This window comes from Mixophyes fleayi, chromosome 2, assembly GCF_038048845.1.
Source record: "Mixophyes fleayi isolate aMixFle1 chromosome 2, aMixFle1.hap1, whole genome shotgun sequence".
Lineage (NCBI taxonomy): Eukaryota > Metazoa > Chordata > Amphibia > Anura > Limnodynastidae > Mixophyes > Mixophyes fleayi.
The window spans coordinates 201172419-201313256 of record NC_134403.1 but is presented as its reverse complement, the minus strand read 5'-3'; the positions used below and the strand labels follow the sequence as shown (position 1 = coordinate 201313256).

At 40.2% G+C, this 140838-nt stretch overlaps 2 protein-coding genes, 1 long non-coding RNA gene and 7 other non-coding genes across 17 annotated transcripts; all 10 read left to right on the top strand.

The window, feature by feature from the left end:
• The first annotated feature begins 46633 nt into the window (after positions 1-46633).
• Positions 46634-66677, top strand: KDM1A (lysine demethylase 1A). 4 transcript variants are annotated; one of them, XM_075195338.1, is made up of 19 exons: positions 46634-47117; positions 50134-50299; positions 50667-50800; positions 51292-51370; positions 51479-51571; positions 52286-52392; positions 52831-52912; positions 56554-56648; positions 56989-57131; positions 57605-57695; positions 58137-58271; positions 58359-58432; positions 59036-59147; positions 59260-59392; positions 61127-61314; positions 64670-64784; positions 65016-65143; positions 65474-65620; positions 66206-66677. In XM_075195338.1, exons 1-19 carry the CDS (start codon positions 46824-46826, stop codon positions 66380-66382), a joined length of 2493 nt encoding a protein of 830 aa, XP_075051439.1. In that variant the 5' UTR covers positions 46634-46823; the 3' UTR covers positions 66383-66677. The 4 variants fall into 4 exon arrangements, with proteins under 4 accessions (XP_075051439.1, XP_075051437.1, XP_075051438.1 ...); XM_075195336.1 differs by having other exon boundaries at positions 56983-57131; XM_075195337.1 differs by having other exon boundaries at positions 50134-50305.
• Positions 66678-78505: 11828 nt separating this feature from the next.
• Positions 78506-83471, top strand: LOC142138568 (uncharacterized). Of its 2 annotated transcripts, XR_012688059.1 has the most exons (8): positions 78506-78643; positions 78898-78947; positions 79874-79940; positions 81386-81432; positions 82270-82321; positions 82714-82741; positions 83190-83210; positions 83379-83471. It is a non-coding gene; the product is annotated as an uncharacterized LOC142138568 (long non-coding RNA). The 2 variants fall into 2 exon arrangements; XR_012688058.1 differs by having other exon boundaries at positions 82714-83471.
• On the top strand, positions 78681-78820 carry LOC142141846 (small nucleolar RNA SNORA16B/SNORA16A family). Its single transcript, XR_012688882.1, has one exon. It is a non-coding gene; the product is annotated as a small nucleolar RNA SNORA16B/SNORA16A family (small nucleolar RNA).
• On the top strand, positions 79004-79143 carry LOC142141845 (small nucleolar RNA SNORA16B/SNORA16A family). Its single transcript, XR_012688881.1, has one exon. It is a non-coding gene; the product is annotated as a small nucleolar RNA SNORA16B/SNORA16A family (small nucleolar RNA).
• On the top strand, positions 81182-81314 carry LOC142141868 (small nucleolar RNA SNORA44). Its single transcript, XR_012688902.1, has one exon. It is a non-coding gene; the product is annotated as a small nucleolar RNA SNORA44 (small nucleolar RNA).
• Positions 81854-81925, top strand: LOC142141890 (small nucleolar RNA SNORD99). The gene has a single exon (XR_012688922.1). It is a non-coding gene; the product is annotated as a small nucleolar RNA SNORD99 (small nucleolar RNA).
• LOC142141889 (small nucleolar RNA SNORD65) lies at positions 82553-82625 on the top strand. Its single transcript, XR_012688921.1, has one exon. It is a non-coding gene; the product is annotated as a small nucleolar RNA SNORD65 (small nucleolar RNA).
• Positions 82839-82909, top strand: LOC142141853 (small nucleolar RNA SNORD49). The gene has a single exon (XR_012688888.1). It is a non-coding gene; the product is annotated as a small nucleolar RNA SNORD49 (small nucleolar RNA).
• Positions 83243-83316, top strand: LOC142141891 (small nucleolar RNA SNORD99). The gene has a single exon (XR_012688923.1). It is a non-coding gene; the product is annotated as a small nucleolar RNA SNORD99 (small nucleolar RNA).
• A 12923-nt stretch (positions 83472-96394) lies between the features above and the next one.
• LOC142138566 (cell cycle control protein 50B-like) lies at positions 96395-119615 on the top strand. Of its 4 annotated transcripts, XM_075195332.1 has the most exons (10): positions 96397-96524; positions 96696-96791; positions 100547-100635; positions 102587-102817; positions 105253-105357; positions 106770-106877; positions 109363-109453; positions 109540-109683; positions 115019-115222; positions 118748-119615. In XM_075195332.1, exons 4-10 carry the CDS (start codon positions 102605-102607, stop codon positions 118930-118932), a joined length of 1050 nt encoding a protein of 349 aa, XP_075051433.1. In that variant the 5' UTR covers positions 96397-96524; positions 96696-96791; positions 100547-100635; positions 102587-102604; the 3' UTR covers positions 118933-119615. The 4 variants fall into 4 exon arrangements, with proteins under 4 accessions (XP_075051431.1, XP_075051433.1, XP_075051432.1 ...); XM_075195330.1 differs by lacking the exon at positions 100547-100635 and having other exon boundaries at positions 96395-96524; XM_075195331.1 differs by lacking the exon at positions 96696-96791.
• The last annotated feature ends 21223 nt before the right edge of the window (positions 119616-140838 follow it).

Genomic DNA, 140838 nt, shown 5'->3' with positions numbered 1-140838 from the left:
GACCGCAGATTGAGCTTCCCTTGTCATAATGTCACACAGCCCCAGCATATTCAGCAGAGGGATCCATCCCATAGGAAAGAAACAGCCCTGTGTTGAAACCACTCGGGTTCCTCCCAACACTCATGCGTGGTAGGTGTTGGGGTAATAGTGAAATTCATAAGCATTTTTTCCTATGACAGTGCTGTTTCCAGCAAGTTCTGGAAATCATACACTGCTTGAGTATGCTGGCACTTGTAGAACTTCAAGCATTAGCATAACCTGGCAGCCAGGGCTTGCTGGGACCTGTAGTACCTCAGGACCATATGCAGTTAGTTGAAAACATTGACACAGTGCAAAAATATTCAAATAAAGTGAAAACTAATCGACAGACACTCTTACAAATTTATTACACACCGTATTTAATGGGGGGGATTTTCTTGTCTTCCATCTTTTAATCCAAAGGAAAAAAAAAAATAAGCTTCCGATTTTTTACTAACTAACCAATACAGATTAACTTAAGAGCTTCACTCTGATTACTCAGAGCGCGAGAAAGCAATCTTGATTGGTTTAGTTACCATCATCAGCAGAATTTTGTAGCAGACCTCCAGCAGCCACAAGAGATATGGTTCCTAACATGCATATTTGTGTCTATTTCCAGGTCTGACTAAGTTGAACAAACTCTTGCTGTACTTAGCCTACGGTTACCCGCCACTTCGCTCCCCTGTCCCGTCTCGCTAAGCAGAAGTATTCGCAAGCGTAAGATGCTTTCAAATCTATGTATGGACATGTGTGTGTACATTTTTTGTGCACATGCACAGTTCATAAATATGTATTTTCCTGTATTCTGAATAAGAACCAAAGGCGTGGAACACAGAGTAATGCAAGTCTAGTTAGGAATGATATTCAGGGTCAAGGTGTTAGGACACTGAACTGAGTTCAAGTGTCAATACGTCCATGTCTACTTATAACAACACATACTGGGCCTGATTTGTTAAGGAGTGTAAATGCCAATACATTGTGTATTTTGCATAAAATCGCTCTACACTTTCCCAGATGTGACGCATATGCTATAGAACGTAGAAACATCCAATTCAACTTCGAGTGCAAAGGTACGTGCTTTTCAGTTGTAACACTTGCACCAGTTACATGCCTAGTGTGAGTGCCGATTACTAGTGATGATGGCTGTGTATTCATGACAGAACATCATAAGCAACTGTAAAAATTAGTTTTTTAAGTACAGTGGACATTCATATCATCCTATTAAATGTATTTTTAGGAAGAACAAAGACTTTAAGTAGAAATATTTCTTCAGGGTGCTTGTCTCACAAATGGCAGCATTCACTGTATAGATAAAAAGATAAAATGAGTATTTTAGGACTTCATATCTTCCCCTCACAAGGACCTGTCTTGATGACCCATGCCCTGTGACGGACCCTGTTAACCTCAATTCACTGAGGCACCTGAATAAGGTCCATTGTCCTTTATGGGCTGGATTACACATGGGCAATGTTAAAGGCTAGGGTAACATTCACCTCAACTTGGTCACAAGGTTCTACAGGAATAAGCCAATGTATAGTCCAAGACATAGCTACTACATTCACTTTCGCAATACACAAGGGGCTAGATTTACTAAGCTGTGCGTTTGAAAAAGTGGGGATGTTGCCTATAGCAACCAATCAGATTTTAGCTTTCATTTATTTAGTACCTTCTACAAAATGACAGCTAGAATCTGATTGGTTGCTATAGGCAACATCCCCACTTTTTCAAACCCGCAGCTTAGTAAATCTAGCCCAAGGACCGTTCACTTCATACAATGTACATGTATCATACTAGTTTAACCTGTAGTAAACTTTTATACTGCATGCACCAAAACTTAATTATTCATGATATTACTACAACAAAGATTCCTGAACAAAATGTAATTCAAAATATATAGTAAATGTTTAGTAATGACATTGCAAGGAACAATCTAAGATGTGAGAACGTTACCAGTCAGATACAGTAAGGTCTGGCAGAAGACGGAAGACAGATATCAGACGTTTGAGTCAAAATTCATAGAGAAAATTTCTCTTACCTACTTGCACTCATGGGGTTTGTCGAAGTCGTATAATTGGATGAACGAAAGTATATTGGTTAATATTGTTTTGTTGTGTGATTGCACTCAGTACGCGTGGCATACTGCGATCGCACGGTAATATACGCACGCACACACTCGCATTACAACATTTAGGGGGTATTCAATTGTTAGCGAGACGGGTGAAAATCCCGCGCTCAAAAAAAACCAAAAACCCACGCTCGTTTTAAAGAAAAAAACGCTCAATTCAATTGTTAACATTGCATCCACCCCCTCGCGCTCTATTATTGGTCCTAGCGAGTTTGAAATGAGGAGTGGTTAAGGCAGTCATTTTAGTATAAAAAATAAAAGAAAATTAATGCACTCAAGAAGGGCCCCAGCACTGCAAAGGAGATTGGGCCCCTACACTGCAATCAAGAAGGGCCCCAGCACTGCAAAGGAGAATGGGCCCCCACACTGCAATCAAGAAGGGCCCCAGCGCTGCAAGCAACAATCCCCCCCCCCCTGGACAGCAGATAGATTTTACAAGCAAGTACATTTTTTGCCATTTACAAACATTTCGTGAACACTGGCCAAGCATGGACATTTATAAGGTACAAATATTTTTTGGGGACTTTGCGTAAATGAGTGTGTGTAGGTAAAGCATCAGAAAACTGAGGATTTCGTCCATGGTGAGTATTTTGTTTTTTTTGTTTTTAATAAAAATCTATGGTGTACATGAGGGTGGTTACTGCATTTCTTATTATTTTTAATAAAGATTTGTGGTTGGAATGAGGGTGTTGTGCTTTTATTTAACATTTTGCTTTGTGGAACTACAGATCACAGCCAGCTGTGGGTGTAAGAGCATGTTGGCACTTGTGGTTCTACAAGTGCAAATATGCCCTGGGTGCCATGGGTACACTGGTGCTTGTAGTTAGACAAGTAGCAGCATTCCCACACTATTTAGGCCAACATGGCTGGCTGGGACATGTAGTTCCACAAGTCCCCAAAAAAATTTTTGTTTTTTTTCATACAAAATCCCCATTTATTACCCTACTACCCACAGCCCAGGGGTAGTAGGAAGAGCCCTAGTGCTATCGGCACTGGGCTGGGTGTCCCTAGGGGGGTGGCCCGCTTACATTTTTCAGCGGACCACACTCCCTAGGGAATCCAGGCCAGCGCTGAACAGTCTGTGGGTGTTTAGTCATTATGGCCGTGGGACCCAAACTGCGTTTCCCCCCCCTGCTATAGTGCCTATCACCCCGGCTGGTTTGACTAGTGCTGGTTCAATGAAAATAGGGGGAACCCTTACGCAAAAATTTTCAAAAATTTAAACACACACAGCAATAGCCTGCCAGCACCAGGGTTAAGACTAAAGTATAGAGTGGGGAGCAAACGCTTTTGGTTTTAAAAAATAAATAAATAACATGCTACTTTTCACAATTCTGATGAGAGCTGACTGAGGTCAGGCACAACCACCCCCCCCCCCCCCCCCCATCCCCCCTAAAAAATAAAAAATAAAGTTTAAATACATCAGCACTAATGTATTTTTTTTAAAGGGGGAACTTTGAATTTTTTTTTAATTATTACACTGTTATTTTTTTAAAAAAAATAGTACTTTTCAGTTTTCAGGTTATTTTAATGAACCTTTACACCTATTTTTTCAGTTTAATTTAGATTTTTCTTAACTTAAAATTTTTTTTTTTTCTTTGAGCAGACCAAGGAGGTGCAAAATGAAACAGCAGATTTGCCTGTTTCACCCACAGCGTTAAAAAACAATTGAATTGAATTGAATTGAATAGTATTGTCCCGATTTGGAGTGGGCCCGGAATTTATAAAATGGGTTAAACTTTTATATTCACATCCAGTGGCGCGGGTCTGTGTCAATGGGCATCTTTCTCAACAATTTCAATTAGAGCGGGGTACTAGACAGGGATGCCCGTTGTCTCCGGCCCTGTTTGCATTAGCAATAGAGCCGCTGGCCTGTAAGATCCGGCATGATAGAGAAATTGTGGGACTTAGATCAGAGCACAGAGAGGATAAGGTGGCATTATATGCAGATGATATGCTGTTGTTCCTTTCAGATCACGACACTTCCCTAAAACATTTGCTGCGGGTGGTTGATGGATTCGGTTTTTTTTCCGGCCTAAAAATTAATTGGGATGAATCTAGCGTGTTCCCTCTGGGATGGGAGTGTCACGTGACAATGCCAGATGGCTTACAGTTAAAAGGGGCATCGAAATTCAAATACTTGGGAATATGGATCTCTAATACCCCCGTTGAATATGTAGAACTTAATTTGCGGCCCCAGATCAAATACATTAAAGAAAAAACTCATGTATGGAAGAAGCTCCCACTTTCTGTCTCCGGTAGGATAAATTTAATTAAGATGATGGTGCAGCCAAAGTTTTTATATATACTCCAGCAGTCACCTGTATATATTCCACCCTCCATTTTCCGATGCATTGATAGCTATTTGATTTCATTGGTTTGGGGAGGGGGAAGGGCTAAGGTCAAGCTCAGCTCGCTGTATAGATCCAGATCTTCTGGTGGATTTGCACTTCCTAACTTGAAATTATATTATTTTGCCTCTCAATTGGTCCACCTTAAGGCATGGGTTTCGGACCCTGATTACCATGAGCTACATTGGGTGTTGGTACACCAATTTAATTCTAATCACACTCCCTTACAGTCACTGCTGGCGGGGCGGCTTGGTATGCGGGCTCCTCCGCTCCTGATTCAGGCAGTTAAGATTTGGACAATCTGTAATAAAATAATGAAACAAACTGACATTGATCCATATACTCCTATCTGGGGGGCAAAGAAATTTAAGAAGTTGAATACAGTGAAGAGGGCCAGGGAGTGGTCTCGGTTGGGTGTGGTGTCGGTAAGTCAGCTTTATGATACAAATGTATTTAAATCCTTCGAACAGTTGGTTGGGGAATTCTCTGTACCCAGAACAATGTTTTATTCTTACCTTCAGTTACGACACGCCCTAGACACACAATTTAAAGGGGAGACTTTGGTGTTTGGGGTGGATCCACTGAGGAAACAATTACAGGCCTTGGGTTATAGAGGTCTGATCTCTCTAATGTATTCATGTCTTCTGTATGAATCCACTGCAGATGATTTGGATGGTTTGAGGAATCAGTGGGAAATAGATATTGGCCCTTTATCAGACAAGGAGTGGGAAATGGTTACAGACAGTACTAAAGGTTATACTTCATCATCAAAATTTCAACAAATACAGGTGTTTATCTTACACAGGGCCTACTTTACCCCTATTAGATTGGCAAAATTTCTCCGGATGCTACCCCTAACTGTCCGAAATGCAATTCGATCAATGCTAACTTTTGGCACCTTCTATGGGAGTGTTCATGTATACAAATCTTCTGGCGAAGGATCAGGAGATGTATTCAGGTTACTGGAATTGAAGTGTCTCTTAGTTCACCGGCCACTTGTCTCTTTGGGCTCCAATTGAAGGGGAAAGTTAATAAACTGACAAAAATGTACATTTCACAGTTATTGATGTTGGCTCAGGTCTGGTAACATAGTAACTGCCATGAAAGACATTTGTTGGCAGAAAAGGGGGGAAGAGAGCCCCTGTATATAATAAATAAAATAGTGCCAGCACCCAGGGAGAGGGTTCATGGCCAGATGCAATGGGAGACTGTGATTTACTGTTCCCCTAAATGGAGGGAGATTTTCATGTACAGCAATACAGTGGAACCCTACAGTCAGGGGAGTGCTGTGAGACATTGGGAGGCTACAAGTCTGTAGTGGAAGAATCCCTGATAACTGGGATGTGTAATACCTTAAAATAATCCGGAAGTGTTCTCTAAAGAGTTATTATCAGCTTCAGTAGAGGGATGAAGGGAGGTCCTTGGATAGTGGGGAATCACACCGTAGTGCTGCAGTAGAAAAGCCCCCTTGGCATGTACCATGAGGGGGGGGGGTAGTTGCATAAAGGCAGTGTGGCTAAAGATGTAGAGGAGGGTCTCTGATGCAAGGCATGGAATGCACAAGAAGAGTGCAAGAACCTCAGGTCCATGCCTACTGTCTGTGTACATGATGAACTCTGACTGATGCTGTGTAACAACTACACCCATAGCACTGGGTATGTGAAACTAACAGAACTGTTTTATTACTATTACAGTGTGTGCTGGAGGATTTGGAGTTTTCATACGAAATTTATCTGCAACCATTGTATTGTTAAGTGTGTGCTGGAGGAGAATGTGAAGTGTAATAAAGTTCTCGTTCTTTTGGAATCGAGATGGCCTGGCGTCCAATATTTATGTACATTTGAACTGCACCATCCCTAGTGGCCACTCCAATTGTGTTTAAATCCCTGAGTATTCAGGGGATCCCCTGGTTGTGGATGCTACGCCATAGCTGAACAAGAAGAGGAGGCTGATACCAAGTGGGGTATCTAGCAACAACAAGATACTCCAAGTAAGTGCCTACACAATACTACACCAGTGCCAGAGGGATTTCACATATGTATTTTAAAATGTGATAACCAATCACTGGGAGCACCTAATCTGGTGTGACTATCTAAAATGTGCCAATCCAGGCTCCTGTGCTGTTGAAAGAGGACACTAGGGGATAGAAAACAGGGACAAATTCGTTATGAGTCGATAGTTGCGTACGATCATGAAAAGAGAGTCCCATATAGACGAAAGCACTTAAACTCATAGATGTGAAAGTAAGTGAAGTTAACCTTACTGGCAGGAGCTAAAATTCCACATCCCAGGCCGATCAATGAGGAACGGAAGGGAGTGCCTGGAGATCTGACTTTATAAGTCCTAGCGTGTCACATGCCCTTTCTCCTTCACTACTCGAGATTGCCTTGGAGGACCTGCTGTGAAAGGATTCTTATATAAACACCAATCAGCTTATCTGATTTTGCTTTTGATTTTCTTTTGGGCTTTCCTTGTCTTTTACTGCTTTCTTCATCGCTCCAGTCTGTTAATTTTCTCCCCATTTCCAGATATACCCCCCCCCCCACCCCTTTATCTCTCTCTATTCTCCCTTTTTATTTTTCCCATTCTCCCCCTTTTCAGCCGTCCCCAAACTCTTGGCTCGAACCTAACTTATCCTGCTTGGTATAGCAGGAGGAGAGACACAGCGGCACACAGTCCAGCGGATCTGACAGAACCGCCACAGCCAATGCGCATGCACAGAATGCGTGCACCAGAGAGGGCGACACAGGAGCCTGGCAGGGGCAATATAAGGGGCACTAGAGTATTGAGGAGAAGTGTGTCTTCTCCATCGTCAAGCACTGTCATGAGGCCCCTCAATATTTCTTTCACATACCCAGATATCAGACAGAGTGTCAGGCAATTGCAGGTCCCTCCAGCAGGGGGAGCAGAGCATCAGCACCACACAAGGCACTGGTCAGCAGTGCATTTAACCCGTCTTGTGCCAGTGAGAAATGTACATCATGAAACTGTGTGTCCGGTTCTCCACCAACTTTATTTCCCCCCCCCAGTCCTTTCTTACCTCACAACCCTAGAGGGTCAGACTGGGGTGCAAAGATATATAGATGTAAGGAGTGCTAAGGGAGACAAATACGCACAGGCTACAATCCCCTTTCTGACACCCTGGTTACTCACCCGTTCCCGAGGGAACACTATGGAGCACACCGCGCTGTCTGCGACCGATTGAACTGAAGGCCAACCTTACGTCCTCTCCCTCCGGTACACCCACCTGCACTGCCGTCTAGGCAAGAAACCAAACGTGAGGATCCGCTTGCACCAGATGAAGCGATGTCCGATGCCATGACAAGGGGCAGAGACACTCACTCTACCTCGGCTGCCTACACCTCATTTTATTCTCGGCCTAGACTCGGCACTAGAAATACTCGGACTAGGAAAGGTCCTGCCCAAGTACTCCACTCACCAATAGGTGAGTGGCCGATCAGAAGTAGGGAACCCTAGCAGCTATACTCACCAAGCAACTCCCACTTCTGACCCCTGCTCCCTTGCATTCTTCCGTCACCTGTAACGGCAAACACAACACACAGCCTCCCACCTACACTAACCGTGGAACTATAGTGTACCACCCACAAGATGCTACTAGCTAAACAACAGGCGCCATGAACCTACAACAAATAATGTACAGGAAGCGCAACTTTGCTAGAAGCGGTATGTGGTGTACTAGCTAAGCCCCCGCCCTCTTTCTAAGGGAGCACCAGACGGTACTTCCCTTCTACTCCAGGGATATACCCTAAGCCCAAAACCCAAGCCTTACCAATGAGACTGTCTCCTCACTAGGGGGACCTTATAAAATACCAAGGACCAGTTGCAGATGCCAGACCGGGGCCCACAGGAACAGCGTGCCGCCGGGGTAAAGTGCTCCACACAGAACAGTCAGTGACCACTGCTGGAACTCGTAATGGACACGCCCAACCCTTCTCAACCTCCGCCACCGTCTAAATCAAATGGTGCAGGTGTGCCGATACTAAATGACGTCACCAGGGTTTACCGAACAGAGATATTACCACAGGGGATGTGAATAGCTTCGGTCAATGTAGAAATTATATAAGGGCAACTTTACCCTGTTTCCCACCATCAGCTAGGCCAATCCCTTTAATGAGCCTGCCATTCGACACTTACGGGTCACAGCATGTAAACTCCCAATATGCCCCAGCTTTTGAGAGTTTGGGCAGTTGTAGGAATGTCGATGTTCAGGATTTCTCTCCACTGCTATTCCTAAACTCGCCAATTAGGTGAGATATAACACGACCCCAGGCCCGTTCACTCATACACCACTTTTCTCAGTTCCCCTCTATAACACCACAAGGTCAGAACCAACAACAGGCCACCCTAATATCAGGGTCATAGACTATCATCACGCTAGCACTGCTAGCATGTCAGATTTACTGTTTCCACCAGCCATATTCAGGAATGACACACAACGGGTAGAGCGTGAAGAGACATTTGGCAGTTCTGTGTCTAATTACCTAACAAGCCAGGATCAGGAGATGTATTCAGGTTACTGGAATTGAAGTGTCTCTTAGTTCACCGGCCACTTGTCTCTTTGGGCTCCGATTGAAGGGGAAAGTTAATAAACTGACAAAAATGTACATTTCACAGTTATTGATGTTGGCTAAGGTCTGTATAGCGAGGCTGTGGTTGGCACCGACGAGTCCCACGGTTAAAAATTGGAAGGCACTGGTCAATACCCCCATAAGGCACGAGAGATTTGTTTATACTAGCAGACAGGCTCTGAAGGAATTTGAGAATATCTGGTACAGATGGTTAGAGTCTCCATTCTATCCTATGTCATCTAGTACAGATGCTCTATCTACTTAAATGTATGGCTACCGCAGTTCTTATAATAAGTATCTGAGTCCATGTAATAAACCCTGCATGTGTAACATACTTATGTATAAGCATTTACGATGTATGATCCTGAATGAATATAGCACATTTATTATTATTATGCTTTAATGTAATCTTGTAAATTCCGTCATTTAATTCTGATATGTATGCGATTGTTTTTCTTTTCTTTTTGTTGTTTAGTATGTTTATATCTTAAAAAATTTCAATAAAAATACTGGATTTAAAAAAAAAAAACACAATTGAATAGCTTTTTCCACTGAGGGTTCGCATCCAGCCTATACTTTAACATTGACAAACGGTTGGAGCGCGATAAGACCGTTTCGGTCAAAAAAAAAAAAAAAGATTAGAATTGCGGAAGAAGTTTCCGCGCTCAAAAATAAGAAAAAAAGACTTAACTCACTTGAAATTACAAACTCGCTAACAATTGAATACCCAGTTATTTATATAATTCATATTCCGTTATACAGTGATTTATGAGCAGATAGTATTTAGTTTATTATTAGTTTATATATTATGATTACATGTACACTTCAGTGTTATTTAAGGTTCAGGTTATAGGAAATGTGTCATGTCTGATATCATTTTAATCCCCTATTCATCAGCAGCTGCCCGGTTCATTTGCCGAAGAGATCGCATATTGCATACTCTAGTTATTGATGTTAGGGAATAAATAGTCAGAATGATACCAAACTGTAAAATGCTAATGGACTTGGTATAACTGGTTTCTGGGCGGGAGAATCATCTGGAATGTTGACCCACAGCCTTTGAGGGGGTTGTTTGAACTAGCCTATGACCTGTTTACACTGGACCCACCTGAAGTCTGGACCTATAGAAGAAAGCAACGTCATCTGCATTGTTCTCACTGTAACACTGAATGTATATAATCATAGCTGTGCTCCCACTAGCTTCAGTCTACTCTGACCACAGTATTCTAGAGTGAAATACTGTTCACTGGTACCTGTGGGAGCGCAGCGAGCGAATGCGAAAGCAGCGGTATGTATTTATCTTTTGATATTGGCTGTACTGTATTATAAGCATGTATTGAACTGTTAAATGTTACATCTGCTAAAATAAATTACTTTGTGCTTTGGAAATACAATAGAATCGCTTGAGCAATGCTTGTTTGAAAATGATAGAATTACTTTAATAGGTTCACTGTATTAGATCTCATCCACTTCAGCCATTTCACATGTGCAGTAAATGACACATAGAAGAAAATTTAGTATAGAAATCATTTACTATGCTATCAAGGTTAAAAGCTAAACTGAAATCTTTCTTAATCAGGTGCCATGCCCATACATTTCTTTGCTAACATATTGAAAAGAGTCTGTTCTCTATTAACTCTTAGATGAATAAAGTTTTTCTTTGCAAAAATGTATTTAATAGATTTAAATGAAGTTCACAGGACATAAACAAAGTTATCACTTTAATTAATAGGACTTTTTAAACTAGAAAATAACACAATAGTTTCCTCTTAGTAAATAGTGGTAATAACTGCTATACACCTTACCATTGATCACAGTTTATTAAACAACAGCGACTACATGATCACTAGCAATCAGTGTTGATGTTAAACCCAACAGAGACCCAAAGCTATTACATACCTATCATAAGGGGACTAATAGGTCACAACTTGCATAATTGCGCAAGGTAGATATTTGTTTTGCAAGTTTTACTTTTGATAAGAAACTCTAATATGTTAAGAAGCAAATGGATTGTGCAAATTTTGCTTCTGCTTGGTTTTATCAATGCCTGCCTTGGAGGTTTCAAAAAATGGAGGTACCTTAGGTCTGATTTTTCATCCAATGAGCATCGATGAAGTAAGAAGTATGTAGTTTCACCAATGTTGTTAGTTGGCTAAGATATGTATTACAACAAGAGGGCTAAGATATGTATTACAACAAGACAGCAAAGACTTGTGTAGAGAGAGAATTTTGACACCCTTTGAAACTGCCAGGGTGCCAACACCAATTCCAAAAATGTTAAGATACTACCTTACAAATATACTTTACTTGTCACTCTTTACCCATATCCATCAACCTTGGAAGATTAAAATTAAGGGTCTTTGCTGCAGTAGAAAGTGATGTGTTTGCTTAGCATGAGCATGGTTTTACAGAGCAAAATGTATTAAAATTGCAATTTCAAATGCAATCAAATACAACAGCCCCCTGTTTAATGATTAATCAATAATTCAAAACCCTTCTGAACATCAATATATAACAGAGAACTTGTTCTAATGATACTTACACAATGCAGCGTCCATACTGGTGAGAAGTATACAATGCAGAGCATTTTCTGGTGACCAGTACATAATGAAGGTCTCATTCTGACAATCATTATACAATGCAGAGCTTCTGCAGGTCATCTATAAAGACTCTGACTTTCCATCCTGAAGTGGAGGGAGCAGTGATTTTAGCTGGGACCCGGGGAGGAGGAGGGCGGTCCTGGGGTCCCTGGAAAGTGGGAGGTGCAGTGAGTGCAACAAGGTACCATGTGAGAGCCTAGTAAAGGCAGTAAAAACCCCACAGTATAAAGAGCCCCTGAGAGGGGTGGTAATAGAGGGGTGAAAGCCCCAAGCTATTAAGAGCCCCATAAAGAGGGATGGTGAAAGAGGGGATCCCCACCCTCAGGGGTACCCTAGAAGAGGCACAAGTGAATATGTGACCATGACCCAGTGTTTGTGAGCTGTCCAAGAGGGGGAGAGTCCCTAAAAGCAGAGTCCCAAGAGAGGAGCCTTTGTATTAAAGAGTGTCTGGAGAAAAGCATAAATGGCAGACAGAGAACCTTGGAAGGGGTGAGTGCATGGTAACTGCCATGAAAGACATTTGTTGGCAGAAAAGGGGGGAAGAGAGCCCCTGTATATAATAAATAAAACAGTGCCAGCACCCAGGGAGAGGGTTCATGGCCAGATGCAATGGGAGACTGTGATTTACTGTTCCCCTAAATGGAGGGAGATTTTCATGTACAGCAATACAGTGGAACCCTACAGTCAGGGGAGTGCTGTGAGACATTGGGAGGCTACAAGTCTGTAGTGGAAGAATCCCTGATAACTGGGATGTGTAATACCTTAAAATAATCCGGAAGTGTTCTCTAAAGAGTTATTATCAGCTTCAGTAGAGGGATGAAGGGAGGTCCTTGGATAGTGGGGAATCACACCGTAGTGCTGCAGTAGAAAAGCCCCCTTGGCATGTACCATGAGGGGGGGGGGTAGTTGCATAAAGGCAGTGTGGCTAAAGATGTAGAGGAGGGTCTCTGATGCAAGGCATGGAATGCACAAGAAGAGTGCAAGAACCTCAGGTCCATGCCTACTGTCTGTGTACATGATGAACTCTGACTGATGCTGTGTAACAACTACACCCATAGCACTGGGTATGTGAAACTAACAGAACTGTTTTATTACTGTTACAGTGTGTGCTGGAGGATTTGGAGTTTTCATACGAAATTTATCTGCAACCATTGTATTGTTAAGTGTGTGCTGGAGGAGAATGTGAAGTGTAATAAAGTTCTCGTTCTTTTGGAATCGAGATGGCCTGGCGTCCAATATTTATGTACATTTGAACTGCACCATCACTAGTGGCCACTCCAATTGTGTTTAAATCCCTGAGTATTCAGGGGATCCCCTGGTTGTGGATGCTACGCCATAGCTGAACAAGAAGAGGAGGCTGATACCAAGTGGGGTATCTAGCAACAACAAGATACTCCAAGTAAGTGCCTACACAATACTACACCAGTGCCAGAGGGATTTCACATATGTATTTTAAAATGTGATAACCAATCACTGGGAGCACCTAAGCTGGTGTGACTATCTAAAATGTGCCAATCCAGGCTCCTGTGCTGGTGAAAGAGGACACTAGGGGATAGAAAACAGGGACAAATTTGTTATGAGTCGATAGTTGCGTACGATCATGAAAAGAGAGTCCCATATAGACGAAAGCACTTAAACTCATAGATGTGAAAGTAAGTGAAGTTAACCTTACTGGCAGGAGCTAAAATTCCACATCCCAGGCCGATCAATGAGGAACGGAAGGGAGTGCCTGGAGATCTGACTTTATAAGTCCTAGCGTGTCACATGCCCTTTCTCCTTCACTACTCGAGATTGCCTTGGAGGACCTGCTGTAAAAGGATTCTTATATAAACACCAATCAGCTTATCTGATTTTGCTTTTGATTTTCTTTTGGGCTTTCCTTGTCTTTTACTGCTTTCTTCATCGCTCCAGTCTGTTAATTTTCTCCCCATTTCCAGATATCCCCCCCCCACCCCTTTATCTCTCTCTATTCTCCCTTTTTATGTTTCCCATTCTCCCCCTTTTTAGCCGTCCCCAAACTCTTGGCTCGAACCTAACTCATCCTGCTTGGTATAGCAGGAGGAGAGACACAGCGGCACACAGTCCAGCGGATCTGACAGAACCGCCACAGCCAATGCGCATGCACAGAATGCGTGCACCAGAGAGGGCGACACAGGAGCCTGGCAGGGGCAATATAAGGGGCACTAGAGTATTGAGGAGAAGTGTGTCTTCTCCATCGTCAAGCACTGTCATGAGGCCCCTCAATATTTCTTTCACATACCCAGATATCAGACAGAGTGTCAGGCAATTGCAGGTCCCTCCAGCAGGGGGAGCAGAGCATCAGCACCACACAAGGCACTGGTCAGCAGTGTATTTAACCCGTCCTGTGCCAGTGAGAAATGTACATCATGAAACTGTGTGTCCGGTTCTCCACCAACTTTATTTCCCCCCCCCAGTCCTTTCTTATCTCACAACCCTAGAGGTTCCGACTGGGGTGCACAGATATATAGATGTAAGGAGTGCTAAGGGAGACAAAGACGCACAGGCTACAATCCCCTTTCTGACACCCTGGTTACTCACCCGATCCCGAGGGAACACTATGGAGCACACCGCGCTGTCTGCGACCGATTGAACTGAAGGCCAACCTTACGTCCTCTCCCTCCGGTACACCCACCTGCACTGCCGTCTAGGCAAGAAACCAAACGTGAGGATCCGCTTGCACCAGATGAAGCGATGTCCGATGCCATAACAAGGGGCAGAGACACTCACTCTACCTCGGCTGCCTACACCTCATTTTATTCTCGGCCTAGACTCGGCACTAGAAATACTCGGACTAGGAAAGGTCCTGCCCAAGTACTCCACTCACCAATAGGTGAGTGGCCGATCAGAAGTAGGGAACCCTAGCAGCTATACTCCCACTTCTGACCCCTGCTCCCTTGCATTCTTCCGTCACCTGTAACGGCAAACACAACACACAGCCTCCCACCTACACTAACCGTGGAACTATAGTGTACCACCCACAAGATGCTACTAGCTAAACAACAGGCGCCATGAACCTACAACAAATAATGTACAGGAAGCGCAACTTTGCTAGAAGCGGTATGTGGTGTACTAGCTAAGCCCCCGCCCTCTTCCTAAGGGAGCACCAGACGGTACTTCCCTTCTACTCCAGGGATATACCCTAAGCCCAAAACCCAAGCCTTACCAATGAGACTGTCTCCTCACTAGGGGGACCTTATAAAATACCAAGGACCAGTTGCAGATGCCAGACCGGGGCCCACAGGAACAGCGTGCCGCCGGGGTGAAGTGCTCCACACAGAACAGTCAGTGACCACTGCTGGAACTCGTAATGGACACGCCCAACCCTTCTCAACCTCCGCCGCCGTCTAAATCAAATGGTGCAGGTGTGCCGATACTAAATGACGTCACCAGGGTTTACCGAACAGAGATATTACCACAGGGGATGTGAATAGCTTCGGTCAATGTAGAAATTATATAAGGGCAACTTTACCCTGTTTCCCACCATCAGCTAGGCCAATCCCTTTAATGAGCCTGCCATTCGACACTTACGGGTCACAGCATGTAAACTCCCAATATGCCCCAGCTTTTGAGAGTTTGGGCAGTTGTAGGAATGTCGATGTTCAGGATTTCTCTCCACTGCTATTCCTAAACTCGCCAATTAGGTGAGATATAACACGACCCCAGGCCCGTTCACTCATACACCACTTTTCTCAGTTCCCCTCTATAACACCACAAGGTCAGAACCAACAACAGGCCACCCTAATATCAGGGTCATAGACTATCATCACGCTAGCACTTCTAGCATGTCAGATTTACTGTTTCCACTAGCCATATTCAGGAATGACACACAACGGGTAGAGCGTGAAGAGACATTTGGCAGTTCTGTGTCTAATTACCTAACAAGCCAGAGAATTCAATTTAGGGACCTCAGAGGCCCTACCCTTGTTCCCCATGCGGTTACGCTCAAGGCCACCTCAGCCCCCCTATAAGGAATATTGGTCTGACACTTAGTCGTGATACATATGGGCAGCTTGACGGGCCACTTAGGCCACAAACTCCTGAGCACCATACTCCCGAGTGAAATGAGTACAGAATGTCAGACCCAGTGATCCCAGCTACTGCCTAATCTACAGCCACCCCCTGTAGGGTAAATGAAATTAGTGTAGTGGATACTAACATTCTTTCGCTTGTAGATTCTCAGAACCAGAATACCATTGTGGCAGACTGGACCGTCTCCAGATAAACCAGAGGAAAGCAACCAGGTATCCGGCAACACAATCATTCCTGTACCTGTACTTTCGCCAACAGGTGCTACAAACGAGGCAGAAGTCGCCTCCATCTCCGGTGAGAACTTTTTGGCTACTGCACATAATACTGGTTACACTAGCCCCCCCCTTAGCACCAGCGATGATTGCGTTTGGAGTCAGGCCTAGTGTTAGGGACAGGAATAAAAAGGATATTCGTCAATATGTACACGATCACAGATATGAGCAAAAGGGTCTGGCTAAAGCTATGGATAAGAATAGTATAGGAGAAGACGCGTACAAGTCCTTCGCAAACTGGTAAATTGGGTACTGTGTTTTTGCCACCATATACATTGAATATAGACCAGATGAAAAAACGGATGCATGGCAGTATTTACACATAATTAACAATATGATCAGATGGATGACCCCTTAGTTTAGCGCTTGGATGATGACATAATTAGAAGGAAAATGAGTGGACGGGCTAGCATTCCTTTAGGTAGAGAAGACATTGATACATGGTTGGACTTGATGCGTCCTAGCAAACAGGCGTCAAACATCTTGGACCAGAAGCAGTTTCATTCAACGGGATGGGGGACAGCAACTCTTCCTCCCAAAAATAAATTATTTTCATTTAACGTGGGATCCTGTTCCTGTGGCACTGCATGCAAATGTCGCCGCGTGTGCTCAAACTGCAGAGGATCACATCCCGGCACAGAATGTACTAGGCCCATATCCACCACAGGCCGGGAAGAGGGGCTCAGGCGGCAACTACGCATTAAAGCCAATTAACTTGTTAGCCTTAGAAAGATGGCTTAGCCTGTACCCCAATAAAGAGAATGCCTCCTTTTTAAGCAGAAGTTAGCTTGGACCATATGCTGGGCCCTTTTACAAACCCCCCCCCCCCCCCCCCCCCCCCCCCCCCGTACCTGATCTGATAGTGTCCCCAGTCGGGGTATTTCCAAAGAAACTCCCTGGGAAATATAGGCTCATCCAACACCTGTCTTATCCTTTTGGCAACTCAGTAAACAATGCCATAGACCCAGCCCACAGTACAGTTAGTTATCAATCATTCAAATCAGCTTAAAGTTAGTGCAGGAATTTGGCCATTGTTCATTACTAGTCAAACTAGATATAGAATCAGCATTTAGATTACCCATGCAACCTGAATCAATTAGATTCATGGATTTTAGACACGTAGATGGATTTTATTTATTTTTTACTGATCGCTGCCTACCCATGGTATGTTCCCATGGATTTCATGCACTTACTTCGAGAGCTCTTTTCTGCACTGGGGCTTGCAAACAGGAACAAGTAACCATGGAATAGCGCATTATATGGACGATTTCCTCATAATCTGTACCTCGGGTTTGCCTCAGTGTGGTAACATATTGCATGCAGCCCAAGCCTTTTTCACGATGCTGGGAGTTATTAAAGTAATTCTATCTTTTTCAAATAAGCATTGCCCAATCAATTGTATGTGTTTCCAAAGCACAAAGTGATTTATTTTAGCAGATGTAAATAGTCAACAATGCAATACATTATTATATTATGATACAGTACAGTACAGCCAATACCAAAAGATAAAATACATACCGATGCTATCGCATGCGCTCGCTGCGCAAACCACGGGACCCGGTGGACAGTATATCTGTTTAGAATACTGTGTCAGAGTTGACTGAGGGCCAGGGGGAGTGCAGCTATGATTATATACAGTACAGTGTTACAGAGTGAACAATAGAGATGACGTAGATTGTTTCTATAGGTCCAGATGTTGGGTGGGTCCAGGGTAAACAGGTCAAAGGCTGATTCAATCTAAGGGATCCAAAGGTGGGGGTCGTCTCTCCAGGGGGTCTGCTCCTTTCATAGCCAGCATCATACAAAGGATTATTCCCTAATATCAATAACTAAAGTATGCAATGTGCGATCTCTTCGCCGACTGCACCAGACAGCTGCTGATGAATAGGGGATCAATATGATATCAGGCATGACACCTTTCCTATAACCTAAACCTTTAATAACACTAAAATGTACATATAATCATATTATATAAACTAATAATAAACCAAATACTATCTGCTCATAAATTACAGTGTAACGGTACCAATATGAATATGAATTATATAGATAACTAAATGTTGTAATGCGAGTGTGTGCGTGCGTATTTTACCGTGCGATTGCACCACGCCACGTGTTACGTGGCGTACGCATCGCAATCGCACGGCAAAACAATATTAACCAATATACTTTCGTTCATCCAACTATACGACTTCGACAGAGTACTCATATCTCATGACAAAACCAAGGGCCCAGTCTCCTGCCTGTCCTTCTTAGAAATAGAAATTGATACAGCAGCAGGTTGCTGTCGTCTCCCACAGGACAAAATTCAGAGAATGATCCAAGCCATTGGAGACATTCAAAGCTCACAATCCACCCAGCTAAAAAAAAGTATAATCCTCTATAGGGCTTTTTAATTTTGCATGTAGGGTCATCCCCATGGGCAGTATTTTCTGTAGGAAGCTCCAAAGAGTTATAGCGGGGAAGACCAGACCTCATTCCCTGATCCATTTGTCAGCAGAGATTAGAAAAGGTCTGAAATTATAGGTTAGATTTCTTCAGAATTTTGACGGCACCCGTATCTGCCCCCTTCCCCACCCCACCCCCCACCCATTTCCATAAGCAACTTGACCTGTATCCAGACGAATCGGGATTCCTGGGTTTTGGCGTTTACCTGAATGGAGATTGGTGTGCAGCTCATTGGTCGGAAGCTTGGCATCAGTGTGACATTGCCTCCAACCTTTTAGTTTTGGAAATTTTCCCGATTATTGTAGCAGTAGAACTCTGGGCCCCTATCCTGCGTAATAACCACATAGTCTTTTGGTGTGATAATCTGTTAGTTGTGCAGGTGATAAACAAGCAGAGCGCTTCATCACCGCATGCCATTAGTCTCCTCCGCCAAAGAGCAGTATTGCTGTCTTCCTATCCTGTTTACAATGGCATTGTTTTAGGGCATCAGCACCGCACACAAATCTTATGGGAACAACATGTACCCCTTATGTTTGGCAGATTATCAAACCAGCATAACAGGACTAGCGGAGCGAGCCCTGGCCCCTTCCATGAGATGTGCATACCAGGTGACATCATTCATGTCCCGCCTTCATAACGTCCCGGACGTGACAAAAGGTTTTATAGTGGTAAAAGCCCTAAAAGGCTGGGTGCGAGAGAGCCCAGTTCCGAAAGACCTGAGGTGACCAATTGATATTCAGCTATTACGACAACTAATGCTGTCCCTTCAATCGGTAACAGAGAACCGTTATGAATGCTTGCTATTCCAGACAGCCTTTGTGCTGGCGCTTTTTTGCGCATTTAGAATTTCAGAGCTAGTAGTGCAGTCCAAGCTTTACCCCTTGTCAGGCCTATTGACCCAACATGTAGTCATTCAAGTGGCTAAACTATTATGTAAGATAATAAGGTCCAAAACAGACCAGGCTGGTAAAAGTTCATGGATACACATATACCTACACGCTTACACAAAGATTTGTTCAGTGAAGTTGAGTAAACAATTTTCTAATAATAGGCCTGCCCACTCCCCCGTTTTAATAGTGCATTTAGATAACATCTCGCTCACGAGGTTTCAATTCCAGGCAATCTTTAAAAGAGCCCTAAGTTTTTGGGGTTTGAACCCAGCACAGTATGGCATCCATTCCTTTCGGATTGGGGCGGCCACGTCAGCACCCTTAAGTGATGCATCGGTAGCAGCCATTAAAACATTGGGGAGATGGAAATCGATGGCCTATAAGAAATACTTTAGGCCAAATATCTAACCATATGTGCTTTGTTTTTTCCCTGATTACTTGGCCTGCTCACCTTCACTTTTCTCTCTCCTCAATTCCGGTAGCCCTTGGTTCTGCTGCTTGTCTCTTTTATGCGAGGGCGTGAAGGAATTGTTCCTGTTTTTTTCCCCATGCCAAGGCCTGATTACTGATTAGTGGTGTGCCTCTGAGGCTTTTTCAGGTTTTTTTTACCTTCACAGGGGCTGCCAACTGCTCTTCCCCCACCCCCTCCCACCTTTTTTCTTTCTTTCTTTTCCAAATAGTTTTTCCAATTTTCCACTGATCGGGGCACAAGAAGCCTCCATTTCACTGCTACATTATGTTGAAGGTTACAGTGACCATAGCAATTTTATATTTACAGGTTTCCCGACTCGGACTAAACATATCTGGATTGTGGGCCACTCATACGTGTTCTGGGTGTCCAGGCACAAAGAAGATGGCAAATTCAGTCAATTTACAATCCAGATTGACATTTGTTGGCTGGGCAGATGGTGTCTCTGCTGGCCCAACCGGGATCCCTGGCTGACATGACAAATAAAACAACGTGGCCCCCATGATATCCTAGTGCTGCATTTAGGAGGCCAATGACCTCGCAAGGACCTGACATACATCAAAACCAAATGGTCGAACATCAGTTTGATATGGTCTGCAGTATTGCCCCAGCTCCAGTGGAGGTCCAATATCCCCTTGAATGTAATAAAAAGGGTAGTCAAAAAATTTAACCGGGGAGTAAGGGTACACGTTAAACAATTGGGTGGCTCCGTAATTGAACACCTCTTGTTAGCTACAGAACAAACACAGCTGTTTCACAGGGATGTGGTTCACCTCACAGGCGAGGGTTTAGTTATACTCATTCAGCGGATCTATAGTCCCTTAGGAGTTTTTTGTGTTGGTTAGGCAGTGGCGGGCTGTCAGTTCCCTAAGGACATCCAGAGTGTTAGGAAGTCAGTGTGGGCAGCGGCTGATCGACACAGCGTTATCGCTGATTGACCATAGGTGCTCCACCCTTAGAGGAAAGTGACACATGGTCCTTTTTGGTGAGGATCCCTTGTCCTGCTTCTGAGGGCATCCACTGTGTAGTCGGGAGGGGGTGTAGTCACTCTTATGTCAGATTTACAGCTGGCCAGGCAGTTAAGGATTTGTTCCTTTAAGTGGAGAAGGCCATTAGCCATCCACACTTGGTTCCAAATATCAGTTTGATTAAGCTGCCTCACTGTGCACTTCACAGCCACTTATTCATTTAATTAATTAATTAATAAACTGTTACCTTCTTTAGCCAATTTCATAAGTCTCAGTGTCGTTATTCTTCAGATAAGTTAAGTAAGTGGTATATGTCGTAGGAGGTTATGGTTAAGAGAGTGAAACACATCAAGGTTATGCAGTGTAGTAAAAATTTTACCCAGTTATTTAAAGAAGACCAAACATTTGCAGAAAGTTGAAAATGTTATAATCTTCTATACCTCATGATTTAGGATTATTTATTAAAATTATTTGTGAAGCGCCTACATGAATATTTAATCATTCTCAACAGTTCGTCCCCAGTGAAGCTTACAAAATATATTCTCTACCACATACACACACACTAGGGTTAATTTTGTCAGAAGCCAAATAATCTAGCAGTGTGTCTTTGGAGAGTGAGAGGAAACCTGGACACTCAGATAAAACCCAGGCAAACACGATGAGAACATATAAAAAGTGTGACACTGCATGAATCTTTGTATCCCGATTCTAGGGTTACTTAGAAGTTTTAAAACATTTTTGATATTGTAACATGTATATCTTTTGGCATACAATATTTTTTCTATTGATGTTATAAATGCAGAGATGCAGAGCTTTGGTGGGCCCCATCTTTCAACATCCTATATGGTGGGAAGAGCTCTGTGTCTGTGCATATGGAAAACACTGTAAATCAAAAATTAACTCACTCTAAATTACGGGGAAACCAGAGATTATACAGACTCTGGTTGTATCCTGGTATAGACTTTGGTTACCCACGTGATCCCCCTATGAGCGTTACTGGATGGCACTCAAAAGGAGTGAGTTACTGATAAAAGTTGAAACACATTATCTCAAGTAGATGACAAACCTGGTGCTCCAATACATATTCCTCTTTTAATTTTTGCTTTCTTTTCCATGTGGGTCTCTGTCGTGAACATAGAGAACTTACAGTTATTTATAAGGGTTAACCCATTACATAATTGTTTTGATTAAGGCCTAAATCATAACTGCAGTGTAAATCGGGTATATCAAATGAATACATTGATAAGTTGAGCTACTAAAGTGTAAAATTTGAAGTCAGAAAGTCTGCTGTGTTTGTATTCGGTGACTCTGCACCTCCCAGTGTTAGAAAGCAGTGTCACCTGTAGCAGATTCAAAGGGCCCCTGCTGTGAGCTATATACTGACACAAGTTAGTTTTTTGGACACCCGAATAGACTTTGTGGGGCCGTTCACAGATTGACATCCTTGCAGACAAAGGCTGCATTTGAAGGCTGCCTCTACAGGTATATAGAAATAGTAACTTCAAAAGGAAAATGTCTTCATATTTCATATTTTGGGAAATCTGGTTGCCACTCCATACTAAGGGGCAAAAACCACATCCGGGTATTGAATTATACTTACTAGCGTTACCCGGGAACAGCTATAATCACATGTCTTTGGTAAAGGTATTTCATATTGCTATGATTTCGTCATGTTTGGTATTTAAATGTGCAGAAGATTATGACTGGTTTATTGACGGGGAAGTTATGTTTCTGGGATATATCTGAGAAAAGCTAAGACAGGTCAAAACTTAGGAATAGTTTTGAACAAGCCTTAGGTGACACCGAAGAGACAAATTGTCAGTCTTTTTGGTATCAATCTAATTGAAGGACTGTCCATCTTTTCTGCCTACCCCCAGGCATACAGATTATTATATGTAAGTGATGCTCTGTATTTTCATCCCATTTGTTTTTATAACGGTTTGCAATTTTTTTATTTGTATGTCAAATCTTTATCTACTTGTTTTTTATTATCTGTAAGCATTGTACCTTTGTATATTAAATCCAACAATTTAATAGTTCTGTCCTTATTGCTGTAAACAAATTAATTCCCTGTGTAGAAGAGATAAGATTGCTTGACCATGCTAAAACGTTTCATTGCTGAGGTGTGAATTGCAAATACATTTGTATACCAAGCCTAGTGTGTGCCTACATGTACATTTGTGTCATAGAGCCTTGAGTGGTTTAGGGTTAACCCTTTGATTGCTGGTGCCTTGCTAACTGTGTGTAACAAGGAGTGCTCATTGCGTGCCAGTGTGGGACAGGATATTGGGGTCCTATTGCCCGTATTCAATAGGTGTGTCAAGATCGAAGTGGGTGTGGTTGTGTGAGCACTGTTTGGGGTGATTCAGCCAATCAAAGCTTAAGAGAAAGAGGTGGGTGTGAGATTTGGGCTGGAATCCGGTGTGTTCCCTTACAGTAAGCTTCCAAGTCGCTAGTGCGCAGAGGACGGTTTGTGACAGATAAAGGGGTTCAGGAGCGGTTTCCTGACAAAATAGAGGTGATATATTTTCTGACTGTGTGAATATATGATAAGATATTAAATCAGGGAGTAGCTAGAGGGGCCTATCCCTGACAGTTATCCTTGAAAAACATTGACATCAGTTTCTACTACTAACAAACCCTCATGTGCCCCCCTGCCTGCTTCCTCATAGCTGGCTCTAGAAAAGCTATCTGCCAGTCATTGGCTTATAAATCTTCAGATTCCTGTCCTGCACTTAACAGATACAAATGCACTGGACACAATGAGAAGAAGCTGAGGTGGATAAAAAGCTGAGGGTCAGTAAATATTTCTATATGTCACTAGATATGATTCTGCATGTTAGACTTAGCACAGATAATGCTCTTCATGTTAGATTTAGCACTAGGTACAGCTTAGCAAAGTTTACTATTTCCCAGGTATCATCATCATTTATTTATATAGTGCCACTAATTCCGCAGCGCTGTACAGAGAATGCACTCACATCAGTCCCTGCCCTATTGGAGCTTACAGTCTAAATTCCCTAACATACACACACAAAGAGAGAGAGAGAGAGAGAGAGAGAGAGATACTAAGGGCAATTTTTAATAGCAGCCAATTAACCTACCAGTATGTTTTTGGAGTGTGGGAGGAAACCGGAGCACCCGGCGGAAACCTACACAAACATGGGAAGAACATACAAACTCCACACAGATAAGGCCATGGTCATGGCCATGACCCCAGCGCTGTGAGGCAGAAGTGCTAACCACTAAGCCACCGTGCTGCCCCAGGTATAGCTGCGTATATTATTTTTGGCATCAGACAGGACTATATCAGCATATCATGCTTAGCATCAAACATGACAATGCATATTAGACTGCACCAGCAATGGCTGAACTCTGTATACATAGCTGTAGATATTTTTTCAGTTTTGTGTATTTAGCACCATGGCACAGTGCATTCTACTAGTTACCACCTGAAATCTTGGTTGTTTGGGGGCCATAAACACTGACTATGGGACCAATTACCCAATATATCAGCTGTGATATTGCATTGTGTTTGACAGGTTTAAAACCCAGTACTTCTACATCAAGAATCAAGCTGCCAAACAGTGTCACCTGCAGGAGAAAACACAAAACTACAGTTTTATTTCATCAGCACTATTCTCATATCTTGTGCATTTTCGGAAGCCAACCTTAAAGCACTTTCTTTGTCCAGAGAGAAACCAGGCCAGCTGTGCAGTCAAATCATCCACTTCTTAGTACAATTTCTCTAGGTGTGTGGTGCATATTTATATAACTTCCTTTATTCCCTGTCAACTTGTAAAAACTTTTCATTAGCATCATTACTCCATTTTTCAAAGATTATGTTTCTGCATACTTCCAAACTTTCTTCAGCTCCCTTCGGGGAGCCAGCCAGTGGAGGGGGGGGGGGGGCGGGACGGGCAAAATCGCGTCATTTTGGCCCTGCCCCCTGTGACCTCATGACGCGAACGCGTCATTTGACAGCGGGTGGCTGGGCCAAACGCCGCGATTCACCGGGAAACGCTGCATTTGGGATCTAATTCTGCCCACTTCACTGGGAAGTGGGGCACTTCCCAGTGAAGTGGGCAGAATTCGGGAGATTGCCACACTCGCCCGGGAGTCCGGGAGACTCTCGCAAAATGCGGGAGTCTCCCGGACATTCCGGGAGAGTTGGCAAGTATGGTTTCTGTATTGCAAACAATTTATATTATTGTATCTCTCTCCTCACAATACAGCAGTGTGTAGAAAAGATCACTAGAATTGGCACAAGAAAAAAATACAACCTGCATTTCTTCTGCTGTCTAAAGAAAAAAAAACAAATGACACTAACTTGTATGTTTAAAACATATATGTTTCATATAACTTTTATTCTGTCAGACAATTCTACAAGCAGCCAAATTTAATTGATGGGTAGGCCAGAGTGATCAAGAAAATAATCTAGTGCCATGGGCACTACCGAGAAGAGAATGATATGCATTTTGAAATTTGTTTCTCACAACTGAAGGATCTAATAAAATAATAGCTAGGAATGATGACACATGGGGGGTAAATGTACTAAGGAGTGGATGCGTCAAATCACGATACTTGGCTATTATGATGGCTATATTTAAACCCGCAATTTTATTGAAGACAAAACCGGGTGAGTATTTCCTTTAATAAAATTGCTGTTTTAAATATGGGCATCATAATTTCCAGATATCGTCGTTTTTACGGATCCGCTCCTTAATACATTTACCCCATGGTCTCTTTAAATGCCAGATTTAAAGCACAACATCTAATCGTTCCAGATTTGTATAATTAATTTACATGGATAATGTACACAGGATAGAATAAGAATGGAAATAATAATAAACATAATATAAGTGAATACCAATATAAATATCAGATAAATATAAATATCAGATAAAAATAATCTAACTGTGTCTGTAGTGTTTCGTGTAGAAGTAGTTTCAAATGCATTTCTCCAACAAATTTTAATATCTTCAATGGGTTCTTTTGCAAGAATGATATTAGCAATCGCTTATATTATTATTATTACTTTTATTATCTTTATTCCCACTATACTTTATATTCACTGCTGTATTTAATGCCCTACAAGATATGCCTTATACCATTTTTTGTACGACATATAGTTGCTTTTAAATGTATTTGACATTTCCTCTTTTTCCTAGTTTAAATGTATCTTACACTTTCACTACCTATAATTCCAGTTTATTACCTACACTAGCAGGTTTCTTTACAACTGCCATCTCGACAGCATCTTACCGACTATCTCCTCCTTTGTACTCTACCTCCCTACTAGCCTCACTGGTTTTCCTTTATTTTTCTCAGTTGTAACCTTTATGGTTTTGTGGTTCCCTGTAGAGTGGTGGCTTAGTGGTTAGTACTTCTGTCTCCCAATACTGGAGTCATAAGTTAATTTCCCAACCTATGGTCTTATCTGTGTGTTGATTGTATGTTTGCATATGGGAATCTACCAGAACATCCTAGAAGGTGAGACACGCATATATTCTAGGTGTTCTCTCTGCGATCATTCTAGAATTTCCCCCCTCCGTATATATGTGATCAGTCAGCAGACAGTTGGCAATTGAGTAGATAGTGCTGTTTATTGTGTTCTTCTTGTTTGTCGTTCATGTAATATATTTGTATACATGTAATTAGCATAAATAAGTCAAGTTGACAAATGACATGGGCTTTAAGAGAAAACATGACTGTAGGTGCAGAGAACATCATTAATGAGCCATTTGTTGACAGGGAAAAAAATCATTCTCTCACCACGCCATATCAAGCTGGGACCAATGACACAATTTAATAAGGCCTTGGGCAATGATGGCGATTGGTTCAAAAACATTTGTAGATCATTCCCTGGACTAAGTATGGAAAAACTAAAAGTTGGAATCTTTGATGGCCCTCAAATTTATAAACTTATCAAGGATTCTAATTCCACAAAATTGTGTTGAAGCTTCTGTCTATAGTACTGAAGCTTATGCAGTTATGTCTCAGTTGTCAAGAACTTCTTGGGTAACCGCAAAGCAGACAATTCTGAAGAACTGGTGCAAAACATGCTCACAAACTTTAAAAATTGGAGTACTAATATGAGCATAAAATTACTAGAGATGCTCAGACTCAGTTCCCCGAGAACTGAACACACCAGAACTTAGCAGATCCGGCTCGGTACTTTTGCACGTCAAACCGCTGCCACCAATGAGGAATCAACCTTCTCTATTTAAAGGAGACTCTGGCACCAGAAGGGTGCCAGAGTATCAAGGTATCCCCTGTGCTCCAGCTCCATATATATATATATATATATATATATATATATATATCTGCTCCTGACTGTTCATGGTATTGACCCGGCTTGCCTGACCCTTCTTTGGATTTCCCTGCGGACTTGGAGCTTCTGGTTTGACCTCGGCTTCCCTGACTTCGCCTTTGCCTGCTCCCTTGTTCTATTTTCCTGCATGGTGCCAACACGGATTGTACGACTTCACCTACCTCTGCACCTCTCTGGTAGCTACCTGGGAGGGCCGCGACCTGCGTGCCTCTGCCATGAAATCCAAACCTCCTTGCAGGGGTCCCTGGTGAAAACCAAGGGTATGTTTAGACTCCGCGCCTCCCGATGTAGCGGTGCCAATACCAGAGGTTGGGTCCATTCTCACGGCCAGCCTGACACTAATTGTCATTGCTGAAATACAAATAATAGGTCTGGCAGGCTTGGTCTTCTAGATCTGCAGTCACATTGTACTGTGTTATATAGGTAAAACACAAAGAGGAGAGATCCATTGCTAACTGTCATTGCTGAAATACAAATAATAGGGCTGGCAGTGTTGTTCTTAATCTGCAGTCACATTGCACTGTGTTATCAAAATGGATTCACAGCAGTACACAGAAGACCAGGAGCACCAAGTAGCTGCTGGCACCAGTTATGATGATTTATTGGTCCCTCTCCTGTTACCCAAGCCTTTAATTCCATTACTTACAGACTTCTCCTTCCCCCCTCTCTTAAGGTTCACAATACATTTAACATCTCTCTGTTGAAACCTCTAGTGCTTAACAAATTTACTCATATTCCCTCCCAGCCCTCCCCCGTTCCATCTATGGACGGTGAGGAGTGTGAGATCAGTCACATCTTGGATGTTCGTCGACTTCATGGGCACTCCCATGAAGTCGACGACATCTGCTAAAGCCTATGTTAAAGTGCATAGTGTTTTCATAGTCATAGTCAGGGAAACAAAAATTTAAAAAAACACCTTTTACCTTGGTCAAGAAAAAAAGACCTATAATCCAGGCAAAGTTATCTGCAGAAAAAAATAAAATTGCCAACATGCCATTCTACACACACAGTGACAAAGAAAGAAGAGGCCTTCGCCTTTCTCTATGAGTGCTAGTTTTGCAACTGTCACTGAGGCATCTTCTTGTAAGGTCAGTCATGACCAAGCAAGACCTTGTCATTCGGACTCCAAAAGTGGTGTCCAAATACTTTTACGTGTAAAAACCGAGCTGGAAGAAAACAGTAACTTCCTCCAAATAGAATAATCCTTAAACCACGTCTGGTGTAGTGACAGTGACAAAAGTTTTGTCACGATTAAGTATACACAGCGAAAGGCGCGTTGGCAGCTCACTGGATGCTCCAGCTGTTCTATTTATTTTTAAAGAGGCTTTTTTTGACAATTATACTTTGCTCTATTATATCCAGAGTCAGTGGAGCAAGCGTTAGGTAGATAGCATGACACCTCCCATATACTTATATTTTAAGTTTATCTCGAGCAATAGCAGATTATGAGGTATTTTGTACCTGCTGATTTAACATACCAACCCACTGTCATTACACCAGACGTGGTTTAAGGATTATTCTCTTTGGAGGAACATTTAGGAGGATTCCTATTGATAATATGAGAAATATAGTATATTTTTGTCATACTAGATTACTCCCCTGACTATCTACTATATAAATGCCTAGTGGCGTGTGTGGGAAAAAAAAACCAAGCTGCAGTGCCACCTGCTGGGCAGAGTTATACACTGACCTATATATTTCTTGAAGGAGAAGTGACAGTTGGGAGTGGTTGGTGGTTGCCAGGGGTGACAGTGGGGAGTTTTTAACACCTTAAGTAGCTTGATGAAGGATGTGGCGATGAAGATGAAGGATGAGGTGATGGAGAAAAATGATGAGGTGGTGACATGTGGACAAAACCACGTTAAAAAAGGGCGCTTGCGTCGGGAAGTAACGCTCTTCCCCTGAGGAGGCCTGGGCTAGCCCCAAATGCATGACAAGAACCTTTTTAACACCTTAAGTAGCTTGATTTGACTAGAATGCATGAGTATCATGCATGGGTTAACTTGTACTTAATATATGGCTATTGGTGCATCCAGTCGATTTTAATGCACACATTTGTTTCTATAGCGGATATCTTTATATATCTCGCTGGTTTTAAAATTTACTAATAAAAGTTAAATTTTACCAAGGTCCCAAGCTATTCCTTATTGATTTAAATTGAGAGCTTTAGTGCACCTTATAATCTTCTCTCTTTTTTTTTTTGCATCAATATTTTTATTCAGATTTTGCAAAAGTATATGGGGTACAGAAAAAAAAAGGGGGAAGAAGAAAATACATACAAAGGGACACACATAGGGGTTCCCCACGCAGGGGGAAAGGAATCACTCAATTAAAATCTTCTCTCTTTTTGTTCTTTACACCTAATATCCTAGTGATAGGTTGCACCCCATATGGTAATTAATTACAGGATCTTACCTACTTAGTAGTACACTATTGGGTTGTCGCTCTTAATCACTGGTGTGATAGAACTATTTTTCCTCCTTTTCTTTTCTCTTACTACGATATATAGAAAATCAGAGTTGTCAACTGCATGCTGCCATATATTTGGTTCAAAGTATTCCCCCAGAAAAACCAAGTTCAATACCCCTGTGGCTCAGTGAAAAAGTTCCACAAGAATTGTGGTCAAGGGGAAGACAGATGTGGGATTACTGGCAGTACAGCCTGTACATTTAAAAATGAAACCAAATACTGCCCCCATTAAGATTAGGCAATATCCCCTGTCTCAACAACAAGAGGTAGCTATAACCAAACAGATAGTGGCATTTCAACAGGCTAAAGTTCTCAGGGAATACAGGTCTCCCTGAAACAGGCCCCTTTTCCCAGTGAAAAAGAAGTTAGAACCTGGAAAACCACAGGAAAGTAACAAAAGGATGGTGATTGATGCACCTATTGTACCCAACCCACATACCATCCTCAATCAGATCCCTGCAGAAGCAGAGTATTTTACCGTTGTAGATCTGGCAAATGCATTCTTCTCCGTCCCTCTTACAGAAGACAGTAAGCTTTGCTTAGCATTTACACATCGGGGAAAACAATATTGTTGGACTAGATTTCCACAGGGGGAGCCACCTCACCCTCAGCATTTTCAGAAGCAATGAACCACATATTACAAGGATGGAGATCACAATATCCAGCCACACAACTGCTCCAATATGTAGATGACTTACTACTGTGTTGCCAAATGATTGAGGGGTGTCAAGAAGAGACTAAATCATTAATTAACTTCTTAGAGCAGCAACATTGCAATGTATCACCCACAAAAATACAAGCAGCACAGAGTAAGGTAATATTTTTAGGACATCGCATCTCACAAGGTACCAGACACCTCACACAGGACAGGATAACTGCAATCCAGCAGGTAAAGCCACCACAGAATACCAAGGAATTAAGGCCATTCCTAGGTTTGGTAGAGTACTGCAGGGAATGGATTGCCGGAGCATCCGTCCTAATGTAACCCCTCTATGATGCTCTTAGCGAGGTAAAAGGGTCCAGGATATATCTAACTGAATCATAACGAACAACGCTTGAAGCATTAAAACAAGCCATTGTGCAGTCACCAGTGTTAGGATTACCACAATATGATAAGCGATTTACCTTGTTCTGCAATGAATCTAAGGGACACGCACAAAGAGTCCTTTTACAGGAACACGCACATAAACAAAGACTACTGGCATACTACTCATTACAGCTAGACAGTATCATAAGAGGAGCCCCGTCTTGCATAAGGGCGGTGGCAGCCACAGCCTTGCTAAAAGATAAAGTGGCAGACATAGTACTAGACCACCTCTTAACTATACAGCTCCCACATGCAGTTACAGAAATACTAAACCAAGCAAGAACAAAGCATCTGTCCACAGCGAGGCTCACTAAGTATGAGGTGTCATTATTAAGTCCTGCACATGTAACAATTAAAAGGTGCACAGTTTTGAATCCTGCTACACTGCTCCCAGTTGAAGCAGATTCAACAGAGGGGAAAGAGGTGGGTGGGGACCTACCCATCATTGATGAATCAGAAAGGGAGGAATGTAACAGTACTAGACAAAATACACAAAAAAATTTTTCCCTTTTCTGAGTCACATGCTCTGCCGAACTAATAAAACTAGAAATTAAGGCGTTAGAAAATGTGACAGATGTCCCTATACCTAACGCAGATTGGAACTTATTTGTTGACGGTTCCAGATATTATTATGAAGGGTCACCACACACAGGGTATGCTGGGACCACCCTGAAAGAGACTTTGATACAACAATCACTCCCACCCTCCTGCTCAGCGCAGGAGGCAGAGTTGCAGGCACTCACTGAGGCATGTATAATGGCAGATAACCAGACATGACTTTTGGCCAATATGGAAGAGCAGGAACTTTGTGGGGTCAGCAGGAAAACCTATCAATCATGCAGAACAAATAAGGGCTGTGTTTAGAGCCTTGCAGCTACCCAGAAAGGTAGCCATATTGAAAGTCCAGGCACACACTAAAGAAGACTAGGGAGGCTAGAGGAAATGCCAAGGCAGATGTTGCTGCTAAACAGGCAGCCCTTATGCCCAGAGTGCAGGTCTGTCATGTGACGCAGGGTAAAAACCCTGTAGAGCCTGTAACCCTTGAAATACTGCAGAAGTTCCAGGAACAAGTCTCCTCAATAGACAAAAAAGCCTGGGAAAAGGAAGGTGCCGCATGTCAGCGAGGGGGCTGGAGAACAGATAATGAATATTATCTACCCAGAAGCATATACCCCATGATGACTCAATTGGCACACGGGATGGTCCACAATTCTAAAGAAGCTATGACCAATATTGTCTTAGGACATTGGATAGCACCAGGATTCAATGCAGCTGCTGAGGCATATACAGCAGGCTGTGTGATATGCGGAAAATACAATCTAGGTCAGGTAGTGAAAACACCACAGAAGAACACACCAAAGCCATTGTACCAATTTCAGAGTTTGCAGATTGACTATATACAGCTACCTAGGATAGGAACATTTGAGTATGTCTTTGTTTGTACAGATCTATTCTCAAATTGGCCAGAGGCCTGGGCAGTGGCTAAGGGAACAGCTAAAAACACTGCCAAGAAACTGACAAGTGAAGTCATTTGCAGGTATGGAATACCTGAAACAATAGAATCAGACCGAAGATTGCACTTTACGGGGGAAATAATGCAAAATATAATGGAGGATATGGGAATACAGCAAGCCTATCATACCAACTATAGGTCTGAGGCAAGTGGAAAAGTGGAAAGATTGAAAGGCCCATTAAAGTTAAACATTCAGAAAATGATTGCAGAAACAGGAAAAACCTGGGTAGATTGTCTACCTTTAGCTCTATATTCTGTTAGAATAACACCAGGAAAGAAACATAAATTGTCCCCAAGACAGGGTGTCATTTTCCTCAGCAATTGCAACATAATCATGCAGATTTAACTGATTATTTAATACAGCTTACAAACATAATGACTGATGTGCACTCTCAAGTTTTCGCCTCCATTCTAGATCCAAATAACGATACAGGAACCCATGCCTTGCAACCAGGAGATTGGCTCTACCTAAAAAGGCACGTCAGGAAACCTTTGGAACCCAGATTTGACGGTCCATACCAAGTGGTCTTGACCACTCCCACTTCTGTTAAGTTAGGAGGAAGAGACACCTGGGTCCACGCGTCTCACTGCAAAAAAAACGACGGTGAAATTGAAGCACCATGAATCCTTTCTGTGTGATAATGTGCATAGCACTAGTAATAGTAAATGGCTAACAACGAAGTGGTATATAGAAATATGTTTAATGTAGCTATGCAGTTATAGATCAAAGCCAATGGAATGGGTGTGAAGTGTACAGAAAACTGGTGCTCAGGAGGTTTTCAGACATACAGTATACTGAGGACCGAGATAATGTGTAAATTCATCATATTACGGTGAAAATTGAAGCACCATGAATCCTTTTCTTGTGATAATGTGCATAGCAATAGTAACAGTACAAATAATGTTTATACAGATGTATACATCAGGAAATAAAGTCCAGAAGGCAGACTTAACCAAATGTGCAGGGATGATATCGAATAAAACAAGTAATCAACAAGAATGTGTGAAGGTAAACGTGGGGACAGGAAGAAGAAGAAGAAAGATTCCATATCCCTGTTGTAGATTAAACTTTACATTTACTGGTAGCCATGGGTTTGTAGCAGCAGGGAGGGATGAACCCCATTATTTCTCGGCACCAAGGGAAAATAATACTATGATCATGACTAATAGTACACCCATCATATTCTGCACTGAACCGTATATCAAATTAAAAGGGTATAACCAAGCCTGGATAGAAGCCCTCAAGTGTGTAAATGGCTCCAATAATAATACAGTACCAATAGAAAGGGCATGGAATGGAATAGGGGATTTTATGATGATGTGTACCAACAGTACTGAGATACCAGGGGAGTATGTACTCATGGATAAACTATACATATTATACCCCAAGCCAAGAGTCATTAATGATACCCTAATCAAGGTGCCCTCTACTTGCAGAAATATAGGTACTAGGAAAAATGCAACTAGCACACTTTCAATATCACATTGTCTCCTGATCCCAAATGCCAAAATAGGAAGAAAAGGGAATGGTATGATACATTATTGGGGGAAACGGGTACTGGAATGGGGTACTTGACAGTATAGACATAGAAACATTGAGTAATATGATGAGTGCATCAGGAGAAGATATAAACAAGGAAATCACCATGCAGGCACAGTGGATGCCTACAGTTTTCATGCCTTTGCAGAAACTAATATTATGAGAATATATACAGATATTTAATGCAATGTTTTGCAATTCCTTAGGAATAGATGTAAATATCTCCCTCATGTTTAACTGGACTGAATGCTCAATTAAGACACTATATCAGAAAATACAAAAGAGTAACGCTCAAACTCAACCAATGACTAACAATGAACTTTTATACAGAAATATGTTTAATGTAGCATACACAGTTATAGATCCAAACCAATGGGATGGGTGTGCAATTTACAGAAAACTGGTGCATAGGAAGTTTTCAGACATACAGTATACTGAGGGCCGAGTGTTACGAGCCGCGGCGGTGCCCAGCCGCCGCGACTCTCCTACCTCTGTCCCGGCCGTCGCTATGACGACCGGGACGTCACTTCCGGGGGCTCGCCGGCCGCTGCCATAGCAATGGCCAGACGCTCTTCTATCCAGCGCCGCGTCCCGGCATTACAGGGCAGCCGGGCGCGTGTGCAACAGCGGGGGCAAGTCTGCAGGCTGATTAATTCCATCAAGGAACAGCCTGTGAGCAATTTTGAGTACTGGGCTCTCATTGGTCTGGTTCAGTATTTAAGGCAGGGAGGGCTTAGCCTCCCTGCCGGTTATAGCTTCCAGTTCCTGTGTTGCTGCCTGCTGTTGTACTCCTGTACCTTTGGTGATAAGCCTTTTGGATTGATTTCTGCCGTGTATGACCTCTGCCTGTTTCCTGGATTTGCCTGTTTGCCTGTGCCCTTGACCTACTGGCCTGTACCACCGTTTCTGCTGATTTGCCCGTGACCTCGACCCTTGGCTTGTTTCTTAACTATTCTTCCTAGTAAGTGACCCCTGACCTCGGCCTGACCTTTGGAACTGTTGCCTGCCATTAACCTCTGCTCCTGGGTTCCCCACAGCTGATACACGCCACACGACCCTCTGTAGTCTGCAGCCAAGTCTGTCCCCACCACTAGGGGCTCCAGCGAACACCTGACTATCAGAGTAGACTCCGGGTGGTGTTGTATTGGTTGGAGGGGTTCCTGACACCGAGATAATGTGTATATTTCTCATATTACCTGTTCAACTTTATGCCCAGGCCCGTGGAACACAATTATGGTCTTCACAGATAAAAGGGGAGTATATAGATGATAAAAACAACTCACATAACTTAGGATTGTGCTTAAATACAAAAATGGAATAGTGTGCTCTCAAGACACTCAAGTTTAAGAACCCCTATCAAGCAAAAATGACATGTGTATACTGCAGTGAAATACTGCTAGGGAAAGAATAAATGATGCAAGGATACCTTCTCTGGTCAATGATTGATTCTCTACTCACATGAAGATGTTAGGTCAAAATCTGGGGTAAAAGTAGCTGGAGAAATAAAAATATATGCCTGTATCATGACATGAAAGGAAGGGTCAGGTAACACATGTATATTTGTTTAGTGGAATAAAAAGAGGGGGTTGTGAAAGTATAAAACAATGAATAGTTATTAAAGGTGCAAATATATGTGTGAAAAACCTTAAAAAGCTATAACTACAGATATGAGAACTACGCCCTTGACATAAGAGTGAATAAAAAAAACAAGTGTTTCCCATGGAACAGAGACAATAACAGGATGCAAGACTAAAAACAACGGCCTGGAAGACATTACGCGGTACTGGACAAAAAACATTGCCTTGTATGCACTTACTGTTGCAAAGTAAGAGATTTCCTTATATGTACTTGTTGTTAACCAGTTAATGCTCGAGCTTAGGTATAAATAAAGGAGCAATCTGAGAAGACTCTCAGAGCTGATTCTGAAACAACAACAACAACTTGTTTGTTTCATTACCATCCTCTCCAGTCGACTGGAATATGCTGAAAGGAAATCAGGTTATCAGAGATCAATAATAGGGGCACTAAGCCTTGGTGCCCCGACAACCCTCTCCTATAGCGCCTCTCTGGGATTATCCTGCTTTCTCTCCAGGACTGTCAAAAGAATGAACTCAGTGTGGTTTGAGACATATTGGACTCAAAACAAAACATCTCATTACAAAAACTGCGGGAGATAACCACTAACTTAATTGGAATCTTTATGTATTCACACATCCCTACAAAAACATATTATTTTCATTACATATAATCTTCTTATATCTTCCCAACAAACTTCCAGCCTCATACATCAAGTTAGATGGGAGGCTGACTTGGGCAGACCACCAGATAAAAATATTTGATTACCAATTAGAGAGAGGATTTCTAAAACATCAATCTCATCCCTTGTTAAAGAGAACGCATACAAAATAAACTTTAGATGGTATCTGGTTCCTACTAAGTTGAAAAAAGATGTATGACAACAGTTCTGACATGTGTTGGAGAAACTGTGGCGAACAAAGACCCTTCATTCATATATGGTGCTCCTGCCTAAAGATAACTCCTTTCTGGGATAATGCTGCTGCCCTAAATAGTGAAGTTACATCAATATAGATCTCTAGATGCCCATGGTAATTTCTCCTGGGTTTACCCCTAAAAGTTCTAGACAAACACCTTGAGAAATTATCTATTCAAATTCTCAATGCGGCCAGAAACCAAGTGGCGAAGAACTGGAAAATTCCAGAACCTCTTTCTAAACAAGAACCCCTCAAAAAATTATGGTACCTGGCATCTATAGAAAAAATATCTGAATTTTTAAATAAAAAAATCACATAAATTCTCTGAAATTTGGCTTGATTGGTTTGTCTACAATGCTCCCATATTCCTGGTTCAATGTACAACCATCTACAGCACATACAATCCCTGTTTCTATAAATAAAGACTATTTAATTTTTTCTTTTAGCTTTTATTGAACACTTATTGACCACCGGGAGTACTATACGTGGCCTCATCTTAACCCTTCCCTCACCCACCTCCTTCCTGCCCTCCTATACATATATCTAAATACCGTTACACTACTGTATCTTCTATAGAGTTTTAAGACCAGTTGTATGTTTTGCACATTTCACTTATCCTCTTTAAATTGTATAATTGTCCTTTATGCTATTGCATTATCTGATATTTTGTACACAACTGTTTCAACGGTCATTATATATTGTGTGATGATACTTACAAATAAAGTTTAAAAAAATAAAAATAAATATTTAACACACTTATAAACAGGAATAACACATGGAATAGCCAAGTAGATTTCCCAAATGTTGTCACTGCAGCTGTGTAGGTTTTGGTAATCGCAGTAGACTGGGAGCTATGGTACTCTGACAACAATCCTTTCGATATATGGCCGATATTCAATGCAGCTAGACTCCAGCAAGTAACAGGACTCAGCATCTTCTCCCTTTAGGTGTTGGAATATGTGATTATCTTTTTAATTGTTTACAATTACATTTTATTGTGTAAAAAACCTTTTAAATATTATATACATGAAATGGTCAGGATTTTGCTTTGTAATGTGAAAGCACCTAGCTGATTCACATAAAAGCAAACAAGTGTTTCTCATAAAATAAACTATGATATTCAATTACAGTTCTTGCACATGTAGTGTCACCCACCAGGCTCTCAGGTTCTGTAACTTACCTCTTCGCTACCATTCCATGTTGTCCCTGCAGTCCTCAGGCTCTGCTGGTTTCAGACCTCTCTGTAAGATGGTGTCCATTCTGTCTCCACTCCAGAGATCCCTCCAGAATCAGAGTATGGGTGAGGCCATTTTGGATTCGGTAACACGATTCCTCTCAGCCAATTAGGTGATAACAGCCTCCATTTCAGATTTCCTCCAAAATCAGTCTATGGGAGATGTTATCTTGGAAATAGTCACCTGATCCATCTCAGCAACTCAGAGTGCTGCTTCTGCCCAGCTGATTGTAGTCTCCAATCAGGAATCAACAACAACAATAAAAGGACTTTCTGGAGCCCTTACCTGTTGTCAGTGCAATGTTTTATTTCAGATGCCAACATGGTTCCCAGTAGTTTACAGTCTTGTGATCTATCTTGCTACAGTCTTGCTATTTATCCAACTCTGACAGTGCAGTCTGCATTCTGGCTCAGTCTGATTACAGAAATCTGGTTCCATCCATTCTGGCTCCAGCAATCCTCTAGTCTGGTCCAGAAATCCAGTTACAGTTTTCTCTCCCCTGTTAGTGTAATCACCATCTGCACCAGTCCATTCCCTACATGCAAAGGAACATTATTAGGCCACCCAGCTTTGTCCAAGTAGTCACCAGTCCAGCTCCAGAGACACAACCCAGTGTGGGTACAGACAGATCCTCAGGTGTGACATGTAGAACATATATTATAAGGGTTATTGCTATATATATTTAAACCCAAATTATAGCTAACAATGTCTTGTTGCAACCCCCACCTTTCATAAGCCATTGCCTCTCTCCACTTAAACGTGAGGGCAGCATTTCTTCTTGGTATATCCACCTTCTGTAGAAATTAACAAGATGTCAGGGCAGGATATGTGGGAATTTGATTTTCATTTGTTCTAACCGAAGAGAACTGAGAGTACATTTTCCAAAATGTCTCTAAAGTATCAAAATGTATTAATTACTCTGAAATGCTTATTAAGCTCATACATAGGATGTACTTCACAACTGAGAAGTTACATAGATTTATGCCTACTCTCTCTAAGTTTTCCTGGAGGAATTGTAGTGAGGTTGTGAGTTTATTATATATTTTTTTGGAATTGCCCATGTCTTCAAACTCTATAGTCTGAAATATTCATCCTAATTAATCTGGTATAGCATACTTCTTTGGTCCCCTCTCTGCAGGTGGATCTCCTCCATATTTACCCCCAGCAGCTTGCCAGTGCTTCTGTCACAATGTATATTAGAGACGAGTGGTTCGGATTCAGAGAAATCCGACAAATCCAAGATTTGGGGTTCCGAGTGAAACTAAGTCTCGACTTCATTCTTCAAGCAAACATCAGATCTGAAAATGAGGCAAAACAGAATTTCCGGGAAAATATCTGGCTTTGTGAGTTTGGGATCCATATCTTTTATTTTTGTTTAAACTCTGCTTATTGAAAGCTCATAGCTATACAAAAATTTAAATCACTGTTGACATAACTAGATATACAGTACTGTGCAAAAGTTCTAGGCAGGTGTGAAAAAAATGCTGCAAAGTAAGAATGCTTTAAAAAATAGTTGCTAATAGTTAAGTGTTAATAGTTTATTTTTATCAATTAACAAAATGCAAAGTGAATGAACAGAAGAGAAATCTAAATTAATATTTGGTGTAACCACCCTTTGTCTTCAAAACAGCAATGAATCAATTCTTCTAGGTACACTTGCATACAGTTTTTGAAGGAACTTGGCAGGGAGGTTGTTTGAAACATCTTTGAGAACTAACCATAGATCTGTGGATGTAGGCTTGCTGAAATCCTTCTGTCTCTTCATGTAATCCCAGACAGACTCAATGATGTTGAGATCAGGGCTCTGTTGGGGCCATATCATCACTTTCAGGACTTCTTTACGATGAAGATTGTTCTTAATGACTTTGACTGTATGTTTGGGGTCCTTGTCCTACTGCAGAGTATATGTGGATCCAATCAGATACCTCACAGAATTTCTCAGCATTGTGGACACCATTAATCCTGACTAAATCCCCAACTCCATTTGATAAAAATGCAGCCCCAAACTTGCAAGGAACCTTCAACATGCATCACTGTTGCCTGCAGACACACATTATTGTGGACAAGATTATTTTAAATGAGGCACACAACATTTTTCATCTTGTCCCACTAGTCTCAGTTCCAGTCCCACCACCATTGCATTTTCAGGTCACCTCTGGACCCTGTCCTCAACATTTATTTATAAAGTGCTCACAAATTCCATAGTGTTTTACAATTGGGCCTCTACTTGTCCAAATATCTACTGATGCCTCTTATGACATCTGATTGTTATCATCTCTTCACTCTCTCTGATGCATGTTGTCTAACGTTCCATATTTAGCATGTACGTAGGAGTTTCAACATTTTTAGGTATTGCATCTTACACTCCAAACACTAGTTTTTTCTTTGTTTATCTAATTAAATTAATGTATTATCCATACACACCCCATACACTGCACCACACCCTACATACTACACTATACAACACATCACCAGTGCATTTTCAGGGCACCTCCAAGCCATGTCCCCCCAGAGGCACAGGAACCTCTGGTTCCAAACACCACTGGCCTTCAGGCATCAAACCAAGGACAAACACCCATTCAGGGTGTCCTGAAAAACCCTACTAGGTTAGATGCTACATTTGAGGTTATCCAAAAGGACGAATCGAGATTGACATTTTAATCTCAGACTGGACAATAGTATGTAGAAATACATGGTAACTGGATGTAGATATACATGGTAGCTGGCAAATATATCACAGGCCCCTTGTTTGATTCACATGTTCAGCATTATCGCACAGATCTTCCTTACTGGTAGCACAAGCAAACACTTAAAGGTAAAACAAGGTATTTCAAAGCTCCACTCTTGGCTACTAATAAATAGTCTGCCCATCAAGAAATGCATAGTACTAGTCTTTAAAGTTTTTTAGTATGGGTGCAGGCCACCTTCAACTATTTACTTTTATAAACGTAACTCCATTCATACCACTGTCCATCCAATGACCTCTGCCTGTTTATGTAGCATCAGTGTCTATGATGCTTGTCCTATTATGTTCCAAATTTATTGCTTGCATAATCTTTGCAGTTGTTTAGTATGGGCGCAGGCCACCTTCGTCTATCATGATCATCATTTATATAGTGCCAAAAAATTCTGTAACACTATACAACTGAGTATCTATCTACATCTGATTGTTACTGCCTCTTCACTCTCCTCGATGCATGCTGTCTAACGTTACAAATTTAGTGTGTGCTTAGTGTTTCAACATTTTTATCTGTTGTACTTTACACTCCCTCCACTACAGTTTTTTTTCCCTTTAATTTATCAAAAGGGCTTGATTCCGTTGGTTGCATAGCAGCGGACATTTTTTTGCAACTGCCGCACTGTTCTACATGCAGTCGCTGAATGTCGAAAATACCCAGAACAAACCCTCACAAGCAGACACCATTTTTCTCAATTACTTTAGATGTCACTGAATGACCCTTTGTAACTTCACAAGTATTGAAAAATTCAAAAAAGTTTAGAAAGATGGGTTCTGTTGCTGACCCTCACACACAAACAACCAGTTTTTTCCAACTTAATACAGATGTTACTGCTTCCCACAAGATTACTTTCACTAGAAAAACTTACAATTTTAAAATAAATAAATCTAATTTTTTAGGTTCTTCTGCTAATAGTCATACAGCAAAAGAACACTGTTTTTCTCCACAAAATACTATAGTACTATCTATGGTAACATTGATCTGCAAAGTATTATACCTCACTGATATCTAGAGAACCAAACTTCATTAAAATAAATTATAATGAATAACAGCTATTCTATTCTTTCCTTTGACCCTTGCACCCTGTCTAACACTATAGTATGTAGTTTAAACATTATTTTCAGAATAGAGCAGTGCAGCTAACATCCTTCCTACATGCTGACTGTTCTAAAATGGCAGATGAGAACATGAGGTAGGGCTATATATATAAGATATCCATCTTTTTTTGAGGAATATGACTATTAATAAGAATAAAATATTATATCTTCTAGAGCGCTTCAACGAACCACAGCAGCCTAAATAGGATCAATAGGATAACCATTAATCCCAAAAATACAAATACAGAAAAACGATGGATGTATTGGCGCTAGATTCTTATACAGATTCATATAAAGTCAAATGGCAATAAATATCCTAATCGAATAATCCAACTCGTCAGTGGGATGTTCTTCACCATATATCTTTATTTTTCCTTTCTTGCCAGTTTTTATACACAATTATGGAGCAGTAAAAATAAAGGAAAGACAAGTAAAAAAGCCAAGATAACAACCCACTGACGAGTTGAATGCTATTCTGACTAGCGCCTATAGATCCATCTTTTTCTGTATCACTGTTAATAACACTCCTGATGTCTCCAAAATCTCTATCTGGGAAGCACACAAATGTCTCATCCAAGATAAATGCATTTTATTGGGAGCTTAAATGAAAAAACAGAAGGAAACACAAATATATAACCTCTTACGTAAAATTGCGTAAAATTAAGGACCTAGAAACCATTCACAATCGTTGTCAAAATCACTTTTTGCTGAATTGGTGGAGACGAGACCGACACTAAATACCTTATTAAATGATAAAATTAAGCTCTCAATTTTTCAAAAGTGTCACAATCGCTTTCACCAGTAGGAAACAAACCTGACAAAATGCTTGTCCGATCTCTATGAACCCAAGCACATACTTCACTTATCCAATCCATCAAAGATGAGAATGGCCACACACATTTGTAACAAACAGAATAGCCACCATTTGTCACTCATATTACTCAAAATTGTATTATATTGCTAGCTCTCTATCTGGCGTTTGGGGCCGTTGTTGTAGGGAGGAGATCAATGACTATCTAGACTAGATAACATTTCCAAGTTTATCAGAGACAGACTCTCTGGAGCAGCCTTTTACACCTCAGGAACTAGGACAGGATATTTATTCTTCCCCTTCAGGTAAATGCCCCGATCCTGACGGTTTTACCATAAGTTATTTTAAGACCTTTAAATACCAGCATATCCCTTTACTCCTCCAGGCATTTAATACAATTTCTGTCAAATGTAAATTCTCTAAACAATCTTTGGAGGCCCATATTACAATTCTACCAAAAAGAAGGGAAAGACCCTTCCTCATGTCTCAGCTACCAACCCATTTCACTCCTAAATGTAGATATCAAACCATACGCAAAAACAATGGCCAACAGACCGAAATCCCTCCTCCCTAAAATTATTCTTGATGATCAGGTAGGTTTTGTCGTTGCCAAGAAGCACGTGACAACACCACCAAGATAGTCAATTTAATATAATTTTTCTTTCCAGCGAGATATCCCTAGTATTTTGCTATCTACAGATGCTAAAAAAGCATTTGATTGGGTAGACTGGGAGTTCATGTCAAGCCTTTTAACACACATGGGTTTAGGCTACCTGGGATTACATATAATTTTAGCACTTTATAATTTTCCTTCAGCTTATATAAAGATCAGTGGGTCCCTGTCGAAACCATTAAATATTTTTAACGGCACTAGACAGGGTTGCCCATTATCACCCTGGGGGCTAGATTTACTAAGCTGTGGGTTTGAAAAAGTGGGGATGTTGCCTATAGCAACCAATCAGATTCTAACTGTCATTTTGTAGAAGGTATTAAAGAAATGAAAGCTAAAAATCTGATTAGTTGCTATAGGCAACATCCCCACTTTTTCAAACCCGCAGCTTAGTAAATCTAGCCCTTAGACACATGTAAGGCTGATACCATTTCTGACTTTTCTCCTAACCCTACGCATAGGTATATTTATGAAATGTAAATACTATTAATTTATTGCTGGGGCTGTATGTAGGGTGGGAAATAGGTTTATTGATTAAATGGGAATACTATTATTTTAATGTTGGGCTTTAGGAAGGCCTAATTATTAATCGTGGGTGCTATTGATTTATATTTCTGCCCAATTAGCTTTACAGTGAGTTCTGTTTTCTACCAACCAGATATTCTTTCCTTCAGCAGAACACTTTGTTGTGTACAACTACATACTACAGTGCTCTGCACCTATTTCTGTCCATAAAGACTGGATAGGCTTTGTGGAAAAACCACACAGGCCAGGTTATAGATTGGAATAACCGAAGGGGAAAAGGGGGGTGCCAACTTGTCCATTTTTTCTTTCATATTTGTTTGTACTTTTGCCAGGAATGGGGAATTGTGGATGTGGAGGGATACAAACCCATGATCAGTTCAATTGGTGGTAGACTTTTATTTATTGTATAGAAATGGTGCAATGGTGGTTGGGGCATACTGTGGGCTGGTAAAACCAAGGCCCGCCAAGAGGGGGGGCAAGTACTAATTACCCGGGCCTGGGCATGCCAGGGGGACCGGCCCGGGCCCTCACTCTCGAATGTTTTTTTTTCTTTTTAACTTTTTTTGTAATCTTTTTTGTTTTTTTTGCGCAGGGGGGGCTACGGCGCCGCGATCTTGTGAGTATACAAATACTCATATGAACACTGCGCCGACTTCCCTCTTCCCTCCTCCGTTTGCACTGAATGTTGGGCGTCATCACGTCACGCCCGACATTCTCTGAGCAGCGGCGCACGAAAGACAGAAGAAGACAGAATGGAGAAAAGAGAAAAAAGAAAATAAAGATGAAAGAAGGCAATACAGAGGTAAGCAATAGAGTGGAGGAATGCAGAGTGGCACAGGGTGATGAAATAAGGGGGGATAAAAGGCACAGGGGGATGAAGAGAGAGTGGTGATAAAAGGCACAGGGTGATGAAGAGAGAGCAGTGGCGGATCCAGGGGGGGCGATTGCAGTGGCTTGCTGCCGGCGACTGCACACTATGTGCAGGTCCGCTCGGCAGTGACAATGTGCTGCCCGGCTGCTCTGATTGTGTTTTAAACATAATCACAGCAGCCAGGCAGCACATTGTCACCAGGGGCGGATCCAGGGAGGGGGGGGGGGGGGGCGATCGGGGCGATCACCCCCCCCAGCGGGGCAGCACACTGTCACTGCCGAGCGGACCTGCACATAGTGTGCAGCCGCCGGCAGCCTTAGAAATCAGAAAGTGGCGGGGCCTAAATCGCCCCCCCTAAAATCGCCCCTGGTAAAGCAGTTGTCTAGATCCGCCCCTGATTGTCACTGCCGAACGGACCTGCACATAGTGTGCAGCCGCCGGCAGCCTTAGATGGCAGAAAGGGGGCGGGGTCTAAATCGCCACCCCTAAATCGCCAGGTCAGGAGTGCATATTTAGAAATTTTTTCTAAATACGGCCCTGAGAGAGAGTGGGGATAAAAGACACAGGGTGATGAAGAAAGGGGGGGATAAAATACACAGTGGGATGAAGAAATGGGGGGGGATAAAAAACACACAGGGTGATGAAGAAAGGGGGGGAATATAAAACACACAGGTTGATGAGAAGAGGGGGGAGAGATACAAAGCACAGGGAGGTGAAGAAGTGGGGGGAGAGATAAAAGGCACAGGGTGATGAAGAAAGGGGGAGATAAAAGGCACAGGGTGATGAAGAAAGGGGGAGATAAAAGGCACAGGGTGATGAAGAAGGGGGGAGAGATAAAAGGCATAGTGGGGATGAAAAAGGGGGGGATACAACCCACAGGGGTGTGAAGAAGGTGGGAGCAGCATAGCAGAGTGTGAAGAGGGGCAAAAGCAGCATGGCACAGTGTGACGAAGGGAGGAAAAGCTGCATGGAGGGCACAGTGCAATCATAAGGGGGTATAGCGTGTTTGTGATAAAGGGGCACAGTGTGGTGATGATGAAGGGGCACAGTAATGTGTGTTTGATGGCACAGGGAGCTTTTGGCAAAGTAGTGTGTGTGAGGTAGACGGTGGCTAATTAATGGGTGCTATTTTGTTTGCGGGGTAATGGTGGGGCAATGTAATAGTGGGGACTATTAATTTAAGATGGGGTGGTTTAGGGACTATTGAATGTGGGGGTGAGTTTAGGGAGAATGAGGTATCTTTATTAAATGTGACTATGAATTATTTAATGGCAGTGATGGTTGCTGGAAATAGGTATATTTATGAAATGTAAATACTATTAATTTATTGATGTGGCTATATGTAGGGTGGGAAATAGGTTTATTTATTAAATGGGAATACTATTATTTTAATGTTGTATTTTTTCCAAATAGGGCTCCCCAACATTCCAGGACCCAGACAAGCCGCAACTAAAGAAACCTGCAGCCACATGTGGTGAAAGTGAGAAGAACAGGTAGGAGAGAGCAGGAAAGTGTTTGAAATGTTGTGATTCTAGTGGGACAATGCCAATTTTTGGTGAGTGTTCTGCCCAATGTAAGGTGCAGGCCAAGACTATGAACTCTTTATGTACACACTGCATTCTTTCTATACTACACAGTTGTGCTAGATGCCCTGAAAGTCAGGAGTGCATATGTCATGCTCTGGTGGATTCACGGCCTGGCACTTTTCCCCGTCAGAAAAGTCACGTCCCCAATTGTATGACCACAGTCACTTCCAACATGCTCACCTGTAAAGAGGGCCCCATGAAGTTGTTGTAGCAGGGCCCTGAATTCCTCAGGATCAGGCTGGGCTGGGGGGCATCTGACCCCCAGGCCAGTCCCAAAGTGGGCTACCTTGGGCTGGGTCACCTGCATTTTTTTCCCTTTAAAATAGGCTGATGAGTTGAGTCTTGCCCCCTGGGCTGAAATTTGCCAGCCCTCCCTTGGGAAGAGGAGATTAAGGGATTAATTTATAAAGACTCTGTCCAATAACGATTTTCTATTGCTGCAAAATATTTTATCAGGCAAATTCTTAAAATTGCACCGGGACAACCGAGCAAAGCTCAGCTCAACGATAATACTGTCTAGTAGCAGCGAAGCTCTCTGCGAATGCAGCACAGGCATGGAAATCTAGAAGCTCAGACTTGGGCATCCAGTTTTAGATTCTACTAAAAATATATTAAAAAACATAAACAATTAAAATTAAACAAATGCTTTATTTTATATAAATAAAATTAACGCTAGACAAAACATTGGGTTTCATTTAAAAAAAAACACGTGACCAAAGAAGAAAATTGTGGTACAGGAACAAGTTTCGGCTACTGGAGGTAATGAGTGTATATGGACTACATGGACGTCCTGCCTATGGGGCTGTTGGAGACCCTGGGTGGCAGGTGAGGTGCACAGGACAGGACAATGAGGGTAGAGAGCTAGTGGTAGGCGGAGTGTGAGCCGGGTGCGCGCTCTCGCTGTAGACATTGGTGTGCGTGTGTCCTGGTGTCGCGCTTCCAGCAGACACAAAGCTCCGGCCGCCGGTGTGTAGGGTACAGTGTCCACTACATCGCCCATCATCTTTGCCCAGAGCCCACCCATCTGTTGTCTGTAGTCTCTCCCCATTCACTCCAAAGCCGCCATCGCAATTCGATGCTAGCTGCCAAGAAGCCCGAGCCCAGTGGGGGTGGTGAAAACGGCACTGAGTGTCAGCCACCAGCCCCCTCCTCGTCCTCATCTTCCTCGTCCTCTTCCTCATCCTCCTCTGGGATCATGGCTTTGCCGGATACCGGGGCGCCCTTGGACAGGACCCCGAGGAAGAAAGATCGGGCCTCCCCCGGGGCCGAGCACGGAGGCTCCTCTGTACCAGGGATCATGGCGGGAGCGGATGGGGGGCTTCCAGAGACCCCAGAAGGGCGTCGGACTAGTCGCAGGAAGAGGGCAAAGGTGAGTTTGAGATGGATGCTTCTGCATGAACATAACCCCAATATTCAACATGGCCACGCTCTGTGTACAGCGCCGTGCACTGTCGCCCTGATGTGGTAGCAGAAGTACTGTGCAGCTGTGTGCTCTGTAATTGGTAAGCGCCGTGTACATCGCCGCTGCCTGAGTGTGTGTCATTGGTCAATCCCCCGACTGCTTATAATTTGATATAATTTGGATACATCCCAAACTAGCTATAGATACATTATTTACACTCTCTTTACTATTGACCATTGTAGACTTTGCATACCTGTGGAGTTCAACTAAAATGCGATGTCTCCTCTTCCATACTGTACCCCCATTCTCACTCCTCAGTGGAATATTGTCTTAATCATTACATTGAATAAAAATACACAATGTTATTGAAATCCAGACTATACAACCAGGGCAAACTGGTCACCTGCCATGATTGTGAGGTGCCATGATTGTGAGGTGCCAGTCTGAACAGTACGGCTACCCCTTCATGCCAACCAGTGTTCTCTAGACTTCCTGGCTTTGTGCAGAATGAAATGGAGAGTTTGTGAAACCATCTGCTGAACTGTGACTTGATAAATGAAAGCTATTCTAACAAAAGCACAGGACTATGATATATCATCATCAACATTTATATAGCGCCAGCAAATTCCATAGCGCTTTGTTTTAACAGAATATTAAATCAAATTGTAAGACAGAACTCGTTCATTTGCAGATTAAAAAAAGTATACATATATGTATTGTTTGTGTTGTGTAAAAGGAAACCGAACCCAGTAGTGTTCATATGGTCCTTTATTTGTGCCTAACTTCTTAAGTCTGTTGTAATGGCCTATTATTTTCTGCTCTTGGAATGGTTTTGGATTTATAAATCATTTGAGCAAAGGTTAGCATCCTTTTGTTTCCCATTTTTGTTCCCAGTTATTAAGCATTCTCAAGTGCCAAGCTATGTCTATGATGGATGTTGTTCTTTATAGTCCACTGATCTGAGAAGAATACATTTAAGACTTTTCAGGGAATAATACACAGGAAATGATCATATCACCTTTTCTCAACTCTATGGGTATTTTCAGTGCTGGCTCAGTCAAATTAATTTATTTCCTTCTGCTTTGGACACAGACTAGGCCAAGATACTTCAACTGTTATGACCAACGCTGGTGCTACTTTGTAAGCATCTAACCTGCAGATAGTGGTAGATGTAGTATAAAATAGCAGTGGGGTTGCAATACTTTTTATGTGCTCTAAAGTTACATTTTTAAATAATATTTGTGGGGGATTCACAGTATAATTTTCAGAAAAATAAACCGAATAACACTGTTTTACATACATCATGATTTACACAAATTATTGAATGAGTATCGTTGGGCAGATATTTACATGTGTTTGTGGATTAGCATCAGGTTTTGTTGTTGTTCTTTGGACAGATTCATATGTATGAAGCTGATCTGAAAAGTACTAATTTGCACTTTTTTCTTCTTTATAGTACAGGTAAAATTTATCATTTTAATTTTATATAATTTTGTGTGTGACATTTCATAGAAATTTGACAAGCCGTGTATTTAAGTTGTTTTGTAAATGCTTTTTGTTCCACGGTGTGGAATATTAAGTATAATCTAATTCTGGCAAAGTGTTATAAAAGCAGTGATGAACATAAGGGAGGGGAAGTACCGTGAGTAAAATTGTAAATCACAAACCAATCCACCAGATAGTTTTAATTGTTCTACTGTATACAATAAATTATAATGTTTTACTATTCACATAAACATGTATGAAAGTATATTTCACAGGTTTGAGTTATATGGTTTATGTATGAATATTTTACACATTTGAGTATTATGTGACTTTTATCACTTTAAGAGCTTAGGTTTTATTTTTATTTACCAGAAAGCACACAAAAACAAGATTTTCATCCAGAGACCTATAGATTTGTTCATGGATATTTGCTACCGTAAGACAAAAGTAAATCGGAGGATTCTGTTGTATACATTTTCGATATACAGCTGTGCCCTCTTCCAATTAGAATGTAAACGCTCATGAACAGGGCCCTCTCTACATTTTGTATTGATGTCTGAATTTATTTTGTTTACGTTGTATGTCCTGTTTTCTCTACTGCATGGCACTGTGGCGCCTTACACACCTACGATAATTGTAATGGGTATCTATTGATCTTCCTAGTGTAACCCATTGGCTTCATAACTTCCTGATCAGAATATCACTGAAAGTTCTTAAAGATATTGTGCTGTAGGAAATTGCAACAATCCTCCGACTATTATCCAATAAATATGCTTGTTCTGAGTGAACACCAGGTAATGAACATGGTATAAGAGAGATCCAAGCCCAATAAAAAGCTGTAATATCTTGTCCAAAAATTTAAATAATAATTTTTCTAACTCCTAAAACTTATAACCGGTCACATGTTTCTGTGGTAGCCTTTTAAGGACATGGTAGAAATGTTTCCAGTTAAAGGCCTATTTATTATTTAAAGTATTGAGTAAAAATAACCCAAGACATTATCTATGGGTTCAGATGTGTAGTGTGATGTCTCCCAGAAGGATCAAGAGAAATACACATATTAAAGCAGTGATACATATACACTTCAGGGGCCATAAATGGCCCTCTAGTTTTCAAAATGGCAGTAATAAATTTAAATAATACAGTTAATCAGAGTAAGAGTCACATATCTCTAATAACATATCGGCAGACATTTAAATCAAGTGTCACAGGTTATAACAAACTGGACAACAAAGCGGACAGGAGCTAAGGACGCAGATGAAGGCTTGGAGGGCCATGTGCCCATAGTGCCGCCTGTTGCCCTTCACTGAGGAAATCTAGAATGTCTGTGGAATGAAAACCCTGGTATTCCATATTACAATCTTTTGAGCTGTAACTGTATACTACACTGTGCATTCATTTTTAACCTTTATTTTGCTGTGTTGTACTTAAGTCTAAACTAATAACTTTAAACTGAAGTTTTCTGAGGGCTAATAGGTACTGTTTTTTATTTTTGTAGGTGGAGTACAGAGAGATGGATGAAAGTCTTGCCAACCTCTCTGAAGATGAATATTATTCAGAAGAAGAGAGGAATGCAAAAGCGGAGAGGGAGAAAAAAGTGCCACCGCCCCCTCCACAAGCTCCTCCAGAGGAAGAGATTGACAGTGAGCCAGAAGAGCCCTCAGGTAACGGTCAGAAACCCTTTCTTTCTTACTTTTCAACATCCATTGCTAGTGTGTAGTGGTCTTGCTGGATTTATTTCATATAAGCATTTACCATTGTCTATTTAAAACAAGCTGCTTGTAATTTATTTTGTTATTGAGCAGCTTTCATTTTAGGCATAACAGCCTTTTTTTAAAACAAAGACAAGTTGCAAAAACTAATTAAAACTTAAAGATATTTAAGATAAACTCTGGATCATCATAACATATGTTTGTTAGGTGTTTTTTTTATTTTTTGAGGATGGATAGGTCTAGCATGCAAAATATTTGGCATTTCTAGGAAAATGCACTTGGAAAATGTCTGTGCTACAATATTAATATATATTTTCAGGTGTAGAAGGTGCAGCCTTCCAGAGCAGACTTCCACATGATAGAATGACTTCCCAAGAGGCAGCGTGCTTCCCTGATATTATCAGTGGCCCACAACCGACTCAAAAGGTCTTCCTTTACATCCGGAATCGTACAGTAAGCGTCACTATACATCAGGCCGGGGCACAATTTTAAGGAAGCTAGGCACTAAGGACATTTCCTTAATAAATTACATTATTAAGGAAAACTATGTGCACTGACAACAGAGTTGGGGTATTATACAAAATATTTTATGCAAGTCAACATGTGCACGCAGCTACTATTTCCATATCAGGATCCTCGTCCTGGGGTGCTCATTTTCTCTTTACTCACTGTTGCTGATTAGCTTTATTTAAGTGATGTAAGCAGCTATGAGTGCCGGCTGATCACGTGTAAGAACCGAGATGTTGATTTAAATCCATGCTTCCAGCTCAATTTGCCTGGCAAATGTTGCCAAAGTGATAACAGGCATTTGTCTAGCCTTGCTGTATATCAACTTTATGTACCTTTTGTTGGTATAAGGTTTTTTGTTTTTAATAATATTTTTGATGTGCTCATTAAAACATTAACTTGCATCTAAGAAACTTTGCCTCCATTATTTTATATAGTTGCAATTGTGGTTAGACAACCCCAAGGTCCAGCTGACTTTTGAGGCGACACTTCAGCAGCTAGAAGCACCTTATAATAGTAGGTTCATGCTCACTTGAATTTATATATATATATATAATCTCTATCAGGATTGTTCTTGTGACTGATTGTTGGCTTCTTACGTTCACTTTGTTTGATTTTATTTAGGCGATAATGTGCTGGTTCACAGGATACACTGCTATCTTGAAAGGCATGGGTTAATAAACTTTGGTGTCTACAAAAGATTGAAGCCTTTACCAAGTAAGTAATCATGGTTTTCCTAAGTTCTAGATTGAGTTGAAATAAAAAAAAAATATATATTTTTTTTTTAAGGATCATTACCGTTGGTGAAAACACAGGTTATTACCCTGAGATTTAATCCATACAATATGATGTAATACATCATTTAAAAGCTACCAAGTTGGTGAAAGAATATAAATATATATTTATTTATTTTTTTATAGTCTTTGTGTCACTGATTCCACTGATTATAGACTGTTTGAAACAGTGAAGAGCATAATTCGTTCTGTTACAAAAACATAGTAATAAGTAAAACATGAATGTTTTCTTAGCAAAATAATTAGAAATTTTAATTATATTTTACACTGTATGTAAAAGTTATATGGTGACATATAACTTTTGCATAGAGTGTTATGTGCTGCCTCAGCACGGTTATGAACTATAGTGACATAAACCTTCTCATGTGGTAATCTTGTGACTCATTTTAAATTGTACTCACAATTGAAATGATAAGCTACCAGTGTGCATCCAGCACCTTATTCGCATCATTAAGAGAGAGGTTGGAGACAATGCGCTAATGTCTGACATATGCAGCGTATTGCTTAAGCTTGACCCAGTGAAGAAGATGCCTGATTAATGAATCTGCATTAAAAGAATAGATACATAGGCAATACTTTAAGATCAATGTTCTTATTCCATGATAACATTTGACACTTGGTTACTTGTCCATTTTAGCCAAGAAGACAGGCAAGGTCATCATTATTGGTTCAGGAGTGTCTGGTCTGGCAGCTGCTCGTCAGTTACAAAGTTTTGGCATGGATGTTACTCTTTTAGAAGCAAGGGTAAGTATTGCATTATAGTACCATTGCTTATTTATCAGACTTTGTATCTCTGCTGTCCTTGGCTTTAGTATATGAAGTATGTTTTTAGGTTTATGTTTGGTTTTTTGTTTTTGTTCTCGTCAAATCTTTAGTTAAATCGCCAACTTCTAGAACCGTGAAATGTCATTTCCCCAAGACACTAGTTGTTTGACAGCCATTTGCACAGCTCCCACCTTTACTGGACAAATTATATTCCTTGGGCCTTAGTGCCTAACTAAAGTAAATGGGACTGAGTTGTTTTAGGCTTATCCCCACTCACTTTAAACATTTTCACTGTGATTGCATAATGGGTGTGAGAATCGGGGAAAACTGTGCATGTCACTATGCTTTGCTAATCATTAATATGCAGGATGTTAAATGAGGAAAACAAGAATATACATTTTTGTTTATTCATTATAGGATCGTGTTGGAGGAAGAGTTGCAACATTCCGTAAAGGAAATTATGTTGCTGATTTAGGTGCAATGGTGGTCACAGGACTTGGTAAGATTGTTCTGTGAAATATATATAACTGTACACACACTTGGGTTGTTCACAGGACTTTCTGTTAGATTGGGCGAAATTAGCAGTTCATGGACATTTCAAGGGAATCACTGGCTGTTATTGGCTACTGGGTTTCGGGTGTAATCCTGAGATGTGCAGTGCACAGCTGCTATATCCAGCTTCTGTTCATACACCTGATGCAAACATAAATTTACTGATGGAGGTTGTAAGCTTGTTAACTGTAAGTAATGAGCCATTGTTCTTTCTGCTTCATGACTTAAGCTGGGTACACACTACAGGGTTTTCGTCCAATAATCGGCTCAACCAGCCGACATACGACAGCTCGTTTGAAAGTCGGGTCAGTGTGTGTAATGACACGATGGTCGAAAGTCTGCTCAAATGGAAGATTGTCGCCTCATTTGGCTGGTCTTACCGTTTAATATTTTTGTTCCAATCTCCTTTCCATTGTGGTGTGTGTATAAATTTCCGACGATCCACAGCAATCCTCCGATACATCCTTGACCTGGGGCTCCTTTGGGGGCGTGTGTATGTAAATTTGGGATGCCTGTACCTGTCCCATGTGGTGCGGTATCCGCGTCACTGACTTGTGTTTTTTATACATGTGTATTGTATTGCACCTGTTACACTTGTGTAAAGCACATACCCTTTGCATCCGTATTGGGAATCCAAATCATATTTATCCTTTATAAAATGATACCTTTATAAACTATTTAACTTATAAAGTCATATTAAACGTTTATTAACTAATATTTGTAAAATACCCAGAATAAACCACACAGATTTAATGCAACAGTTTTATTGCAGGAAAAAGTACAACATTTTTTGATTGTAGAATGACAAGTCAAAAAAATAGTCTTACACTTTAAAGGTGCTAGTGCTTTGTGGCAGAACAGTCCCAAACAGCATACACATTTCAACAAAATTATTGTCAAGGTTTTTAATTTTTTTCTTCATGTCGCTTATGTTCCCTTTGATTTTTTTAAAATAATTTTGGAGCTTTAAAACGTTTTTTTTTCTCCCTAAGAACTTTCATCGGATATGACGATGGTATCTATGAAACAAGGAAATTAGAAATGTTTAGCATTAAACTTCTATATCTGTAATAAAGTTAACAAAAGTCTTAATCCAACACCAGAAATAGTCTCATTTGCTCACCTTGCACACTGCTCGAGATCAGTTTATGTTGTGGTCCCTCTGGCACAATCACAACAATAGCGGGCTTAACCTCCATAGATTCTGGAAAACGGGCACCATTTTGGGCATCACAGTGGCCTAGTGGTTAGCATTTCAGCCTCACAGCACTGGGGTCATGAATTCAATTCCCGACCATGGCCTTATCTGTGTGGAGTTTGTATGTTCTCCCTGTGTTTGCGTGGGTTTCCTCTGGGAGCTCCGGTTTCCTACCACACTCCAAAAAACATACTGGTAGGTTAATTGGCTGCTATCAAAATTGACCCTAGTCTCTCCCTCTCTGTCTGTCTGTGTGTGTGTGTGTGTGTGTGTGTGTGTGTGTGTGTGTGTGTGTGTGTATATTAGGAAATTTAGACTGTAAGCTCCAATGGGGCAGGGACTGATGTGAATGAGTTCTCTGTACAGTGCTGCGGAATTAGTGGCGCTATATAAATAAATGATGATGATGATTGTAACGGTACAGGTATGTGCCCAAAGCATTTAGTTGTCTACACATGTTCATTGAGATACCTTTGTGTATAACTTCTTTTATATCTTTGTATTCAACATCAATTTTTTTTCTTGTTTGATAACAGATGTTACATTAGTGGTATCAGTGGTATCTAAACAGGACTTCTCACTGTTAATTCTTCTTTCTGACAAAAAAAAAAATCTGTTACAAATCAGTCATTTGCATTGCTGTGTGTGAAACTAGAATGAAATACATAAAGTCCTTCAAACAGGTACACTACACGTGCTACTCACTTTTTTTAATGTTTCTACGAATTCGCACCAGTCTCCTTCCTCTGCATTTTTAAGCCCACCTCTTCTGGGCTTGGAATTTATTTATTTTCTCTTCCAAGTTTTTCCTTCAGTAATCACAGTAGTTTTGCATTATCAGTTCCTTTCTATTATTAACTTTTCTGTACTTTCGCTTTTGACAGTCTTAGTCGTACTGGTCCAATACTTTTACCATAATCTCCATCTCTCTTGGGCTCATTAGCTTTGCTCTTTTAACTGCAGTAACAAAAAAAAATCTTCGTCTTCTAGAGCATCTCTATCCCTCACTTTCACTTGTTCATAATTTTTGGGTCTTTCCAGCACCATCTTTGTATCCCTCTCCATAGCTCCAACCCCCACTGACACCTTCTCCTTTCCCGTCATCTTCTTGCGTTCCTCAGCGCCAGACAGACTCCTCTGTAATTTTATACACTCAGACATGGACGTTTGTTTCTGCTGTGGACCAATCAGCGATGATCCCAGCAGAGAATGGAGCATTGTGGGTGATGCCTATAAGAGAGACCGTTTTGTCTTCTCAGTATATGTCTTCTCTTTTTAGGGTTTTTTGGGTGTTCACTATAGTGAAAGCTCTGCCGCTTTATGCTAATGTCTTTGGCACATCATTACATGCCCCGCAAATGTTGCTTCAGTGTGTACTAATTTAAAATCATTGTTCACGACAACAAGGCTGTAAAAAGTCACTACCTGGACGGCGGCCCTCTTCCCTTTATCATCTAAAACAAGGCTAGTGTGTATGCAGTCCATGGACTGAGCGATCGGACCATCGATCGGTATAAAAAGTTGGTGGAAAATTCTGTCGTGTGTACCCAGCTTTAAAGGATAAATAGCTCTCAATGAACATAAATAGGATAGGCAATATTAATATGTATTCAAACTCCAAAGCTTGTTCAGCTATGTTATACATTGGCTATGTCCTATTCTTGGGGGTAAATGTATGAACATGCGGGTTCTTCAACACCCACGTGTTCAGCGTGTTCGGCGATTAAATTTCAAGCGGCGCTGCATTGTAAAGGGAAGTTTTACCCCTCCCCTTAGATTGTACGCTCCTTTGAGCAGGGCTTTCTCTCCTCCTGTCTTCACCCATTTTAACTCTGCTCGCCAGCTACCCTGCCTTCCTCCTCGAGGACCCTCTTCCCGCGTCCCCTCTCGCTCCCTTCTCTTCCCCCTGGGGGTCTCCCTCTCATCTGTGCCCTCCCTCCTAGGTGCCGTTGCTGGCTGACCTTCCCCTCTCCCCTCCCCTCTAGCTGTGCCTTAAGCTCACTGAGTTACTGTGATTATTGTTTACTGTTCTGTGCTGTCTCACCTCGTATTGTAATCTTGTCTGTCCCTGTACGGCGCCGCGGACACCTAGTGGCGCCCTATAAATAAAAATTAATAATAATAATAAAAAAGTTTCCCTTTACAATGCAGCGCCGCTTGAAATGTAATCGCTGAACACGCGGGTGTTGAAGAACCTGCATGTTCATACATTTACCCCTTGGTGTGTTCTGATATTCAATCTTGTCCTACTTGGGTATTTTAAAAGTGGTACTTTTGGCGGTGGTGTTTCTGGGGGTTTAAGTATTTTTATTTTATTTTTCTTATTTAGTTTTTGTTTTCCAAACTCACCATTGGTAATTTTGCTTAACTATATGTGTGTGTTGGTATAGGTGGGAATCCAATGGCTGTGATTAGCAAGCAAGTAAATATGGAACTGGCGAAAATAAAGCAAAAATGCCCACTGTATGAAGCTAATGGACAAGCTGTAAGTTTACATAAAGACCAACTTTGCGGTTGCCATAATATACTTAAGACCTGCTTAAGACATAATAAAGACCTAGAGGGTTTTTCTTTTTTTTGTTGAAAAGTGAGCATTACATCTTAAGCACACATGTTTATCGTACTTGAATTATTCAGTTTGTTAATGTCATTTTTGGTACACTGAGATTTAAGGGTTCTTGGGCCCCTTCAGTTTCTGAACAAAAAAATATATATGTTTTGTAGTGTATATTGTCAAATTTGTACAGGGCCGTGTCTATATTTCTTGAGAAACAAGTGATCCTTGCTTCATAAATTTTATATACCTGTTCAATTTTGAGTTTCAGGTGCCCAAAGAAAAGGACGAAATGGTTGAACAAGAATTTAATCGTTTATTGGAAGCGACTTCCTACCTCAGCCATCAACTCGATTTTAATATCCTTAATAACAAGCCTGTTTCACTAGGACAAGCTTTGGAGGTGGTTATACAGTAAGTTGACACTTCCACCCTCTAATTTAATTGATAAATGACCTGATTGCGCCCCATGGGTCCTTGAACTTATTGGTTCCCTTTTGTGTTGAGTGTACTGTATTAAATCCAGAAGTTCAATTCCCGACCATGGCCTTATCTGTGTGGAGTTTGTATGTTCTCCCTGTGTTTGCATGGGTTTCCTCTGGGTTCTCTGGTTTCCTCCCACACTCCAAAAGCATACTAGGTTAGTTGGCTGCTATCACAATTGGCCCTAGTCTCTCTGTCTGTCTGTCTGTGTGTTTATGTTAGGAAATGTAGACTGTGAGCTCCAGTGGGGTAGGGACTGATGAGAAGGAGTTCTCTGTACAGCGCTGCGGAATCAGAGGCGCTATATAAATAAATGGTCATGATGATCATATATATAATTAGTTGTGGAAGCAACTTCTCAAATCTGGTTGCCAGGTTTCAAAATTAATTATTACTGTTTTTAGGCTCCAGGAAAAACATGTGAAAGATGAACAGATTGAGCACTGGAAGAAAATAGTGAAAACTCAGGAAGACCTAAAGGAACTGTTAAATAAGGTATAGGTTCAATTTGTTGATCATTAGGCTGTAATGAGGGGGACATGAATGTTGAAGCATTACACATTAATATCTACCATAGATTTAGGATGGGAATACTGGCCAGCTTTATTATTTTCAGGTGAATTGCTTTGGGATGTCCAATTGACGCTGTTTTTCCCAGTGCAACAAATGAGACATGATCGGTTTTTTTTGAGGCTTTCCTTTTGTGTTTGGAAATTGTTATAGTTAGTTTTTATTTCTTATTAAGCCTGCTTTGCTGCAAACGAACTGGGGTAATGGCCGGAGGTAGGACATTCAGGAGGTGGAATTGGCTGTTCTTTAGTTTCCAATTTCTAGTCTCCGGATTACAGCCTGTATGAAAAACCTTGTTTTGCATTTTCTATCCTGTCATAGTTTTTGTGGTTGTGCAGAATGTGACTATGATGTTGTTTTAAACAGATGGTTAATTTAAAAGAGAAGATAAAAGAACTTCATCAGCAATTCAAGGAGGCTTCTGAAGTAAAGCCTCCCAGAGACATCACTGCCGAGTTCTTAGTGAAAAGCAAGCACAGAGACCTAACGGCACTTTGTAAGGTATCGGAATGTTGGTTATGTGATTTAATAACCTTTTTTAATTTTCCTTAAAAACATTATATGTAATTTTATTTCTTTTTAAACTAGGAATATGATCAGTTAGCAGAGAGCCAAGTGAAACTTGAAGAGAAATTGCAAGAACTTGAAGCCAATCCTCCAAGGTGAATTTGGAGCTGAGTATTTATTTTTGAATATGGCAGCCAGAGATTTGCTCTTGTTGCCTTGTTTTTTTTATATATTGGATCACACTTATTACAGGTCTATAAACTAGATAATACATATAACTTACTAAAAAAAAAAAAATAGAAAGTGTGTGTGTGTTGGAATCATCCTACACATTTTATACCCTAAAATCATTGCAAAAATATTGAATTTGCATTGTAATGTTTCTGGCAAACTTGGAATGAATAGAGTGCAAACTTTTACTTTTATATTTAATATTCCCAATTACAAATTGATTCATGCACGTGGATTGAACCTGGGATCTATTTAAAATCTGGTGTGTTAGCTTACAAGGTTTGGAGTTGTGTAACTGGTCTAAAACACGTACATTTGTGTATATATTGGTACTCTTGCAAATCACTTTCCAGTCTATATATAATATGCCTTCTTTTTTTTTTATCTCTAGTCTCTGGTATGCACAATACTTGACCTCATCTAAAATTACACTTTCATTAATTGTTTTGGCAAAGTTTTCCATTTACTTCAAAGTATACAGAGTAATACATTACTTTACCAATTTTATTTGTCTTGTCTTTTCTCAGTGATGTTTACTTATCCTCGCGGGACAGACAGATACTTGATTGGCATTTTGCAAATTTAGAGTTTGCTAATGCAACACCCCTGTCAACACTATCTCTGAAGCATTGGGACCAGGTAGTTTTAATATTCAAATTGTCTTGTTTTGTTACCTTACTATGCATTCCATCTACTACATCACGATTCCTTCTCTTATCAAATGTGTTGTGTCTTTTTTTTTTTTTACCAGGATGATGACTTTGAATTCACTGGAAGTCATTTAACTGTTCGAAATGGTTATTCCTGTGTTCCTGTGGCATTAGCAGAAGGATTAGATATAAAACTTAACACAGCTGTCCGACAAGTACGCTATACAGCTTCTGGTATGTGGTGTAAAAGATCTGGATTCCAAAATGTTTAGTTCCAAGAAAAATATTTTGTATATATTTTGCTTAGACTATTCGCAGGAAAAAGGGCTTCTGGAAAATACCATGTACATGGCAGCCCTGTGAGTCACAAATATCACTTTCAATATGTTCCGTATGCTTTTCATCGCAATCATCATTTATTTATATAGCACCACTGATTCCGTAGCGCTGTACAGAGAACTCCTTCACATCAGTCCCTGTCCCTTTGGAGCTTACAGTCTAAATTCCCTAACATACACACACAGACAGAGACTAGGGTCAATATGATAGCAGCCAATTAACCTACTAGTATGTTTTTGGAGTGTGAGAGGAAAACGGAGCACCCAGAGGAAACCCACGCATACATGGGGAGAACATACAAACTCCACATAGATAAGGCTATGGTCAGGAATTGAACTCATGACCCCCCAGCACTCTGAGGCAGAAGTGCTAACCACTTATCCACAGTACTGCCCCATTTTGGAGGGTTTTCCTAGGAAGCATTGTCTGGTAGTTTTGTAGCGATATTTAAAAACTGTAATATCAAACCACTTTTTAATGTTATCATGATCCAGTACTCAACCGAGCCTGCGTGACGTGTGTGACAAAGGGTGAATCAAAAATGGCCAACTGGTCTGTTTAAAAATGATTAAATATTCCGTTTATGCTACACACTAACTTTATCTTGTCAATTATGCCACCATCAAGGTTTTTTGTGTAATCTATCACCATTTACTTTCCCTCGGAGTAATCATAAACTCAAAATGATCGTATCTGTTTTTAGCTATGTAGCGTTTTTAGAACCAAGCTGTCTGACACATGAATTCGTAAGAACACAGAAACCCAATCTTATTAAGTGTAATTTAATATGGAAAATAAATCCACAATGCTAAAGATAAAACTGTTAACAAGTGACGTACAAAAATATAATCAATATTTTCTTAGGAAAATGAAAAAACACCGAATTGATAACATGTGACTAAGTACAATAAAGGGACACTCCTAAGTATGGCAAAAGTGAACAAATCTGTTTACTTCACATGACATTTTAAACATGCTGCAGGTATCCACATCCCTTCTTCCTGTGATGTCAGAACTAGAAAGTCTGTAAATACAAACTTGTGTCTTATGAATCCTGTTTAAAATACCTTTCATGCTAGGTTTTCTGACTTCTCGCCAACATTACCTACAAACATGATTTTACTTCTACGCAATAGGTCATAAGTTTCCCTTCATCTGCATACCAAACATTGCTGCTGTAATTATAATATTTGATAAAATATTATATGACGATATTTGCAGTTTTATATGACAAGTAAATAGCTTGCATATGACGTTTGTGTTTTATAAATAATATACCTGGTTTTTGTGTTAAAAGCTCTTATTTGTTTTATTTTATATATTGTGTGAGGATGTATTGCACTTTTTATAATATAGTGATTATATATCTGCATAATAAGCATTTTTTAATTACCTTTCCATGACAAGTTCATCAAAATTTAACAATTCATTTTTCAGTTGCAAATTACCACACTCTGTTTAGGCCAGTGTGTTCCATCTGCCAATCAATAGGCTCATTTATGAGAACCTTTTGTAACGTCTGTAAGAATATTTATGTCTGCAGCTCATTTTCATAGGTTGGCTTGGTGTGTGTGTGTGTGGTGCTTTTTGTCTTTTTACATTTTCCACTTATGTTTTTGTTTACTGTAGGATGTGAGGTTATTGCAGTGAACACACGTTCTACTAGCCAAACATTCATTTATAAATGTGATGCTGTCCTCTGTACTTTGCCACTTGGAGTATTAAAACAACAACCACCTGCTGTCCAGTTTGTGCCTCCACTACCAGAGTGGAAAACGTCTGCCGTCCAAAGGATGGGTTTTGGAAATCTAAATAAGGTATGTTCTTTTTGTGCTGTGTTTTGTCTGTCCCTTGATGTTTTATATTTGAAACTCATTGACAACTGTAAATATACCCTAGACAGCCAGTGGTCCTTGCATGTGTCTCAAATGTTCCTTGCCTGTCAGCATTGGTATATACAGTGTAGCTTCAACAATTGCTGACAAAGTCACACTGAATCTTTCAATGTTGGCAATAAGGGAGACCTGAAATATGCTTCCTGATTAAAAATAAATTAGAGTATGCAGCCTGATGCATTCCTTAATGAACATGCAGTAAGTTTGCTCTGGAGCATTTCTGTGGCCGATTACCGCAAAACCTGCACATTTCTTTGATTTCCAAGGTGGCTTTTTTTTATGTGTTACTGGAAGAACAATAAAAATACAGCCTGGTTCTATAGTTTTTCCAGCCATGAGCCATGCATTTGCACCTTTTGATGGTGGAACCCGTGGAAGCCTCGGACATATCTGGCAGACAACTCCACTTAAATCAATTTCCAGATGCACTTTTCATGCTACAAGCCATGCAAAAGTGGCTTTACATCAGTTTAAAGAATATGTGCTGAAAGAGCTCCACATGAACCTGGCAAAACTAGAAGATCAGAACACCAAATTTGCTTCTTCACACAATGAGTTGGTAAAACTCCAAGAGGAACAGGAAGCAATGGCTCAAAATATGCAAAACAAACTTGGGTCATTTCATGTCAAATCACCCAGAAAAATGTCATTGTGACACCCATCTACTCAGATTTTCATGAAACTTGGTACACTTGATACTACCACATCTATTAACCTATGTAAAATTTAACTTATCTGGGCCTCATAGCTTCTAAGATATAGGGTGTCAAAGTTATGTAAAATTGCTCAGAAATACCACCCCTGATTCTCTGTTTTAGTGTGATATGTCTCGTAAAAAAAATTCACATCTCAGTGCCTAATCCACATGACTTTGAATTTTTTATCCTTTGTCAATCACAATATGGGAATTTCAGAAAAAAAAGTTTTAGCAATCTTGCCTGACTTCGAGAGTCATTAACAAAATCATTTAGTTAAAAAATCAAGAATTTTATGAGACGAAAATATTCTTGTGTTTATTAAGCATTATCAACCTGAGGCAGAGGAGTTAACATGTCCCTTTAAAAAAAAAAAAATGATAAAAAAAATTGATCCTTAAAGTATATTTTAAAAGGCTGTGAAAGAAAAATAATGGGATTTTAAAACCTGTATTAGTTTTTAATGTTTAATTAAAAATTTCTCTTTAAAAACGAAAAGTAATTAGTTAAAATTTTGCACACCAGGGGCTCGATTTACTAAGCTGCGGGTTTGAAAAAGTGGGTATGTTGCCTATAGCAACCAATCAGATTCTAGCTGTCATTTTGTAGAAAGTACTAACTAAATGAAAGCTAGAATCTGATTGGTTCCTATAGGCAACATCCCCACTTTTTCAAACCCGCAGCTTAGTAAATCTAGCCCCAGGTGTTTCCCTTTTGGAATTTAAAACACCACTATTAAATTTCTCATAAAAATTACCCCTATAAGGCCCACTTGCCCCTCTTGATTGCTTTTCTGTCATTTTTGAAACAATAGTAGCTGTTAGCATTCTCAAAAGTGATGTCACTCAAGGCAGGTTGGGTCATGTTTCAACCTGCACTTACAGGTTCATTCTTGCTGAGCCTGCACTGTGGTAAGTCAGTCCTCTATCTGTTTTAGAGTAAAGGTGTTCTGTATCAGAAGATACCGTTATACTAGAATGTTTTTTCTGGGAACCTCTAGGTTCCATTACATATGGGACTTTACAATAAAGTTGATAATCTATAAAAACGTGAAGACCTTGGTTTTCTCTTAAGATCAAGTTATGGTATCAATGTTTATAGCTCCTTCTGGTAATTTTGAAGCGTACTGGTAGACACAATTTGTAAGTGTAGGCAAAGCGATACAATGTTATTTTTATAGTCCTCCTACGGGGTTTATTTCTCAGTTGGGGTATAGTCTTTATCTATTGCTTATTTCACATTTTTTTACCTTATGTGTATATTCATAGTTCTTTTTTTGACCTCATAAATATTTGTTTTTTTACTTTTATAGATTAAAGCACATATATATATACTCTCCAATGATGTCATCATTCCCTTGGGTTATGACAATTCTAATTGCTGAGCTCCAGTCCTTGTTTAGACAATGGCAATATCACATGCTATTGTGGCTAGGGAAACTAGCTGAGACAAAATGATGCTGATTCTAGAGAGGGTGAAATATTTTCTCCTCTACATTTTAAATTATAGGGTTGTGGCTACTGGTTGTGATTTTACCTAAAAAGGATATATTTTATTTTTTTTAACTAAAGGTTTTTATTGAATTTTTTAGAAAAGCATATCGCAAACATAGCAGTGGTTGCAGAGTACATACAGCAGATCAGTTATATTGAACAATCCACACTGCTTAGATAAACAATCAAACAAGTACCGTATATACTCGAGTATAAGTCGACCCGAATATAAGCCGAGGCACCTAATTTTACTACATAAAACTGGGAAAACTTATTGACTCGAGTATAAGCCTAGGGTGTAAAAGAGTGCTAATTTAAAAACCTAAATAAAAATGATAGGTTCAATCTATGAAATTATTTTTAGCTAAACCATAAATAACAAGGAACATTCATAAATGATTATAAAATCATTGGGGGGGGGGGGGGGAGAGGGAGAGAGAGGGAGAGAGAGGGAGAGAGAGGGAGAGAGAGGGAGAGAGAGAGATATCAAAGATTGAGCTGTAATTCGTAAAGTACTCATACCATATAAACCACTTAACAAGCGGGGAGGAAGCCCCTGTAGACAGATTAAAACCTATGGTTTCCATTTTGTAGCTATGTTGGATCTTGTTAATTTTAGGGAGTGCTGGAATTAGAGGTGATTTCCAGTTCTGGGCTATTGCATCTGTTGCTGCAATGAGAATATGTCCAGTGACCTAAAAAGGATATTTTTGAATCTGAGGAAAGTGAAAATACTGCAGAAAATAAATTGCTTTCCCGAATAAAACTTGCATGACTCTTATGACCGTTGTCTGTACTCACATTTAAGCTTGGTAGATATTTGTTTTTCTAACTGTACCTGATTTTCCTGTAAATGCACTTAAAATAAGGGTATCTATTACACTATACTACCAAAAAACCCTCTTAGTCCTGAACAAACAGTATAATTTACTAGGGAACACAGAGCAATTAAATATTTCTTATTTTACCCAACACATAGTAAATGAAAATGCGGTCTGGTCATTTTAGGTTTGTCAGATGTAGTTAAATGTTCACTGGGAATCCTGTGAAATTAAGGGTAGAAATAAGCTTTTGTCTGCATTTTTCCAGGTGGTACTCTGTTTTGACAGAGTATTTTGGGACCCAACTGTGAATTTATTTGGTCATGTCGGAAGCACAACTGCCAGCAGAGGAGAGCTATTTCTATTCTGGAACCTTTATAAAGGTAAAATCATTTTTGCTTAACATTGTATTTGGTTTATTGTATAACAGCAGTTTAATTTGACACTTTAAAGTTTCATTTTGGTGAATTTCTGGAGCCTAGTCAAAATTTGACATAACAATTTGCCATCCCTGTAGATGATTGAAATGGAATGGTAAATGCCATTTTGTTATAGCAAGATAAAGGCTTTGTATTGTGTGACATCGTTTAACTGACAGTTGTTTTGTTTAACAGCACCAATACTTCTGGCACTAGTAGCAGGTGAAGCCGCAGGAATTATGGAAAATATCAGCGATGATGTTATAGTCGGACGTTGTTTGGCCATTCTGAAAGGCATATTTGGAAGCAGCGCAGTCCCACAGGTATGTGGGTCTGTTTATAGTATGTGTTGAAATCCATATGTTCCCCTTAAAACAAAGTGTTGCTACATCACCGGAAACTTTACAGGTGTTAAAGCTGTAGCAAACAAACTCTGACCTTAATACTGTATAATAAAATATTGTATCTGATTTTTAATGGTACATAAATATATACTTCATTAAAGATGTGCTTTTATCTGCATAGATATATGCGGTCAATACTAAAAAATTAGGAATTTAATACATATTTTAGGAATTCTATGCATATATTTTTACATATGTATTTATTTTCTGTCTTTAAATGTTTGTTTTATTTTTTTTAAATACATTCAGCCAAAAGAGACAGTTGTCAGTCGGTGGCGTGCTGACCCATGGGCTCGTGGATCCTACTCTTATGTAGCAGCTGGTTCCTCTGGGAATGACTATGATTTAATGGCTCAGCCAATTACTCCAGGTCCTGCCATTCCTGGAGCACCACAGGTGAGTTGATAATTACAGTTAAACAATTGTGTGTTTGTTTGTTTGTATGTTTTGTTCCTATTAATAGAAATGTGTGTGGGTTTTTTTTTCCATGATTTAGACTGTCCTCATACAATTTACTCATAACTGAAATATTGCTGTTTATTTTCGATAGTCCTTTCATTAAGACTAAGTCCACATACTTGTACGTGCTATGCAAAGAACAGTGACTGCAAAGTCCCCGCCAATAGTACGTAATAAAAGTAACAATATTTCTAATCCGTAGTAGAATCAAAGTTGATCAACCAGTTAGAAATCGGCAGACGAGTTTACAGATGGGCAAATAAAATTGTAATCTAGTCAAAGTCAAAGACCAGGCTGACTAATCTAGTACAGATGGCAATGAGTATAGTAATATGTTCGCCATAATGTTCCAAGGAAAGTTGTTCAATGTTTTGTACACATTGCCAAAGCTTGCTTGATGATCTTGTCTTTTCACACACTTTATACCCACACACACTTCTAACTTGTCTCTCTCTAAATTAGGATACATAGTGAATTTTGCTTATGTATTTAGTGACTAATATTAACTTTTTTGTTTCATAGCCCATTCCACGCTTGTTCTTTGCCGGGGAACACACAATCCGAAATTATCCAGCCACTGTTCATGGAGCACTTCTGAGTGGTTTAAGAGAGGCTGGGCGTATTGCTGATCAGTTCCTTGGTGTTATTTATAATCTACCTCGTCAGGCCACCCCTGGGGTTCCTGCACCAACTATGTAGTTCAGTCTAGAAGGACCTTGGATTGATGAAAGTTTTAGACTGGATAACTCCATTTTATTACATTGAACACTTGTCTGGCTGCTGAAGCATCTGTGAACAATTGCATACCAGGCTGACCATCAAGAAGTATTTAATGGATTTGTTACTTTCGTCTATTTTATAACAAGACTTTGGATCCTGGTGTTAAACACTTGTTGAGTGAATCATAATCGGTATTCTCTAGCATTAAAATAGCTATATTTTACATCATGAGTTTTGCCTCCTAATGTTTAAATAAACATTATACTGGCATCGATTAATTTGTATTTTGGTTTGTGCTTTTTATCCTTTAGCAATTAACATATTTGTCTCATTTTTATATTAAAGTTATTTATGAAAAATTAACAAAGAGCTTAATTTTATTTCAAATAAATTATGAATTGAACAAAAGATGAGAGAGTTTCTGATGCTAACCACACAGTGCAATCTGAACTATCGGATCTGTGGTAGTTTGCCACACTGGAGCAGCCAAATTGTACAGATCAGGCCAAACAGACAGTGCACCCTTTTGTTAATGTGCATCTGACCGCCTTCTTTTCCCTACACTTTCTTGTTTACCACATAGACAGATCCATTCAACTGGACCACTTTTGATCTGTTTAATCTCGTCATGAAGCGAGACATAAATGTATGTTTTGTTGTGGAACAGAGTTTTCATGGATGTGTAGTGTGAAAAGACCCAAGTCTTCAGGTACTGCCACATACCTTGTGTTATGTCACAGATGCCTTGGCTTATGTTTTTGCATATAAACACATGCTGATGGCATTAAAATATTTTCTCCCTGGAGACGTGGCCTTGACGGAGCCTGGTGTAGACGCATGGTGTGTGAGCTCTGTCTGCAACCTTACTTTTATTGCCATATTCGGGAGGATTTTCATTGCTCACAAGCCTTCTTTACCATACAAACTCTGTGCAAACGAACTGTATTCTCTAGTTGCCGCGGACTTCCCACCATCTTGGCCCTTTCTGGCGCTTAGTACCTGCAACTAGGTGCCAGCGCTGCATCTGTATTGCCCTGAATGGTCTCCTGGGCGCATTTTCCCTGCTGCAACCATGAACTACACCTGTAAGCCTGCCTATTTACTGACTAACTCAGTTCCTGCAATTTCCCGTCTCCACCACTAGAGTCCTGACTACACTGGCCTCACTTGTCTCCCAATTCCAGGCATACAACGGATGACCTACTCATGCTTTATTTAACTTGCTTCAAGCAGATTTACAGTCTGCCCTTCAAACACTTAAGACTGACGTCGCTGCACTGGGGGACCGGTCTGATCAGGTTGCACGAATAGTCGAGGATGTAGTCACAAAATTCTATTGAGGCTTACCTCGTACAAGTCAAACAAGACTTTGTGGCCATTCAAGAGTACCAGGATGATATGAACAACCAAGCTAGATGGAACAATCATAGGATCAAGGGCATACCTGAATCCATAGAGCCAGTTCATCGGGTCCTACCTTTAAAAAAAAAATTTCACCCGCCTGGCTCCTGAGGTTCCGGAGGATCACCTGCTCCTCGCTAGGACTCGTAGAGCAGAGTGCTCAAGACCCAGCCCTGCCTACTCTGCCTTCGTTACTATACAGCTAAGGAGACTATTTTGTGGAAGTCGAGAGAACTTCGGAAACTTCAGTATGAAGAACATGTCCTTCACATCTTTTAGGACATTTCCCTGACACTTGCTAAAAGGAGGGACCTCAAGCCAGCTCCCTCCCATCCTCAATGACAATGACATCTGTTATTGTTGGGAATTTCCCTTTCGCCTTCTTGTTTAACATCAGGAACGCCAACTTTTGGCCAGATCGATTACTGAAGCCCAGGCTTTGATTCAACAGCTAGGCCTTTCTCCTCCGACTCCTCTGCCCTCAGCGCAAGCTTATAGCAATGCTCCAGTGACACCTAGAGCACAGATACCACCCAGGAAAAACTGGTTTTGATCCTCTTCTAAGCATTCTCTTGGAGCCTGACTCACTTAGGTGTCTTCTGATCAATTTTGACACATTTGTTTTTCTATAGTCACCTGTCCTGTACCTCTAGAACTTGAATTTCTGATGACTCTTGACTGAGGTGCTGGGTCCCCCTTGGGCTCTACCATCCTACTGCCTCCTTCGGATATCCCTGTGAGGTTCGTATCTTGAAGAAAGACTCTGTTTCTGTTCAATATCTGTAGTCCTCCTGCCAGTTCCCTTAATGTTTTGTTTGAATAATCTCTCTGCTGCTGCTGTTCTCCCCTTTTCTTCTCCCTCGAAGGTTCTGTTCTGATAATCCCTGAAAACCTTTTGTCAAGGACAACTATAGTGTGTAATTGGTTATTTACTTATATTTTTGGAATATACACTTTGTTTTAGTTGCTATGTGTTTTCTATATTATAAATGTGTCCATAGAGGACCCACCTCTACTTACATTTAATAATGTCTAATCTGGTGCCCTTGTAGTAGGCTTCGTATATTACATGATCTGTTAAGGCCTATCAGTGTTTCAGACCATTACTTGGAGCTGTTTCTTAAGGTGTATTTAGACTTACGTATTGACTTATTCAATTACCTTACTTGCATGCCGCTGTGCCCACAGCTGGGTCCCGGTTTATATTTATTATACAGCCTTGATTGAAACCACTTTATTATATTTCCTATTTCTTATGCTTTCTACCACTTTGCTCATTTATTGTTGGCTAAATTAAGTGTCTGGAGAATTTTTTTAATTTTAAATGTTTGCTTTCAATTGTTCATTGAGGCATCTAACGTTTGTTAGTATATAGATCTGGTATGCCATCCTTACCACTGTTATACAATTTTTGTTCCTACCCCACACCCCCTCTCCCATTCTCCATACACCCCACTATGGTGATTTTGATGCCCCCCCTCCCCCTCATTTCAACGCCATGCTGGCGCCCATAATGCCTTTGGCATCTCATAACCAGTCTAACCAGCACATTTGCCAGATGACGTCCCTCATGTGACTGCCCTCATGATTGACATGATCCTGCTCAGCCACGACCTCACCTTAAAACTACATGACACCCATAATTTCCCCACAGTCTGGTCAGACCACTCCCCTGTAACTACTAATCTTTCCAACCTGGCTGTTTTAAGAGGCCATTTGATATCCATGGCTAATAAAGCAAAGAGAGAGAGAGAGATTGGCTGAAACTAAATTGATAAGCACCCTTCAAACAGAATTGAAACCTAAACGTTCTCCGGACCCTGATACCCTCCAATGAATTACTAGCCTCCAAACTTTATGCAAAGGTGTCTGCTCGCTTCCACTTGGCTATTAGAGACCCCAACTGAACTCTGATGTACTACCCCCAAAAGATTCAGCCCCCAAATCACGTCTTATTTTAAAGCACTCTATAATGTTCCACAACCTCAATCTGTCTTCACTTGGGAGTTTTAAATGCATTTACTTAATCAGTTCAGGTCTCTGGTTCTTCTCCCTAGACTCTGTGCTGCGGCTGCCAGTCTGCTTAGCGATGAGCTCTTCTTGTTGGAAATTACCTAAGCTAGTAAAGCACAAAAGTAAGGTAAGACACGTGGTCCATATGGATTTACGGCCACTTATTCTTAACAATAAAACCACCATTCTTGTCCCCCACCTCCATGCTCTCTCAAGCTCTGTCCTGGGTGGATCCCCCTGGTCATTTGAGGCACTGGAAGCCAGAATTTTGGTTATTCATAAAGAGGGCGCCTATAGCTGTGCCAGCTACAGTCCCATATCTTTCTTGAACAATGCTCTTAAACTGTAAGCAAAGATCCTGGCTAACAGACTGAATTTGGTTCTGCCATCCTTGATTCACTATGACAAGGTGGGTTTGATCCGGGGACGACATACCAGAGAGAATAAAAGGAGGGCAATCGACCTGATTCATTTCATGTCCCAGCTATAATTCTTTCCATTAATGCTGAGAAGGCATTTGCTCTAGACTCTAACATTTTGGCCTGTTGGGGAACTTCCTCACTGGAGTCAACGCTCTTTATTCTTGCCCTTCTGCTAGAGTCATGGTTAATGGCTCTCCCACAGACTCTGTCCTCATTAGGAATGGCACCAAACAGGGATGCTCATTATCCCTTTTAATATTTGTGCTGGTAATCGGTTAGAGGGCACCAATGGGATAAAGAAAAGGGGATGGTGGCAAGACAAGCCCAACCGGACCCCAGCAACACAACAGACGGGGTAGCATAGGCGGTCCATTCCGTCACATATAGGTTTTTACATGTTATTGTTGTAATGTGAAGTGCAGTTTCAGATGTATGAAGGAGTGGTGTTGAGGGCTTAGTAGTGAGTTGTTTGGATTCTGGATAATATGGAGAGTTAATGTAGGGATTTGCAGGGTGAAGCTGCAAGAGAAGATGGACAGTCTGCATGATTTAGGATATATTGATTGGTAAAGTGAATGCAAGTTAGGAGAAGTACATGAGGCAGGAAATGAGAGAATGTTTAATTGTTTTTATTGCATCTTGCTCAATAAAATGGCATAATCAATATTTTGAAGGAGGACTGCAAGAGAGACTGGATGTGAGGAGCAAAGCAGAGGGCCCAGTCAAATTTTGACACCAAGGAGCAGGCTTGAAAGACAGGAAATTGTGGTGTTGGCAGCGAGGGAGATTTGAAGGAAAGTGGTAACTTTTGCAGGTGTGAAGATGGTAAACTGTTTTGGACAGGTTGAGCATTAGGACATCTATGTGGAAATAGCAGAGAGACAGTTGGACACACCCAATTGTATAGAAGGGGAGGAGGCAGATTTCTGTGTCACCACTGTAGAGATACTGGTTAAATTAGTTCACCAAGGAAAGAGGCTTACAGTGAGAAATAAGAGGGTCTTGAGGAGAGCTTTGTGGGGCTTCAACAGATTGCAGATGTGCCATAGGTAAAGACACTGAAAGAGATTGGACTTGTAGGGCGTGAACCAGGAAAGAACTGTCACAAAGGCCATTGGAGTGAAGAGTGTGCAGAAAAAGAGTGACCCATGGAAATGGAACGATGGCATATGTACTGAGAAAGTAGAGGAAGGTGACAGTATCCCTAACACACACACACACACACACACACACACACACACACACACACACACACACACACACACACACACACACACACACACACACACACACACACACACACACACACACACACACACACACACACACGAAATAAGCAAGTTAACACTGGATCTACCATAAAGGGTTTACTGTGTCAGACAGAAAATATCTATAAAGAATTGTACATAACAAGTTTTACTATAAACTTAAAACCTTTTAAACTATGTATAGGTATAAGGAAAAGATATCTCCTTCTGGCTCTTAATATGGTTGTTTCTATAGATCACTAATTGCAAGAGGTCTGCAGTCCTCAAAATGAATGATATAAACAAAAAGATGTGCAATAATTAATCTTTAACCACAAACAAATGTGAAACACGAATCTTATAAAAATATTTATTTAAACATTAAAAATGTCAAATCTAATAAATATCAATACAATAAATAAAACATTCCCATAGATTGTAAGCTTGTGAGCAGGGCCTTATCACCTCTTTGTCTGTTTTACACAGTTTGTTTATTAGTTTACTATGTTTGTCCCCAATTGTAATGCGCTACGGAATATGTTGGCGCTATATAAATAAATGATAATGATATGTGGATTTCATCAAATTTGCATCCCATAACAAACATAGACACGCCCCCTCCCTTTTTTTGGGAGATTAGAATAACTTTACTCTTGGGTCTATTGTCATAGAATATAAAATCAGTCACTAAATGCCCAAATTCCTTAATAGATCCAATCAGTTGCCACATATTTCTGAGTGTGTGAATGAAAGCAAATCCAAACACACAGCTATGGACCATTCCACTGTGTATGCCAATATAATTCATATTGTAACGCTGTTTCTAGCTGTTCAAACTTATTTACAGTCAAAGGTTATAAAATACCGGCAGTATTGTAAAAATGGAGTATCTTCAACTATAGCCACTTTGAGAGTGTGGAAATTGCTAGTAGCTTACCAGATGACTGGAGACTGACCAGGTTTGGTGCCGTCTATTGAGCTGTGAAGCTGTACTGGCCACCTTTGAAAGCACAAGTGGTGCGGCGATGAACTTGTTCCCCCTGCATACACGTCTCCAGTAGAAAGTTCCTGACTCCTCTTAGGGCATTACTTCCATGCAGAATAACACTCTGACATCCGTTTAGAATCTGCTTTGCCAGCTGGAGCAGCATCCAATGGGTCTCTTTTGGTTATGCATTTGGGATGGGGAAAATATACCCATCTGGATCTGCGAAAGTGCCAGAGCTCACCATTTGCCACTTGATCTGCCACTTGGTGGCAAAAGACACCATTGCAGCCGTAGGATTTGGTTTGCTTGTACCTGTGGGTCATCGAGGGAGAGAACCAGGAACTGTGAACCGCTGACTACTATTCCAGCTGAGCCAGGTGAGGTGAAGGGAGTCGGCACAGTAGTATGTCGATCACCACAACCCCCAACTGGTCCGGACATCAACACTTCCCCAACATCAGGACAGTTGGGCCCTTGCCTCGAGTGCATACCTGTCACGGCAATTGGGTTTCTGGGATCCGTCTTGGGACACCTGGGACTAGCTGTGGCAGGAGTCTAGTGGAAACTGGGAGGCCGAATATATGCCTTGCTCATGGAGCTTGCTCTAATCCTGTATACTGGATGTTAGGAGGAGAAATGCTGGACTGGACTCCATTCTAAAATAAATACTAGTAATCTGGACCTGATGGACTGGAACCTGGATGAGGGAACCTGAACCCACGACCAGAGACTCAGTACCTCCAATAACTCAGAGACTCAGGCAAATATAGTACTACAACTGGGACTGGGAAGACTCAGAACTCAGACAGAAGATATACAGGGGTGGCAACCTCCTGAACAGACTAAGCCTGGAACTGGCCCTGGACAACTCAGAACCTGGGTTAGGCCTGGAACTGGAAGTCAGTACCCTGAGACACAGAAATGGCTCTAGAAGGTGGATGACTCAGAACAACAACCTACTACCCCAGATAGCTTGTAGGAGAGACAGGAAAAGATTGATGAGAGGAGGATCCACACAGAAGATAACAGCTGGAATCTGTACACAAGCAGATAGAATGAAGGTAAATTCACACAAGGAATAAATAACCAAAGTATTTATTTCAGCAGGCAGAATGAAGCTGAATTCACACAAAGGGTTAATGGTTTGCAGTTCATATAAAAGCCAGAAAGATTAATCTGAACTCACTCAGAGAGTAAATTATTGAAGTCCATAAAACAGCAGCAGGATGAGGCTGAATTCACTCAGAGGGTAAATAGTGGATATCTGTATAAAGCAGGAGGATTGAAGCAGCAACCAGGGTGAAGCTGAATTCACACAAAGGATAGAGGATTGAGATCTGTATATAGCAGGTAGAGTGAAGCAGCAAACAACAGCAACTGTGGTGGTCTGAAACTAAGAAAGTGTTGCACTGACAATTAGCTGAGTGTTGGAGGAGATTCTTATAGTCTGCAGAGGAAGCAAATTGGTAGATGAGATCAGGTGTTCAGACTCAGCAAAATGTTTAGCAAATGGCTCACCCAAGATGGCAGCCTCCAGTACTGCAGACAGAAGTCACGCTTGTCCCAGGATACAATGCTGCATTCGACCAGGAGGGAGATGTATGGTGATATGGTACCGCTGAGTGGTGAAAACAGGACATACCCAAGGGTGACCACTGATGGACCGTATAGTGCTATTTATGTATGGTTTTGTGTATTATCATTACAAGTGCTGTAGTATGAATAATTAACCCTTGCTTAAGAATGCTAGATTTGCTATGCCTATATTATCTTTTCCACTGTTAATACTCATTTTTTATCCATTTTATTAAGAAGCTGATTATATCTAATGGATATTGGCCTGGTTGTGAAGTATTTTCCAACATCCATTATACCAGTCGTCTCATATATGCAAAGGACTTTCACCTTAGGCAACCAAGTAGTTATGGTTTCATTAAGGGCAGAGATGGAAACCAAAGTAAGCTCACTAGCAGAGTCAACTAAAGCTAGGACAAGATTTTGATTGATAAGCATAGTCACTCGAAACAAACTTCCTGATGTGGGACTCATAGTACAACAACTTGGATAAGCAGGCCTGAAAATGTTCTTGCTACCCATATTCAAAGCACTTTGGATTAGACACCTTTGTAACTAGCCCACTGTCAACAGCAGTTTAACCATTGGGCCCCGTGGGAAGGATTCTCAAATCTGGCTTCTGACGTGGCATCGGTTTTGGCACAAGTGCATGTGGTTTGGTAATTTGTTGAATAGCACCAAACCTCTCTACCACTGTGGCAAGCTCTTCATAAGACTGTGGTTTCGACTGCAGCACCCATCTTTGAAGACTGCGGTCCCGCCCCCAGATGCGGTGATCTATCGCTACAACTACAATAATCCGAGTCGAATTTACTTCTGGCTGTAGTCATTTTTTTACATTTTGGAAAGTCCTGAAAATTGCGCTCGAACCATTATTTTTGGTCATAGCGCAACTCGTGATAACACTGGGCTCGGCCTGGCTCCTATTATCTTCCACAGCTTTAACACAATAGTAACCATCAGCATGTCTCCTCACAGAAAAGGAGATCTTTGAAGCAGTTCAAATCTGCACCACCTCAGGACAGTCCTCTGAGCCAGTGCCAGAGTGGAGACTCTTAACACCATGTGTTAAAACTGAGGAAGATAATAGTACAACTTGGAAATAACTACTGCAATTGAAGTTCGAGCTGGAGATAATCTTTAACTTTTTCCTGTGTTGCTTTCAATTATCCATGTTGATCTAAGTACAACTAAATGTGGCCAGGATTGGAATAATACTTTCTTTTGACGGATTGTTAATATTGGGACTGTTTAATACTATCCTATCTGTTGTTTGCTATTTGTGGAACAAGAAGCGCTTGAAGTCACCCTTTCATTTATTTTTATTGTGCTACATACAACAATTTAGGTGGATTGCTTTTAGGGTGAGGACGAGCTGCATCTGTTTTGAGCTCCTGTTGATTTTGTTTACTATTCTTTTTTGTTGTTAATTTAAAATGATTATACATCCTATATACCTCTATGTTATGAAACACTCCTGTAGCTTTTCCCAATACGTTATTTCTCTCCATTAATAAATATGTTTCCTCCATCATATGGGGGGCTAAAAGTCCTATAATCAAACTTAATACCCTTTGTTGCTCCAAGTCATCGGGTGGTTTGGCCCTTATTATCATCATCATCATTTATTTATATAGCGCCACTAATTCCGCAGCGCTGTACAGAGAACTCACATCAGTCCCTGCCCCATTGGGGCTTACATTCTAAATTCCCTAACACACACAGACTAGGGCCAATTTGTTAGCAGCCAATTAACTTACCAGTATGTTTTTGGAGTGTGGGAGGAAACCCAAGCAAACACAGGGAGAACATACAAGCTCCTTACAGATAAGGCCATGGTCAGGAATTGAACTCATGACCCCAGTGCTGTAAGGCAGAAGTGCTAACAACTTAGCCACCGTGCTGCCTACTAACCTCAAGCTCTACTACTTAGCTGCACAGTTTTCCCATCTGATTGATTGGATGAAAGCTCCAAGAGACAGTGCCTTGGTGGGGTTCCTGGCTGAGCAGCTGGGGTCTTCTAACACACCATTCAGATGCTCATGGTGGGGAGTAGCCCCCATTATGAGACAAGCAATAGAGGTATGGTTGTTAATTCATAATATTTTAGGAGGGGAGGGATATGACCCTGATACACCTCTCGGATATAACAGCAATCTGCAAGAATTACATGAACTTTCTCGCAGTAATATATTATGCAAATATAATGTATCTACAATGGGACAAAATTTTTGTGCACTTAAATCTTTTGCCCAGTTAAGACAAGAATTTGATTTGCCCATCTCTGCTTTTTTCGTTATTTACAATTGCAACATGCTATTAATTCTCAATTTCCTGTCTCTCCTACACTAATCTCTCCTATTAAACGTTTACTTACTATGATCTACTCCGAACTTAATTCTGAATTTGACACCAATGGATTAGTCTCTCTCAAACTTAAATGGGAGGCTGACCTGGGTCTACTCTCTGATGAAGACTGGACTCAGGAAATTAAAAGCCTTTGGGGTGCCACCTCCTACATCTGATTCCAACAGATTCATTAATTTGTATTTCACAGGGTATATCTTACACCAGTTCCTCTGTTTAAAATAGGTGGTAGACAAGACACTAACTGTCCGAAATGTGGTTTCCATGATGAAACCTGTTGTGGGGCTGTCCGGCAGTTCAGCAGTTTTGGTCAGAGGTGTATAGATGTATTTGTGACACTGTATCAGGTGCTCCACCCTTATCCCTCTGATCTATCTGTTTGGTGTTTCATTAGAGAATACCCTAAATAAATTTATTTAAAAATATATCTTTATTCTCCTGACACTAGCAGTCATAATAGACTGTGAATGGCTTCCTGCTGATTCTGTTGACTTCCAAAAATGGCAAGCTCTCGTAAATGATGTTATGGGCAATGAACGCTACATTTACAAGGTTAGAAATGCCAGTCATAAATATTGTCAGATATGGTTTTGCTGATACAACTCCAAGTATAAAATACATTCTGGAAACAAGTAGGTTTGTGTGCCTCCTGACTAGTATATCCACAGGCTTCTCTTTCTGGGTCCCTGGCTAGCATTGTCCTACACATCTATTTGTTTTTGTGTTGTCCTGAACTATGTTATTAAATGTACACAAATGTTTTATACGCTTTGTTAGTTTATCCACTGACGTAGCTATATATGTTTCAAATCTCTGGGGTGTATTTAAGAAAGCACGGTAGTGCACCATCGTGCACTTACCGTGGAAATCAGCTCCCGATGTGCCCTCCGCAAATTTATTAAAAGTGCATCGCAGCAGATATCATGGATATCTGCTGCTTTGCACTTCTGATCGTTTTTGTGAGCAGTCACCATTCAACAGAATGGTGACTGCTCCTGGCCGCAATCTAACAAATGTTTTTTTCGGGAACTTGTGTTAATGTACGCCAGCACATCATCCGAAATGCTGCTAAAACTGTTGTTCTTGGTTATGTCCAGCTCTGCTCCGGAGAGCAGAGCTGGACAGCGCATGGGCAGGGAGTGATCTTGTGATCCCTCCCTGTCACAGCCTCAAGCTCTCCGGACGGCACATGCGCAGTTGCATGAAGAACTGAAGATACACTGAAGAGGAGGAGATCCGGAGACAGTGCGACCGGAGAGGCAGTGGTGAGTATGGTTTTTTTTTATCACAGAAACAGCAGTTTTTTGGAACTGCTGTTTCTGTGGTCCATTTTTCATAAATTTGAGAAATACATCAATCCTTATCCATGCGATAAGGATTGATAAGTATTTCTCGTTTTGCCCGATAAATGATAAATGTGCCCCTCTGTATTGGAACAATTGCTATTATGCCAGCCCATTCAACAGTAATTGTTTATATCCCATAGTTAAACATTTAAGGGACTTGTTATGGTATTTTTAACCTAGATCACAAATATATAATTTCATTAGATTAGCAAATGCATGTTAGTATAACACATGTTAGTTCTTTTTGTTTGTTTTATAAAATTCTTCCCTAAAAAAACACGCTTTAAAAAAATAGCTGCCATCCTATCTTTATTTGAAAGTGTAATCAGTAGACGGTTATATGGTGGTATGCAGTACCACCACTTCTCCTACTGCCTTCATTGTAAAACAATCAAATGCCATTGATTTATATTTTCCATACTGCCACTAATACTATGTCCTACTGTTTTGAATAATTTTGCAATAATAATAATCTGGTCTAAACTAATCAACTAATTTTCAATATCTGTTAATTAACTAATTCACATCAGGTTGTTAAAAGTATGTGGAAAACGCTATTAACAAAAAGTCAGGTATGCATGTAAGCATCTGACAATGATGCCGTATGAACATCATTTCCCTTCACAGACTGGTTTCTTTCATTAAAATACATTGCAGTACCCATCATACATTGCGCCGCCCCGCCCTTTCGATTCTCTACCAATCAGAACGGTAGCTTCTACTACAAAAGCAGCAGCATGTTAGTTCTTCATTCTTTTCCGCATTGCGCTCAGTGATAGCTATGGCGGAGATACAATCTACAGCCATCCGTGACTACGGTGCTTTGTTCGTACCAGGTGGTCTCACGAAACATGTACAGACGTCCCCGTGGACCTGATGAGGTAAATATCGATGTCTTTTTTCTGTCGCCTGCTCAACCAAGGCCCTGATCGAAGCCGGGTTAGAGGATTGTGTAACTAACTCGGTCAAACAGAGGCCGACATAAAGTCTTTCTTCTGACGGTCGCTGCTCCGGCTTTTACGTGCTGGAGATCGGCAACATTGAAGGGGAATACAGTCACTGATAAGGATCAACCGTATGATAAAATATTTGCATTTGTTCGTGTTTGTAACTTACCGTCTTTATTTTTTTGCAGGTCTCATCTGCCAATAGAACGCGCTGCGTTATCCTCATGCACCGGTAATGGTGAGTCCTCATGTAGAACTATTGCACGTACGATGAACTTGCTGATCGGTGTCCCAGGTGGCTCAAATCCAAGCTGTGATGGCATTTCCTGATTGCTGTTGTGGTTATTAGCGAGCCTAGAGAAATGCTTCCTTGACGGTCGCTGTTTAGGTTCATAAATGTACCAAATCGGCAACATTATCGGGGAGTTACATGTGAAGTATAGGCCAGGTCTACCCTTATGTCTTGACTTAAGCTGAGAACCCTGGTTATGTAAATAAATGTGTTCGCTGTGTGTAAGTCTTCTAATGACTGTCACACTGTCTCATTGTATGACTTGTCAGGGACTTGATGATGGCGATAAAATTTAATAATTGCACTACCACGTTAGTAAAATGTATTTTTAAGTTGCCACTCCTAGTCTCCAGCTAAGGGACTGTTGTATGCAGTGCTCTCTGGATTCTGCTGTAATGCAGGACTGACGATTCAACCTACCTTGTTAAAGTGCCCCCTACTTATTTTTTTGGGCTAGGGATATAAGAATTGCTGGCAAAAATTGCTTTCAACATCTGCCAGGGCTCTGGCATTGTAGTGGAACCTTGTAAATATTTTATTAAATGGTAAAGCAGAATTAAAATTTGTTTTAATCCACGCCTTCTCATGATTTGGTTTAATAGCTTGAATTTGGCTGCAAAGCAACAATGTAGTTGTATATCAAGTTCTCCCAACGTCATAGTTAAATGATCTTTCAACATGCATTTACATAGTATACTTATCTCTGGTAATCTGGCATTTTAGATGTTGTGGCTTCAAATTGGGTTGCTGAAGCATATGTTTTGACTATAGCATTAACTTAAATATTTTGAGTTCATTTGTAGCCTGTGTGTGGAATTAGTCTTCTGCTTAGTTTAACATTTTTTTTTTATTTTTTTTCCCATCTTGACTAGGCGCCTGACATCAAGCAAGCTTGTGGCCCTATCATCATAATCTATTTATATAGCGCCACTGATCCAGGTAAATGTTAAGCTTAAAGTGTATTTTAGTTCAGAACACAATTGCTAGTTCACATATCTGCATTTGGTATGTATTTTTTGTATAGTCAACTGAATATTAATGGATGACAAATGCAGTTTCTGGTGATAAAAATTGAATGCACTATGCTGCTAGATACTATGGGGCACATTTATCAATATTAACAAAGTAAAAAATAGTTTTCAATCCTTATCGCAAGGATAAGGATTGAACTATTTCTCTCATTTATGTACAACCCTGCACAGAAACAGCAGTTCCGAAAAACTGCTGTTTCTGTGATGTAAAAAATCATACTTACCCCCCTTTTCGGAAGTGCTGTCTCCGGGTCTTCTCTTCATTCTTCAATTGTGCATGTCCAGTTCCAAGAACTGGACATGCGCACAAAGATCCCCTCTGTCTCTGCAACTATTGTTGCAGAGAGAGAGAGAGCTGTGATTGACAGGGAGGGATCACATGATCCCTCCACACATGCGCTGTTCAGCTCTGCTCTTCGGAGCAGAGCTGACAGCACTGAGATTTCTCATTTATGATAATGTACTCCAGCTGGCGTACATTATCAAGACAAGTTCCTGAAAAAAACTATTTTTCGGAACTTAGATTGCAAAAGGGAGCAGTCACCATACTATTGAATGGTGACTGCTCCCCGAAACAAAGCAGAATGCAAAGCAGCAGGTATCCACGATATCTGCTGCGATGCATTTTTAATAAATATACGGGGGACACATCGGGGCATGAATTGTATGTTAAGTGCACGTTAGTGCACCATCACACTTTGTTAAATATACCCCTATAATCGGACACATAGCATTGTCCCTAGTAAACTGCATGAAAGTAGTGAGGGGGGAGGTATTAGGGAGGGATGAAAATCCAGGTAGACAGGTAGTGCTTATCCTGCATTATTTAATTTAGAAATCTATATTTAAATGCATCGTTTAGTAATTTAATTGGAATGAGATTTGTGAAATGCTTATGTATTTCTCACTGATTCATAGCTCAATCACTTGCTAACTTGGGATGGGACTTAAATGTTAAAGGATTCTTGGTTACTGGACTAACTATTGGTTATATCTGAAGACTGCTTAAAACTACTGTTAAAGTTAATATAGGCTCTAAATTACAATTGGTTAAGGGGTTTAGAAATAGACTTGTAAAGTTGGCTTGCTTTAATATGCACTCTACTTGTTTGCTTAACTACAACTCAAACTGCTGAAGTTTTCTTGTCATAGCATGTAAACCGAGGGCTGCAGCTAGCCTCATAGCGGCAGGTTCTCCAATCGCATGCAAGAAAAACTGAGGGGCTTTGACAGCTTGGGTTTTCTATAGTGTCCATAGTTGTCACTCAACCCTCTCACAAAATGCTTGTTTGGTCAATGGGTAAGCTGAACTTCAAGGTTTCTGCATGTCTAATGGGTATCTCTATTTCACAGATCAAGTCATTTCTGAAGATGGATCCAAAGCATTTTTGGCACATATGGTAAGGATTTAATTTATCTGTATGGTTCTTTACTTAAACCGAAGTTGAAGAAACTTTATTTTTGGTTATGTGGATTGAGCAGAATAATGCAATCATGTCCCGATGCCATTGATAAACAATATCAAAACATGAACACTATACTCAAACCTATATTTCAAACTAGAGTAATGAACCCATAACTGTAAACCTGCTTGACAGGCTATGTGAAGGTGGTGTGGAACTGTGGCAGCCATCATTTAGTTATGCAATGGTGCATCCCACTCTAGATTTTTTTTTTTTTTTCTCTTTTCTACCATTTCCCTCTAGATGTAACTTTGATTTACTGCATGTTTAGTTATCGGGCTTTGTTTGCTTACAGTTAACTCTGCTAGTGCATGACTCTATTCTTCAGAAGAACATTACTCCTGAAATTGGAAAGTGCGCTGGTCAATGATGAATCTATATTGAGGAGACTGTTGGATGACTCCTTGCGGATATGGGACTGAGCCCAGCAACTACTGTTAAAATAAAGTAGTATTGCAAGCATGTTGATAGGGGAGCCATTGTTAAAGTTACAGGTCAACTTTTTAAGAGCTTGACCTGTAACTTGCACATAATGGAAGCATATATTCATACAGTACTAGTTGAATTAAATCTAGCTTCTTGAATATTAAAGTGCATCAGTGAGGTCCATGTATCGTAACTGTTGTATACTGACGTTGTTCCAAAATGAATGCCTTGGTTTAATGGATTAACTTCAAATGTTTCCAATCATGGAAATTTTTAAATTGGTAATTTGTAATATCTACATCCAAAGGCACCAAGTGTTTCTAATAAATCTGACTTTTAATCTTTCAGGTCAACATCTGGAACAACTAGTCTTAAAAATAAAAAACACAACAAAAAAAAGGTAAATCTTTGGACACTGTCTTCTGTCTTTAGTTATTGACATTTACTTTATAGTGGAAACAAATCTGTAAGGAAAGATGCATGTATTGTACCAATGATATCTTGTAGAAAACTAGCCAATGTTTAAATCTCAGAATGGCAGAAATAAGGTGAGGGGGTGCACGTTTGAGGTTGTGGTCAAGTAATGGCTTTAGACCCAAACAGGACATTAATCTGCAGCTGTAAAGGATGTAGATGATGAAGCAGAACCAAAAATAGCTGGAATTACCGGCTGAATTTCCTTGTTGAGGACAGGTTTTCTGACTACATCCAAGTTTATACTGTTTGTTTTTTTTTGTTTTTTTAATGGCATAGTCTAGACTGATTCTTAACTTTTTGTTTGGTCTCTTCTAGGGACAGATTGATGGCTGTGTTCATACAAGTAAGTCTAGTACTTGGGTTAAGACACAAGGGGCATCTGCTGTACAGTACATATCTCTGCTTTGTTGCAAAAGTTGGTGTTAATCCTTTAAAGACTGTAATATGATGAGACTCTGGAATAGGAAGTGCCGTCAGAAACGATAACTGATGATAAATTTCCACTCTGACTTGCAGTCTCTAATATTTTTGACTGTGCCAGAAAGTTAAAAACAAATCAATAGCCTTATCTGGGATCTATAAGGTCCTTATACTTTCAATATACCAAAGGTGGTCTGCACATGAGGGGAGCAATTGCTGGTTTGACATGTAAAAATACCTTTATTGAATAACTGGAGTGTTAATACAGGAGCTGCAATTCATAAGACAGCAAGTGTTTAGTGACTTTTTTTTTTAATGTTGGGAAAGCTGCTGCCTTTATAATGACTCTGATCTTTATTTTCTCCCAATAGCCATAAAGTGCCAGTAGAGAGGTGAGTAAGGAGCAAATTAGAGAAGTGACTAATCTGGTCAGTGATGAGCTTCTAACACTTGTGGACAGTTTGAATGAGAGATGCGGATATGGGACTGAGACCAGCTTGCTTTAATACCATGAAACTAGCTTTAGTCTTAAATATTTATATTTGTGTTTTTTGTTTTAGGAGTGGACTTCCAGATCACTGATCAAGATGCAAAGAATACTCAATGTTTTCTCTTGTATAAAAGCTCAAAAATAAAACTGATTAAATATGAAATTGCATCTTGTACAACATTTAATGTAAAAGGGATATCCTCTGTTATTGTACACAATAAACAGTCTAAAGATTTGCTAATCTGCATGCTATGGACTAGCCTAAAGAGATGTCTGCTGTTAACTTGCATGTTTCCCTAGTGCTGCCATTACACTATGCCCACAAGATATTGTAGTGACAATCAACTATCAGCAGTCACTATTAGACTCACAGGTGATATCATCATCATCACCATTTATTTATATAGCGCCACTGATTCCGCAGCGCTGTACAGAGAACTCATTCACATATGTCCCTGCCCCATTGGAGCTTACAGTCTAAATTCCCTAATATAGACACACACTCAGACAGACAGAGAGGGAGACAGACAGGTAGAGACTAGGGTCAATTTTGATAGCAGCCAATTAACCTACTAGTATGTCTTTGGCGTGTGGGAGGAAACCGGAGCACCCGGAGGAAACCCACGCAAACACAGGGAGAACATACAAACTCCACACAGATAAGGCCATGGTCGGGAATTGAACTCATGACCCCAGTGCTGTGAGGCAGAAGTGCTACCACTACGCCACAGTGCTGCCCCTCTCCCATATCTGGGAGGAAATGGAGGGTTTGAGGTGGAGGATGCAAATTGAACTGTAAATGGGATCTCAGGATGCATGATTACTATTAACTTTAATTGTTAATGTTGTAGACCTACATGGGAGAGTTCTGTAAATAATCTTGGTGGGGGGATCAATTGCTGACAATGTGGTGCTTTGCACCATGCACATTTCAGGCAATTGCAGTAAAAATCTTATTCTTTACACAAAAATGAGCAGAGACTTTGGAGATGGACACCCTGAAGTATCAGACATTCCGGAGACACTGTTGCTAATTGAATTCCCCATTATGGCAGTTGTAATGAATGGTGAACCATGAGCAAGTTTTGTTGGCACATAAAATCAGGTTATGATATGGTGGGCTTTATCGCTCCATTGAGAGGTTGGGTTTTGTCAGTAGTCAGTTTCTCCTGTGTCCTGCTCAAATTATCCTCTCCCAAGAAATTGCTTTAACTATAATCTGTCAAACTGCACTTGGTGCATCTAAGACTCGAAAGTTACAGTAATGGGCCTCACAAAATTTGAGTACTCAACCATGCACTCTTCTATAAGTTACAGATCTAACTAGATCTCTTCCTGACAGGAATGTGATGCCATATTTACTGTACAAGGTCAATTGAAGTGCTGGACTTGCATCTGTGATTGTGACTGTCATCTCATAGGTGTACTCTGTCCAGAATCTTAAATTGTGTATATTTCGGGAGGTATGCTTTAAAAGCATAATTGCAGGGTCTACAATTGGGTGGCTAAGTGGTTAGCACTTCTGCCTTACAGCACTGGGGTCATGAGTTCAAGTCCTGACCATGTCATTATCTGTGAGGGAGTTTCCTCTGGGTGCTCTGGTTTCCTCCCACATACATACTGGTAGGTTAATTAGTTGCTAAAAATTGACCTTAGTGTGTGTTGGGGAATTTAGACTGTAAGCCCCAATGGGGCAGGGACTGATGTGAATGAATTCTCTACTGCAGAAATAGTGGTGCTATATAAATAGATGGTGATGATGCACTTGGTAACCACTGTTTGCATGGTCATATTTGCTCTCCATAAGCTGGTAACAAAGAATACAACCATGCTTCATTACACTTCTGAAAGATGCTTCAGGTAATTACAATGTAGTCACTGGGTGTCAAGTTTCTCTCCCTTATTTGCACGTGGCTCTTCAAGCCAGGTACAGTCTAGCCAGTAATCCTTTTAGAGGAAAGGTGCGCCTGCTGCAAGCTCTACCTGTAGCCTCGTTATTTGTGCATTTTAGTGGTATCAGAACAAGGCTGTTAGCAGTGTAGCTGCAAGGAGGACAGGATCGTGACTGTAAACGGCATAAAGGATTCCAGACCTAGACAACCTGTTGCTCACATGTTGTGAGGGAACTACAGAGTTGCCAGCACTCTAAAACCAAACAGCATAAGTTCATCTGTTGTGAGGAACACATATAACAGAAAATAAAGTGTTTTAAGTGCTTCTGTTAACTCCCACTGTAATCACACCTTATTAAAAGAGTAATAACTTAAATTATCAAGCATGATGTGTCAATGTATTTTTTTTCATTTCATGCTTAAAACATCCAATGAAGAAATGTACAAAAAAAAATATATACATTCAAATAGTGTGATACTACCAAAACAAAAATATTCATATGTAATATATGCAACAATAAAATACATGTTATATTCCAGAAGGTGAGATATGGCTATCCTTGCCAGGGGGGTGAAAGAGGTGTTGCTGCTCTAACCAGAATTTACATCTTTGATTTGGTGTAATCATCTAGCATGCATTCACCCTGGGGATGATGCAAAAACTTTTGTTTGCCACTGGATTAGGGGTATTTTGTACATCTATTACTGGATTTCTAAAATGTCCATATATGCTGTTTTTATGTGAGTGCGTTACATTGATCATAAAATTCCCATTTTGTGAACATGTTACTCTAGATTCTTTTTTTTCCCCCCATGTATACTGTATATTGTGAAAGAGTTGTGTTCCATATGAAGTCTTTTACATCAAATGGGCCCAAGATCTATATTTAAGGGCTGATTATATTCTGATTCTGGTGAGTTTGCTGTCATTAGCAGAGCCGTATCTCAGCTTCTGGAGTATAAAGTTATTCACATGTATTTTATTGATTCATATATCACACATGAATATTGTTTGGTTTAATGGTACCACACTATTTGAAATTTTATATATATATATATATATATATATATATATATATATATATACATACACATACACATACACACATACACACAAGTTAACCCGTGCATGATACTCATGCATTCTAGTCAAATCAAGCTACTTAAGGTCTTAAAAAGGGTCCTGTCATGCATTTGGGCCTAGCCCAGGCCTCTTCAGGGGAAGATCGTTACTTCCCGACGCAAGCGCCCTTTTTAATGTGTGTTCATGAGGTAAAATTACCTCACGAAAATGAGTTTCAGCCCTCAACTCGTAAAATTTAGCCTTTACTACCCCTCCCATGGGGGGAAGGGGAGATGATGGAAGTTAACTGACTTCACTATTCTAATTTTTTTGTCAAATAATGTCAGTATACCAAATTTCAGGTCAATTGGATGAGCCCTTTCTGAGAAAATAGTTTTTTTACACACACACTAACACACACCGCTAGGCTTTTACTTTTATAATACATAATGCTAAGAATTAAGTAGGTCAGTGTATAACTCCGCCCAGCAGGTGGCGCTGCAGCTTGTTTTTTTTCCACACACAGACTAACGCACGCCACTAGGCTTATATATATTAGATATTCTCTATCTTCATTGGATGTTTTAAGTGTTAAATAAGAAAAGAATTAAGACATCAAGCTAGATCATTTAAATATTTACTGTAATAAGGTGTTACTACACAGGCTGTGGCAGGGGTCACCAGAAGCATTTATATCACTATTTTCTGTTATACAGATACAGTATGTTCTGACAATAGCAGGGTATCTACACTTTTGCAGATCTAGATAATGTTTTAAAAAAGTAATTGGGTGTATTGGCAACACCAATGAATATCGGGTCAAGAAAATACATGGCTAAATAAAATGCATCACAAACGGTTTAAACAATAAACACAGTAATAGTTCAGGACAATATGAGGTGGATGCTCTTTTGACAATTTTTTGCATCTTTAATTAAAAGGCTTAATACAATGTCAAACTTAAAAAAGTTTGTATACCATGGTTGGATGTATATTTGGATGGCAGTAGATGCCTTTTCATAGTGTTAGCAGATCATTAATGCCTAGGTCCAAATGTGGTATTCTCAATTTAAAGGTGTATATAATGGTTTTTTTTCTGATTTATTTCACCCACGAGAGTTCTCTTGCAATCCTAAATAAGAACTATCAAGAGTTATTGAGTGATTGAGAATAATTGAATACAGCTACTTTTGATTCTGACAGCTGTTGTGATCCACAGTGCAAATCCATTATATACTTTTTATAAGTTGTGCTAAATTTATCTCATGGTGCCCAACCCTTCTGCCTACCTGCAGACCTGTCATGTAATTGTTATTACATCACTGTACTACTATGCAATTGGTATGTATGGTATCTCCAAATAGTAAAAACAATAATGCATGCTGTGATGATGCTATTGCAGCCATAGCTATAGGGTTATCTGATCAGTCATGAAAATCCAGGCAGATGCCATATGCACATACTGAATTGTTTCTTTCACTGAATGTTTTTTTCCCCCCTTAATGCTTGCATAGTAAAGCTCTTTGCTTCTTTAAATGGTTAAGTTGTATTAAATACAATATATGTTCACTATTTCTGAGATAGTCTTATTAATGACACACACACTTTCTCTTATTACCCTACTTTCCTTCTCACCTTATCAAAAGGTCTGCATTAAAGTGCGATGAACCGTTTAAAGGGAGAAAACAGTTGTTTTCTCTATTAAATGGCCATTGCAAGATGTATGAAGGGCTCAAGGCAGGAAAAACCAATTAACGTTTGTCTTCGCAGTACCCATAGATTTATTGGTTTAAAAGCTTTGCATTGCGCAGCAAAGTAATACCATTTCAAGATGGAGTTACCTCTTCAAAGGGGATCCTGCTGAAGCCTCTCTGGCTTTGCAGAATCCCTTACACCGGAAGTGCTATGCGCATAGCACATAGTCCTTTCACTGGCACTGCTGTTGCTGAACAGGAAAAAAAAAACCGCACCAGAGGAGTCACTTCGCTTGGGCTACCTGAGTAGCCTCTGCAAGGTGTATTTCAGCGGTGATTAAATATGCAAGATGTATGCTTAGAGGCACTGTATTATGTTGATGCATAGACCCCCAAATAACTACACTAAGGTCTGTATCAATGCTATATAGAAAATCCACAATCTCATATATAAATCTAAAATAATATTTACACAACAATGTTATAACATCTCCAATAGCAATCTTACACACAGTACATATGGTATAACAACAGTTTATAGACTTTTCTCTGTAAATAATGTAGCTTGGTTGTGAATTGTAGCAGCATAGTATAGTAGATTAGTTTAGCATAGAGTTTAATAGTCAAATAGTTTACTAGCCTAATATTCTAGAAACTTCACTGCATTCTCTGTCATGGGTTTGTGTAGTCAGTGAGAGCAACAAAAAACAATGGGGTATATTTATTACAGAACCGTATTAGGATGTCTAATATTCTGCATGCATCCATTGTGTCGAAATTTACAACATTATTATTACTAGAGATGGGCGGGCACGGTTCCCAGAGAACCGAACCCACCCGAACTTTGCCTATCCGAGAGCCGAGCCGAGCAGGCTCGGTACTCTCCCGCCCGCTCGGATTCCAAATCGAGGCCGAACGTCATTGTGACGTCGCCGGGACTCGGTTCTCGCGATATTTGAAATCCATAAATACCCGCCTCCACAGCAATCCATCGCCATTTGACAGAGGAACAGAGCAGGGTGTAGTCACAGGCTGATTAGAGCAGGGACAGAGAATATACCTTATTCTTCATCCAATTCTGATAACAATTGAAGGAGAGGAGGATAGAGGAGTCTTTTTTTAAAAAAATATTTGGCACTACAAGTGCTTTGGGGTGTCCCCCATTCTTTTGCATTAATATTTCTGGCTGTCAAAAGTCCTGTTTGTCAGCTGTCTAAAAAAATAATATTTAGCACTCCCAAGGGCTTTTGGGGTGTCCCCCCATTCTTTTGCATTAATATTTCTGGCTGTCAAAAGTCCTGTTTGTCAGCAGTCTAAAAAAATAATATTTAGCACTCCAAGTGCTTTTGGGGTGTCCCCCATTCTTTTGCATTAATATTTCTGGCTGTCAAAAGTCCTGTTTGTCAGCAGTCTAAAAAAATAATATTTAGCACTCCAAGTGCTTTTGGGGTGTCCCCCATTCTTTTGCATTAATATTTCTGGCTGTCAAAAGTCCTGTTTGTCAGCAGTCTAAAAAAATAATATTTAGCACTCCAAGTGCTTTTGGGGTGTCCCCCATTCTTTTGCATTAATTTTTCTGGCTGTCAAAAGTCATTTGTCAGCAGTATCTAAAACAATTTGTAGCACTACAAGTGCTTTGGGCTCATAATGGATTCAAAGCAGTCCACATATGAGCAGAATCAGCAACCAGTCCTGATGGTAGTGTTCCCAGTACGTCATCTGGGAAAGGATGTCAAACTACACGGTCTTTTGAAATCAGTCAAAAAAACACACCCCCCCAAAAAATTGACAGTGTTGAAGCGAAAAAGTTAAGTGCCGATTAAAAAAAAAATTACCAACATGCCATTCTATACACGCAGTTGCAAAGAGAGAATGAGGCCTTCACCTTTGTCTATTAGTGGCAGATCAAAAAATGTTACCGAGCCTACAAGTGGTGCACAACTACTGTTACGCGTCAAAGCCGAGATGCAAGATAACAGTAAGGCATTAGAGGATAATGTTTGCTCTGAATCACAAATGACACCAATCCCTGTGGAGAGTCCATCCAACAGTGGGATGTCTAATCGTGAGCATTCTGTTAGTGTACCCATAAAGAGGGACCCTTTCAGCAGTTCTGCTGATGTGTGCCTGAACAGCCCGAGTGATACACAAAGTGAGGATGCCACTTTGGAAATAGAAGAGGATGAGGGGGAGATTTGTGTAGGCGACGAGGGCACTAATGATGATGTTGATGATTATGATGCAGATAGATACCAAATTGCCTTTCTTAATTTCTATTTATATTCTAGACTCTATAACGGCTGAATAGTTTCCTATTTTACTCCTAGTGGAGAGGGGGTCTGATGCAGACAGATACCAAACTACCTTGGTCCATTTATTCTTACATTCTAATTCTACAGTCTATGCAGGCTGCTTTTTTTTCTATTCAACTACAAGTGGAGGGCGGGAGGGGGCATAGATAGCCACCAAACTACCTTGGTCCATTTATTTTTACTTTCTAATTCTACAGTCTATGCAGGCTGCTTTTTTTCTATTCAACTACAAGTGGAGGGTGTAATATACACCCAAAGACGATGGCTACATTGCCAATAATCAAAGATGGAGGGGGAAGACAACCAGGTTTGTCTGTATAATTTGCAGGCAAGTGTTAAAATTAAGGATGGCCTACCAGGGATTAAACTGTTTTTTCATCATTTATTAGCTTTAGAATTACCTCACTTATCCAAGAAACTGGTGGAGCACTAAATTAGGTTATTTTAGACCAAAAAAATTGTATTTTTTCAAAAATAGCAAACCAAAACCAAAACACGACGGTAATCCAGATCCAGATCCAAAACCAAAACACGGGGGTCAGCGAGCATCTCTAATTATTACATATATTATGTACATTACTGTCTAAAATCATTGCAGTCATTTATTATAGATATCTTCTGGTTTGCTTTACTAACAAACCATGATTTAGATATACTAACATCTTTTTAAACTTGGAATCCTGAGCTAAACCCTATGAATCTCATTCTGAGTGGGGCATACACCCGTTTGCTTAGCGTATAATTTTCAAATTTGTATTGCTCAAAAAAGTGCAGTACAGTGAGGGCATGTTCGTGCAATTGTGAACTGAGACAGACTTGCACGGTGACATATATATACCGTATATGTATATGTATATATATATATATATATATATATATATATATATATATATATACAAAAGTATTTGGCCACACTTGCTAATTATTGATATGAGGTGTTTCAATCAGACCCGTTGCCAGAGGTGTATAAAATCAAGAAATCAAGCCCCTAGCCATGCAGTCTCCATTTGCAAACATTTGTGATACAAAATGGGGCATTCTGAAGAGCTCAGTGACTTCAAGCGTGGTAATGTGATAGGATGCCACCTTTGCAATAAGACAGGCGTGTGAAGATAGGGCTTGGCAAATCACAATGTTTGGCCCCGCCCCCTAAACATACATAATCGGTCACAATGACGCGTGATTCGCATCATAAGCCCCGTTACCGCCATTTAATGAATAAAGTGTGTCCAGGACACAGGAGTTTGCTCTGCTCTCCCAGGAGGACTCCCAGAAATTTGGGTGTCCGGGAGAGTAGACAACTATGATAGCATCCTCCAGATGTGGATCCAATGAGTCCCCCATCATTGTAATTATTTAGAACAAACTCTTCTTTGCTCCTAACCAAATACAAACAAAGCAGGTTTTTGAAGTCTGGGAGAGTTTTATCAACACTTTAAAGCCTCCCATAAAGGAGCAGATATTTAAGTGCTTCCAATCCACAATTGGTGTGAGATTCACATTTATATTACCTTTTGAATATCATATTCTATGGGAAGTTGTCTTTTTGAGCTACTCATGCCTCAGTCTTACGTCTGAGACTCCTCAAATATCATGTCTTGCAAGCTCTTGAGTCAAAATATGATTTACAACAGATCATTGTATACCTAGTGATGATGTTGCAAAGTATTGTTGTTCTCATGAAAACTTTTTCCTGTTCACTCCTAACGTTGCTCATATATCTTATGTCTGAAATGTCAAATACCTTTCAATGCTATTTGTAAACATGATAAATGTATACCACAAATGTATTGTTGATTTGTTTCGATACAGGAAAATGTTCATATTGAGGAAATTCATTATTGAATGCCATACAGGTCTTTATTCTCTTTATATGATTATCCTGGGCAACTTGATCCAAAGAGATCATTTTTTGCTTTTGCTGTCTGGCCTGGGTTCAGTGGCTTTCCATCCATTCCTATTTTCATGTGCTTTACTACTAAAATTTGCACCCTCTGTGGTATATATCCTGTGACTACTGCCCAGAGATGATGTGGGGTAGTCTATTGTGCACTCCATTGGGTGCATGGGGTGATTCACAGGGTAACTGGTGTTATACTGAGTGCCAATCCAGATAAATATCGTTAATACTCTGTTGTATTACAAACTTCTTTAGTGCACAGTCAATGGAGCGTGGAAAGCATGGCAAGGGGTGTCTCCATTATTCAGAGGTGCTCCGCCTGTCCAGCAATGGAACAATTGAACGTTGACCTCAAGATATATGCTAAAATGCTCTGGAATAGGGTTAATTCAGTGCTCCCCAGGCTAATACACCCAGATCAAGTCGGGTTTGTCCCGGGCAGAGAGGACGCGGATAATACTAGGCGGGTCATAGACCTCATCCAACATATTAATGATAACAAACAACCCTCTCTTCTCATGTCACTTGATGCGGAAAAGGCATTTGACCGCGTTGGATGGCCCTTCATGATGCAAGCATTAACTACGTATGGCTTTCAAGACCGCTTTCTCAAGGGGGTGTCGGCCCTGTACCATAATCCTTCGATCTCTGTCCAGGTGAACGGAAGCCCCTCACTAACTTTCACTATCCGAAACTGAACCCGACAAGGATGCTCACTCTCTCCCCTTCTATTTGCCTTAGTGATAGAACCTCTAGCTAAGAGAATTTGTATAAACCCTAATATAACTGGGATACAGCTGCCCTCCAGTACTCACAAGATAGCCCTCTATGCGGACGATATTCTCCTTACCTTAACTAACCCTTTAACTACTCTTCCCAACCTATTTCAAGAACTCAAAATTTATTCCACAATATCAAATTTTAAGATAAATACAACTAAAACAGACATCCTAGACTTCCATATTCCCACTAAGCTAAAGCAACTCCTAGAATTAAATTTCCCCTTTCACTGGAACTCTGACCACATAAGATACTTGGGGATAGCTCTCACCAGAACGGTGGAAAATATCTACCAAGCTAACTGCCCCCTCATAGCTTGTATAAAAAAAGACCTACAAACATGGGATAAACTCATGATATCTTGGGTTGGACGGATTACGTCAGTGAAAATGAACTTGCTCCCAAGATTATTATATCTTTTTCACACTCCCCGTCAGGGTCCCCCCTTCAGTTTTGAAAATGTTACAAACCCTTATAATGCGGTTCATATGGTCAAACAAGAGACCCAGGATTTCTGCTTGCATTTTACAGCGCTCTCCCACGGTAGGTGGTCTCGGCATTCCTAATTTACGCAACTACTACTACGCTGCGTGGCTGGCCCAGTGTGTTCAATGGCATTCCCCCCCTTGTACTAGGATATGGGTGGACATAGAATCTGACATATTGGGTGGCTCACCGATTTGCTCTGTCCTTTGGCTCCCAGTCGCACAGCGCCCAGCTCCTGCTCGAACCCACCCAGTCTTGGCCCTATCCAATTTGGTCTAGATGCAACCGTTTAGTATCCCTTTCTCCAGCCCCCTCGATTGTGATACCCTTGTGGTCCAATCCTGCCTTTAAGCCCGGATTGTCTCGCTCCATGTATACAAAATGGGCAGGTAAGGGCAAACTACTGTTACTCAATCATACAACTAAGATGTAATATTTCCACAATTCTCAGAGCTGGTAGAGCAGTGTTGTTTTGTACCGGGGCAGTTTCACCAATATCTTCAGGTTAGACACTACCATCAAACGGTTAAGGCCCAACTCTCTTCCAGACCACTCACTACATTTGAGAATCTGCGTCTTTTGGGCCCCTCCTCCAAAGGTCTTATATCCATTCTATATAACCTATATAGTATACCTTACTCCCCGCTACTCCGTCTGTTAAGGATCGCTTTCAGACGCAGTGGGAGGCGGACCTGGGGAGCGAGCTAGATGAGGAAGAGTGGTCGGATATCTATGAATCCACAGCTCATTGCTCCATAAATGTTCATAGCAAAGAAAATGCTAATAAGCTATTACATAGGTGGTACTATGTCCCCTCGAGACTACAAAAAATGTCCGCAGACCAGTGCTGGCTGCTGGAGAAACTGTGGACAAACGGGAACATTTATGCACATATGGTGGGACTGTCCCAGTATCCGCCCTTATTGGACAGCAGTCCTTTCGCTTGCTTTAACAATTTTAGATACTCACATCCCACCTGACCCCAAGCATATATTGCTACCGCTGCCCCTCCCAGACCTCACCAAATCTGTTCACAAACTCCTTAGACACATTGTCAGTGCTGCCACATGTCAGTTAGCGGGCTCTTGGAAAAACACACCACCAACAGGATCTGGCACACTTACCAGATGGAACACATCACTAGCATACTGAGGAGCTCCTCCGTTTCCTTCTACAAAGTCTGGTCCTCATGGGCCTTATATCATAACCAGTCTCCACTCCAGTTTTAGTGGAATCTGAATATGGAATGGTATTTAAACAAGTTTATCTCTCTCCTATCTGATGCGTGAACCCTTAACCCCCCTGCCCCCCTTCTCCTTAGTCCCTACATTTTCCACCTCTCATTGATTAACCCCCCCTTCCCCCCATACCCTATAGTTCTGTAATGTTCAAACAACATTTTTTCAGTTTTGGATAAACACATAACTATCTTTTGAATATAAGAGAATTATGAGAGTGTTTATGCGTCCTGCTGTATGTAAACACGTGTTATCTGTTGCTGATTAAACTCTCGAGATTTTGTAATGGTTTTTACTGGTAAAGGATGTTTCTAATAAAAAGTTTATAAAAAAAAAATGCTCCCATCCTGAGTGTCAGTTCCATATTAACAACATTATAAGGCCTGCTGTCTATGCAAATGCAAAGTTCATCCTGGGGCAGAAATGACATGGCTTCCAGGCAGAACTGTGGTACTGTATCTTTTCTGCACCAGGCTGAGCCCAAGGTAGATCATACAGAACCAGCGCCTGGGCAGGTGCCCCTAAGCTCAGTTTATTCCTAACTGGGTCCAGGAAAAAGTAGAATACTTCACAACAGTGTGCATGGCTGTACTGTATTTAGTACACATTTATGGCCACAGTCCTTACTATACAGTATATATGTATATTACATGAATGAAAATGTGCAGCATGGATATTTATGTTTTTGGATTTACACAGCTGATCTAGTAACCATAGTTGCTTTTGATATTAGCGCCATATCTGCAGTTTGTTTTAGGTAATTTTTGAGGTGTCTTGAGCAGCTTTGAAAACACAGCACACAAAACACAACCAAAAATGTGGTTAAATGTATTTGAAATTGTCTTTTTTAACTGTGAAGAATAAAGTCAAAGACTACATCTACACTGAAGCTTTTTTCCAATGTGAAGGCAACTTTGGAGTGTGAAAGATAATACATAATGTTTCATCATCATACCCACTCCAATTCTCTCCTGCATGCCCAGCAAAATGCCACTGCAAAAGTTTCAGATTCATGCAGTCATAATGACACCTAACATCAAGCTGAATGCATTTAAATTAAATGTAGTGCAATCCTGCAACATCTGTATTTCATATATAGTTATAAATGGCTAAAAACCAAACCGCGACAGCCTTCTTTAAGCCTACCAAACCCAAGTAGACCTATACGTCACATTTATCTTCACTGATTGTGCAATTCCTACAATGGTTTAAAGTGCCAAAGCTAACATTGCATACCACCCAGCATTTAACTTTGGAAAAATAAGCCTGTTCCCAATCTACCCAAATCCCGCCCTGAGCTTCCAAACTTCAGCCACCTTTACTTTAGGTCACACCCACCTTCAGACAATTTGTGCACATTGGGATTATATGTGAAAAGGCCTGGAGACACAAACTCTTTTTTGAAGCTCAGAAAATAAATCACAAACACAATATATCAATGAGCACATGGTAGTCCATGTTGCAATGTGCACTTTTGTATTGTTTGCTTTTTGTTTTTAAGTAGCAGACTGCTAATACCATAAAAGCTGCTATATATATATATATATATATATATATATATATATATATATATATATATATATATATATATATATATATATATATATATATATATATGTTTTCTAGTGTGTGTTATCACATAAGAATTGTGAGGATCTGGAGTATACCTTGTTAAATTCACTTCATGTGTTGCTGGGTGGAGTTAAATGAGTTGCTCATGATAGAAACGTGTCTGAATAAGTATGAACAGAGGTAAGACAATAGTGGTAGTGGGATAACTGGTTTATCTACATCGCCACATAGGAGTGACTTAACAAGAATTCTAGGATCCTGTCTCCGTGTGTCTCTGTGGTAAGTAGTATGTTTTTATATTTTACAAAAATTGTCTTTATAGAGACTTATGGGTATGTTTTTTTAAATGAATAGACATATGAGTTAGTGCTGTCTTGTTATTGGTACTGTATAATTTTAGATTTAATACTATTAATAGAAACTTGAATGCACTTTTCTGCCTTCCCTAAGGCTTATAAGAGTGCGAGATCCAGGATTAGCAAATGTTCTCCTAATTTCTGAACATGGTGGGCGACACAGAAAAATATGGGTGAAATAACAAATCTGGTGAGTTGATTTAAATGTGACTGGATGTTGTTAGTTAATGTTAACAGAGAAAAATAGAGAAAAAGTAATATAACAAAATGAAATGGATTGAAGTTTACTGTACTATATGACTACATTGTTTAAGAATGCAATCTATGCTTCAGAAACTCCTATATATGTTCTAAAGTAGTCTGAGCTTACCATACGAAAATGGATTAAGACAATTTGCAATACAATAAATCCACTTTAGAATACAAGACTCATTTTGTCAGGATGTCTGTTTACATTTCACTCATATTTCCTGTATTCGGAGCATAACAAATAACATAATTTCTGCATAAGGGATTTTGTGCAAATAATGAATAGAAATATGGATCAGTTATTTCCATGGTTGGTGTTACCGTCATTTATGACCACTTAGTTTTCCAAATAAGTTTCTTGCTGTTTTTTTGAGACTTCAAGCATTTTTTTAAAAATATTTTTTTTAACCTTCTTCTCACTTACATGTAGTTCTACAAAATTTCCTAAAGCTATATTTGTGATCATAGTAGCAATTACTTTTTTTTTTTTTTTTTTTAAAATAAGTATGCACTTTAGGTTTATTTGTTGTTTTTGTATATTAGAATGCACGTGTTGTCCACAAAATGGGTGTATCCACTGTGTATTGGTGTCAGGTGTAATATAAATACCATGTGATTAATCTGTTTGCATTTATCGTTCTTCTACGTCAAGAAAAGTATACACTATTTGGTAGTTGTTGTATGGGTGCAACTGCATTTGAAATGAAAGACATAGACTCCTCCCATTTGTCTTTCCAGGAATTTAGTTATTAAAAAAAAAAAATAGATACCGAAGGACACAGGGCAGGATTCTATACAGCTGATTCTTAGTGTCAAATGCAGCATCTGTATAAATGACAAGTACATTTTATTTTATAAGTGGGCTATGTTGTTATTGCTTTATGCTTCAATAAGTGTCAAATCATTAGTGCAAGTTTTTCTGGGCAAAAAAATTACACATGGACAGCTGTTAGAGGTGGCTGTAGTTTAAATCAACTTTGTGCCCTGCCTCCCACATTTTCACCTTCTTACAAATATAAGATTAAAGTTTATGATGGCTGGGGGACATTACAAAGTGGTACTGAGGAGTGTTATTACACCAAGGACTGGGTTGTTTAGAATCTAATACCATCTTCATCTGTTGGATGTAATGAGTTCAACTTCCATTACTATTGCCATGTCCGTTCCTCCTTTGGTGACATCAGCTACAGTCGCACATGGGTCCATAGAGAAGTCCTGCTCTGTTTCTAGCAGGGAGTAAGATACTACAGTAAAACACCAGGTTATTCAGAGCTACTACAGTTAATCACAAGTGCCCATACTCCCTGCAACATGAAAGCAAGAGCCTACTCCAGTGTTGGCTAACCTGGGACACTCCAGGTGTTGTGAAACTACAAGTCCCAGCATACCCTTCCAGCAATAAGCTGCTATATATTGGCAAAGCATGCTGGGACTTGTAGTTTCACAACATCTGGAGTGTCACAGGTTAGCCAACACTGGCCATATATATATATATATATATATATATATATATATATATCAGGGCCGGACTGGCCATCGGGCACTTCTGGCAAATGCTGGAAGGGTCGATGGCTAGTTGGGCCGGTCCAGTGGGGCAGGATGTCCGTCCGAGCAGCGCAGCTCACTGCGCGCTGCTCGGCGGACAGTGTCAATGCGATGTGCGCCCATGTGATTTTAATCACATGGGACGGCACCTCTCACATGATGCGCGTCCCATGTGATTACTGGCTGCACATCACATTGACACTGTCCGTCGAGCAGCGAGGTGACAAGGTAAGTGTGTCTCTGACTTGGGGAGGGGGCTGGCTGTTACTGTCACTATGTCACTGACTTGGGGAGGGGGCTGTCTGTTACTGTCACTATGTCACTGACTTCGGGAGGGGGCTGACTGTTACTGTCACTATGTCTCTGACTTGGGGGGGGGCTGGCTGTCACTATGTCTCTCACTGGTGGGGGGCTGGCTGTGTCTCTCACTGGGAGGGGGGTGTGTCTGGCTGGCAATTGTGTGTGTACCAGTACATTGTGTGGAGTCTGGACCTATGTATGTGTATATGTGTGTGTGTGTATATATATATATATATATATATATATATATATATATATATATATATATATATATATATATATTTAGTGTGTGTGGGGCCATGTATATATTTAGTGTGTGTGGGGCCATGTATATATTTAGTGTGTGTGGGGCCATGTATATATTTAGTGTGTGTGGGGCCATGTATATATTTAGTGTGTGTGGGGCCATGTATATATTTAGTGTGTGTGGGGCCATGTATATATTTAGTGTGTGTGGGGCCATGTATATATTTAGTGTGTGTGGGGCCATGTATACATTTAGTGTGTGTGGGGCCATGTATATATTAGTGTGTGTGGGGCCATGTATATATTAGTGTGTGTGGGGCCATGTATATATTAGTGTGTGTGTGCCGTATTTTAATATTATATGTGAGGGAAGGGAGGATCTTAATATAGTATGGGAGGTAGGCTATTTAATGGTGGAGTGTAGGTGGGGGCTAACTATTTAAGATGAGGTGAAGGAATCTTTAATTTCATGCTCGGGTGTTTTAGGGCTATCAATTGAATATGGTGCTGATTTTGGAGTGGAGGGCTATTTATTAAATGTGAATATGAATTATTTATTGCTGGCGATGGTTGTGGAAAATGGCTATATTTATTAAACTTTAATACTATTTAATTTATTGCTTAGACCAGTGGTTTCCAAATTTTTGCAGTTCGCGGCACCCTTAGAGTCTCCATAATTTTTTCAAGGCACCCCTCCAAAATAATTACTGAGCAGTCCTGTTTTAGAAGTAGTTGGGTCAAAAAAATGTAATAAGTATAAGTCAGGACAGAAATACTTATTTAGTTGTATGCAAATATGCACCCTCTGCGTCCAGGCACGCTGTCCCCCTCTGCGTCCAGGCGCCCTGTCCCCCTCTGCGTCCAGGCGCCCTGTCCCCCTCTGCGTCCAGGCGCCCTGTCCCCCTCTGCGTCCAGGCGCCCTGTCCCCCTCTGCGTCCAGGCGCCCTGTCCCCCTCTGCGTCCAGGCGCCCTGTCCCCCTCTGCGTCCAGGCGCCCTGTCCCCCTCTGCGTCCAGGCGCCCTGTCCCCCTCTGCGTCCAGGCGCCCTGTCCCCCTCTGCGTCCAGGCGCCCTGTCCCCCTCTGCGTCCAGGCGCCCTGTCCCCCTCCTCTAGCCTGCCGCCTGCCGTCCTGTTCCCCTCCTCTAGCCTGCCGCCTGCCACACTCCCTCTCACTCTGCCGCGAGCCAGCCAGAAAAAATAGAAACAAAAAAAACAACTTACCAATCCGCGCGGCGCCTGGACCCTGCATCCTCCTCTCTCACGCAGCTTGTCACTGAATGTCGAGCTGCGTGAGAGAGGAGGATGCTGGGTCCCGACGCCCCGCGGATTGGTAAGTTGTTTTTTTGGTTTCTATTTTTTCTGGCTTGCTCGCGGCACCCCTGGGAGCCGCGGCGCACACTTTGGGAACCGCCGGCTTAGACTATCTGCAGGGAGGGAAATATGTTTTGAGTATATGGGTATATTGTTAATTTAATGTTGGGGCTGGTTGAAGGGAAATAGGTATACTTATTAAATGTGAATATTATTATTGTGGGGACTGGAGGGAGGCCTAATTATAAAACGTGAGTTGGAGTTTTCTAAATCTCATGTACCCCATTTTTTTCAGAATTGGGCATCCAATATTCCAGGATAAAGACAAGAGAGAACTGAGCTAAAGAAACCAGCTGCTACAAGCGGTGAAAGTGACCAAGACAGGTAAGAGAGAGCAGGACAGTCTGGCAACTGTCCTGAATCTGGTGGGGCCGTCCTGAATTTGGGTGACTGTCTCACTTAGTCTGGATTTGGTTTGACTGCAAGGACAGTTGGGAGGTATGTCCCACTTCACAACGTACTGCTTGTGAAGGCAGAGCTGTGTGCTTCTAACAGTAGTGCACACAGTATTGCCTGTGTATTTGTCTAAAATGATAACCATGTTACATAATAGGGGCCCTGCTGTCTTAAATACCCTGGGTCCCCTGAGCCTTAATGCAGCATGTTAGGGGAAGGGAACTGATAGCTGCTCTCAGTTCCCGGACAGGACACAGCGTACAGAGGAAGCCGAGGAGCTCCAAGTATCACGAGATTTGGTAATCTCGTGAGACAAAGAGCTTCCCTGCTCACTCTACAGGAAGTTCCCACCCTTATGGATGTCAGCAGCACCAGAAGCATCCCCAGTGGGTTGGGGATGGCGTGATGTGGTTGGGAGGGTGTGATAAATGTAATGTTTTATTATAATATATGTATCAATGCCACATGTTGGCCACACCCAAAACACAATGTGGTCACGTCCTTTTCGGTTTCTTTTGTGCTGGGACTGAGGTGGGCCTGTGTACTTTAAATGCCAGGGCTGATTTTTAGTCCCAGTCCGACCCATATATATATATATATATATATATATATATATATATATATATATATATATATATATATATATATATATAATTTCTTTGTGCAGAGACAAGATGACTTAAGACTTGTTTGAATACATTGTCGGGACTCCTCTTATAATCTTAATTTAATCATTTGAATATATAAACCCTACCATGAGTTATCATTCATGTGCTCTATTTGCTTATTGAGAACAATGTATATATTTTACCTGCCCCTCCCTGTGTATTACCATAGAGAAAACACAACCTATTTTACTTTGTTTATGTATCTCCCTCTTATTTGCCTATATAGTATCTAGACTAATAAGCACCCAAAATAATGCGTTTGATTGTTTATGAAGCAAGTAAACTATGTCACAGGTATCCTGTCTGTCTTCCCTACTATGATAATTATATATTCGGTACACTCCAGAAAAAAAACACCTTACTTCACTTGGTGGCATTCATATATTCAGTATTAAGGCAGCTCTTGTCTCTATGCCTGTGTGTGAGAGGCTGGAGACCAATAAAAAATGTTGTGCTCTCTGGGTAATTTTCCTGGTCCTTTTTACTCATGCTCATCTGATAAGACAGTCAAGATGATTGTCCAAACTGTACCCATGGACGAGTATCCAAATTCTAACTTTCTTTAAATTTAAAGGACTTATTCACTAAATTTGGTAATATTTATTTAGCATTTTAATAGAATGTCATGCCTCACTTCATGATTTTTGTCAATTTGGTATTCATAGTTTTTCAGAATTTAACCCCCCCTCCCCCCCAAAAAAAAATTGGGCAATGAAATATGGAAATTTATGATGTGTTATGTTCCTGAACCAGTTCAGTGTGTTCAGAAAATAATCCCAAAATTCCCCACTGCTTTGGATTTAAAATTGTTATAAAAATAGATGTCAGAGTATTTACATAGTTTTTCGGCTAATATTACACTGTGAAAATGTTAGTCCATATTATTATGGTAGCAGCCTGTCATATAAAACTGTGATTATAGTTATCCATACAATGGATAATATAACCATTTCTAATATTGTTGCTTGCGTTTTACTAATTTTAATATTAAGGGTGGATTTCCATTGTTATGTCATTAAGTAATACTTGAATTCTTCCTAAGAAGCCACTGGACTTTTGAAAACTGAACTAGTCAATGAAGAAATATGTAGCCAAATTTTGATAGACCAAGGTGACATTTACTGTTCTTGAATGCTGAATCCACAATTCCTTTTATGTTTAACATTTTTCAATGTTTGTGTCAATAGTGATTTTTTTTTTTTTTATTAAAGATATTTGTGTGGGGAAAAATGAAATCTGCTTCCAGAGACTTTACAAACAAACATGAGCCTCTCCCAACTCAGAGACCTGACAACACTGCATTCACTCAGCAGAGACTTCCCGCTTGGCAGCCTCTACTCTCCGCTAGCATTATCTTGCCATTTTTCTTCCTTGTAGGATTATCATTTATAGCAATTGGCATTGGATTATATTATTCATCAAACAACATCAAAGAAGCTGAGGTAAGAGTTTCATATAGCAGTGGTGCCGAAAAGGGATGTAACTAGACATTTGTTTTCCCCATAGCAAAGGGACTCCATGTACTGCCCATTGATAGAAAAGCTCATATATATACCTAGAGCATTGTCAGGGAAGGTGGTCCCCATAACTGCTGCACTGCCTGCACATATGGTAGTTAAGCCCTTGGTTTCAAACTTATTTTTTGTTGCAGTCTACTTGCCTGAAGTTCTCTTTTGTGATATGTAAACAAATTATAAAAATATATGAAAAAACAAAATTAACATTAGCTATTAAAATAACTCATGTCATCCTCACTACATATATTTTTAAAGTGGGTCTGATATGTTCAGGATTTTCAAAATATCTATATTTGTTCAAATGTAACCTAATATTTGTATTTCACCTACCTTACCAATGACCTCAATGTGACCATGAGTCACACACTGTCTTCCCAATAAAACTGACTGCTTGCTTTACCTTTTTATGTGCTCGCTGCCCTGAGATATGCAAGATTTCAGAGCAGAATGGGACCAACCAAACTGACTGGTCTCAGTACAGACAGCTAATTTAAATAGAACACTGAAAAAAAAAAGTAAATCGCTCAATGGTCATTTCCTCTATCAACTCTGTTAGAGTTTGCTTTGAACTTGCACAACCCTTGGTCTGCTTGAAATCTGTACCGCTGAGGGTCCCAATACATTGTTAGGAAATTCCTTATATATGGAGTCTGTTTCACAGATTGAGAGAATTGCATACTGATTACCGCATCTGTAGACTGTGTAAGTGCTTGTTTGCCATTAAATAGAAATGAAATTAATTATTTTTGGCTGTAACATGGAACTAAGAAGGTATTATGCACGTTTATTAGGTTAAAAAAACAAACTTGTGTTAGACACACTTGTTACCGCGCTCTTAACCTCAGTTAATGCAGTAATTGGAAGATAAGTAGGCAAAAAAAGGAAGCAATCCATGGTATACTTGATGTGTAATGTTGAAAAGTATGTAAGAGGTCACACACTGCAGTCTTCTGCCATTTACCATTTTACCCCCAAGTACCTCATACACAAACACATTGTTACTACACACTGAATCTGGCCACACAGAGGACTGTTACATAGCTTGGTCTGGTGCCATGCAGCAAGAGTACTTTCTAATGAGATCCAGACATTCAGCACTTTGCTCAAGCACTTGGTTCACATTGGGGCTGATACCTGACTTTGCGTGCACTCATTTGCCTACCAAATTTGAAACCTAATTGGAAATTATTTGATTGAATTCAATCTTATTCTCAGACATACCAATTGTTTTGTGACCACTTCATGCAAATCTTGCAGTGTTTGTCTAACTTAGGCTAGATACACACTACTGTTTTCAGCCGATTATTGGGCCAATGAGATGATAAAGGACTGATTGCTCTGATATCACAGTCGTGTGTACCCTGGAACGACTTATCGTTCTAAAGCACATAAAATCGTTGATTGAGATTTTTAAACTGACTTGAAAATCTCATTCGATGATGGAACAATGTCGTTTAAATTCTGCAGTGTGCATACACACTGCAGAATTGGAACGACAATTTGGCTATGAAGCAGCAGGGGTGAATCACCTGCCACAGGAGGAGCTGGTATCCGGGGTTCCATTGTTATCTATTTCCCTGTGTGTGTGGGGGATCACCACCTCCCATCCTGCAGATGCAGCTGTTACATCTGTCTTGACCTCTGAACTCACTTCCAAGATGCAACTGCCTTCAGGCCTTTCCTTCTGGTCTACCGTTCTGTCTGTAGGAGTCTACTGGAATAACATATTGCCATGGAGCTGAAGGTGTTTAGTCTGGGCTTCAGTGGAGTTCCATGCTATTGCTGTTCGTGTTATTGAAATCTTTACGCACATATGCAAGCCACCTCCTCATCTGTAAGTGACTGCGGGAAACCCATCCAGCAGGGATATATCTTATCTAGAACTTCTAATCAAGCAATAGGAGGACACCATGAACCCATTATACACATGTGGATTTAGAGAGTTGGGGGCTGCAGGGAGAGGTGGAGTCAGGAGGCATCGGGGCACAGAGAGAGGCTAGAGGCTGGATGGGTGACAGTGGCAGGTGTTATGAACTTTTCAGCCAATTGTTACGACAGATGAAGAGCACAGATCTAAAGGTAATCGTGTATAGTGTGTACACATGAATCGGCATGCTGATCAGGATTATTTTTTTTTGGCCTGTCGTTGGTAAATCGTTGATCTTCGGAATTTCCTGTAGTGTGTACCTACCATTAGGTTGTATGTATTGGTTGCAATTAACTAAAATTTTACCAATGGATGATCTATAGACGCATTATCAAAGCAGTGCATGCATTCACATCAACTGGTGGTGGCAGGAGAAGCAAGGAGTGCTCTACATAGATCTTTATTATGATGTTGTTATCTGTTTTCTTTTTAGTTTGATTATACAGGTTATCGAGCAGGTGATTATTGCGATCTATGTGCTAATGCTTCAAAATCTTGCAACTGCAACATCTCTTTTAATATAACAGAATTCTTTCAGGTAAGTTCCATACTTTTGAATCCATTTTATATGTAGGGTAGTTGTTTGTATTGCAAACCAAGATAATGGAAGGTGTAATGTATTGTAATCCTGTATTATATTTCAATGAATAGCTAATTTATTCATTAAATACTGTACTATTTTTCAAACTTCACAGCTTGGTGTCTATAGCTTTTTTTTTTTTTTTTTTAAAGTTACTGTTCTAAATTTATGTCCATCACCCTGTGCAAATTCAGTTCCTCATGGTTAAAGAAGATTTCTTTATTTGATCAGTTTTTATTAGATGTACATATTCACACTTAAAAATTAATAACCCAAGACAACTGGAATTAAGCTATAATTTACCTAAAGCAATTAATCATTTGATTTACCTTACAAACTTTAGAATGCTGTACATTATAACAGTATATAAGTACACATTTGTAAACCACTTACACTACTCATGTAAAAAAAAAAATCTTTACTCTTTTTGGTGAAATTCCGTGTAACACGGTCTTCTACTAGCGGTATATTTTGGCGCATGAAAATGACATTGCATGCCACAAGCTATTTTAGTGACTGAGCTGCAAAATAAAAAAATGGGATATCCAGCAACTCTGAAATTAAGGACTCTATTTGTGCCAAAGTATTATAGTATGTTCAAACTTTGTACATAAAACAAAGGTTACCTAAAGCTTTTGGGGGTATATTTACTAAACTGCGGATTTGAAAAAGTGGATTCTAGCTGTCATTTTGTAGGATGTACTCAATAAATGCCAGAATCGGATTGGTTGCTATAGGCAACATCTCCACTTTTTTCAAACTCGCAGTTTAGTAAATATACCCCTTGGTGTTACAAAAAGGGTTGCAGCTGTGATTGGGACCTGAGCTCCAGTGGGCTGGCATCAAACTCTATGGCAGAGGACCCATGGCTGGAGCAGTGTCTTCAATACTCCAGCAATGCCATTTTAATTCTAGTCTAGTTTTACCCATCGCTGGGGTTTTCAATATACTCAGTTTTTCTAAGGACAAATGTAAGAATAATGTGGCTGTTATATAACTACAAGTCCCAACATGATTTGCCAGCTGAAGGCATGCTGGGATTTGTATTTCTGTAGCATCTGGCCAGTCAATGGTTGATCAAGTGTGTTAGATATTGTTAAGGGAAGGAGAGGTACTGATAGGATGTGAAGGGGTCCTGCCTTAGTTTCTGCACAATGGCGCAGGGGACTTTTGTCATGCCACAACATTAAACTAAGATAAAGCTTGTGTATATGATTTTATAGTATCAAGTACAGAAACACTGTCTGCTGTTTGTTGCCTAACATAACATTTCATGCTTCATCAAGAGTGTGATGGTAACTTTGAGTAACTTTGTTCCAAAATAGAATGAAGTCATTATCTCATCAGTTTTGTTTTTAATTCTATTCTAGGGTCCTGTTTTTATGTATTATGAACTATCAAATTTCTATCAGAACCACTATCGGTATATGATATCTGTAGATGATAAGCAGTTATTTGGAATCTATGATAGTCTAAAGGTAGGTACTGACTTGCCATACTAGCATCAGTTAGTAGAGAAATCTCATGTATGCAATGGTAGACAGAGGTGATGTCTTTCAGGAGCCTCGCATTTTACAGCGCTGCATATTCTAATGACAAAAATACATTGACTCACAAAGGAGGCCTTGTAACTTGTGCTGTGTCTACAGTACTGCAGTCATGTGGTCAATGCATTGTACCACAATGGTGAAACAGGTTCGTTACTCAATTGTTTGTCTGATCCTATTTGTAATTCTTTATCTTTTAGTTAACTGATGTGATACACATTTGACTTGATAGGTGACAACAAGTTTACTTTGAGATAAAGAATACTTGACAGGAAACACTGATTATTATTTTCACATTGAGTCCTGTAGTATTGCAGTGATGGGGAAGAGGTAAAGCAAGCTGTATCATAGCAGAGAAATAACACCGCCAAAGGCCATTTAACAATAAGAATAATGATAAAAATTCTCCTTACATTTAGTTAAAATTGAGATAAAGAATTGATGTGTGATATTGCTTGTTTTGCAGTTCACACCATCTTGTTTATGATATTATGCACTAATCAGAACAAACCATGGCCCTAAAAGCTAAGCCAGAGTTATGATCAGTAACTAGTTGTTTCTTTTTATGTTTGTATTCACAGCCTAAACACCCCCCCCCCCCCCAAACAAAAACTTAAGGAATAAGTCCACCTTTTGTGGCCTTTAGTTTTATTTCACTTTAACAAAAAAGTGTTAGGCAGGATTTTTTTTATTTACAAATCCACTGTGTCTGTAAAGTTTGTTAGATACAATCTCTAGCAGATGATGTTATCAGGGTCTGAAGTTTTTTTCTGTGGGATGAAGATAGTATGCAGCCCTTTGTGTATGACCAGCCGTACGCTGCTGTGTCATCCGCTGACGTTGCTTTTCTCCCTCTGAAGAGAACAGTGTACAGATACAGGTAATGTTAGATACTTTCTGTTAGAGTGTATCTAACCAACAAACTACTTAAACCGGGATTTATATTTACAAAATTGATCCTTTTGGATCCAGTATGTTTTGTTTAGGTGGACTTAATCTATAAGTCTCTCAATTAAATATACTTTATATGAGTCTCTATGGGTTTTTAGACCCTCTAATAATATTAGGCAAAATAGAGAGCATCCCCTTCAAAGTGTACCACCCCTATATTCTGTCATTATCGACCTCTGTCATTTTACTTCGTAAACTGGAAGTGCAAATAAGTGAGTGTAGAACAATGTGTTCTGATGGTTGATGTGTGTATATATATATATATTTAAAAAAATCTTTGTTGTAAGAAATGTAACCTGTGCCTAGTAGCTGCATGCCTGTAGAGTCCCTGCCTATTTCTCTCCAGCTAGGTCATGGATGCAGGTAACACCCTGCACCATTCACTATCCAGTCAAAGACAAGAGACGTATTATGCCCCATCAAAACTCTGTATGCTAATGTTTTCTGGTGCACCTAAAACTTATTTAGGTTGATTAGTGGATCATTTATTAATAAATATAGAGGCCTTGCTTCTGTGTGCCATTGTTTATAAAGTTCAAAAACATACTTCATGTAGCATCTTACTAAATGCAGCGCTCTGAATAGTTACAAATAGAAACAGTGCTGTTTTGAATGTTCCTTTGTCCAGAAAAGCAAGTTAAAAAAAAATCAAATTACCTGCTATATGCAAAACAGCCTGATGGTAATTATGTTAAGCACTAGCAATTTCTTATTCATTTTGCTTCCAAAGGTATTTTTACGGAAACATTGAGCAGTAGCGCCTTAAACTTCAATAGACAATTGGTGCCATTATTACAAACAAGGTGAAATCTGTAATTAGGCATTTTTAACTATTTCCTTATATTTTACTGTGCCCTGTAGTCTGAGTCTGCTCCCTCATAGTTCATCAACAATCTATTTAATTGGTTTTCATCTAAAAAATATTTATCTTGAGAGATTATATATATATATATATATATATATATATATATATATATATATATATATATATATATATATATATATATATATAGTTAACCCGTGCATGATACTCATGCATTCTAGTCAAATCAAGCTACTTAAGGTGTTAAAAAGGTTCTTGTCATGCATTTAGGCCATGGCCCAGGCCTCAACCACCAACCAGTCCCCACTGTCACTTCTCCTTCAAGAAATATATATATATATAATTTTAAATCTTTATAAACACTTTTAACAATTAACAAATTAAAAACATCTTAGTATACCAAATTTCAGCCCTTTCTGATTTTTTTTTCCCACACACACTAAGAATTTAGTAGGTCAGTGTATAACTCCGCCCAGCAGGTGGCGCTGCAGCTTGGTTTTATTTTTTCCACACACAGACAGACTAACACACGCCACTAGACATTTACATATTAGATATTTTATATATATATATATATATATATATATATATATATATATATATATATATATATATATATAAACAAATCTCTTTTAATTGCAGAATCCTGTCAATGAATGTGTACCGTATAGATTGGATTCCGAACAAAAGCCAATTGCTCCATGTGGTGCTGTTGCTAACAGTATGTTTAATGGTAAGGATTTAGCACTCTTGCTAGGGTGGATTAAAAAAATACAATTTTTCCAGATCAAATTCAACATATTTATTCTATTTCTTTAGATACTTTTTCCATGTATTACGTTGTCAATGGAACGTACGTTGAAGTTCCTTTAAATGGAAAAGGGATATCATGGTGGACTGATTACAACATTAAATTCCGGAATCCAACTAATGAAAATCAGAGCTTAGCTAAAGTCTTCAACGGTAACTTTAAAAGTTTCTAAGACTCAACTTGACTCAATGTGACATCTCACACTGTGTGCCATGGCATTGGCAGATATTCTTAATGATGTTAAAAAAAACAAACAAAACAAAACAGGAAGGAAAATATAAAATGTCTTAATGCTGATAAACACAAGCAGCTGATTTGGAGTTAAGAAGACTGTACCCTTTATATCTGCTGTCTATAAATGGCACGAGTTGCTTGCTACTACCTCCTATCAGAGTTACATAATGAAATATCTGAAATTTTATCACAAGAATTGTCTCCATAATATATGTAGCATTGAGAATGATGCACTTCACTTCCGGGGAAGAAGGAAAAAAAAAATATATATTTTCAAGGATTTACTCTTTTAAAAGATAAACATTCTCCAAAATAAAACTTTTCTAAGTTATGTGTAAGAGGAAGCATAATTGAGATTTGTATATCTATAGTTAAATATTTTGCAGCGTCTTCTCTTCATGTTGGATCGTATCAAATGTTGGAGTCCATGAACAATGTATATTCAAAATATGATGCCAATTGCCCTTAAATTACACCTATTTGCAGCCATTCTGTGGGATGAACCAATATTTGAAAAGCGGCTAGCCAATTTACTACAGACCTGTGGCAATACTGAGGCTGACGTGTTTGCTGTAGATGACAGGTGCACTTTAAAGTATCTGATATGTACTACTGTTTGAGTACCCTTTCTGGGTACGCAATTCAGTGGAAAAGGTTTGCACACAAGGGTTTGAGGGCAAATTAATCACCTATGTATTAATGTAATGTTCTTAACCTTTGCATTTTAATTTTAAAGAATTGCTAGAATACAAATATTTCAGTAGACTGACTCTGTGGTGCAGATATAACAGAACTCTTAGGATGGAAAGTGTCTGTACCAGAAAAATCTGCTATTGCCAGCAAGCAAGACTGGATCTTATAGGACACCATCTCACTGCTGATTACCTTCCACCTCCTCTCCTTCTCTGAATCTACCTTATTTTAATACATGCAATGGCATCCAATCAAATAGCTACTTGAACAGCAGTACCCATGCATGACCTGTCTCCTACAGGGGCATGTCTGTATAAGCATAGTGGCAACTTATTGGATGTCTCAGTATGACAGAATAGGGTTTCAGGAAACTGGAGGAGGTATTCCACAGCAAAGAGGCATCCATTGGTTGCTGTCACTTGCTGGTAAACGCAGCAGCATTTCAAGGTACATTTTGAATCATAAGATACTAGCCACTAGCTAGCCCATTGCGGTAATGACAACTGCCTAAAACCAGTTACCATATTTTTCAAAGTATGTGACTTGCGTTTTGTCCCACAAAATTAGGAACAAACATGGTTTGTTTCTTATGATTCGAATAGAACCTTATGTGTCTCCAAACTTACTGCCTATAAGTTTGGAGACACATAACTTTCATTGAGAAACACAGCTGAAGCGCTCTGAAATATTAATGTTTGATAGAAAATAGTGTTTCCTGCTGAAAGCTGTGTGAAATTAAATAAGCTTTTATGGCAGCTTCTGAGTTTCTTAGTGACCTTAAAATTCTCATTAAAATGAGAGCTACAATTCTCCATTAAAAGAGTTGTCTGTGCTTAAAACAGAAGAAAATAGTGACCAAAATACTGACACACCATAGGTAGCAGAACATCATGAGAAATATATTTTAAAGTCTTAAATGTGTGCTTTTTACTGTATAAAGATATAGTTTATATTAAAAGTTGCTTTTTTGGGTGCTTGTTTTACAATGTATTAGTGTTTATAAGCAATAGTGGGACACCAATCTTAATAGCATAGTCTATTTTGATTTGCTTTTTTAAGATGGTACCTTTTTAAAGCTGCACCTTATTTCTGGGGGGGGGTGGATCATAGCTAGGACTAGATCCACTGTCTAACGTGTGAATATTTATAAAGTCATGGGTAGGGATATAAAAATGTTTCTGCAAATGGGGGGAAAAAGGAAGTAAAGTGGAACTCTCAAAGAGATGATATAAGTTAACAACACCCCTGGAATGCCAGCACAGCAAATTCTGATTCTGAATCTGTTTAGCCAGAGCCATAATCAATAAGTTAGAGGATGGTAGTGTAAAATTGGGAGGAGGTTGAATAAGTTTATCGCAAGCTTTAAGAGAGTCGCTGATGCTAGTTAAGGGAATGGCTGCTAAGGAGCTAGTTTTGGAGTTCAACCAAAGCAAATCGATCAGAGAGAAAGACTGAGAAGAATGCATTTCCATGTCAACCCAAAGAGAGGCATTCTTCCCTTCTTTTTTCTGTAGCAAGTTACTATCCTGCCATGTGTTAATAAACCTACATGGCATAGTGTCATCAGTAAATATGGGCACCTTACATCTGGTCCATCTACAAGGTCATTAATAAAAGATTAAAAAAAGACAGGCCCAAGTATTGGGTACGTTATACTGACTACCACAAACCCGATACCACTTACCTCGACAAAAATTATCCGATCATGATTTGCAAGAATTCCGATGAGATAACATGCTGCCACCTGTAAATGATGTCACTTTTAAAGCCGATTAGTATTTGTGGTCTTAAAGGGATCATTTAAGAAGGTGCCGACTCTGTCATTTAAAACCCTTACTAAAACACATTGTTGACCCGGCGCCTCCTTAAATTATCTCTTTAAGACCAGAAATAATACTGTCTGGTTTAAAAGTTATGTCATTTACAGATGGCGGCATGTTATCTCACCGGAATTCTTGCAAATCACTTTAATAAACGTTCCGCTTTACAAGTGTGTAGGAAAACAGACGGTCGGGTAATGTTTGTCTGGGTAAGTGGCATTGGATAAGTGGCAGTCGGTGTATTGACTACTACTGCAAGTACTGATCCTTGTGGTGCATCACTAATAACTGTGTTACTTTTATTATTATCCTTTTATCTTCTACCAGTTCTCTACCCTTAAAAATAGAAAGGTCCCTGGAATTTAGAGACACAACAAAATAAATTGTACAAGCACGGCATATAAGCCGCTGTACAGGGGAGGCTGCAAAACCTCCACTAATAAGTAAACTGCAAAAAAACAATAAACCACTAGAGCGCTAACTAAACTACTCTGTGCAAAAAATATGTTAAAGTCTCTCACAAATCACTATAATGTCTAAATTAATGGTGCATAAAGCTATATGAAGTATATCGGTGGTCAAAGTGGTAGTATGTTGATAGTTTTACAATGAAAGCGGTAGGAGAAGTGGCGGTATAGTTAAAATACAGATAATCAGCACAGCTCTGTTCAGACATATCTAGTCTGAGTAAAAGCTACATAGATCACTAACAAGTTATACTCCAGAGGTATTGCTGCAGTTTCGCTAAAGTGGCAATACAATATATAAAAGCAAAAAAATATTTTATATAAATCGCCTAGAAAAAAATAACTATACATAGGAATGGATCTTCTGTTAAATAGAATAAAGTCCTGAAAGACACCCAGAAAACATAGATGATTTCCTTCAATAGACATGGTAGATGTATAATGATGTTAAATATACATATAGAATACGTAACATATGCAAAAATAATATTGTGGTAATATAACCCTCCCCTAGTTATGAAGGTAGTTTCTATATAGATATATAGATGGATATATGTAATATGCAGAATATACACTATATGGACAAAGTATTCAGACGCTTGACCATTACACCAACATGGACTGTAATGATATTGTATTCAAATACATATAATTTAATATGGAGTTGGACCCCCTTTTACAGTGATAACAGCTTCCACTCTTCTTGGAAGGCTTTCCACAAGATGGTGAGTGTTTCTGTGGGAATTTGTGCCCATTAATTCTGTAGATTATTTATGAGATCAGGCACTGATTTTGGTCGAGAATGCCTGGCTCGCAGTCTCCGTTCCAGTTCATCCCAAAGGTGTTCGATGGGGTTGAGGTCAGGGCTCTGGGCGGGCCAGTCAAGTTCTTCCACACCACCGAACTCCTAAACGATGTCTTGTAGGCCTTGCTTTTTGCACTGGGGCACAGTCATGTTAGAATAGAAAAGGGCCTTCGGCAAACTGTTGCCACAAAGTTGGAAGTATAGCATTGTCCATTGCCTTGATATGAAACATTAAGATTGCTCTTCACTGGAGATAAGGGGCCTAGCCCAATCCCTGAAAAACAGCCCCATACCATGAACCCTCCTCCACCAAACTTCACAGTTGGCTTAATGCAGTCAGGCAGGTAACGTTCTCCCAGCATCCGCCAAACCCAGACTTGCCCATCTGACTACCAAACAGAGAAGCGTGACTCATCACTCCATAGAACACGCTTCCACAGTCCAGTGTCTGTGTGCTTTACACCACTCTATCCGACGTTTGGCATTGGTCTTGGTGATGTGAAGTTTACATGCAGCTGCTTGGCCATGGAAACCCATTCCATTTTGCTCCTGCAGCACAGTTTATGTACTTATGTTAATGCCAGTGGAGGTTCGGAAATCAGCAGAGCGTTGGCGAATTTTAGGCACCGTGTGCCTTGGCAGTCGTTGACCCTGCTTTGTGATTTCCTGTGGTCTTCCACTTTGTGGCTGAGTTGCTGCTGTTCCTAAATGCTTCCACTTTCTAATAATATAACTTACGGTTGACCGTGGAATATTCTGTAGGGATGAAATTTCATGAACAGTCTTATTGGCATCCTATCACAGTACCATGGTTGAAGTCACTGAGTTATTCATTTTGTATCACTAATGTTTGTAAATGGAGACTGCATGCCTAGATGCTTGATTTTATACACCTCCAACAACGGGTCTGATTAAAACCTCTCCACTCAATAGTTAATAGGTGTGGCCAAATACTTTTGTCCATATAGTGTATCAAACCCTCAGTCTGAATATCTTCTTTGCCAATAGATGAATAATACATTCAGGGAGGTAGTTGAAGCCACATAAATCCCCACTCAACCCACTAAATGGACCACATGATACAATAAACCCCCAGGGCAGACCGAAGAAATGGTATTGAAAGGCTAAACCTATTGATAATAGGACCTTCTAATCATGGCTAATATCTCAAAAAACAGCTTTTGAGGGTGACTGACTCTAATAGCATATATCTTAATAATCCGCTGACCTGCATTCATACCCTTGTGGAAAGTTGTCATATTACTTACAACACTACCATTGTCTTGGTGGTGTGATGACAAAAAGGTATTGCATCGATAATATGGACATAATTTTTATTTAATCATGGCTTGTGCTGCAAAATGTTTGTCACCCCCCCCTTCCTCCTCCCAAATATGGTAATCCTAAGCACATTTATATTAGTTTATCCATACCAGACTTGCTAAATATTATCTTTTTATGTCATCAGGAACAGCAAAGCCTCCGAACTGGAACACTACAGCATACAACCTATCAAGTGACCCATATAATACAGGGTTCATAAATGAAGACTTCATTGTATGGATGAGAGCAGCGGCATTGCCCACCTTTCGGAAATTATATCGCAGAATTGAAAGTGGAAATTTCACAGCAGGTCTACCTCCCGGCGAGTACCAACTAAGAATTGAGTACAGTATCCTTTCACAAACATGTAACAACACATATGTTTTATATTTAAAACCAGAAATCTTTGACATCAATTGCACCATCAACATGCTCTGAAAGTGAGTTCAAGTAGTAGATTATTCAAACCTTGTAAAAAGTAAAAGTGGAGGTGTTGCCCATAGCAATCAAACGCCTCCACTTTTCCTTTTTAACAAGGTTTTGAGAAATCAATCCCCAAGTGTCTTTCCAAGCTCTGTCCAATGCAATCTTCAAGATCTGCACAAAATGACACCCCTATTGTAACCTGCCAAATTCTGTCAGAAATATTAGCAAGAGTAATGCCTGCTGAGCCAACCATATATGTTTTATACATGCCACTGATTTTAGACTTAGTTAGGGACCCATAGGTTGGTCCCACAGCATTGCCCATTATACTGTATATACATCCTCAGCAGAGGCAGAACTAGTGAGCTGAGGGCCCCTAGTACAGGGAGAAGGTAACTGGGGCCCTAAACGCTCTGCATCTGTCATGCAGCGGGCCCCATTATCTCCATGGGCCCTGCACCTGCCGCACCAATGTTAGTTCTGCCACTAACCCTCAGTCTCTAGTATATATATACGAGAAAACAAAAGCTGCAATGCATGGAGATGTTCCCTCCACTCCTATTATTGCACAGAGGGCCCCCCCCATTAATGCAGTGATTGCACCATTATTATGTAATTACTATCGTCCCCGTAGATATAACTTCACCCAAGTTGACAGTGTTCATGTTGGCAGAAAGGGGAAAACTTACATCTAATCCATTTAAAAATGTTTATTGGAGCATAGATATGTACTGGACCACACCTAAACTGTTATCATAACCTTTCCTCTACATTACTTCGGCTGTCAAAGGCTGACTGTAAGAAAGCCACTTGTTTATTGGCCTATTTGTGTACATAGTACTGACTGAGCAAGATGGTTTGGGAATGGAATGGGAAGATTATAGCAATCTGGGTAGAGCCTTTCATTCTTCACATGCAGTCATTGAATCAGTCACAGAACTCTTATAGGTTGACTGCAAATGGAAACTCTTGATAATCAGTCGATTAGTAGTGAGTCCCTCCTGAATTTATCCTATGACTGCAATAAAGGACCGGTTTGGTTAAGAAACAGGAAAGGATTAATAATAATAATAATAATAATAAGCAGAGGTAAAGTGTGAATCCCTCATTGCTGTGACCTGAGAGAGCAGAGCATTTTTACTATATTTATAGTATTTTTATCTATATACAGGGCTCGTCTCGTGTGTGGTGTTTTTTTTTGTTTTGTTTTTTTTAAATCTAGGATACAGCCTAATAATTTAGGAGCCAAAAATGTTTAATATGGTATCGGCTATTAAATAGCTGATACAGACATCCCTCTTACAGACATTACACCCCCTTAGCCATTCTCTATTCCCACCTCAATCCTCCTCTTCATCTCGCTTTTGTATCTCCCCCTCAAGTCCATTATATGTTCCATCTGACTCCTCATTTCCCCACTTGTCTGCATCATCATTGCCCACTTAATTGGCTTCTCCATCCCATGTACCCTTCATCACTATCACCATCTTGTCCCTATTATCATTGTAACCAGGGGCAGAACAGTGTATTGCAGAGTTCCATAGCAAAATTGGGTAGAGGCTTGGTGATGCTGAACTAAACTCTTCATTATTCATCCCTCCCTTATTAACCTGTCATCCTAACATTAACTCCTACTATTACCACCTGCCCCTCAATCACAACCACATTGCTCCTCTACATTAAATCCTCTCTGAGTATTTCGTGCCACCACAGAATCTGAGCCCAATTAATCAAGAGAAAAACTGATCTGTGATCAGTTTTCATTCTGTTAAAGTTTTAAATTTGGCTCTCCAGTATACTGGGCCATGTGACTGGGTGGATTGGCAAAGAATTGTGTGGATCTGGGACTGGGTTTTTGTCCAGATTTTGCCTGGATAAATGTAGTGGCCCTATGCCTTTTAAAGAACTAACTGTTTTGTAAATCTGATTTAAATCCAGCATTATATCTATCCTTTGACTGGCACATGAGTGACAAATGGAGGTACAGAACTAGCACTCCACTAAACATTGCAAATATTGTACCCAATAGTGTCTATTGCCACAAGTAGTGAAACACTATTTGTCACTATGTATCTATATTAAAATCTGTGTTAACCCCAATGCAGGAATCACCCACAGTAGAAAGAATCCAAAGGACTCTTAAAGGGCTTAAATTCACCAACCAGTGATCAGATACAAGCAGAGTATTATATGGTATTCGCCAGTATGGGACAGCCAATGTTTTCAGTATGTCTGCAATACGTGGCGCTCTAATTCACTGTCACTTGGGTAATTGATTTTAAAGATAACTGGAGATCAATGATGGTAGAAAATCACTATATTGAAGCTGGGCATAAACCATATTTTGCAATACACTTTTGTTGAAAGTTTTGCAATGTGTTACTAATTAAAGTATGCCAAAAGGAACTCCAAAGATGGATGATTCTTATAACTGACCTTATCAATTTACTCGTCCATTGTGTTTCACTACTTGAAGCCACATTGCTGTCTTTGATAGAAATGTTTATACTTTGACCTCCCAGCTCTGTAATATGAGTGTGTGAGAACTTTCACCTAACAGAAGGGAGTGCAATATTTTTGGGAAGAAATCTAAAACTTCCTTTCTTCTGTCTGCAAATTGTTAACTTTGACTTTTGGTGTTTGACATTTAGGGCTAGATTTACTAAACTGCTGGTTTGAAAAGTGGGGATGATGCCTATAGTAACCAATCAGATTCTAGCTGTCATTTTGTAGAATGTACTAAATAAATGAAAGATAAAATACGATTGGTTGCTATAGGCAATATCCCCACTTTTTCAAACCCGCAGTTTAGTAAATATACCGTTTAGAATTGGGATCACTTCAGGTGGATCTGATTTTTACTGCATTTAAATTAAAGCTGAAATGCATTTGTGTACTTTATACAAAAGTAGTCTGTATTTTCCCTGCATACAAAAAAAAAGTGCTACTATTTCTATTTAATACCAATTATTATGTTTGGAAAATAGTGTGCTCAAATTCTCTGAACAAGTCCAGGTGTTTGTATGAACAGACATTCATTTTAAGCTTTTAATGTGTATTGTTAAAGCCTGTTAAAAGTGGTGTCACTCTCTGATATTCACACAATATTCTAGTTGAATAGACCTGTTTTGTCTTATGTCAATTTCAAAGTTGCAAAGTATTAACAATATATAATAACAATGAAGTTTCATGGGAACAGTCATTAATAGTAGATAGTACATTATGCTGTAAAGAAGAGCTTTAACACATGTAATTGAACATGTTTTTAGCTGTATGAGCCCTAGCAGGTGCAAATATGTTAGTGTTAATGTATCAGTGTATTTATTTATTTCTTTAACTATGTTAGTATTGTATTTTGTTTGCACAAAATATTTTTGTAATACGTTATTCTGAATTGTTGATAGAGAAGTCATTATTAGATGAGAAACCTTTAACTGTTGTTCAACAGATTATCCAGTCTTAAGTTTTGATGGAAGAAAGAAAATTGTATTCAGCAGCGTGTCTTGGATGGGAGGAAAAAACCCGTTTCTGGGAATAGCATATCTTGTGTTTGGTTCTTTGTGTACTTTTTTTGGCATAATAATGCTAATTGTATTTATAAAGTACCAAGGTAAAAATGATGATGAAATCTAGCATTACATAAAGAGACCATTAATTTTACATTAACTATTTGTTTACATGCGGTTTAACATAAAAACCTATATCTATGCAACTATAACATAAATGACATGCCTTTAAATTACAGGTTCTCCATATGTTCTTATTCATTGCTTACAATCATTTTTGCAAGATTTGTTGGGTCAGACATCAAATATTGATTGCACTAAACATATTCCTCTGGAATTAAAAGTTAAACACATTCAATCATTAACTTGCTGTAAATACAACTTGATGGTGTTCTTTCAAGTATAATACATTTTACAAAGATTGCTTTTTTGTTTAAAATAATGTTTACAATTATTTTTTTTTTATAAGAAGTGTCGTGCGATTTTTTTTTTTTTTTTTATTTTTTTTTTTTAAGAATGCTGTGATTTTCTGTTTAGTAGACCATGCCATTCTAAAGTGAGAATATGCACTGTCAGCCTAACATTAAATTGAATGGAGAACACTGGCTACCTCCTGGTTGCATCTATCATGGAAGGGTTTCTATTCCATATATTGTGTGTTTGTGTGTGTGTACAGAAATGAGTAATCTTCAAGGATAGGATTAAACATTTTTAATTTTATATATGAGTATATTTCTTGACTTTAAAGATTGTAAGTATGTATACAGATTTTTTTTTATAGTTAGCAAAATAAAATCTATGGTTATTAAATGTTTTCTATGTTTCATTATGTTATAAAAAAATAAGAATCTAAATGAACAGCTATTTAGCAAATCTCCAAGATGGCTCTCTGCATTAGTGCTCTATCAGGCACAGTGTCCAAGCTAAGCTGTCTGTACATTGCTTAAATCTGGAGGGGTGCAAGCAGTTTCAACTAGGTCTTAAACTTTGCATTCAAAGCACACATTCTTTAAGCCATTTTTCCTGGTAGGTAAAGTTGACCATTTGGCCCTAAGCAGTAATCAAGATATGGGCCTCCACTGTCAAGTGACGCCTCTATTTGAAATTAATATACATGAAAAGCTTAGTATTATTGAGATGAAAACTATACATCAAATAACTGGAGTGCTTATTAACTAAATGAGTCCATATAGTTTTTTTTTCACTTCTCTGAGGCAGGTTGCCATGTTAGTAGATATTTATTTGTCTATCTAAAGAGACCTAGTGATGGACAGCTTGGCAGATTTGCTATGCAAAAATACAATGTGTCGATTGGTTGATTTGCACACTGGGGCAGAGCCAGTGATGGCCCAACAATTCAAATACATGCAGAATCAGCTAGCTGTCTGTCATACACCAGATAAAGTACAGTGTTCTAGAGATGTGGTAGGAGTTACTGCTGTCTGTTGCAAAATGGGGAAGTAAAATTTTACTTTAGAGAAGTGCTGCAGCTGAAAGAACAATCCTTTTTATGCTTTTTTGTTTTTTATCAATTTATTTTTATTTCAAGATGGAAAATAACATGTCCAGCATGTACAGTTTATAGATGGATTCCAAAAATAAAGACGACAACTTGACACTTTTCAGTATAGCAATATTCAATGAGTCATCTCTTACTTTGTACATTTTAAGTACTATAATGGAAAGGAGAGATTGGGGGGGGGGTCAAGTGTAAATATTAATTGGGAGGAAAGATATGAAGGGAATAAACCAGAGAGATAGAGTATTATGTGTGTGGTGAAGAATATACTGTCAAGGATTAGGTCAATTGAAGCAATTGAATTGGAACATGCAATATTCCAGAGATCAAAGCTAAATTTATGAGGTTCCTGTGAACTCTGAATTGTGGGTAAACCAAGGATCCCAAATTTTATTAAATGTCTTATTTACCATGTAGAAAACTGGTAATATGTTCCATTGCTATTCTAAGCGATGATCTATTTTTAACTGCAATCATGGGAGGTGGCAAGGACTGCTTCTAACATTTCACTATCATGCTCTTGGCTGCTTGAATAACATGGAACATGGAGTTTGTTAGAGTTTTTACTATGAGTAGTATTCTGTGAATCCAACAGGACTGTAGATGAAGTCAAGGGAACTCTAGTTTGTAATATTTAATAGTTTCTGGATCTCTGATGAAACTATATGAATCTTATGGCATTTCTATTATATATGATGAAAATCTCCCCTTTGGGCACATCTTCTCCAACCAACACAATCGATATGCAGATTGAAAAAATCGAAAGTGTATTTTAACCGATACCAGGTACCACCTTGTACAGGATTTGGAAGCATTTTCTTTAATTAGTAATGCTTTAACTATTCTTTGTCTAAATTTCAGCCATGAGTCCTCTGCCAGTAGAGATCCTAAATCTCTTTCCCAGTCTACTTCCTGTTTAGCCAATGGATCTAATTGAAAGGAGTGGAGCAGACTATAAGGAACAGATATGGAACCCTTTCTTGTTGGGGTGTTGTAACACGTTGCTTCAAATGTAGGGAGAAGTCTAAACAGCTGGTCCCTCTGCAAGGTTTGAAGGAAAGAGTGCACTTAAAAGTATTCAAATAATTTTGGTTCAGGAAATATTGTATTCTCGGATAAAGATTCTAATGTGCGTTATAGAGTATACCACAAAATCAATGCTGTCCTATGAATTGGTTGCATTTTTTTCCCACTAGTTGGAGTGAATACCTGAAAAGCCAAGAGAAAAATTTGGATTATCCCATGTAGGATTCAAAGGGGATGGGTAATATATGGAACTCAATATGTATACCAGTGGTTCTCAAACTTTTGCAGTTCGCGGCACCCTTAGAGTCTCCAAATATTTTCAAGGCACCCCTCCTAAATAATTACTGAGCAGTCCTGTTTTAGAAGTAGTTGGGTCAAAAAATTGTAATAAGTAGTTAGGTCACGACAGAAATACTTATTTAGTTGTATGCAAAAATGCCCCTCTGCATCCAGGCACACTTCCCTCTGTCACGCTGTTCCCCTCACTCTGCCCTCTGTCCCCCTCACTCTGCCCCGCGCCAGCCATAGAAAAAAAAGAAAGAAAACAGAAATTTACCAATCCGCGCGGCGCCGGGACCCAGCAGCCTCCTCTCTCCCGCAGCTGTCACTGACGTCGATATTCACTGACAGCCGCGACGCACACTATGGGAACCGCCGATGTATACAATAGAAGAGGGTTCACACTCACTAAAAACATACAAATAAAACAAATGTATACATACATTCAGCGCCAATTCCATTGGGATTTAGATGTTTATATTCGATTCAGAGAATATCCAATCTTGTTTTTTCTTACTACAACTCAGAATAAATATAACATATTGTAGTGTGTCACATCAAAATCCTAAACAATCCCCAAGATCATAGAGGAAAGTTTCATGTAAACACCGTTTAGTCGTTATCAGAAACACTAAACAGCAAAACTTGTCCTTCCAGCACACCTTGGCCCCATAGGACCTATGCTTACAGAAATTCCCGATCAAATACAGCCTTCAAATAGACACCCCTTCTCGTAGTTGTCCTTCCTTCACTAGGGAGCCGCAGTTCCCGCCATCAACAATACAGAAATGATAGGAAGGAGAAAATCTAGTGCATTATCTTTTTAATCATCCGTATAATAGATAAAAAGCAATAAAATATTCGTACACATAAAATATGTAACTCCAATATATCAGAATATAACAGGGACTCGTACCAGACTGTCTCAGGAATCAAGCATAGATATATAAGCAGGTCCAGATCTGTTACCAGTTAAGTCCGGTCCCCATTGGACTAACGCGTTTCAACTCTCCACAAGTCTTTCTCAAGGCCAATTAGTTTGTGAATCCCCTTCCACGGGTTTTATACTCTTTCCATAATGAAAACGAGGTTCGGGCATACCACATACCCCACAGCATATCCAACTCCCGTTGAACAGGAAGCGGTGCAGTGACGTACTTCCGGTACGCGTTTGTCACACATTGAACAATGAAGTTTTGACAATTTGATATAAAATATACACTTATAAAGCATAAATAATCCAACAATATAAAAACAAAGTATAAACTCATATCATGCATTTCCGTTCTTCCTTATATATTCATAATTGAATCTCTCTTCATTCACGTTCAGTCGTTGATGGGTACTCCGGTAAGTATGTATGAGAATGCAAGTGAAAAAGAAAGAAACGCCCATCAATACATAATTCATTTCTCCACACTTTTCTGTACACATGGCAAATTCATCTGACATTCAAATCTATAAAAGATTGATTCCAAAGGAGAAGCAATACCATAAAACAAATAAACATCTGTTATTACTCATACTTTATATTCTTATATATTGGGCAATTGTTAATCACATAATCCCAGACTATAACCTTTCCCCAAATCCTCATTGCTCTATAAAATATGAAATGGCACAAATAAGGAGAAATTTCAAGCTACCATACTATTCACAAAAACCATTTCAGCTCGAAGTCTACATTTAAGCCCTTAGATGCTAATGTTTTTGATTTAAAAATCCATCTCCTCTCTGTTCTACAACATGCCTATTCCACGCCTGAACTCATTCGGGAACAGTCAGCTAATCACAGTCAGAGCTGGTGTGTGCACCTCAGCCCACTAGGTCAGAATGAGGCTTGGTGCGCATTGCACATCTCCCTGTCTGTACTCTGTAGTTCCTCGTTGACTGCAGCTGTCACTCATGAACATTGTGCTGATGGGTGGGTAGTTCTGGTCACCGAAGCTGGGGGAGGTGAGAACTTTTTCAGAATAATTTTGTTTTTACCATTGTGTATTGTGTGCACAAATTGCACTAAAATTGAATATTTAGCTGTGGAGACAGTTATAACATGTTATTGTATGCTATGGTTGTTAAAGGTGAAGGACTGCTAAGCATTAAATTAAGCTACCCTATACACTTAGAATTACTTGAAAGAAGTGATTCAGTACATTAATTGAAGCCTAAGTTTCTGCATAAAGAACTAGATATGTGATATGATTTGCTCTTCATGTATAAAGTTGATGAACTCTACAATATATGGACCAATTTCATGTGTTGAAATACAAGGACACGTCCTAAAAGTGTATTTTGCAGCTATGCTACATGACTTTGAATGCCAAGATAGATGTGGTATTCAAATTTATTAACTTTTTTTGCAGTGTTATCCCTTAATTTTACATATCCCCTGCTAAAAGACATCCATTTACTATTGTTGTGCATACTGAAAATTATGTGATAAATGACTGTGGAAAAGTTGATTCATGTTTGATTTCAATATTAGATCATTGTGACATTAAACTATTGTCAATTTCCCTACACATCCATTGAATTTACACACTTGGTAGACAAATGAACAGTGCAAATAAATGAAACAAATTAATTAAATAAGGTAAATTAACCAAGGAAAATGATTAATTAATGACATTTGAGAGTGAGGGTGGGAAAATAATTTTTTACTTAGTCCCACACAGCCATGAGTTTGTCCAGATAGGTATGTCCACTGTTGTGCTGCTCTGCAATGCAGGAAAGCACAAAAGGCAAGCCTCATGCGGTATTACAAGGGAGAATGGAGCAGACTGAAGGAGAGCCAGCGTTTGTTAAATGCTAGCCACACCCCCATGCCATCTACACATATAAACATTTAGAAACGCCCCCTCTAGAAATCCTGCGTTTGCCTCTGGTTAAGGCCATGTAATGGGTGTCAGCGGCGTTGGTGGTAATGTTAAACCACAAGAAGCTTTTAGACTTAACAAATTTGTTGGTTTTATTTCAAAATATTTTGTAACAGGTCATATATACAGTTGCTCACAGTTGATTCTGACTGCAACAGACAGGCAGTATGATAAGCTTATGCAGCAGCTCACGATATCTCTTCTTTTCAGTTCAACAGTCACAGGAAGAACTCCGCTGAAAGCAAAACTTCCTGCCTGTGCATTCTCAGTAGAGCGATGTGGACGGCTGGAGGTTGCCCCACTTTGTCTTCACTAGAGCACAGGGGACACCATTACCAAGATGGGAGATGGAATGTAGCACTCCATATCAACAGCACATACCCTTGTGTATCAAACTCCCATTGCCCCATAGATTGTCAGCTTGCGAGCAGGACCCTCTTATCTCTGTCTGTATTACCCAGTATTGTTTTTATTACTGTTTGTTCTCAATTGTAAAGCTCTACAGAATTTGCTGGCGCTATGTAAATAACTGATGATTATGAAAACCTCATTTAGGATGTACAGAGATAATTTGCAAAAGATACAAAATTCACCTTGATTACTACCATCGCTCTGAAGCAAGGATAAATTGCTGTCTTCATGCATTCCTGTTTGGTGCCATTGTTGATATAGTAGATTACATTACATTAATTTGGACTTTAACCTACTCAAGTCAAAGCTTTTCAATGTAGAGCACATAAAGCCAAAAAATTCTATCAAAAGCCCTCTCTGCATCTAGCGAGAGAAGGAGGGTGCTGCCTTTTGTCTGTTGGATCAACGCGAAATCTGGCCATTAAGAATGATCTGTTTCAGTACTTTTAATCCTAAATTAAAATTTAAACTTTTAGACAAAAGCTTAATGTTGTTAAGAAATGCTGGTACAGGAGTTAGGGTCCTGGCCAACTATATGCATTAAAAATATTTTAGTGAAGTATAATTGTTCATTTTATTTTTAATAGAAAAATAAATTTTCACTGGAATAGTGATATTTTGGCTCCTTTTATCATATTTTTGGTTTAGTCGTCTGAAATTTCCCTCCGTTTTTCTGATATCGGTACATTTAGCTTGCAACTGTGCAAGTATTTTTTATGTTTTCTTTCTAGCTGTTTAAGTTGAGCAGTCAAATCTTGTGATTTAAGTGTACGCTCTTTTAATATAAGAGGCTATTTGTATGATGTGTCCTTGTATAACAGCTTTGAGAGTCCCAAAGAGTATTACTGCTAATCTCTTGGGATTGGTTTCTAGTGAAATACTAATAATTGAGTTCACTGTTTAGTCTCCCTGTTTTGTAATGTGGATTTGTTTAGGTGCTACAAAGCTTGAGAGTTGTCAAAAAACAGAACTCACCCGAGCCTGCATGACATGTGTGAGACAAGGGGTTAATCACTACAAGACCACCTGGTCTATTTAACAATAATTAAATCCAAATTTATAGCACATTATTTATTTATTATTCCAAAAACTGCCACCACCAGAATTTGTTTTCACAGACTATAATGTCTGACCATCACAATGTATATCCCACTACAATTAAACTTTAAATCGCCCAGATCTATCATTAACCTAAATAATACCCTGTATCACAGTTTTGTAGTGATTTACAATAGGCAAGCTGTCTGACAGTCAGTCTGGTGAGAATACGAAGACATAAACTTATTAAATGAGGTTTAATATAAGAAAATTCTTCCAATGCTTATTGTACAAAAATAGGATAACAAGATGACATACTATTATGTGGTTACAAATATCTGATCCTGCTCTATGTTAATAATCCTATATAGTTTAGTGTCATTAGTAAATATAGACACCTTGCATCTAGGCCATCTACAAGGTCATTAATAAAATATTAAAAAGGACAGGCCCAAGTAATAAACTTGGGGTACATCACTAATAACATTTTGAATATATTCCATTTATTATTATCCTTTTATCTTCTACCCTTCAACCAGTTCTCTACCCTTAACAATAGAAAGGTCCCTTGAATTTGGGCACTCAATAAAATAAATTGTACAAGCATAGAATACAAGCCGCTGTACAAGGGAGGCTTCAAAATCTCCACACTAATAAGTAAACTGCAAAAAACCAGTAAACCACTATAGCGCGAACTAAACTACTCTCTAAAAAAAATAAAAAATTGCAGTGTCTCACAAATCATTATAACCTGTCTAATTTAATGGTGCATAAAAACATGCGGTATATCGCAATTCAAGTCGGCTCACTCTGTGCATTTCATGACCTTCGCCATCACACACACTGTGTTCTTGTCTGGGTTGGATGTTAGGCTGCCAGGAGGCTTCTTCCAGTCATTCTTGCGGTCATATGATTTTTACAGCAAATATTTGCAGGGAGGCTAGATCCTGATGAAGCATTGTGATTGGCCACCAGTACTATAAATGGCAGGGAGTGCTTAGCCTCCCTGCTGGTGATATCAATAGTTTGTGCTGTTCATGGAGCAATCCAGTTTAATTTATTACATTTTCTGATCCTTTGCGTGGTATTGGATTCCCCTGTCTGCTGTCCATCTCGACCTTTGGCTTGTTTACTGGATCTTTTTGTTCGCTGACCTTTTGGATTGTGTTTTCCTGCTCGCTGCCTGCCCTGTTCTTTGACATTCTTGCTCTCTACTAGCTAGCTACTACTATGCTGGTTAGTTCCACTATTTTGAGTCTCCATAAACCTTTGCAGGCCGACATTCAGATAAGTCCCTAGCAGTTTGTCTTGGGAGCATGTGAGTATATTGCATGCTACAGGAAAGGCAGCACGATAAACATAATTCAATTGTTGGTGATGTAGTGAACGGACACCACCGCGATGCCCGGCTGCATACATTGCGGCAATGATGGTAGGATTCTCCGTCCACTTTTCCTACACCTCTATGGGGTACAAGGAAAATGACATAACATCTGTGCAGTGTTTACTTGGACGTTCTTGAGACACCTCGCAGGTTTACTAGGAAATTCTCAAAAATTAGTTCTCATTACACCCAAGGAATCCCTGTCCCACTGCAATTATCTGGTCAAGTGAGTGGAAAAATGATTGTATCCAAAATATTAAAAACTTCTATTTGTTTCAAAAAGATAATGTCTATTTTAGTATAAACACTGTGTACTGAAGAATATTTATGACTCTGCAGGAGTCATAAAATTAAATGACTTTTAAGAAGGGAGTGTAAACTTTAGAGTTGCTATCACTTTTGTAGGTAGACAAAGAAGGTAAAGGGTGGAAGCAATCATAGTTGCTATATAAGATAGATTTTCTGCTCTGTGATTTATTTTTTTAATTTATTTTTAATAAGGGCCTAGAAAAAGGAGGCCTGACCCTGGTTAGAAGTATAGACTTTAATTTAGCATGATTAAGTTGTTCCCAATAGTATAAAAAATACTCCCTGCAATAATGGGTTCAAATTAAAAGTGACTCGTAAATGAAAACTCTCCTTTTCTTCTGTCTCAAATCGCATGCATGGAACCACCTAGAACAAGGGTGTCCAACCTTTTAGCTTCCCTGGGCCACATTGGAAGACGATGAGTTGGTTTAGGCCGCACATAAAATACACTAACTCTAACGATAGTTGATCATCAAAAAAAACATAGAAAACATAGTTAACATATTAAACTTACTTGGAAATGAAGTTAGTAAGAGTTAGGAAACCTGTTGCAGAATCATGATTAAAGCAGTAGTCCCATTACCAGCTATAATTTAACTTACCTGCATCTGCCCCTTAGTGGGGTTCGGGGAATTAAATGCCAAAAACTTTTTTTTTCCTCTCTTTCTGCACCCATGAATCATTTTTTTTATTGACCAGTTTGAAATGGTCACCGATATAGGTAGCATCAGGAGGACTAATGGAAATCTACAGAGATTTAAAGATAGGGTGGCGGGAAAAATGGCTCATGGAGCAGCCTCCGATGAGGGTAACAGTGGGTGATATTTTCACCCTACTCAGCACTGCACATTTAAAATGGTTTAAAATATTAAAAATACAATTATCTCTTAATATTTATATTAGATACATACAGGGAACACAGCTAGTTCATAATTGCATGGTGCAGAAAGTCCAAATTCAGAGTAACAACAATAAGATACTGGATAATCTTTCACTGCTGCTGATAGTTCACGCAGGTGACTCCTCTGTGCTGCGCTACGCAATGGATGTCGGGTGTGATGACGTCACCCCTGACATTCACTGCGAGCACCACACGGAGGAGGAGACCAGGGTGGGAGCCGGAGCGCCAGCTGACGTGACCGCAAGATAAGTATTTTATTTTTTTTGCAGGATTTTTTTTTCCAGCGCTGCCCCCTTGCCACAACCAAAACTCCTGCTGGGCCACATTTACAGGCACGCTGGGCCGCATGCGGCCCGCGGGGTTGGACAACCATGACCTAGAACGTAGTTTAGCATGTGATTTGGAGACTAAAAATTGAGCTTCCTCACAACAGATCTCTACTTGAAGAGAAAAAAAGTGTAGTCTGTTTTCTAGGGCTATTTAGACCTTTGACCTTACAAGATTAAAATTGTAATAGTCATCTTGGGAAAAATCAAACATGTTAGAACAACAGTTCTCTCAGTATATGTTGAAGAGAGTATTATTTGAAAATTTGTGAGGGATTACTTAAATCAACAACAATTTTAAAAAAATCAAACTTGTTAAATATGAACTTTGTAGGCAATTTAGAATCAGAGTTCCAGGTTTGGGATCCATAACACCAGAATCCACATCATAAGACAACCATTTTCTAGAACTCTATGGACTAACACTGGGTCGAACATCATCACTTGGCATTATAAGAAATTAAATATATAGGTATTTCCCTGAAAAATCAAGTCTCTAAAACACATATCTCATTTTTATCTTTGCGAGTGAGAGAAGTCCTGTTTCAAAGAAATGTATTTGAGGCTTGGCCCAAATAAGAACCACCAAATTTTTGGGGGGCTCAAAGGTTTGCTGATGTTCTCTTGTATTAGTCATAGAGGTAGATGGTGTCATGAGATGTAGCAATGTTTAAAAATTTGAGGCCTTCTCTGGTGTTTTAGACATAAATTGTTTGCCCTCTCTCAGGACAATAATACAAAAGGGGAAACCCCATTTATACATACTCTTGTTATCTCTCAAGATATGAGTATAGTCTTTAAAGTCAAGTCTCATTCAGAGCATGGTGGCAGCCACTTCTTGGACATTTTATCTGGATATATTTACTCTGAAAGGAGTTTGTCTTTAGTTTTAAAATAATGGAGTCGACAAGTCTTTGGGGGATGCTAAAGACTGTGGTCTGGGTTTTAGGTTTCTATGAGCCCTGTCTATTAAGAGGTGTTCTTGGAAACAGTCTTGTAGAAGATGCAGGACAAAGAGTATGAGGAGAGGATACAATTGTGCTTAATTCATGAATTCTGGAATAGATTTAATGCATAGATTATTTCTTCTCGCCCAATTTTCCATATCCTCCTGTTTATACTTGAGGAGGGCCTGCTGAAACGCGTGAGTTTCCTCTATAATCTGATGGTATTGGATTACTTCTTCCAATTTTATCTCAACTGTGTATGTCTGAGCACCTAACTCTGCTACTTCAAAAAGCAGTGGGCAACATGAATTTGTAGTTCCATTTGGAAATTTGTGAGTGACCTCATTTCTATTCGCAAGCAATTTATACTGTGTTACCTTTCGTAGATTCCACTCTTTATTGATATTCAGATTCAACTCCATCCTAACATTTTGAATGAGATGATCTTTTCCATTGGTTGCTGTGACTGGATCACTTATAAATAACTTCTGGTATAATTTTTTTTAAAGGAAATAGCGCAGGGTGCTTATTTATATAATTGCACATGCACTTATTTTTGATATTGTGTGCACTTACCAAAATATAATCTTTCATTTCTGAGACCAGGGGGAGAAAATATTTTTTTCTGTTAACCCTACTGAAGGAAATACCTTATTTCTGATGTATTTATTTGATAAAATAAGCCTTTGTTTAGAAAGACTTTTGTATATCTTGGTGTAAGGATATGTCTTGTTTGGGGTTTGCATCTTTCTTGGGGAATTCTTTTCTTTGAAGGAAATGTGTATTCTGCAACTGTTGGAAGAAAGGACTCATGCTAATCTCATGCTAATTAGACCTTTTGATGTGTGAGGGTCATAGGAAGATGTAATTAGACTTGTTGTCAGATGTCAACTGTTTCCAAATTAAGATACAGGATATCACAGCATGGTTTTAAGATATTGCAGATAAGCGTAAATATTGTTAGCTTTGCAATGCATGTAAATCTATGTTTTGGTAAACAGGTTACATCCTGATTCTAAAAATAGCCTTTAAGGCTGTGTTGAAAATAGTATAAAAAGGGAGCCCTTGTAAACTGAAATGTATCATTATGATGTTCCATCTGACCTGACCACTGATATCAGTCGAACTGTCTTTCTCAGGACCCTTGAGCCATATTAAACATCACTCTTTGCGTCAAGACCCTGCTTGATAACTTCAATATTGCTGTAATCCTGTGACCTATATATTGGACCCTAAATCTAATCCGTTCTTCAGCTGTTTCTGAAGTTTGGACCCAGCTCTCCATTACCACCGCTCTGCCGCTAACCAGCAGCTTTGGACAGTGTGATAGGCCAGGGTGGATCCATCCACAGTACCCTGATCCATAGTAAGCGGTCAGGGGTACCAGCCAAAGTGTACCAGCACGGGAGTACACTAGCAGTGGCAGTTACCCAGAAGGAACGTGGTTCTGGGCGCCATAAAGGAGCCCAGTGGTGGCAGAAGGCTCCTACTGCAGCAGGAGGGGCGTATTCGGAATAAAGAAAGGGGACGGCGGCAAAGCAAACAGGTTGGCTAGGTGGTCCATCCTGTCACAGTTGCATTTTGTGGAAAAATTGGGTTAATGCCAGAGGTGCTGAAGGCTTCTTTCATTTTGGAATTTTTAATTTATAATTAGGTTGGAATATAGCAAAATCCAATACTAAGAGGTAGTAATATATTGGTAATAAGCTGATACTGTAAATGTAGAAAAAAAGAGGACATTTAGTAGCTGTAGATAATTTATCAGGAAAGTTATTATAGTAGAAAATCAGTAATTATATATCAGCTGTAGTTGTTCTATTAACATTCAATTTCTGGTTTGGATACTTTATGACTTTAACAATATTATACTGTCCTCCTTTGTGCATGGAGTTCTAGATTGTTTGTTATCAAATCATATCTCGTATTTTCTTACTACTTGTGCTGTTTATTTGATGGTGGATGTGAGTAGCTTGTCCTGAAGCTGTACAAATCACTATAGTATGTACAGAAGACATCGACAATCTGCTCGCTTTGAAAATGGGTGACACCGCGACAGTCTGATATGGCGGAGACCTTGGTATTTTGCAGTTCCTTCCTGGCCAAATAAGCCATGAGACTTCCCCTTTTATCCCCCTGTGCATGAGGAGCGGGAGACTTGACTTATCTAGCAGATGGTCAGCCCGTGTTTGTGCGCATGAAGCCAGCTTAGTGGATCGGTGGGCATGCATGTGGAAAGATAGATCTGATCAAGGTCTCGACAAGCCTGCTCCAATCTAGACTCCTCCTCCCTAGAGAACTGCTTGTGACTCATTACTCGGATAACCAAGGTACCCCGGAGGAAAGACTTAAAGGCATTACAAAGGATAGGGAGCCTAACTGTGCTGACATAGCAAAGAATCCCTCCCAATCCACCACTAGGTTGCTACCTGCCTCCTTGAAGGTAAACCAAAACAGGTTAAATTTCCAGAATTTAATTACGGTGTTTGGGGTAAGTGTTACAACCAGCAGCATAGAGTAGTGGACAGAAATGCCCCTAAGGAGGTAGTTCACCTCTCCAACTAAGGGGGTGTCACGGTTCAAATACAAGTGCAGCTCAGGTGCCAGGAATGAGGTGAAAACACACGAAGTTTATTGCTGAATACTGAATATACAGGAATATGCAGGAATAAATACCGGGTAGATGGCTGATGAAGATAAGTGGTAATATGGAGAGATCCAGGCAGCATGAAACCAAATGCACAGCAGAGGAAATGAACAACAGGATGGGACAACAATAACCAGCCCTGAATGTTGGGCAAGACAGGTATAAATGGAACACACCCAGGTGCATGAGATAATGAGTGAAGCAGTGTTAACTCCTAAGGAACTAGGAGCACAACAGGCACAATAGCAGCACCTCTGGTGATCAGAGGTACTGCTGCTAACACATAAAATGAACACAAATGTTAAAGTCTGATAGTCCAGGAGGCAGGAGCTGCCAGGCAAAGCAGTATGCTGCAGGCAGATCGTGACAGTACCCCCTCCCTTACGGGCGGATTCCAGACGCCCAATTACCAAAAATGTCTGAGTTCATCTGAAACATAGTCCAGAATTGGGGGCCCGGCCGAAAAGCCCTCGTCCATGGGCGGAGAGGTAAAGGAGACCATGCCAGATGGAAGCTGAAGCACTGCAGAACCTCCTTTCTTTTTACGTCCTCCCCTTTTACGGGACTTCTTTGGAATTGGGACCTGAGCCAACTGGGAGGAGCACAATGGTATCTCTTGGCCAGGAGAGATAGGTGGTATTGCTGACAATGCAGAGGCCCCGCAAGATTGCATAGCTGGAGGAGTTACAAACTTGCTGATTACTGCCTCAGTAAAGGATTGTAAGTCCGATAAGATGGGATGATCCGTCTCAATAAATGGGTTTGCCCATTCCAAAGCCTCTCCCCTAAAATGGGATATTAGGAATAGTACCTGTCTCTTAGGGCTACTAACAAGGCTTGGTACGGAGGGGATCTGTGAAGCAAAAAACTCAGAAGGGCATTAAATTGGGAAGGATGCCCCTCAAAGAAAGGTGATGGTTCAGACTTGGCACCCTCGGTAACAGAGGTTGTTGGCACCTCGGAACAGGAGGCAGAGGTTGTTGGCGCCTCAGGACAGGAGGCAGAGGTTGTTGGCGCCTCAGGACAGGAGGCAGAGGTTGTTGGCGCCTCAGGGCAGGAGGCAGAGGTTGTTGGCTCCTCAGGGCAGGAGGCAGAGGTTGTTGGCTCCTCAGGGCAGGAGGCAGAGGTTGTTGGCGCCTCAGGACAGGCGGCTGGAGCTGGCGCCTCAGGACAGGCGGCTGGAGCTGGCGCCTCAGGACAGATTGGGTCTCTTCCCAGAGAACAGAAATGGTGGAGCATAAACAAATTTGAAATGCAGAGAGGAACCAACAGGGGATGGTTCAGTAAGCTGACGTGGTCTACGGATAGGACAGTCCTGTAAGAAGTGCTCACTGCTAGCACAGTAAAGACACAATTAATTTGTTATTCTGCACCGTCGCTCCTCTTTGGTCAGATGGGGGCGTGGACCACCTGTGAACTGGGAATTAGTTACCCCATAGTTCTTACTAAACAGCAAATTTGTAGAAGTACAATTAAGAGGTGCTGTTTGCACAGGTTCAGCAGCAGTAAAGGTGGATTGAGACAGACCAGCAGCTTCTGTATTAGGAGAGACATAATCAGACAGTCTCCTGAGAGGGTCCACAAGTAAAGAGGAAAATCTAGCAAGCTGACAACGTAGCAAGATAATGTCCATCTGTAAAGTTTGTAGCAGTGGCAATTCCAAGATTGGTGAAACAGACATATTGCAAAAAAACAAATGAAAAAAGAATAGCAGAAAAAGGTCCCAAAATAAATATCTTCCACACGACTCCTAAGCTGTTTTTTTTCTTCTTTAGGCTGGTTATACTGCCACGGTTCAAATACAAGTGCAGCTCAGGAGCCAGGAATGAGGTGAAAACACACAAAGTTTATTGCTGAATACTGAATATTCAGGAATAAATATCGGGTAGATGGCTGATGAAGGTAAGTGGTAATATGGAGAGATCCAAGCAGAATGAAACCAAAAGCACAGCAGAGGAAAGGAACAACAGGATGGGACAACAATAACCAGCCCTGAATGCTGGGAGAGACAGGTATAAATAGAACACACCCAGGTGCATGAGATAATGAGTGAAGCAGTGTTAACTCCTAAGGAACTAGGAGCACAACAGGCACAATAGCAGCACCTCTGGTGATCAGAGGTACCGCTGCTAACACATAAAATGAACACAAATGATAAAGTCTGATAGTCCAGGAGGCAGGAGCTGCCAGGCAAAGCAGTATGCTGCAGGCAGATCGTGACAGGGGGCCAATCTATGGGAAACCAAAGCTAAATCAATTTGGAGAGGGTGTGGTGTGACATAGAATAACAGGAGAAATGCTGTAGAGACGGGAACCAAGCCCTCCAAACATTCACCAATTCCATGTCTACCACTAGTTTAGCAAAGGGGGAAGGGCCCCTCCCAGCCACTAAGGGCATCTCCTTCCACCTGTCAAAACCGGCATCCATAACTGTGTTAAAGTCCCCCATACACATTACGGGGGCATGCGGAGACATAGCAATAAAGTTGGCGACCTTCTTAAGCACATCAAAGTTGAAAGGTGGGGGAAGAGACAGCCAGGAGTGCAATGGGAGAGTTATCCACAAGAGCTTGAGGAAATCCATTGTGACCATAAGGGTCTAATTGTACCTGCTCCAATACAAATTGCAGATTTTTCTTTACCAGCACCGATACCCCCCAAAAATAAGACAAATGCACAGCGTGATAAGCCCATCTCACCCAGTGGACTTCTTTAGAGCCAATACTTGTCCTCCCACCAGATGAGTTTCAATCAGGCATGCTATGTCAAGGTTGTATTTTTTTTAATTTGGGCAAGATCCAAGGATCTTTTAACTCGAGAGACAAATGGAGCCCCCAGTCCCTTCCCTATTTGCAGCCATCAGAGAGGGAGCTAAAATAAGCCATATTAGTAATCTTTACCAACCATCCCTACAAACACCAGAGAAAAATAGGCTCCCACGCAGCAGAATTCTCCACAGGTTCAGCGAGAACCCATACAAATCTAGAATAATTCATGAGGATTATAACCTAGAATAGCATAGGGCCAGCCCCCACCATTGATTCCTGAAATCAAATTTGAAAGTTTGAGCATAGACTGTCATCATCGCACCACTTAGCTTTTATTCTCTTAATACGCATGTCTATCAAAACTGTAAACGTCAAGAAAAGAAAACTTAACAGCACAGACATTGCACAGTATAGGATAAAAAGATTATATATATATATATATGTTAGGAACCCCAACAGCCAGCACCACAAAACCCGGAGTCTGCTCTGAAGTCTGGTGTTCGTTGGAGCCCCTAGTGGTGGGGACAGACTTGGCCGCAGACAACAGAGGGGGTCGTGAGTTGTGCACTGACTGGGGAGAACCCGGCGATAGAGTACAGGAGCAAACAATGGAGTGAAGTCCAGGCAAGGGTCGAGGGCCGGCAGCAGACAGCGTATCCAGTAGACAAACCGAGGTCAGAGGTCACAGGCAAAACAGCAGCGTAAGAGTCCAGGCAATAGGTCAAGGGGCACAGGCAGTCAAACGTAGTCAGATATCCAGGCAGAGGTCGGCAACTGAGAGGAAGAATAGATACAGCAATACTAGCAGCACAGCACAGCAGGAAGTATGCAGATGCAGGGACTATAACCGACAGGGGAGGATTGCCCCTCCCTGCCTTATAAATGCAAGCTGGCCAATGAGGAAATACTGGGGGCAGGACCTGAATTTAGCCATCTGGCTAGGGTATTGATTAGCACGCGCGCCCGGCTCCCCTGAATGCCGGGGAGTGGCGCTGCAGCTTACTAGCGTTCCGACCGTTGCAAAGTAGGCCGGAAGTGACATCCCGGTCATCATGAAGACGGCCGGGACGAAGGAAGACAGAGCAGAGCGAGTCGCGGAGGTGCCCAGAGCCGCTGTGGCTCGTAGAAAATATATATATAATATATATAATATATATATATATATATACACACACACACAAACATAGCTATGTAAACTGTACCTAACAATCTACCTCATAAGAAATCTCTCCTCCTCCCCAAATACCTAATAAGGAACATTGGTACACTTAAATTCCCTAACAATCCCAACTTGTAACTAACACACCCCTGAATTATAATCTCCATGCATTGCATATTAAGCAAAAATAAATTAGATAAATATTGAGAAATGTACAATACTTAATGTTTCAGCCCAGATGATTTATCTTGCCTGAACCCTAGGCCGGGGGCTGCCGTCCAGCCAGTCAATCGTCTCCTTAAGTGTAGGAAAAAAAGTGGGAGCGACCATTCGCCACCACTCTAAGACGCAGAGTCTCCACTTCACTTGAGTAAACTGAGCCCTACTCTTCTGGACCTCAATTGCGAAATCAGGGAAGATGGATACTGTGTGTGGAGACCCTGAATCGAAGCCAGAAGAAGGACTGCACCCCTGTCTCTGTAGAGGAGTATCTGAGCTATAAATGTCCAAGCCAGAACCTGCAGCTGTGGTGAAGGTTGGGGAGGAAGGCGATGGGCCCTACCGCTCACAAACTGGGAGGTAAAAGCCCCTCTCCCAAATGTCCAACATTAGCCAGGATTCTAGGAACACTTCTGGGCTAGAGCCCACTGTTCTCTCAGGTAGGCCTACAAAGCGTAGATTATTTCTGTGAAGGCACTCCTACAGGTCTGACATTTTGTCTCCACATATTGACTTGGGTAGTCAACTCTGAAACCTCGCCCTTGGTGGGGACAGTAGCATCTTCCAGTATGGATATTTGGTGCTCAGCGTCACTAACCCATTCCCTCATTTTCTACATGTCCTTCCAGATAAGGGATAGGTCTGCCTGCACCTTCCCAATGCAGCCTGTTCTCAGAAGAACTGATAATAAGGAGGACCTGTTTGAATGTAATCAGGGACCAAGGATGAGTCAGCCAGGACCGCATATAATATCTTAGAGCCAGAAGCATCCGCAGAGCTAGCGACAGACAGTGCGTGGGTATATTTTTCAAGCTTTGCGGCTGTGTTCGTTTTGCCCATGGTGACAGATCACAATATATCCCCAGAGGGAACCCCGAGTGAAATGAGGAACCGAGAGTATCCAGTCAATTCGCAAGTCAGATAGATAGAAATTGGCATTAGTACCAGGAGCTTACTGACCAAGAGTGCTGAGTGAATGGAGGAAGGACTGTTGAAAAGGTAATGCAATATCTCACAGCTCTGATGGCAGCGCTCCGGAATAATCTCATACAAATACGGTTATGGAGGGCTGGTTTCCCCAGTCACAGGATATCAGAGGGACTAGAAACAGTATTTTGTGTCCCTAACCAGCGTTTAAAAGCCTGGCCTCCAGGAGATGCCCGGTTGGGTCTGTAGGGTAGCGCTGTGCAGGGACTGGGCTAACAAAGTCAGTGGCCAGAGTGGAAGAGCTTGGTGGCAGATGGATCAGAGAGCATTGCGCTTACCGAGTCCAGTGAGCAGCAGCCAGAACCATTCCTTCCACAGACAGCAGAGTAAGATGGCCGCTTACCACCTCTATTCCAGTCAGGTCCAAGCGCAGCGACAGAGCCCCCAGCACCATGAGAACCCCAAAGGCAGTTCTTCCTGCCAAGTGTAGCACCGACAACCACTAGGAGACAGACTTCACCAGCAGGATGTTAGAGTCCTGGGTCGGGTCATACCAGGCGGGGTAGGAAACCTCCAAAGTATATATTTGGACCAAGTCAGGTGTGTGCAATACAAGGAGCTGGATTTTTAATCAGAATTTGTGGAGGAGAGTAAACGCCATGCAACTCACTCCATGCCTGGTCAAGCCACACCCCCATCCCATATATTTCAGCTGCTCCCCCCCCACAGGCAACATCACATGATAGGAAGGAAAAGCAGTACCACTACTGCCTATAGGACTTCCACACCAACCAGCAGCACAAGTATGCTGCAATATAGTTGGAAGTCCTCATTGAAAACCATGGAACACTACCACTATGAACACCTGTGACTTTTATGTTTATATTTTTATTACTAAGGTTTGAGTTTGTATTTTTTATAGGTTTTATGTTTGTCCTCAATTAGTTAAAATATTCTTTCAGCTTTGCCATCTTCTCGGCCACAACTATTCCATCACTGGAAGCCAAAGAACTATTGATACTGCTAGGAAATGTGGCAACCAGTCTCGGCAGTGCAGAGACGAGCTCTATATCCCTCCTGCCTTTAGGGCATCAAGCAGCGCATCTACTGTATACTGGTATATAGTGGAAGTCCTTCCTATTGCTGGGAAAATGTGGCTACCAGTCTGTGCAGGTATGGGTCTTATTAATGCCTTTAGGACCCCAAGCAGCTCTTCCACTGTATGCTGGCATACAGTCATGGCCAAAAGTTTTGAGAATGAAACACATGTTATGTTTCACAAAGTCTGCTGCCTCGGTTTTTATGATAGCACTTTGCATATACTGCAGAATGTCATGAAGACTGATCAGATGAATTACAATTAATTTCAAAGTCCATCTTTGCCATGACAATGAACTTTATCCTAAAAACAACATTTCCACTGCATTTCAGCCCTTCCACAAAAGGACCAGCTGACATCAGGTCAGTGATTCTTTCGTTAACACAGGTGAAAGTATTGACGAGGACAAGGCTGGAGATCACTGTCATGCTGATTGAGTTAGAATAACAGACTGGAAGCTTTAAAAGGAGGGTGGTGCTTGAAATCATTGTTCTTCCTGTTAACCATGGTTACCTGCAATTAAACATGTGCCATCATCATTACTTTGCACAAAAAGAGCTTCACAGGCAAGGATATTGCTGCTAGTAAGATTGCACCTAAATCAACCATTTATTGGATCATCAAGAACTTCAAGGAGAGAGGTTCAATAGTTGTGAAGGCTTCAGGGCGCCCAAGAACGTCTAGCAAGCGCCAGGATCGTGTCTTAAAATTGATTCAGGCTGCAGGATTGGGGCACCACCAGTGCAGAGCTTGTTCAGGAATGGCAGCAGGCAGGTGTGAGTGCATCTGCACGCACAGTGAGGCGAAGACTTTTGGAGGATGGCCTGATGTCAGGAAGGTCAGCAAAGACGTCCCTTCTCTCCAGGAAGAACATCAGAGACAGACTGATATTCTGCAAAAGGTACAGCAATTGGACTGCTGAGGACTGGGGTAAAGACATTTTCACTGATGATTCACCTTTAAAATTGTTTGGGGCATCTGGAAAAACGCTTGTCCGGAGAAGGAAAAGTGAGCGCTACCATCAGTCCTGTGTCATGCCAACAGTAAAGTATCTTGAGACCATTCATGTGTGGGGTTGCTTCTCAGCCAAGGGAGTGGGCTCACTCACAATTTTGCCATAAATACACAATGGTACCAAAACATCCTCCGAGAGCAACTTCTCCAACCATCCAAGAACAGTTTGATGACGAACAATGCCTTTTCCCGCATGATGGAGCACCTTGCCATAAGGCAAAAGTGATAACTAAGTGGCTTGGGATCAAAACATTGAAATTTTAGGTCCATGACCAGGAAACTCCCCAGACCTTAATCCCATTGAGAACTTGTGGTCAATCCTCAAGAGGCGGGTGGACAAACAAAAACCCACAAATTCTGACAAGCTTCAAGCATTGATTAGGCAAGAATGGGCGTCCATATTACAAAGACTGAAAGTCTGCCCCATATGATCATACTTTTCTGTCCCTTTCAGTCTTTGTAATATGGTTTACTATATGATCGGGTGCACCCCTCCTCTATTAGTAATTTCTATTTTCAGAGACATATACAGATAAATATTACTAGAGGAGGCAGAATAGATTACCTGGTGCGATCTCCTTCCATTCATGTAAATAAAGAATGGGCGTCCATCAGTCAGTATGTGGCCCAGAAGTTGATTGACAGCATGCCAGGGCGAATTGCAGAGGTCTTCAAAAAGCAGGGTCAACAGTGCAAATATTGACTCTTTGCATAAACTTAATGTAATTGTCCATAAAAGCCTTTGACACTTATGAAATGCTTGTAATTTTAATTCAGTATACCATAGCAACATCTGACAAAAAGGTCTAAAAACACTGAAGCAGCAAAGTTTGTGAAAAGCAATACCTGTGTCATTCTCAAAACTTTTGGCCATGACTGTACAATGGAAGCTTGGGGTAAAATAGCTACTATGTACTAGAGAACAGCCAGCAGCTAAAAGGATAGCAACCAGTGGCTGCTCTGCAGATATGGGGCCTATTAATGCCTTGAGGACCCCAAGCAGCACTTCCAATCTATGCTGACATACAACGGAAGTGCTTACTGCTTGTAAAATATACACCCAGGTTTTATATACGTGTGTGTGTGTGTATATATATATATATATATATATATATATATATAAAAATTTGTGTTCTGAGTTAGGTTCATTCTTTAAATATATATACATTGTTCATGTTGTTGTATGA

Coding starts and splice junctions, on each gene's coding strand:
- KDM1A (XM_075195335.1), top strand. CDS start 46,824: ATGCTAGCTGCCAAGAAGCCCGAGCCCAGTGGGGGTGGTGAAAACGGC. Junction 56,649..56,982: donor ATGAAGCTAATGGACAAGCT/GTAAGTTTACAT, acceptor TTCAATTTTGAG/TTTCAGGTGCCCAAAGAAAA. Junction 59,148..59,259: donor CTCTGAAGCATTGGGACCAG/GTAGTTTTAATA, acceptor TTTTTTTACCAG/GATGATGACTTTGAATTCAC.
- LOC142138566 (XM_075195330.1), top strand. CDS start 96,771: ATGGGTGAAATAACAAATCTG. Junction 102,818..105,252: donor ACAACATCAAAGAAGCTGAG/GTAAGAGTTTCA, acceptor TTTTCTTTTTAG/TTTGATTATACAGGTTATCG. Junction 109,684..115,018: donor CTTAGCTAAAGTCTTCAACG/GTAACTTTAAAA, acceptor TTATGTCATCAG/GAACAGCAAAGCCTCCGAAC.